The following is a 142,903-nucleotide window of genomic DNA, read 5'->3' on the forward strand; positions in this document are numbered from 1 at the left end:
TGCGCTAGCAAGAAACTGCCAGGGAATGCTATTATGTTTTAAGCTAGCACCCAACACTAAGAAAAAGGAGGATAATATATTTGAGGCAGATCTCCTCGACCAATGGGAAGACGTAGCATATGCACGCTCAAGTCCAGAGTAGAAAGGCCAATCCACAGCGCTCTGAAACAAGAGCTCCTATGTATCTAATGCTAGTCAAACAACATAATGTCCTCTTTACAGACACTAAACATGTTTTTAGGAACCTTGACTTCCATCTTTGTCGTAGCTGAATGCAGTCTTGCTGTTGACCTTTTAAAAATAACTCCTTTAAAGAACTGTATGAAGCATTGAACTATACTGGTCCATTCAATTGCTTTGGGTTAGGAGTTTCAATTAAATAACTGAAGAAACATGAAATCAATATGATGGTAAAGATAATTCCTTTTGAGTTCTGTTTGTGCATTTATTTTTGTATTCATTTTATCCGATCATACTGAATCTAGATTAAGATTAGGAACCTCAAAATCTTGAATAAATCACTATACCAAGAAGGAGACACTCACTAGTATACTGACATTGCTTTGAGTTTCTTTTTCAATAAGATGTAGAGAGGGGTTAACAGCATGACAAGAAGCAGGCCTGTGTAAAACATTTATTATAGTTTCTCTCCGAGGTCGGAGTGCGTGCCGACAGACTTAGAAAACCCCTGGCATCGGAGGAATAGGATGTACAAGGCTTTGAGTTTCCACACAACCCTGAAGGATCTTTTCATGGAATTAGTTGACAAAGAAAAAATGAAAAATCCCCACGCACATCCTTTAGCAACTGTTTATCATGTCCAAGGTCAAATGATGATTAATTGGAACTGTATTTCACAGGTTTACTATGCAGCAGAACCTCAAAGTGCAGTTCCTAATAGTGTTGACATGTGTGAAAAGGTCACGATAGATTCCACTTTGTCATGGCCAAATCCAGTTACCAATGATTGCTGCTCCTGTGTCCGTAAAATGAGAACTCTGCTGAGACTTGCCCTTCACAAATTGTTGCTATCTCTGCACTTTATCGGCACCAATTGTTTGGCAGGAAAACAATGCATTAGTCTGCTCTGGGTAAAGTAGTTTAACTGCACATGGAGTCCAAAGTCGTCAACGGGGAGGGGAAGCAGGCTGCTTTTGGTGGCACGAATCAAGAAAGATCTTTGTTGGGACCTTCTTCTGAATAAAAAATAGTAAAGGTAATTCAAAAATTATATTTATCCTATGACCGTGGCACGATATAAAACTGCACAGAAACAATCCAGCTATATATATGACTTTGTGGTAGGGCGGTGTGCACACTTGAGAAATGAGGCATTCTCCTGCTGCAAAACATGGCGCTCGTTCAATAGTGTCACCGCACAGAGACGAAATGCATTTCAGCACACTGGACATAGAGGGTTTAATTACTTACGCCAGAGGTAAGACAGTAGCCTATAGGGCATCACTGTACTGTGTTACACATCCTGGTGCGTCTCAACGCCGATTAGCTTTTGCAACTCTGCGTCAGGCGAATTTTTCGGGCAAAGTTGAAATATTACTTGAGGCGAATAAGGAGTCTGTATGGTCACTGTAATATATTTGGAACTGTAATGTTGATTGTATGAATGTGATGTTTTGATTATTCGAGAGGTACTTTTCTCTTGGGAGATCTGGCTGTTTCCCTGTTGAAGCTCTTATTTTAAACCGGAAGCTAAACTCCGCAAATCGGAAGTGGTGAACAGCTGCTATCTAAATGAGGCGCGTAGCTCAGTCTCTTTGAAAGGCTGGAGGAGGAGGACACGCATCTAATGGGAGCTTAATGCTCAACGGATGATGAATGTAAGTATTAAAGTTAAAGTATTAACACTATTTGTAAGACCTTAGATGGGTCCTCTGTGGACCTGTCTTTAGGATGGACTGTGGGTTAAAGATGCAACGAGACGTTGTAAGTGGTGGCCGTGGCTGGGTCCTTAAGACAACCAGGAACTGTATGCTTGTTAATGTTAAAATAAATACTCTTAAGATGCACTCCTGGCTTCAAAACTTCTTCCTCAGACACCGGGCTCCTCTCGACTCTTTATGAACCGTTTCAGTGTGAACGCAGCGTAAGATCAACGGGGGCTGTCACTGACCAACCGGATTAAGTCTCAACAAACACTCACAGCCTATTTGCTCTAAAATATGCATTCAACTGGCCGAGATATTCACGCAGGCTGCAGGGGGAGCTGTGGTGAATCCACCAGAGACCAAAAGATCTCGTGAAGAGCAGTCGGCTGATGAAACAGCACCATTTCCAACTGAAATAGTTGAGAGAGAGAAAAAAGCACTATTCACACGGAGCCGCATGGTCCTCGAGCGGCTGCGTTCACTCCACACACCCGAGCCGGCACGCCTGGGATGCACGTCGAGAGGAGGGCTGTGTGATGATGATGATGATGATGATGATGATGTGCCCGTCAGACGATTGTGCTCCCAACGCCAGAGGAGACGTGATGGGAGCGGACAGGCCTGTGAAGGATCAGCGAGCAATGAATGAGTTGGAATGCTCCAGACAGGAAGAGCTGGGAGACTAATAATGTGGGCCAAGTCCAAAACAATGTAAGTGATAACAGTCATCAAACACGCTCTATTTAAATGTCCGGGATGAAAATGGGATGAGACTGAAAAACAGCTCGGGTTTCAGTGATACGGATACAGGTGACAACCCGGATTTGCAGCATTGTGTTGAGGGACCACGGCCGTGTGTTGTGCTTCATACTCTCCCTTTACGTCAGTGGGTCTTCACGACGGAAAACAAGCCCTAGACCAGATGTGCTGATGGCTCCGGGGCTTCGGGGTCGTGGGTCTAGTTACGAGATAGTAAACATCAGCGATCAAATGTTCTGGCCCACTGAGAGACTCCCGATAACACGTTCACCATCCACTCCATCCTGTGCACATGTCTCAACAGCAAAAGCCCACCGATGGGTCTAAGATATATCATATCATATATTGGTTTATACTGCTGTAAATTATTATTATCTAATATTATTAGAAATACTGAATAGAATTAAATAAAAAGTTTGACATTTTTGGGAAATGTGCTTTTTCACTGAGTTAGATCAGAAGGTACACACAGCTACGATAGCTCTGTCCAAAAGAGAAACACAATATGCCTCCCATAACCTCTAAAGATGTGGCACATGCTCATTCACTGGCAATAATATCAAACTATTATTTGCGTTCTACAATTTTTGTTTTTAATATTTATACAACTTTTTCAGGCTTTAGAAAATCTAGCCAATCACAGCTCATTACAGAGTGATCCTATTGGCAAATGAAATATTCAGAAAGAATTCCAGATGTCCAGTGTTGGTTTCCTGGTACTGATTTCTGGGGAAGTAGAAACTGGTCAACAGGTGATATTCAGGTTGCCCAAACCAATGGTTGGTACTAAGTTTGACTGAAACCTCTATGATATGTTCGAAGGTGCTGACTAGAACTTTTGATGTGTTCACTCTCTAACTAAATTGTCATATATGATGCTTTATTGCTTAACGCTCTTTAAATCTCAAGTAAATGTATGCCATCTCTCTGAGACATTCCTTTGTGGTGTCGATGGAGCGCCACATGCTTTGATGTGTTGCTCCGTCTAACGCATATAGACGCAGCAAATTCATCTCTGGCGTGTTTGGAATTCTTCATTGGACAGAAAGTTACGAGGTAGACATGTTGGAGCTGTTGAAGCCACAAAGGGCCTGTGGAGCCTGTTCAACACCGAGGCACTACTTGGCTGCTCATCTGCTGGAATTTCGACGCGCTTCATTGAATTTTCAGGAGGGTCCAGTTTGTTATGTCCAGTTTGTTTATTGTCCATTTGCATGTATTTATTTCAAACTAAATCATAACCACTGTTGACACCACTTTGGTGCACATACTTAAATCATAATATAACACAAAACCATTTCTGATATACTTTGCCGTATTGTCCCCTGTTATCGCATGAATCACGGTCGAAAAACTGTTTGCTTTCCACAAAGGAGCAACACCTGGCCTCCATGCCTCTCCTCATTAAGGAGTCCTAAACATCCAATTAAGTCGGACTTGCGCCACCTAGTGGTGGGAGGTCCAAAGTATCAAAACCCAATTAAAATGGCTCCAACAGTGCCAGCTGAGACAAATCGATATTTACTCATCCAAGAATTGAAATCACAGTTTTACAATGACATTTTTAATCAGCACAGAATAACTATGGTTACAGCTTCAATCCACATACATAGAAATACATTGCGTGACCAATAATGTTGTAATATAGTGAGGAAAGCCCCTAGCTGTCGGGGTTGGTTGAGGCTACGATTCACCTCACATTTTATGTAGATAACAATAAATTGAGAAAACAATCACCAGATTAATCAGTGAAATGATTCAACAAAATTAAATCAACAAAAATAAGTGAGTTGCAGCCTATACTGGCATCACTGCGTAAACACACCTGTCCTGATGTACAGGTGAAATGAACAACCGTGAATCCAGATAAATTGGATAATAAACAGCAGAAACATGTTTCACATAATCCCTTAGATGCAGTCCAAAAGTAACACATGGCCGTAAGAATGTATTTTGATACTGTAATCTGGACTAAAAAGTGCATGCACAATTCTGCCCTCCAGAAGCTGTCCTGCATTTTTGCCACATCATCAATTCTATATTGTTGCAAACCATAAATGAAACAAAAAAACACACACTAATAAACTGAAACTTGTTTTCCATGTGTGCTCAGCAGTAGCATGAGAAACTCTCACAGAGGACATTTTTGGAGCGAATAATCTGCTGCTGCTTCAGTTTCCAATGTCCCGATGTTGTTTCATGCTGCAATGCTCACCGTCACACTGATTGACTGAGTGGAACACTTGAATGAAATGAGGCTCTGGGTAATGTTATTAGTAACATTGTGCTTTTCCTACTATGACACAACGCCGATGTGCTCATTGGTTTTTCCTCAGGGGAATGGACTCAATAAAGCATCTGATGAACTTATTATCATCTTTTGTGTTGGCTACAAAGGAAAGCACTCAACCTCAGTAGCCTCCAACGCCATCTGCAGCTCCTTAATAGACACAGAGACAGTGAAGTTGCATGCGCGACACTGAAGCTGTTTCCCCACTTGCAAATGCATCTTGGAAAGGGCAAACTCGTCTTAAAATAGGAGCTAAACACAAAGCATCAAAAAGCTCTGTTTACTAGAGGTTCTTAAAGACCTTATGTAAGTGCTAAGTAAGACGACCCACAGAGACACATCATGGTAACGGATCATTTCTTTTAAGATTCTCAGACTTATTCTACACATGCACATGAAAATAAACATTTAACCCTGAAATAAAAAGTGAAACAGTTGCATTAGCAGTGTCAAGTTCCTGGTTCTACTCACAGTGTGCTCTCAGCACTGAAATAACACATTTGTCTTCCTGCCACTCGGCTGGACAGAGCTGGATTTGGACTCAGCCCGTCCAGAGCTACGGTTCTCATCCCTCTTTTGGAGGGCAAAGCAGCGGCCGTGCATTTCATCTCCCAGTCAGACATCGCAGAGGATTTGCGGTTGCAGCTCCTCAGCCCCTTGCGGAAGCGTATGGTGAACAGGCCGTAGATGATGGGGTCCAGGCAGGCGTTGAAAAGCCCAAAGATGAACAGGATGTGGGTGAGGGAGTGGGAGACTTTCCCCTCCAGGTCGTCCGGAAAGAACCAGTACCACAAACCCAACAGGTAGTACGGAGTCCAGCAGACTATGAAGCTGATCACTATGACGATGCTCATTTTCAGAGTTCTCATCCTGGCTTTGGGGATGTTGTTCTTGGAGCATCGGAGATGTGGCTCGTTGGAGGATGCTGGAGGAAAGAGAGAGAGAGAGAGAGATTGAGATAGACGGTGTTCATGGACGGATGGCATATTGAGCAATCAACATACTAAAATGCATCAAATGCGGGTCTTTTTCTGACCCACTCAGGGTCCCCAAGGGCTTAGCCGGGAACTCACAGTTCCTGGTTGTCATCCGTTTGGAGATCTGCATGAAGATCCTGGTGTAGCAGATGATCATCATGACCAGCGGCAGCAGGAAGAGGCAGGAGAAGGTGAACATGTTGTACGCCGTTTCCTGCCAGTGCATCACGAAGCTGCCCCTCGTGGTGCACTGAGTAAAGTTGGCTGGGTATGTGATGGTCACATTATGGAAAATGAACATCTGTGGAATTAAAGTGGAAAAATATAAAGATAGCATTTTGCTGGCGGCAGTTGGCATGCGGGATTTCCTTCGCCTTGTTTGTTTGCCAGGTGGGATGGAAAGATTAAAGAATTATGTTGATTTGACCAAAATGCCCAGCAGAGGAATTGCATTCATATAGATCAAATGCCAGTGTTTGATGACAATTAATATGTAGGAGGTTATTATAATATTGCTTCCCACCCCCCGAACCCCCAACCAAGAGTCCAAAAGCAAAAGATATTCATGTGACTAATATATTAAAACAATCCTTGAAGCAAGATCGAATGTTTGTGTATTTTTGCTTGACATTTTAATTTACAAAAGGATAGATTAAATATCAAAACATAATTGCAGATTAATTTGCAATCATTTCAGATGTAAATCTATTTGTGTTGATATTGTAGGAATTTCTGATTCAAACGATTGACCTCAAAATGTTTGTGTCCTCTGTTTGGAGATTGGAAAGCACCGTACCACCAGCTTGTTCTCCCCCCTCATGAACCTGATCAACAGTGTTATGCCATATGTCTCAATGTTTACAGTGCAGCACTTATACAGTCAAGATTAGGGATCCCCATCCTTGTGGAACTAAATGATGGAGCCACTAATCCCCAACACCGAGAACATTTGGGACCCATACAAACATGCCGGTTGTTATTGCATCAAAGCCTCTACGAATTGCCACATTTTATGTAAATGCACAGAGATGTAGAGAGCATGATGAACCGTGCAGAGAGATCTTTGTTTTCCACCAGAAAGTGAAACTGAGAAAGTGTGTGCAGACCGATAATCTGAAGACCGTATTCTGCTCACTGTGTTCCTGTTTCCTGTTCATAACATCCCTTAACCCAACACTTCTCTCCGAATCCGTTGCTTCCGTCTTTAATTCAACCGAACAGCCTGTCTTGTCCAACCAGTGTCACCTGGCCTTACCTGAGGGATCGAGAACAAGGCGCTCATGGTCCACGCCACCGCCAGCATGACCCGGTTCCTTCTTCGCGCCATGCTGATGGCCAGAGGATTGAGGATGGCCGACTGTCTGTCCAGACTGATCACCACGGTGACAAAGGCACAGGAGTACATGGCCTGCAGCTTAAGGAACATCAGGAACCGGCAGGCCAGGTCGCCGGCCAGCCACTGGACTGTGATGTTCCACACGGCGTCCACGGGCATCACGATGAAGGTGACCAAGAGATCGGCTGCAGTGAGGTGGATTATGAGCATGCGGACGTGCGATTTGCGCTTGTAGTTGTTGGCCGCCCACATCACAGTCAAATTGCAGAAAGTGGAAATGCCACACAGGATGAAGGTGAAGATCACTCGAACTTTGGCCGCTATGGAAAAGGTGGGCAGCCGCGGCGCTCTGCCGTCCTCCACCGTCCAGTTACAGTGGGAAGGAGACAGCCAGTCACAGCTGCCGTCCAGGTTACACCCGGAGCTCTGCTGATACGCCACGACTGCAGGATCACAGGAGGCGTTCATTTTCTGACCCTCGCCAGGGAGTCAGAGTCTGTCGCACAGATACATGAGGCCGGTGCCGGCTGGGGAGGGAGACATCGACATGAGCCGTGTGCGAGAAGTTGGTGCAACATATTCATCTGCATGGATTTGCATAAGGAGGCTGAGAGAATAGTTCTGTCAGCAATAGAGTGGGTAGGGTGCATCTCTCTCTCTTTCTCTCTTTCTCTCTCTTTCTCTTTCTCTCTCTCTGTCTCCCTCTTTCTCGCTCTCTTTCTCTCTTTGTTGCTCACTCACATGGAAGATGCTAAGGTTGCCCTGTGTGCACATGGGTTTCTCCAGACTAGTGGATTTAGACCAATAGCAACACCTGACAAGCAAGTTACTCACATTTTAGCACAATATTCTCTTATTGGACAAGATAAAACATCTATAGTTGTTTGGTATTCGTGATACAACCATCTGTGATAGTAAAAATTGCATTAAACAACATTCAAATAATGGCTTCTAATTAGCATCCCCCCCCCCCCAACAACAATTTAAAGCATTATTTATATCTTTAATTAAGTTTGGTGTCTACGTTTGATATTAGGAACTATTAATAATACCACCAACGGGCGCCACAAAGAGTCACATAACAAAACACTGCCTGTCAGCACACCATTTACGCAACCCCCAATAATGCCAAACAATATATGTATATTAACACATTAACACAAGATATAGCCAGAACAAACTTACATCTAAGCACGTGTTGTCGTGGAGCGATGGTTTTCCCACATCAGATAGTGACACAAATTTGTAAAAAATAACACATTGAAATATAAAAGTGAAATTCTCTTTCTGGAAGTCCCCAGGATCCTCCTTATGATGAGCACAGCATCGAGTTTCGAGAGGTCTCCAGTGGTACTGGTACCTCAGCGGCCCCCTTCAGGAGTCCATCAGATCGCTGTGCGCGTTCTCCGTCCTCGTGTGCGCGCCCGGTTCCTTTGTGGACGCGCCTGCTACCGAGCGCTCTCCGCACCTCAGGGGCGTCAGTTCTATGACACTGACGCTCCGGCAAAGTTTATAATTTTAACCCCGGCCGGAGTCATTTCGACGAGACACCGCAGCCCGGAGTAGCGCCACCAAACCCACTCTTTTATAAGTGCAGTAATTATGATGTGCTGTGATGTACAAAAAGGAGCAATATTACAAAAATGTGCGCAGAATAAACGAACGCAATGCAAACGTGACGCTGTGGACAGTTAACACATACATGTACACGGATACAACAACAAACATCTCATCTGTATTACTTACTTTTAATGTTTTTTATTAAATAATTTTGACAGTGTGTATTACTTACCTTTAATGGTTTTTATTACTTGCTTTAAATGGTGTGTATTACTTACTTTAATGGTTTTTAATACTCACTTTTAAATAGCATGTTCTTCTTACATTTAAAATGCTGTACTGTAACTTTGCATTGTGTGTATTTATCCTGTACTATTTGTTATTGTTTTATGTTTTATGGTGTAAGGTCTGTCAAGGGACTACAGATGCAAATTAGCTGAAGTTATACACTGGTACAGTGCATCGAATGGTGATTTATGTTTTAACTGTACATGTACCCTTATAAATAAAGATAATAATAATAATCGTACTCTTACCACGGGTCATATTGAGTCGTGCAGTCTCATTTGCCCACTTTTTTCTGATTTGGAGCGGGGATACATTTAATTGTGCTCTAAGCATGCACAATTACACTTGTTTTTCATGATTTGAAGGAACAGGTGCCCCACTGAGGATCACATGACCACCAGTGGGCGAAATGTGTTGCTGGTTGGGATGAACCCTGCGGTTCCTCTCCTCAGCTCTGTGGGGCTATTTTGACGTTGTTGTTTAGGCCCAGCTCCGCTGGCTCGGCTGTTCTGGTTCACGCTCAGCGTTCTCGTTGGCTCCACCAGGCAGATGTTTCAGCAAGTTCATCTACTAAAAGGTACAGACTACGTCAGCAACTAGCTGGTGAATATCATTTTCTCAGGGGTAGGTGGGGACCAAAAGCAAAGCTAAGAGGAGAGTGAACGTTGCACTTACATCTCTCAGGGAGCCAGAAATGAGATCTCCAACTGAACACCTCCCCCAAGTGTACCAATGTGTTGGAGCATGCATAAGATTACACCGGTGAAAAAGGGTCACCAGTGAGTAAACTGCGTACACCTCACACCGAACACATTATGTTGAGAATGAAAATCCCCTGCAGACTTCGCTTTTACAGCATATTATCAAACATAAGCGCTATACGCTCGTATAATATAAGCTCTATATATGAAGTAACAAAGAGAGTCTTATGTGTGCTTCCCTTATAGAGATTCAAGAAAAAAAGAGGGAAGGAACAGGTGCTTAGTGGAAGATATTACTGAAAACACCACAGCCAGAAGTGAAAGACTTAGCATGAAAAAGCATCGTAAAAATGAAAGTGTAATTAAGCCATGCTTCTTAGATATAACAACAAATGGATCACTTTTAAACCATGAGTCGTCTATGAACCACACACCGTTGTTGTTTGCTATTAGAAAGGTGAAACAACTGCTACAATGAGCAAAAATAAATCCACTGAATGAAATGTATATGTGGACATATTTTACTTTCCCTGTCCAGAAGGACAGAAATGATGCTGAGGCTGGATGACAAGTCATGACATGGATTCAAACCAAATAGGTTATGACGTGTATAACTATAGCTACTTCTCTTCGGTTACAAGATGATTGTTATGTTACGCGATGAGACAGAAGAGCGTCTGCTTATCACTGGAACATGAGATAAGGTGTTCGGAATAGATGAAAGGACCACTTTGATTTGAATGTATAAGGACACAACGTGTCATTTTACCCTTATTGTAAGAAAAACACACTTATTGTTGGTAAATAATTGCCGTCCCTCTCAGCCGCAACCAAGCTCGCCTCTGTTCATTATACAGCGGTGAATTATCAGCAAAGTCATGGAGCAGCTGATCGTGATGGCCAAATCTCAGACTCTGGGCTTTTCTCCAAACAGGTCGTGACCTTCCAGGCTCCACAGACATCAGACACTTTTTCATGCTATCTACAGTAATTGCGCCCCTTGTATTGAGGCTATAGTATTGGTCAGTGGCGGCTCCTGAAAAAATTCTCAGGGGGGGCAATTTTTTTGATAATAATTAACCCAAAACCACAGACCTTCAGACAGCTGTCTATGTGTAGCTTCGTCACAATGCCATCAAGTCATGTGACTCCAGTCAGTGTGACGGCTGTGACTGAACTCTGTCTGTGAGCTTGTAGTTAGTTCATAAGCAGACAGACAGTCTGAGGCAGTCTGTGAGCTGTCTGTCAGTAATCCAGCTCCTGGTCTTTGATTTGGTGATTTTTTTCAACAAGATTTAAATAATTATAATAATAATAAATATGAGATCCCCATTTGTGACTCCTGCATCTGTGCTTTTTCAAATAATAGAAGAAATACAATTGCAATCACTTTCAAGTAAACCAGATTGCTCCACCAGACAAGAAAAAAGATCAATGTTGAGCTTTTGTTTTGAAGGGCAACAGCAGAAAAGCCGAACTCACCGAGGTAAGACCTGGCAAGTCGCCAAGAATCTCGGCTGTCGCGCATGCGCAGGCGCAACTTGTTAATGCCGTAACGTAAACATTTACACTAAGGTACAGGCATCTCAACATTTATTTATTGATGACTTAGTTTTATGTCTTTGTACTTTGACCTTGTGTAATATGTGAAGTTATCAATAAAGTTCTTTCTGCATTTCTCCTGCGCCTCACCTGTAGTGGTACGTTCCTCTTTCAGGGAACTGCGGTCAACTCAGCCGACACTCGGATCTCCTTGGTCAACTGAGCCGACACTTAAATTTCTGTGCACCTATAGACTGATGTTGACGGTAAACGCATTCGATCGGGAGCGCGCAAGGGTTTTGATAAAGTTAGCGGCAGGATTCACGTGACACAACATCCGGTTTTACAAAGTTAGCGGAAAGAACTACGTGAAACAACATCCGTTTTTCAAAATAAGATGTCGACAAATCATACACTAGCATATACAAGTAAACAATTAACTGATTTTGAATCTTTATAGATCGTTTCTGAGATTTAGCTTAAATTATGCTAACATTAAAACGTTTTACTGTACCAAGGAAGAGTTTATAAAAATAAAACTCAGACTTTTGTATGTTAAAAAATTCCTGTATATAGATTTCCCCAACAGTTCCAGGAAATGAATGATGCAGCTGTGTTCAAGACAGTCCTGACTTCCATTATCCTGGGAATCAGACATATCTACGGTCCCAATTGGGAGATATTTCAAATTAAAAGTCCTAAATGTTGAAAGAAATCGGTCATTTCTTTAATGTTTGAAGTGCTTTATATATGTTTTTCCTCATAAGCCCCAGCATTGACTGATGCAGCTGTGTTCAGGACAATCTTGACTTCCATTATCCTGGGAATCAGACAAATCTACGCTCCCAATTGGGAGATATTTCAAATTAAAAGTCCTAAATGTTTAAAGAAATCGGTCATTTCTTTAATGTTTGAAGTGCTTTATATATGTTTTTCCTCATAAGCCCCAGCATTGACTGATGCAGCTGTGTTAATTTTTAACACTACATACAAGTGTTAAAAAAAATAACACTACTGAGTGTTACGAAGAGTTAAATTTAAACTCCCAAAAGAGTCAATAACACTAAATTGGTGTTAAAGTACTAACTCTCCAAAAAGAGTGAAATTAACACTTTGTGGTGTGGACCCTTATACACTCTTCTAAAGTGTTAAATTCAAATCTGAGAGTGTTAATTTGGCTCTGCTGATTTTGCTGTGTACACGCCCATGTTCAAAGCCCCATATATAAAGTTGTACACATTTCAAACTTCAAGCAAAAGAACCAGGTTATGGGAACCATCTATATCCTGCTTTTACATTACATGTCATTTAGCAGACGCTTTTATCCAAAGCGACTTACAATAAGTGCATTTCAACCTAGAGTACAAACTAAGAACAACAAGAATACAGGAAGTAACATTTCCTCAACATTGTCGAACTACAAAAGTACCATAAGTAAGAGCTATTTAAGAGCCACAGAAGTGCAAATCTGTGTTTTAATCCAGATATAGTTGGAAAAGGTGTGTTTTCAGTCTCCGGCGGAAGATGTAAAGACTTTCTGCTGTCCTGATGTCAGTGGGGAGCTCATTCCACCACTGAGGAGCCAGGACAGCAAACAGTCTGGATTTCGAGTGATTAGCTCGAGGTGGAGGAGTCACAAGTCGATTGGCTGTTGCCGAGCGGAGCGAACGTGCCGGGGTGTACGGTGTGACCATACCGAGGTCCGCTGTGTGCCCATCACCCTACATGAAAAGCACACTTTACAGAATAAACAATGTTTATCATCTTCTCACTTTCCCCCTAAATACACCTTTATTGGACATGTGACACTAATCTAAGGGTTTATTTCATGTCTCTCCTAATAAATATGTACTATAGTACTTCTAATAGACTGTCTGATTGAAGAGTGACACACACCCTGTTTCATCCCAATCTCATACCCACACACAGACACTCACTTTCTAACGACCCCACCTGTGCGAGAAATACAGATACTATTTTGACGAGAACCTTTATTTGACCCCTGCAGAAAAACTCCACCAACACTGATGATGTAGAAACTATAGTTATTAGGATTTTTTGGTTTCTTTTTTGTAATTAAACATTAACCGGGTCAAATTTACCTAAGAACATCAGTGCTGTATATAAGAAACGAACAGAAGAGGGTTAATTTGTACAAAGAAAATATTTTATTGCCAGTGTAGGTCAGTCAGTATGGGTTGAATCATAGATCAAGAAAAAAATGCATCAGTCAATGCCGGGGCTTATGGGGAAAAACATATATAAAGCACTTCAAACATTAAAGAAATGACCGATTTCTTTCAACATTTAGGACTTTTAATTTGAAATATTTCCCAATTGGGACCGTAGATTTGTCTGATTCCCAGGATAATGGAAGTCAAGATTGTCCTGAACACAGCTGCATCAGTCAATGCCGGGGCTTATGGGGAAAAACATATATAAAGCACTTCAAACATTAAAGAAATGACCGATTTCTTTCAACATTTAGGACTTTTAATTTGAAATATTTCCCAATTGGGACCGTATATTTGTCTGATTCCCAGGATAATGGAAGTCAAGATTGTCCTGAACACAGCTGCATCAGTCAATGCCGGGGCTTATGGGGAAAAACATATATAAAGCACTTCAAACATGAAAGAAATGACCGATTTCTTTAAACATTTAGGACTTTTAATTTGAAATATTTCCCAATTGGGACCGTAGATTTGTCTGATTCCCAGGATAATGGAAGTCAAGATTGTCCTGAACACAGCTGCATCAGTCAATGCTGGGGCTTATGGGGAAAAACATATATAAAGCACTTCAAACATTAAAGAAATGACCGATTTCTTTAAACATTTAGGACTTTTAATTTGAAATATCTCCCAATTGGGACCGTAGATTTGTCTGATTCCCAGGATAATGGAAGTCAATATTGTCCTGAACACAGCTGCATCAGTCAATGCCGGGGCTTATGGGGAAAAACATATATAAAGCACTTCAAACATTAAAGAAATTACCGATTTCTTTAAACATTTAGGACTTTTAATTTGAAATATTTCCCAATTGGGACAGTAGATATGTCTTATTTCCAGGATAATGGAAGTCTGGATTGTCCTGAACACAGCTGCATCAGTCAATGCCGGGGCTTATGAGGAAAAACATATTTAAAGCACTTCAAACATTAAAGAAATGACCGATTTCTTTAAACATTTAGGACTTTTACTTTGAAATATCTCCCAATTGGGACTCTTCCTTGGTACAGTAAAACAGTTTTAATGTTAGCATAATTTAAGCTAAATCTCAGAAACGATCTATAAAGATTCGAAATCAGTTAATTGTTTCTTGTATATGTTAGTGTATGATTTGTCGACATCTTATTTTGAAAGACGGATGTTGTTTCACGTAGTTCTTTCCGCTAACTTTGCAAAACCGGATGTTGTGTCACGTGAATCCTTCCGCTAACTTTATCAAAACCCTCGCGCGCTCCCGATTGAATGCGTTTACCGTCAATATCAGTCTATAGGTGCACAGAAATGTAAGTGTCGGCTGAGTTGACCACGGAAATCCGAGTGTCGGCTGAGTTGAGCACAGCTGACAACACGGCTGTCAGAGAACCCGTTTACAGGCGTTCATTAAAATCAGGCGGAGATCTTTTCTGACGTCGATCGTCAGGAAGAAAACGTTTCAGAAGACACTTTAGAAAATGTTCGAGAATGAGGAACAATGTGTTTCTGATTTTATTTTCATTTTATTCTGGAGAGTGACAGCGAACGTCTCCGAGATCGACCGGTCGATCAAGATCGACGTGTTGGCGACCGCTGCTCTAGGAGGTCCTACTTCTATTGTTGCCAATGTGTCTTCATTGTTACGCCGACCGAAAGGAGTCTCTTTCAAAGAAAGAATTGAATCGCTGCTGTTGCCCTGAGCACTGGCCATCTCGACTGAATACGCCTCTGTCGAAGCTGTATGACGTACTGATACGCTTTTACGTCGATTACTTATGACAAGCCTGGAGGGGCGAGTCCTCCCGGAAGTCACTGCTGGTCCTGAAGCCGCTTCCAGCTCCTTCAGGACCAGCAGTGACTGTTTGGCTGGCCGTGCTGAGTGCTGTGCCCATGTAGCCAGTGTTTTATTTTACCTTGAAATGAATCACAGAGTAAAGGCAGACATCGCCCGACGGAGTTGCCATGTTCATGGCTTCCTCCCAAGTTTCCATCCACAGTTCCTTTTGCGCAAGTGAAACATTGATTTTCGCTCGGCGAAAAAGCAAAAAGAGATTATTGACGAGTGTCAATGGAAACGTGCCCACAACCCGATGTGTCAACAGAAACACATGAGAACAGTCGTAACGCTCATATGCCGAGTGAAGCCGAAGTAGATGCATGACAAGTTGAAGTCATAGCCTCTTGTTGAGCTGATAAACCCATATTCTGAATCATTAGTCCCACATCCAACAACGAGGCACAGTACCATAATCACAAGGCACACCGCTTTGAACTGAAATTGTGTGTCCTTCAGGATATAATGGTCATTTCTAAGGGAAGAGCGGCATACAAACAAGCAAAACAATGCCGTGGTGGGACCCCAACATGGCCACCAGAGTTTGTTGTGGTCACGTGAGTGAATACGCTCTATAGGCCGTAACGGAGCAATACTGCCCGGTGTCACCTTATGACCTAATGTTTCATTGCATCCAATAGTTTTTGAGATGTTTCATCAATTCTTGACCCAAAGTGGTGCAACAGCCAACCAACAATCCATCATTGGCATCCACACGCTGCATGACGAATGAAATGTAACCAAGAGCGGTGGCATCAAAAAGCTCAACAGAGTTATTTCACCATTGTAATAAAATCACAGTAGAATCCCTCAAATTGTGGAACACATTAGAACCAGCACATGCACACTGAAGATGGTCGCTGCGTACGGACGGGCGGAGAGGACGAGGTGGACGAAGAGAATGTTTCTCTCCATGCCGTCTTCAAAAGTAGAGCCAGGTCCCTTTTCAGGCATTTCTCACCGCATCATTCACATGGGCTAAGTAGTATTCTTTATTAGAACACACGCCTCAATTGGTCTGAAGTAGTCATATGAAAGAGGGAGCAAGTATTTATATGATTAGATTTCAACAAAGGAAACCTATTTTGGAATCATTTTCCAGCACATCCAGGCCCTGAAGCAGCAGGACCCACTGGGACGCTACGGTTTTCTTGTATTTCTATAAATCGCTGCCGACAAAACTTCTCGGGACGGTGCAGAAATAAAGTCACGTTGTTCCCCTGCCTTTCTAGCGCCCGACTTGGTGGACAGACTAAAAAGCGTCACAGCTCTGTAGAGCTGTGTATTCCTATAGACCTTAGTAGCAATGACTTTCATGAACTTCTTCAATGAAAATATTCGAACTTTTAGAGGTTAGATTGATGATCTCCGGCCTCCTTCGCTATGCCTCCGGTCTGGTGGGCATGCTGATGATCCGATGTGAGGTCCTGGGACAGGGAGGTCGTATGTGTAGATTGTAAAGCTCACTGAGGCAAATTTGTAATTTTGGGTCGTACAAAATTAAATGAATTGATTGTAAAAATGCGCTTCAAATTTTAGAAAGATTGCTGGACATTATCGCAGGATTGCCACAGCTCATTTCAGTTTGGGTTTGAAAGTTCATCCAAATGTGAGCCAGACACTGAAGTGTGATTGTAAACACTCATTTCTTTCAGATTGGACTTTAGAATGATTAATTTGGAAAACACTTAAAACCTGTTAATCACATTCTTCACTTGACTGAAATGGGATTAAAACCCAGGTGAGGTTATTACTGTTTCCCTTAATCTGAATAGTGCACTGCCCTTTAGTGTTTTGGCAACAGTAACCGTTTTGTTTTGCCTCAACTCTCGAAACTACAAAGCAAAATAATCACAAATCCATTTTTGTTTAAACGGTGACTTTTATTATACAGTAATACCTGCATTTATTTCCACATCACTTTGAAGACACAAACAAACAGCCGATGGTAGACGAACCCCACGACTACACAAAGCCGTGTCTGTCCAGAGGAATTAACTCGGGTAGCTCTTATCTATTTGATCAAGTGTCCGGCCCGTGACAGGGCACACCGACGCCGTTGTGCAAAGCGAACCTGCTCCATCACCCACCCCACCCCACCCCACACCCTCAGCGCTCTGGCACGCGTTGCTAAATTCTTCCTTGAACCCAGACGACCTGCTTGCTGAAGCCACAGCAGGTCGGGCCTGGTCACACCGCAGCGGGTGGCACGTCGGCAGAGCTTTTAGGAGGTAATGGACACCATATTATTCGGACTCAGGATCTCAATCCAGTAGCCATCAGGGTCCTGAATGAAGGCCAGGCCTTTCATCTTACCTGAGGAGAAGATGAGAGGGAGGGTTGTTAATGTCAGCAGAATAAAGATACACCAGGAATACGCTGCAGTTCATGCAGGTGCTTTCTGTTATGTAATGGGGCAGTACACGGGAAGCTATTGGCAGTCCATACAATATATCAGGGCAATACATAGATCATATCTTTCGTTAACTTACAAATACTTTTGGATCATCTCCTGAGATCGGCAGACAGCGAATGCATTGCTTTAATACATCTTGGGTTGTGGTGAATGAAACACGCACAAGTCTTGGTCGATGTGTCCCCTCTACTTTGGTACATTTTAAAGACTACTGCCCATCCCTAGACTTTAAATCAAGACTTTTCGTTTTCATGAATGGTTTCAACCCCAATTTCTGTTTCTGTCATTTACCATTTTGAGTGTTTAGGCCAGCTAAAGAGGGGATGTGGCGAAATAAAGAAAATGTATTCACAAACATGTCAAATATTACCATCTTCTGGCTTCTTGACAAAAGTGACTCCTTGCTCCTCAAACAGTTTGCAGGCTGCATAGACGTCAGGAACGGCGATCCCAATGTGTCCTGTGAACCCAACAGAGAGCAATGAGTCCACGCTGCAGCGGCACACACACGTTGCTCTTGTGAGCCTTCAAATAGAAACAGCACACAGTTAGACCGTAGTAAATGGAATAAATGACTGGTGAATTAGCACTGTATGAATTTTATAAAAACAGAGATCAAGACTAATAAAATGTTTAATCCTTTTACTGCATGCAAATAAATTTAAAGACCATGCAATAACTGCAGACCCCTCCCACCCCGGACACAAACTATTTAAACTCCTCCCCTCTGGTAGACGCTACAGATCACTGTTCGCCAAAACCTCGAGACACAAAAACAGTTACTTCCCCCTCGCCGTCTCACTACTAAACAATAACCCACTGTAGCATATATATTTATCCCTGCACTTCTCACACTCTCCACTTCTTCTGGCACTAATGTTTCACAGCTACTGTATATAGCCATTCCTCTTGTATATACTTTAAGTCACTTTCTTAAACTTCTTAGACCGTTGCACTGTTTTGCACTGTTTGTTCTGTACTGAACTGTTTTGTTTGTTCTGTATTGTATTGTGTTGAAATGTATATTTTGTGTAAGCACTGAGAGACACTTTACCCAGTCAAATTCCTTGTTTGTGCAAACTTACTTGGCCAATAAAAACTGATTCTGATAATATATTAGATGCCTTTCTACAAGAAAATCAAGAGAGAAAAAATACAGTCTGGAAATTGGAAATCACATTACAGACCACTTAAAAAAATTAAAGTGTGTGCGTGTGTATATACATATACACACACACATGCATATAAATATATCTATATACACTACCGTTCAAAAGTTTGGGGTCACTTAGAAATGTCTTTATTTTTCAAAGAAAAGCAGTTTTTTTCAATAAAGATAACATTAATCAAAAATACACACTATACATTGTTAATGTGGTAAATGACTATTCTAGGTGGAAACGTCTGGTTTCTAATGAAATATCTCCATAGGTGTATAGAGGCCCATTTCCATCAACTATCACTCCAGTGTTCTAATGGTACATTGTGTTTGCTAATCGCCTTAGAAGACTAATGTCTGATTAGAAAACCCTTGTGCAATTATGTTAGCACAGCTGAAAACAGTTATGCTGGTGATATAAGCTATACAACTGGCCTTCCTTTGAGCTTGAAGTTTGAAGAACAAAATTAATACTTCAAATATTAATCATTATTTCTAACCTTGTCAATGTCTTGACTATATTTTCTATTCAATTTTCAATTCATTTGATAAATAAAAGTGAGTTTTCATGGAAGACACAAAATTGTCTGGATGACCCCAAACTTTTGAACGGTAGTGTATATACAAACATACATATACACACATACATATAAACACACATTTCTATTGGTCTTCCCTGTCTGTTAAACGAGAAAGCAATCTTACCAAATCCACGTGGATCTGAGTTTCCATTGTGATAAGACTGGCTCTCATCAGCCTCAGAGCCCCAGTTACTAAAAGACAGGAGGGTGGACACAAAAAGGTAAGAGACGAAATGAAGAGGAGGAGGAGGAGGAGCGAGAAGAATGAAGACCCTTACTGCGTCAGCTCAATGGTGGCTCTTCTGGAGAAGGTCCAGGCCGTCTTCTCCTTCACATCTGTTGGAATCTCCTTCTTGTCCTCGTAGCCCAGGAAATATAGTGAGAACCGCATGGAGGGGAAGTCAAACTTCTGCATGAGCCTGGAGAAATTGTTGGCACCCCAGAAAGAACCCCCCACACACACTTTAGACATGAGTCCAGTTTGTGTATGGGAGACGTGCTCAAAGCGCACACATTTGCACCGTGTCACTTTTTAGGAATACTTTGTTGCAAGGGGAAATACAGATCCGTTGACCCCGAAGCCCACGCTACATACTCACGTCATGCCGAGGATTCTAGTGTAGAAATCCAAGGATTTGACTGGATCCTTAACCCGCAGCATGGTCTGCTGCATCATGAAATCCTAAAGAAACAAAACACAAAACAAAGCTTTAGAACGCTCAAAGTGTGATGGTTAATGTCAGCGGCTCTAAGCGGCGTGAAGTAAAAAAACTAATTTGTTTGCAAAGTACGTCGTTCCCTGTTGGTCGTGCTTGAATTCCAGCGGGGGGGGGGGAAATTTGTATCCTGGCAAACATTTGCGAAAAAAGGGATTGCAGCCAATCTGTGCAACCGCCTTGCTTGGAAAAGTGACTTTCTTCTTTTCTATGCAAAAAAACCATGCCGTGACTGGGATGCCAGATCAGTTCCTAGAACGTGTACTAAACATGGGCCCTCTAGGAGCCAACGGGGACAGCAATGCTTTCACAATGGCTTGGTGCAGGTACGTGTCAAGAGTCCTGCTGTGTGCCCATGGACGGGGTCAGTAGTGTCATGTGCATTTGGATCGTCAGAACTGATGTGAGGGTGGGGACCATCTCATGAATCACAGCTTGCATGGGTCAAATTGAGTTTTCGCCCTCTTCTCTGGATCCTGATGTTGCGTGTGAACGTGAGAGTGTGTGCATTTCACAGTTGAGCGCCATCTCCGTGGGTTAGCAACCGTTCCTCTTTCCTGTGCCCTTCCTCCAGCAGTGGGAACACATCAACCGACAACACATGCAGAGAACCCCACCACTAGTAGAGCATAATCCATTTCCCCATGCAAACCACGTCCACACGAAACAGATGCCGATCTTCTGCCACCTTGTCGCTAGATTCATGACTGCTGGCCGAGTTTCACTAAACTCCAAGAGGGTCCACTGGGATGACACACAAATGGTGCAACCCTTGTGTGGGAGGAACTTGAAGCAAACAATCAAATAGAGAGGTGGATCATGATGCAACAGCAGGGGGTATATGGCTGTCTGTTTAGTGTTATGTCTTTCATTCATGACAAAACTCTTATCAGATGTGGACTTTGATCTGGGATTATGCTCACACTTCATGAGGGGGGCCCACATGCTTGAAAGTCTTAAGAGCTTGATGATGGATGTGAATAACCACCTGGGCAAGTATTTAGAAGGAAGCTGTTAGAAAAATGAACGAGAAGTTCAACTTGGGTTTAAACACATGCGTGTAGAATTTGTGTGTGTGTGTGTGATACCCTGTCTGGAAGAGAATACACGCACGGCTAGAAATATAGATTTAAAAAAAAAGGTACATCTTTAAAACTCGTGGTCGCGTAGTGGTTGGTCAGCTGGACCGGGTTAGCTTCGGAAGTTTACGCTCGCGACCCCGCCTACGTTAGCAGTCCGCAGTGCCAGCTGCTTTAAGCCACAGCATATGCAAGGTAGGCTATACGGTACTCCGGTCCGGCCACGCCTAAATACCAACTCACGGGCCGTTCAGTGGTTATAAACGTAACGTTGCTGGTTGTCGCGTCTCAGCTTCGCTAACAAGTTAGGAACGAGTTGCTTACAACAGCCTGCGAAGTTAAAAAGCAACACATAAAACACCAAATATGAGTGACCTTAAGTGGGTACGTCGCTACAAGATTCACCGTAAACATTTGCAAACGTGTTGTACAGAAACAAATCCCTTCTCGCACATTCGGGGAGGGACGTCGCTGTCCGACAATGGACGCATCGATCTTCTCTAGCTCAGGCCGTCGGGGAGCCGTCGGCCTGCCGGGTTGACCTGCTGGCTTCTGCCGTCCGGTAGAAGTTTAACAAAAAGGGCCGCCAGCAGACTTACCTTGGTAATCGGGTCTCCATCTTTGCAAGCCGATGCCGCTGCCTCGTCCGACAGACCTTTGTCGCTCATGTTCGCCAACAGACTGTAGAAGAGCTGAACCGCAGCTCTGCGAGGCGGACTGACAGGGAGCGGTACTCAGCTGAGGGAACTCCAACAGAAACCTCTTCCGGTACCGGATTTCAAAATAAAAGCCGCGCTTCGGGAGCATATGGGAGAAGCAGACTTCATTGGCATTACAGGGCAGGGCTGGTGGGCTTATCGACCCTTCAAAAGAACCTTCCATTATAATTGCTAAAGCAGTGCTCGTTGAATATGCCTGTTCAAACCGGACCGAATGCTTTGGCGTGTTGCTGCATGCAGGATTCTTGTGAGCAATGTATTTAGTTAAGTTTTCTTCGATTAAGACTGGGAATGAGGCTATGGAGTGCGATAGCTGTCAGTGTTTCTTTTCCAGACTTTGATAATATATAAAATCCTTATGTGCAGGTGGTGACAATTTGCCTGATGTTAGTTATCGGATGGTTATGAAAATGCGTCCCCCGAAAGTTTGCAGGTTATAAAAAAAAACACCCCAGTAACTTTAACTTAAAGTTAGGAAAATAAGGCCCCACAAACCTTTGCGGAATGTGAGGAAAACCACATCTAAGTGTGACACTTAATATAAGTAATATAATTGGCTGAGGCTAAACTCAGGCCATACTTTTACTTTGTCAGCATTTTGGCACAACAATAAGGTAAAGCATTCCGTTTAAGCACTTGCATTATAAGTGAAGTGCTCACAGACTGTAAACCAACTATTATATTTAGAAATTTGAGACATGAAGTGCCAGTTTTTTTCTGACAAGGCACATAATTATGTAACAATGGAAGCCTGTTTTAATTACCACATTTACATTATTTGACTTAATTTGATGTGTAATTTTTCCTGGCACTGCCCTCAAACACAAACCATTCATGACCATCTCTCTCAGCCAGATGGTAAAGCAGGGGATTCCTAACACCACCGACCTTTATCCTGGATAAAAAAACAACACAGGGAAGTTTGCAATGGAAATACCTTTATAACGGACAAGTTGTAGAGTTCATTAACCGGAGAGTATCGACAGGTCACAACATATTTTTTTTATACCATATTCAGTTCCTCACATCTTTATGTAATTAGGTTTTTGGTGGATCAGAGGAATTGGTATTTGACCAAGTCATGAGCCACATACTGTAACCAGTCATACAGGAAGAGCGTTGATAATACCACATCTACAAGACTGAGTACCTGCAGAGTTCCTGAGACTGTTTAACTGCGAGAGATGGGAGTTTTTCCCAGGCGTATGTTTGTCTTTTTGACAGTTTTTCCAGTTTAAAAAAAGATGCAGACCATCTCAATTACTAACTGTTGACAGAAGCCAAACAAAAAAAACTAAATCAAACTTCTTCTTTTTTTTGACAGCATTGAGTAGGAACTTATAAAAAAATATGAATTCAGAAAGGATAGGAAAGATTGAATATTTTCCTAGTTTCTGGTTTTACTTCCAATGCTCATACAAACGGTCAGTTAGTATTCTTTAAAGATTAATGAGCCATGTGGGAGAAAAGCAGTTTCTCTCCCCTCCACTTTCTTGTGTTCATAACATGTTAAAAAAAGACAAATCTCCTTAGTCTAATACCACAGTCCAGTTATCTCACACCCCTGTCACTCTATATGCTAATGAGAGATCAGACACAAACAAATAGATGAGAGAAGGCAGGAAAGCTCTTTTTGAACAAGATGAGCCGGTGCTCAGTAGCTGCGTCCGAACAGGGTGTAGTACTGGGCGGGCTCCTTGCCGCTGATGCACATCTGACCGGGCTGCAGTGTCTTCAGGGGTGAGAAGGGGATGCAGAGGCTCTTGGCTCCCATGGAAGGAGCTCCAGGCTCCAGGTCCTGGTCCCTACAAGCAAACACAATGTCTTTTAATGGTTGACATTTAAAACACAAAAGCAAAATGAGGTTATTATGGAAAATTAATTTTAAAAGAATAGCATTTGGCATAACATTAATGAATTGGAAGAAATTCTATAGTAATATATAAATAAACTGAATCTTGAATTCATCTCTTGAAAAAATATATTTTTACTCCCAAATGTGCTTATTGTATACATATATTTTATGGATACTCGTTATCATCATCTGCACAGGTAATGATGTGGTCGACTTGGTTGCCTGGCCGAGCCAAGCATCAACTAAAATCGCTTCAGCCGGTGATATGTTAGACGTACTTGGCAGTGATCTTCTTGATCCAATCCTCGCACTCAATTCCTCCACAGAAGGGGATCTGGATAATCTACAAAGCAAGGTGCATGTACAGTCAATCACTCACTCACAACATGAAGTGCTGTGTGCGGCCTGTGGTGGCTTGTGCTCCTCACCTTTTTCTGGTCCAACTCCCTCTGGAATTGTTCTATCGTTTCCGCGGTCACCATGTTCCTCTTCAGGTCGTCCGAAGCCCTGACAAGCACACGCGTGAAACACTCCCATCAATAGTCGTGAGCATTTATGAACACCACATAAGTACTTCCTCATTCTGCTGCAATTCTGTGTACTCTCATTTCACAGATGGATCTGTCAGTCTGTGGACACCATTTCTGACACAATGTCGCCCCCAGCTGGTTGGGAGGGGGAAACAATCATTTAAAAACCTGCAATAAGCAATTTCTTAGCCTTTTTTGCATAAGACACATGGTGTTAAAATCCTTTCAGTGAAAGCAGACGAGAAAGGTTTCACTGCAGTTTTTTTAAAAAAAACAAAAAAATCCTTCCTTTCACGTTGTCCACAGAGTGTCGTGCAGTGGGACCCTAGGGAGAAGTGCTGCATCTTACTTGTTAAACAGGTTGCTCTGGATGTCCTCCAACAGGGCGACTAGCCTCTTCTCCACCTCGGCCTCTGGAATGGTCACCTTTGCGCCCGAGTCTCTCCTCACCGCGACGCACTGACGCTGCTGCATATCCTTGGGACCCACTTCCAGACGGATAGGAACTCCCTGGATGAAAACACGCAGACATACACAGATAGGACAAAAAAGAGAGAGAGATATACAGTCACTATCAATGCCTTCACAATAATCTGAGCTCCTATTATCTACCGTCTCATATTGCTGCCTTCATTAACTACCACGGTTATCATCATGTTATTTCTGACCTTGAGCTCCCAGTGGTTGAACTTCCACCCTGGGGAGTAATTGTCTCGTGTGTCAGTCTTCACCCTGACGCCAGCATCCAGCAGCCTTTTCATGTATTTAGAGCACTGGCTCAACACCGCCTCCTTCTCCTGCTCCGGCAGGGAGGCAGTGATCCCACATGGGATCACGACGACCTGGAACAAAAAAAGAGTAATTTTAACACGTGCTGTATGAGTGATGAAAAGCAGGTGACTTGGGCTTAAGGGTGTCATTACACATTTGTTAGTTAACCTGCTGTATTTTTATATATATAGATATGTGTGTGTGTGTGTACCTGCAGGCAGGCCACCCTGGGTGGCAGTACGAGTCCCATGTTGTCTCCGTGGACCATGGTGAGGACACCGATGGTCCTGGTTGTGATTCCCCAGGAGTTCTGGAAAACCAGCTGTTTCTCACCCGGCTTCTTCGGATCCTCAAACATGATCTCGAACATCTTGGCGAAGTTCTGACCCAGATGGTGAGACGTAGCACCCTGAGGAAGCACAAGGCAATGCAGTGCAATGTTTACTTTGTTCTAAAACATCAACTCGGACCAATCACTGTCCGATTGCATAAGAATTAAGAATAAAAAGAATAGAAAGGTTATCATTAATCCCCGTCTGTATCTCTGAAGCTCATATTCTGCTGGCCTTTGTGTGAAAGGATCAAAGGAAGTGGACCAGTACACCACAGTACCTGAATGGCTCGGCCGCTGGCAGAGATGAATGCCTCCACAGTGGTGGTGTAATCGCCTCCGGCAAACTTCTCCTTCTCCGTCTTCCTCCCCTTCACCACGGGGATCGCCATCAGCTCCTCGTACACCCGGGCGTATAGATCCAGGATCTGAAGCACCTGCAGAAACATAATGTGTAAAGCTCACAAAGTCTTAGCTTCGCACAATACAGCACAGGTAACGGCACACATGTAGGCGCTGGAAATGTACCGCGCTAGTTCACATGTCGGCACCGACGCATCAAAAACACTTCTGCTGTGTTGCATCAAAGATAACGGACGGAGGCGTCCTGGTGGCCGTTACCTCCTCAGCTGCCTCCTCTTTGGTGGCGAAGGCCGTATGACCCTCCTGCCACAGGAACTCTCTCGTCCTCAGGAAGGGCTGGGGGTGTTTGAACTCCCATCTCTGGAGGGGAAAGAGGGGCAGAGAAAAGACTTCAGTGGACCGATTTTCTTTAACCAGCTTGTAATCACGAAGTAAAGATTCACAAGTGGATGGCGTGGAATGGCCATCGCTGATGAAGATGCTGTCATGCGACTGCGGGAGGATACTGACCACAACGTTACACCACTGGTTGAGTTTGATTGGCAGGTCTCTGTGGGACTGGACCCATTTAGCGTAGGCAGGGTACATCGCTGAAGCAAAATCAAAACAGACCACATGTTCATATGGAAGAGCAAAATCATCCATTTAAAAAAGCTGTTTACATGTTAAGTTCAATGAATGCGTCCGCATTGATAAACATGCTGCATAGTTTGGATTAAAGTGCTCTAAAGAGCTGTGCTTCAGACCTGTCTCACTGGTGGGTCTGAGAGCAATGGGCTCCGCCAGCTCGGTCTTTCCTGAACGGGTTACCCAGGCAACCTGACAAAGATGACATCACCATCAAAATTATTATACAATATGATTACTTTAGTTGCACAGTCATATTGTTCATTGTCACATTGTTTCCGTTAAGTACACTTCTTTTATTTTTATTTTGTATGCTTTTGCCCAACCCAGAGGACGTCCATTTACCTCTGGAGCAAAATCTTCAATGTGGGATTTCTCCTTCTCCAGGGCAGCCTGCGAGACGAACATGGGGAAGTAGCAGTTCTCCACGCCCATTTTCTTAATCTCCTGGTTAAAGAAGTCTTGAATGGCCTCCCAAATGGAGTAGGCCCAGGGCCGCAGCACATAGCAGCCGCTAACGTCATAGTACTCAATCATCTCTGCTTTAGTGATGACCTGGAGGGGAGGAGCAACATTACATTGAGGAGGAATTTTCAAAAGAAAATGTCAGCGTTTTAAATGGATTTTTCTCTGGACATTTTATTGGGCCAAGTCACCTGAGAGTACCAGTCAGCCAGGTTCTCCTCTTTCTTGGCCTCCAAGCCCAACCTGGCGGGAGACAGACAACAACGTTAGTGTGATGCAACCTTTAAATGAAGAGATCCAAAACACTGCAATAAAACACAGTAAAAAGGGAAATGTGTACTGCTCTGTTTTTATTTAGTTAATCACACAATTCAATTTATTATTTGCAGTTGTAGACGCCATATTTTTTTATATAAGCGAAGATTGTTTTTTTTAGTCTCCACTCAAACCGTTATATTTAGCTCAGTGAAAGAATAACTGATCAAATTAAAAAAGGCAGTGGTGATGAAGCGCTACTCAAATACTATTACAAAATATATACTATACAAATGTAAAAAAGAGAAATTAACACGACAACTATAATATGTCAGGCCATGTTAGTTTAGGCACAGGTTAAGGCTGTATCGAATTATAAATGTTTTACATTCAGAACTTCTATTGAGGTTTTTTGAATGAAGCTGAGATTGTCATCCCCCTCAAACAAGGACAATAATAGATTTGGTGTTGTTGTGTTTGTATGAATGGAACTCATTATGTTGATAGATTCCTGCTTGACCACCCCGGTAATACAGGTGTGCAGGGCTCCAGACTGCGACCAAATGGTCGCATTTTGCGCCTAAAATTAGACACAGTGCGAGTAAATTTTTCATCAACTCGCGCATGCGCGACCAGTAAATTAGCAGATTTCTTTTTTTGTTATTAAATATTTTTGTTGCTTACAAACTTGTTCTACACTTCAGCCCACTATAGTTAGCGGTAATGCCTGAATGACTGGTTTGCTAACCGACATTAACTCCAGAAGAAGAAGAAAGGAGACGAAAACCGAAGAAGAAGAAGGCTGGCCTGTGTGTGAGAGGGGGGGGGGCTAATGTGTGAAAAGAGGCGCACCGCAGCGGAGACACAACGAGGGCGAGGGCCGCAGAGTGAGAGGTCAGAGGGGATCCTCACCACCGAGCGGCGTCCCCGTCCCCCGAGTTGAATCTCTGGGTCAACTCAGCCGACTCTCACATGTCTGAGCCCCTATACACTGATGTTCACGGTAAACGCATTCGATCTGGAGCGCGCGAGGGTTTTGATAAAGTTAGCGGAAGGATTTAAGTGACAACATCCGGTTTTGCAAAGTTAGCGGAAAGAACCACGTGAAACAACATCCGTTTATCAAAATAAAATGTCGACAAATCATACACTAACATATAAAAGTAAACAATGAACTGATGTATCTTTATAGATAGTTTCTGAGATTTAGCTTAAATTATGCTAACATTAAAACATTTTTACTGGACCAAGGAAGAGTTTATAAAAATTAGTCAGTCTTTTGTATGTTAAGAAAAGTCCTGTATATAGATTTCCCCAAGAGTTCCAGGAAATGAATAATGCAGATGTGTTCCATACATATCTGAAATCCCTACAATAGCAATCAAACTATTTTAATGTATCAATTAGGACATTTTCAAAGTAAAGTCCTAAATGTTTAAAGAAATCGGTAATTTCTTTAATGTTTGAGTTGCTTTATATATGTATTTCCTCATAGTCCTAGGCAATAATGCTACACAATAAATAGAATGCTTCAATCAACACCGTGATCGGTGATTGGTATTATCGGATCGGCAGGTACTGATTTCAGTGATCGGTATTATCGGTGATCGGCAGATACTGATTTCAGTGATCGGAAACACTGGAGTTGATAAGCGTGTCTTGTCTGATCAATACACAACAGTGAGGTGCGTGAATGGACCGAGTGGCCAGCTGCTGATCACGCACTCAATAGCTCGACTGCATGAATAGAAGGTGCGCGCGCAGCGCGCAAAAAAATTTTTTGGGAGCACCCAAGACCCATTTTGACCCAGGAAAAGTGCGCCCCTAAATTTTCTGCTTGCGCCCCTAACATTTTAAGTTAGGAGCGACTGTGCTCCTAGTTAAAAAAGTTAGTCTGGAGCCCTGGTGTGCCACCCTTTCAGTGCGGCAAGCTTGAGAGAAAACTGCTTTTGGCCTCCGTAAAACTGTAGATTTTAGAAGGCTTAACTCCAACCATCGTGGATTAAAGTAGAATGTCATGCATTCTGGATTCATTACAAATCAACTGAAATATTGCAAGCCTTTTATTCTGATTTATTGCTGATTATGGCTTACAGCTTAAGAAAACTCAAATATCCTATCTCTAAATATTAGAATATCATGAAAAAGTATACTAGTAGGGTATTAAACAAATCACTTGAATTGTCTAATTAACTCGAAACACCTGCAAGGGTTTCCTGAGCCTTGACAAACACTCAGCTGTTATAAATCTTTTTTTTTACTTGGTCTGAGGAAATATTAAAATTTTATGAGATAGGATTTTAGAGTTTTCTTAAGCTGTAAGCCATAATCAGCAATATTAAAAGAATAAAAGGCTTGCAATATTTCAGTTGATTTGTAATGAATCCAGAATGCATGACATTTTTGTTTTTTTAATTGCATTACAGAAAATAAAGAACTTTATCACAATATTCTAATTTTCTGAGACAGTCCTGTATAGGCTGAAAACGCCATCGGTATTTCATCTAAACTAAATGTTGTCATTCTTTTGGTTATGTTGTAACAATTCGCCCTTAGCAACTCAATCAAGGGGAAAAGGTACAATACACAAAAAAAAAAGGGAATGGGCGGATCTGCGAATTCTGGTGTTAACTCTCTCTGCTCAAATGGTCGTAAGAGAAAAACACAGTCGATATGCGGAAACCCAAATGTTATTATATTAAATCAAATTCAATGCATCTGCAAGCCCCCAAAATGAACACATAAACTACAAACAATCAAACCCACTCAAAACGAAGTATAATCCCCGGATCCCGACAGTCCCCAAAGTCTTTGCAGTCCCCCAAAACAAAAGTAAATGACTGCACGCGCACACACCCCCCCCTGCCCCCCAAAAGCCGGCAAACAGCTGACCGACCAGGCGGAAACGTGGTGAGGCGCCGCGTTCAATCCCCGCGCTACTTCACCCTAGTCCGGTAGGTGCTGGCCCAGTTCACAGTGTTCCTGCGCAGTCTTCTATTAGTGATCCCGCCCGTTGGTATGAATCCAAAATAGAAACAGTCGCCGGATTGCTGCCGTTCTGAGTCCGCTCACCAGTCCGCCGCCTGTCAGCGCGCTCCAAACAAAAAAAAACTTGCGTCACCTCCCCCTCGTCACCTTTTATAACCCGTGACACGTACAAATAATAACAATAATAATAATTATAATACAGGACAACACATGATCCCAACTCAATACAAGTGTATGCGAGGCTGCGTCTATCGTAACTGGGTATTTACGACACTGAAGTAAACGTTAAATACCTCAAAAACTGAAGGGGGCGCTAAAAGGGAAAAACTACATAATGGGGCTTTAACAAAAACACACAGCCATTGCCAGCGCAGACAACCATGCAACTCAAAGCTCACATCAGTAGCAACGAAGCCAGCAAACCGGCTTCCAACTGCTAACCGACACCACAGAGCTGCACCATGAAGGCAGCACGTTTAATCTCCTTCATTGGGGCGATAGTGGGATCATGATTATACGTCTTTATCTGAGGAACACACGTTTTATACTTTTGCATCTTAGATCAAATCCGTATCAACTTCAGAAAGTCTTCAGGGTTTAAGGGTGCTAATGTGTTTGGTGTGTATATATATATATATATAAATTAGTGCTGTGAAAAATAACGCGTTAACTCAGTTAATTCAATTACAGGTTTAACTAGTTTTTTTTTTTTTTACGCATTTAACGCATGCGCAGAATGAGCTTCCAATCCGTCTGTTGTTGGTCGTCGGGACGAAAAAAAAGTCACTTGCAAAATGAGCTTCCAATACACCACTTCAATCTGAACTCTGTCCGCTCTCATGCAGACGGTCGTGCTGTTCATCGGTAATGATCCTTCCGCAGGTTCACCTACGGAAACCTTGTTATGACTTTTACTTCCTGTAGATCAGGGTCTCAACACGTCGATCGCGACCTGCCAGTCGATCGCGCGTAGTGTTGGTAGATCGCATGACATTAAAAGATTGGCCCGCCCCTGACATGTTCTCTATAGCACGTCTTTGTTCTTTTATTAAACTAAACGTCTGTTGTTGATCGTATCTCCACAGCAGCATGTCATCTCTGTCTCTACGCGTTGCGTTAACACTTATCGATCTCCGTCTGGCGCGCCACAGAGCTCCGTGCGCGCATCGGGACCGAGCAAAAAAAAGTCACTTGTCAATCTGTCCACCTTTAGATTGTATCATGGTGGAGTTAATGGTTGACAAACAAGAGAAAAATGTTCTGTTTAACCCTCCTGTTACCTTTACATTTACTAACATATTTTACCCTCGGGGTCAATTTGACCCCAGCAATTAAAACCTCCAGAAAATTATTAGAATTAATATTGCTTCCCAAGTTTAAGTGTGAGGTACTTTATGTTTGTTTGTTGACTACCTAAATAGCCCTTTGAATAAATAAAAAAGTTGATATTTCTTATACGTTTGACACAGTGAAAAACAGCCTGGGGTCAAATTGACCCCAAAGAACACCGAAATTAAACATTGAATGGGGTCAAATTGACCCGAAAGGTAACAGGAGGGTTAAACATTCTGTTTAGGATGAAGATGTATTAATGTTCCATATGGAAGAAAACTGCTAAATAACTGCTGAGTTGCAGCACCATTGTATAGAAGAATGTATAAATGTATTAGGGCTGCAACTAACGATTATTTTGATAATCGATTAATCGATTAATCGGATAAAAAACGAAAAAACTTAAATTTTCAACCCTTTATTCAAAACAGGGTCCGTACGGTCATGGAAAACCTGGAAAAGTCATGGCATTTTTAAATGGCTATTAGCAGGCCTAGAAAAGTAATTGAACAAAATAAAATCCCAAAATATTTGGAAAAGTAATGCAAATTTGTTTTATTCAAATGTTAATTTACACGGTATATATACGGTATGCTTTGGAATTCTCATTGTTAGTTTAAATACTACATCTTCTCACTTTGTCACGTATAGACAGAGTTTTCACAAAATGTTTAATCATGGAAATTTGGTTTAAAGTCATGGAAAGGTCCTGGAGATCCACTGGTCACCATGGTGATGAACCTGTTCACTGGTCACCATGGTGATGAACCTGTTCACTGGTCACCATGGTGATGAACCGTCACAAACAGACTGACAGCTTTCCTCTCCTGAGCAGTGGTCCCCATGTGGCCCCGCCCCCTGAACAATATCAGAGACGCGTTCCGATTTATTATTTTTTTCACCTGGCCCGCTGCCGTTGAGATTGCAGTGAGACGCGGAAAAAATGTGAAGTGGTGCTCTTCACAATAAAACATCTTTGATGGGACGTGTCGCTACTCGGCCAATCAGCGTTCAGATGTCCACAGCGTTTGGGAAGTTAGGTTAGCTTGAATGTTAGTCCGCTACATCTGCTGCTGTCACGCTGCACGGTGTAGCGATACTAACAAAGTACCCGTACGTTAAAAACGATGTGATTTCGCATATTTTTAGTTTCGATACTTCATTAAAAGAGCGATCAGAGCGCACGCGCTGCTCCGCTCCGTTAAATGTTGTCTGCACGCGCAGCGCAGCGCTCACAGCGAGTGGCGTCGTGGCTTATCTCCGTTGCCTTTCTCCGTGGAAAAATATTTTCCGCTATCCGCCACGGAATAAATAACCATGTTCTCTACGTTATACTCTTGTGTTAATGCCACACACGTCGTGACATGTAGCGCCCTGGTGTCTGGGTTCATAACGTCACCCGTAAGCGCACTTGGCTCCGTGAATGTCTCCGACGACGTGAATGACTTCCGCATCCAGCGCCACGTGAGCAGCAGCAGCCAATTAGATTCATCAACAGAGGAGCAGCTCAGCGCTGATTGGCTCTCACAGCGCAGCGTTCCGTCTCTCCTCTCCTCTCCCTCCGCTCTTGTTTCTCCAGCGCCGCTCTGCGCTCAACTCAACTTTGTTTATACTCCGTGACTTATTGAGCGCCGTAATAATCGCGCGACACAACGAATCGATAATGAAATTCGTTGCCAACTATTTTAATAATCGATTTTTATCGATTCGTTGTTGCAGCCCTAAAATGTATACATCCGTCTTTTGTCATAAATCTCTATGTTCTCACAAAATATACCGAGAATATCGGTAATATGTGATTAATCATGATTAATCCACAAAAACCTGTGATTAATCCGATTAAAATTTGTAATCATTTCACAGCCCTAATATAAATATATTAATAGTGCAGTGTATCAAGGAGCGATTAGGTTTCATCCACAAGGCATACAGCAGACTGCAAGCACTGATCAAGCAGAGGAAAAACACACCAACCAATGAAAACTCACCAAATGTGAATACAAAAAACAAAAACCTTCTTCAGTCGTTAAGCAACTGTAGCAGAGGGTTGTGCTTACAGACGATCCATCTTCCGTGTCCAGGTTAGAACGCCGAGCATGTACTTCTGCCCCCGCAACGCTCCATTATTTGTTTAAAGACCAACAACGTACAACTCTCGGCACCGTAGGGTTTGAATAAAACTACCCGCTGAGTGTTCACCGTCTTGTGCTACCAATCCAACACCTCCGTGAAAAACAAATGCATCTCGCTGATGAAGCGTCTGATTCAACAAACTAGAAAGGGCAGTTCAAAACTAGACTTTTGATTGGCTCTGCTGTTGTGATTTAATTAACTTGAACATGTTAGTCCTTTTCAGAACAACCAACTGTAACTGCCGTATGATCTCGCCATGCATCTGTTCATCTAACTGCATTTCCACACATTTCCACTTCGGTCTGCAGAGCCTTGCTGCCCACGTGAGATGACGGAGAAAAGCGTTCACTATGGTCAGACATCAGAATACAACTGGCAGCAGGTCGATGTTTAGAAAAGGAGGACGGAGGTTAAATCTGCACCAACATAGAGGCTGAGAGACGTTGAAGAATTCAAAGTAGAAAAATTGACTTGACAGATGCAAAAAGTACGACGTTTTGTTCCTCAGTATTTCTGCTACACGTCTGATTGAAATGTTATCAAAATGCAACACGTCCTCCTGCAATTATAAAATCGTAGTAAGATACATTTTGGTCCACATACCATTTTAAAGGAAATATTTCCAAACTGCAGAGTACTCCTGACCTATTCAACTGACTTGTTTGGCACAGAATTGAGCAAAAAAATAAACGAATCCATCATATCCACGTAAATATATTTTTCAATGAAAATTAGAATATTGATGTGGAAGTGATAATTCTCTCTAATATCGCAAATCATATGGGCAATTGCAACAACAGTCAACAACAAAATACAATTAAGTTGTACTTTTAAAAATTATTATTCAGTCCTACCAAGTATCCTTATAATGATGTTCACAGTATTGCGTAATAGGGTCTTATCTGAAATCAGATGCAACTCTTCGTTACGGAGCCCGTGTTCTACTAAACGATGTGCTGGCTGGTAACACTTCACATTACTGCCAGATGAAAACAAATCTAGTTCATCAGCATCTAATTCTCATCCCCTCTGCTTCTATGCCAGTTCCAGTCTCTCACCGTGTTTGTTTCTTAGGTCCTTGACCCTCTCCTGGGCCTCCTGCTCCTCCGGAAGCCTCCTTGCCCTGGTTGGCTTTGTCTCCTTTACCCTTCTTCCCTCCTCCTGGTCCTCCTCCTCCCTGTTTCTCAGACTTGTTCTCCCTCTCTTTGCGGTTTTTGTCCTCTCCTCCAGTGGCTCCAGCAGCAGCCACTGGTTTGTAGTCCTGTCCAGTAAGCGTCTTGTGCTTGCTCTTCAGGTCCAGGAGAGTCTTTATGGCTTCATCCACCTCGTCCTGAAATGGAAACAGATTTACTGTTATGTTCCTCTAGTACGAGCCGCTTATTTAACTCCACTCTGTGATTTGCTCCTTACCTTGGGGGCCTTCTCGGATTTCAACTTTCTCACTCGCTCTCCTTGCTGGGTCACCTGGGAGAAGAGTTCCTCGGCCTGCGGGGGGGAGCTGGACTTGGTCGAGGAAGAGCTGGACTGAGTCTGGGCCTGGCTACCTGGGGCTTGTAATCCGGGTTTGTAATCCTGTCCGGTCTGTTGTTTGTACTCGGCCTTTAGGGCCAGCAGCTGCTTCACTGCAGCGTCCACCTGATCCTGATGAACAGCCAGCATGAAGAGAACCATTAAGTCCAAGCAGCAGTGACTCTGGCGGGACTAGCCAACACTATTAAGACTCTGAAAGCTACATCCTGGTAGTAGATGAACATGTAGAAGTTGTGATGCTGCAGTTATAGTCTCACCTTGGAGGCCTTTTCGACCTTCAGCTTCCGGACCACTTCTCCCTGCTCAGAGAGCTTCTCATACAGGCCGGAGGCAGCAGGTGCAGCGCTAGGACTGTTTTGGACTGGGGCCTGGACCTTCTGGACTGGGGCCTGGACCTCCTGGACTGGGGCCTGGACCTCCTGGACTGGGGCCTGGACCTTCTGGACTGGGGCTTGGTCCTTCTGGACTGGGGCCTGGACCTTCTGGACTGGGGCTTGGACCTTCTGGACTGGGGCCTGGACCTTCTGGACTGGGGCCGCTCCAGGCTTGTAGTCCTGGCCTGTGGCCTGTTTGTACTCGGCCTTCAGGGCAAGCAGCTGCTTCACTGCAGCGTCCATCTGATCCTGATGAACAGCCAGTATGAAGAGAACCATTAAGTCCAAGCAGCAGTGACTCTGGCCGGACTAGCCAACACTATTAAGACTCTGAAGGGCAAACACCTGGAGTAGATGAACATGTAGAAGTTGTGATGCTGCAGTTATAGTCTCACCTTGGAGGCCTTTTCGACCTTCAGCTTCCGGACCACTTCTCCCTGCTCAGAGAGCTTCTCATACAGGCCTGAAGCAGCAGGTGCAGCGCTAGGACTATTCTGGACTGGGGCCTGGACCTTCTGGACTGGGGCTTGGACCTTCTGGACTGGGGCCTGGGCTTTCTGGACTGGGGCCGCTCCAGGCTTGTAGTCCTGGCCTGTGGCCTGTTTGTACTCGGCCTTCAGGGCAAGCAGCTGCTTCACTGCAGCGTCCACCTGATCCTGGGGACACACGGACAAGGATACTGCGTCTTACACACTGTCATATCAACACATGCGCACAATTAGCAAAAGCACTGGGTAAAAATATTCAGATTGCAATGATGACAACCACTGGCCAGGTCAGCCCAAATGTAGCCGCATTCCAGCCTCAATGTCGTGTCTACGTATCGGCTGATATTAGACGTATTTTAAACGCAACATTTGATTGTTGGTCTTTGGCTATGGTTAGAGATATACTAAACTTCACCGACAACCAAAATTTAGCGGTGTTTAGCAAAGGGTCAAACAGCAATAAACCGTATGATGGACAATTCCCACTGTAGCCCAATTGTTTGTTTTTCCTTTTTTTGGACAGAGGAAAATGTAGATGAGAGAGAGAGATATGACATGCAGCAAAGGACCAGCACGGTGGAGATTGAAACAGGTTCTGTGGCACGCATTGTGCACATTGTGATCCCTTCTCATATGTTCTAAGACTTGTCTTTTGCATAATCCTGAAACAGTCTTTGTTGCATTACTTTAAGGACCTTAATGTAGTTTTTTATATGTGAATTTTAACTGAACCACATATATTCTATTATACGGGTATTTTTCCATGACTTCTTCTAAACTTTTGTGTTTGCTTATTTTTCCAGAATTTCTCTATGCCTTGGAATTAGTATTTTCAAATTCAATGATGTTTTCAAGATTTATTATGATCATCCAAAACTTGTATGAAGGCCTCCCTGGATCAGACATGAGCTTGTGAACCTGAAATGATTCCTGCCTCTTTCCAGTCAAATTAATTTGACTGGAAAGAGGCGTTAAAGGCATCTTGGAAATGTGAAGTTGATTTGATTTTTTCAAATGGTGCTTGTACGAGTAATGAGATACTTGTTATTAGGGAGAATAGATAGCTACTTGCAGCACACTAATTTGCATAATTATGCTTTGGTTTTTTTCTAAGCACTGGTTTTTATTTTGTTAGTTGTTTTTTAGTCACTGTCATTCTCTACTGTCTGCATCAGAATACCTTGGGGGCTTTTTCAGACTTCAGTTTCCTCACATTCTCCCCCTGTTCTGAAACACGCTCATACAGGCCAGAAGAAGAGCAGGAAGAAGAGCAGGAAGAGGAGGCCGCAGGAGCTGGAGCAGAGGAGGAGGCAGGAGCAGAAGGTGCCATCCCAGATTTGTAATCCTGACCAGTCAGCTTTTTAAACTCCGCCTTCAGAGCGAGGAGCTGCTTCACTGCGAGGTCAACCTGGTCCTGGTGCCATCAACAAACCAGCTTATTGTTCCAGGTAGTTATGGGTAAACTTGATTGGCAAGCAAACAGCGTGGGGACATGCGCATGGACGGGTCAAAACATTTGGGACACGAGCAGCGAGCGACCAGACAGTAGAATTTGGACGTGAGAAATCACCGGACAAAACATGAGGGCACGAAGGACGACTGGACCAATCACTCACTCAGAATGATGAGCACAAGTTTTATGAATGGACAGACGGAAGGGGACATGACGAGTGAGTGGACAAGCAGATGTGGACACGTTCAGTTATTGAACAATCATCTAGCTACCTTAGGCGCCTTCTCGGCATTCAGCTTCCTGACCAGCTCGCCCTGCTGGGTAACTTGGGTGAACAAACAAGTGTCTGTTGATGTGGTCGGCGGGGCTGGAGTAGAAGTGGGAGGGGCCATGCCCGGTTTGTAGTCCATACCCGTCTGCTGCTTAAACTGCACCTGCAGAGAGAGAAAGTAAGAATGAGATAGCAAACACTTGAATAGACAAGAGTCTTCTCATTGCTCTTGTCATCCCAGCTGACGTACCTTTAGAGACAGCAGCTGCTGAACTGCCTTGTCCACTTCGTCTTTAGGAGCCTTGGCAACCTTTAGTTGACGGACAGCTTCACCGTGTGCTTCGATGCTCGAGAACATGTCACTGGCTGAGGCTGCGGCAGGCGGTGGGGAAGGTGTCGAGGCAGCTTCAGTAGGGGTCGAAGCAGGCTGAGACGAGAGCAAAGGGCAGATTTAAAAACACCGAAGAAGAGCAAGAACCCGACAGGTACAGATCATCCCAGATATTAAAGAGATGCATGCAAGTTCCTTCTTTCTTTCGCTCAACTGGTAAATCTGGACTCAAATACGATCTATTCTTAGCTTTGCCATCATATGGCCAACCTTTGCATTACAGGTTAGACCAGTTAGCGATCACGAGCGCTTAGGTTCCTGCTTCTATTGCTGGGGATGGCCCAACCCAGCTAACTCCTCTTAAAGCTTCTGTCTGTACCCCGCCCAGGGCTGAACACCTCTTTCCCTTCTAAAGACTGTGGACCGGTCTGCCTTTGTCATTTTAAATCCACAATTAGTGGATGCTAAGAAACAAAAGATCAGAGTGCACTAGGGTCTTAATATTCAACAAGCTGACTTTAGGTGAGGGCCAGAGTGCTGCTCTCCGCTGCTCTGAGATTATTCATTAAAGAGGTCTTAAACACTCATTACAAGTCTGATTTACAGATATTATTGTGAAATAGATTAGTAAAAAAAGGTTTGGAGGTTTTCTTTAAAAGCACCGTTTTGCTGGAGGCCTGGCTCTTGCTCTTGTCCTTGGATCCAGCAGTCGGCATCTCCTTGGTGTGTCCATCGGGAATGTAGAGCAGCACACAGGGACTCTCTTTACAGCTGTTAGGACTGAGGAGGTTAACCACAGTTAGAAACAGACCATAGGAAGAGTATTTGTTCATCTCCAAGAAATTGAAAGGTTTGATCAAAAGAATAGGTCCTTCCCCTCACCTTATGGCCTCGTAAGGCTGGTCACAGATGTAGAAGCCCCGCCTCTGGAGCTGGATGACGTCGCCTTTCTTCAGGCTCTGCAGACAAGGATCGCCGAGCATCTTCTCCTCCAGCTGAGAAAATGACAACGAGGCGATCAAGCAAAACAAAACATTTGAAAAATGACAAATGCAAGACGCAGATGAAGAGCAGACCTTGCTGTTTTTATTGATGTACTCCTTGAAGTCGTCGTCTTTGGTGATGACGGCCTTGGAGATGAGAGGCAGGTAGTTTATGCAGATGGCGGGCAGCAGGGGAGCACTGTCGGTGTCGGCCAGCCACGTTATCTTTGTTGTCTTCTTGAAGTCCTTGTTCTCCAGGTTCAGGCGAGCCTCCATGGAGACGACCTTAGAGTCGGGCCCCCTTAGCAGTGGGAAAGGGTGCTCTTCGTTACTTCCACGCAACGCTTCGCAACACTCTGGTTAAGCTGAATACTACAAGCGACATACTTGTTGATCTTGGTGATGATGAGGTTGCCCCAATTGATGAAGGTGACTATCTCCCCCTCTGCGAAGGTCTCAGCATCGGCTCCTTCAACCAGAACTCGAGGTCCGTACCAAACCTTCTTCATGCCCACCTCTGCGTTCTGGATGGATTACAGACATGAGATCACAATGGCCTCTGAAACCTCCACGTGTGTAACACGACAGTACAGTGTTGTTTGTAACAGACACACAGAACTGAATTGTTATTCAAGTAATGTAAAGGGGTCAATGAGCGTCTTCATGGGGCGTCAACATGCAGCACACCCGCCTCCTGTTACTTGCCTTTCACTTCTACCACAAACAAGGATCTAAATGCTTTGCATGAACTAAAGAACAGGTAGCATATGTCCTCCAAGAAATGCAAAGAGGGAAAAAAGTTGTTCTTATGGAGATCAAAAAGTATGCAAATCAACAAAAAACAGGTGCTTGACTAAATAGAAGCTGATATGGCAAAAAGTAGCATCAACACATTTCTAATCTCCTGCATCAGAAATCTTTACAGGCACAAACAAACCTTAGGATGTTTGGCCACCTCCTTCATCTCCTCTGCAGCCTCTGAGACGGAGACAGGAACCACGTAGGAGCTGGACAGAGCTGTGTACCTGGGAGCTACCGGGTCAATGACCTAAGACCACACACCCACACACACACACATCAGTGAAAAGAAACAACAATCCCTACATAGAAAATGCTGTGTAATGACAGGACAAAGCAGAGAAGAAAGAAAATTAAAAAAAAAGAGCCCAGCTCAGAAGCTGACAAGCGTGACGCTCAAGAAGAAAGACGGGTGGAGGAAGAAAAGCGGATTTCAGGAGCGAAATCGTGATCGTATGCAGTCGAGTGAAACAAGCTTTTCGTCAGCCACTTCTTCAGTCACCTTTCACTATTTCACCAGCCAGCTGTTAGTGTTTAACCCTTGTGTTGCCTTAGGGTCATTTTGACCCGAATCAATATTACACCCTCCCCCCACCGTTGGGTCATTTTGACCCGATTCAATGTTTCACCCTCCTGTTACCTTTATATTTACTAACATATTTTACCCTTTGGGTTCAATTTGACGCCAGCAATTAAAACCTCCAGAAAATTATTAGAATTAATATTGTTTTCCAAGTTTAAGTGTGAGGCACTTTATGTTTGTTTGTTGACTACCGAAAGAACACCGACATTAAACATTGAATGGGGTCAAATTAATCCTAAGGCGGGGGGAGGGTGTAATATTGATTCGGGTCAAAATGACCCTAAGGCAACACAAGGGTTAAGAGCTCAGATGATGGGCTGAATGGATGATTTGCAGAATAGACTATCCAATCAGAAGCAGACCAACACCACCAACAAACGATATATTAAATTAAACCAGATGATCACAGAAGCGTTGTTGGATACTCAATGCAAACTACTTCACAGCATTATAGTCCTGTGCTCTAAAAATGATGTAATGGAATCGGTTGATAAGCTCAGTTGACACGAATATGAAGCCAGACACAATTACACATTTGCGTGCTCATTCCAGATAACATTAACAAGTGTGAGGCACTTTTGAAAGGCCACGTCAAGGAATGACCATGTTCAATAAAGAGGTTATTCTTAAAAAATGAAGAGGAAGCATATCAAGTGCTCGCTCAAAAAGCTGCAATGGGTTACAGGATGAAGGGAAGGGAATAGATGGAGAGGAACACATTAAGGGAGGAGGATGTAATATAATGGGATTATATCGTGAAAATGAGCAAGAGGAGGTGGAGCAGGAGGTGGGGGAGTACCTTCAGACAGCTAATTGGCAGCTTGGAAACAGAAGAGTGAGATGCTGTTTAATGTCAGATACAGGGAGGGAGGAAGAGAGAGAGGAGAGAGGTAGAGACACATAGACATTGAATGGAACGTTTACATTATTTCTGACTCACTGTTTTTTCTCTCAATACAATGCTTTACACCTTTCCGTTTTTGTTAGTTTGAAGAGTTTCCACCTCGAGCCACCTCTTGTCCTGAGACAACACCGTGCTTTCCTCCTTCTATCTCGGAACCCATTGGCTATCGGTCTGATGACGATTTAGCCTCTAGGGGCAACTAGGCAAATATTTCTGGGGCTGCGGCGTAGCCAGCGGATATCCGGATGACAGATATCTGGGCCAAGACTTGTTTTTCCTCAATTACGGTCTGATTAGCAAATTGAGACGAGATCATTCTTTTCTACGGCTAATCCTTTAAAACATATCTGCATCTAAAAAGCTCAATCTTGGTCAGATGATGGCTGACGGGTCCTGAGATTGCAGTTCGGGAAATGCATTCCCCATGGACTGTTTATCTGCATACAAACAAAAGCCCGCTCAAATATGATCGGTCGATAAACTCAAACTACAAACGGAAAACGGAAAATATTTTTATTTGATCATTTGAAAAATAAAATTCTTTACTCCAGGGATCCAATGACCGTTTATAATCTGTACCTTTTCTGTTGCCCCAAAACATAATTAAATGGGATTAAAATATCAAGGAAATCTAACACAAGAGGAGAAGCACAGAGGTGCCAGCAGAAGACCTTTTGAAGGAGTTGAGTGACTTAATAAACTGAACTCAGAAAGCTTTAGCTTATTAGTTGACCAACAAAAACAAGCAACTGTGAAGAATGTCTGCAACCACATTCAAACATGAGCGGCTGTTACAGCCCATCTAAAGATTGGCAAGTGGACGTAAAGAAAGCTTTGGGGGCATGAAACTGTCTGAAAAGGGCAGGGAGGAGTGGGTTAGTGGAACATGCAAATGAAGCCAACGTTTATTGCTAAGTGTCAATCTGAGGCCAACTGTCATCAATACTTTGGTAGCTCTTGGTCCCAAACTAAGGTCTGACACTCACACGTTCTTTCCCAAGATATGCATGCTGTCTGTTTATGTGCACTTTTAAACTATCAGCTTCACACTTATTATTTGACTCTGGGATGAAGCAGTGACTGCCAGCAAGGAAAGCTACCCAAAGGAAAGCAATACTGGTGTCCAGACGGATGAAAATGGGGACAACAAAACACGACTACAATCAAATGTGGGACATGAAATGGGGCGACTGGATTTGTTCAGTGGTATTGGGTGGGGTATAAGGAGAGCAGAGGAATGAGGCAGGAAACTGGGGAGCAAAGTAAAGCGCTCAATAGAATGAGAACAGTGAAGCAGAAAGAAGCCATGCCAGCAGCGAAGCCACAGCCCATGAACCCTCGGAACCTCCGTCAATCAGTGTCAGATTCATTCAGGACATTCTCCATCAAACCAAACTGGTCAAACAAACACAAAATCAGCCCTTAATCCGTGATGGAAAAATGTCTGCAGTTGTATCTTACAAGGTACAGTTCAACGATGGCCTTCCAGAAGGACCCTTCAAACATTTTTAAATGAGAATGTATATTGAGCCACATTCAATGTCAGAATCATTCGTTATGACCATTTAAGTAAACAGCCAGGTGCACGCTATTGGGCTTAGATGCAACATGACATAAGAAGAAAAGTGTACCTTCTTATTGAAGGCCCAGATCTTGTCCCACTCCATGTTCACCACTGACCGTGATCCACCCTGGAAGGAGGCAGATGAAAGAAAAACATGTTTTTAGCTGATGCAAAATCCTTTTGAAATTAGGCTGCAATGAGATGTTGACACATTTAACAACTCTTAAGTCCTTGACTTTGACATTGTGACAATCAAAAGAAGAAACAAAAGAGGTTAAAAAAACGTTTTCAGGCACGTATAGTTTTCTTTGGTCTGGCAGCGAGCTGAGAATGTCATCTTGTTCATTCTTTATGTATTCTTGATTACTTTAGAGGACTCGTGGCTTTTGCGCTGCTCGTCTCTGACTTTGACAGATGTACCTGGGCTTCTATGAACTGCTTCAGACCCTCAACGGTCATTCCTCTCCTTAGGACTCCTCTGACAGTGGGGAAGCGAGGGTCATCCCTGGAGGATGAGAGGAGAAAAGTCAAAGGGGAACATGGGGCGTAGAAAGGGGAGAAAAAAGTAAGGGCAAAGAGAAGAAGGGTGGAATGAAGGGGGAATTGAGAGACAGCTAGTGGTAGAAGAAGTTGTGAAGGACCACCAAGAGTGAATCGAAGAAATAGACACCTAAAACGTTCCGGATAGACACACAAATACAGATCAGACAACAGATAAATCTAAACATACCATCCATCGACGTATCCCTGGTCGACGAACCAGGTGAGCTTCCTTTTCGACAGCACTGTGTTGTTGAGGTTGAGTCGGGCATACTCCCAGATGTAAGGCTTCCTGAGGCGTAGTGCGTCGATTATCCAGTAGAACTGCTCATCACGATCGTGGTACTCAGTGGTCCTAAGGGCGTGGGTCACATCCTCCAAACTGTCCACGATGGGACAGGCAAAGTCATATGTTGGGTAGACGCTGGAAAAAAGGAAGGGGACAGTTTGAACAATGAAAACTTGGAGGGTATTTCAATACGTCCAATATGTGAAGAAAATACTCCAGATGTTAAACACAAATTATGTGTTGTTTTTATCCTAAATCATAAAGGCTAATAATGTAGCCTGCCCCTCCGTGGACTTATTTAAGTCAAGTACTTGTAGGTGCTTCCAGTCCGAGGGTGAGGAGTGGTCTTGCAGCGGTAGAGGGTGGGGTCTCTCATGCATCCGTTGTTGGAGTTCATGTCGATCTTGGCCCGCATGCAGCAGGTCTGACCGCTCTTTGTCCCTGCTTTCATCTCCGACCACATCTTCATGTTCTGCTCCACCGCTACAGAACGGGAGGACAAAAGGTGTCACTTCAGAGAGGTCCGAAAACTTGCACTTCAGTATTAACTGTGACTGGTGAACGAGGCATGTCTCCCCGGGCGTACTGTTGTTTCTGCATTTGGACTCGGCGCGCTGCTCCCTCTCCAGCTTCATCTGCTCAGGCGGCGTGTTGTCAATGTAGGCTTTGCCCTCAGCGAGCAGCTGATCCGCAAATCCCATGATGGTGATAAAATGGTCACTGGTGTAGGTGAACTGGTCTGGGTGGATCTGGAGCATGGCAATGTCTTCCAGGATAACCTTAGAAGTAATTAACACAATTAGAAATAAGAACACAAAACCCATTTGTGGCAGTTTTTTTCTTTTAAAATCTGAATGACAAAGAGACAATACTATTTCCTTTCCAGTAGTATGGCAATAACTAATTGCATACCTGCAAACTCATGAGGGGTGAAAAAGGTGACGACAGGGGGGGGGGGGGGGTGCAGGTGATTATTTTATTTTTTTGTCACCACACCACATCCACGTTGTTTGAAGCCTCAAAGCTTTTAGAACCACAACTACAGTCATTTTATTGTTCTGACCACAAATCTAAATAATGATAATAAACAGTTTAAGAACAAAAGGTCCTCCGCTCTGACTCAGCCCTGTAATGATAGTAATAACAAATATACATTGTCATTTTATAGAATATGGTTAAAGTCATTCATGAACCAACTTCCTTTTGTTTTGCCTGAACAGTCCTCATGGACTTTTCCCTGAATCTGTTCTGTCTCTACCTGTTTGTCACGATACTCATATTATAACTTCTATACATATTACATACCTGCCATAAATATCATGATACCCGATACCAGAATTCAATACAATACCATAAAAACAATATGGTACCATAAATACGAGACTGGTATATTTATCTATAATAGTAATAAATAAATCATCTGTATGGTTCACTTTTTACCAACTTTTTCAACACTTAACAAATGACAGTAATATTAGTATTAATACAGCCAGATATGAATGAAACTACATGGTTCCATCATAGCATTGATTATACACTATGAGGCCGTTAGTCTCTGACCAGATGATACACAGTTCATCAGGATGAGCAGCTGGAGAGTTACAGAACTTTACAGACTGAAACATTTCACTTCTGGCATCTTTTTATTTTTTAAGCCGAAGTCTCTAAAGCTGCGCCACTTCTCTCGCTGTGAGCTGCGCAGCGCAGTGTGCGCAGACAGCTCGACACGGAGCAGCGCGTGCGTTCTGATCGCTCTCTTAATGAAGTATCGATACTAAAAATATGCTAAATCACATCGTGTTTAATGTACGGGTACTTTGTTAGCATCGATACACCGTGCAGCGCGACAGCAGCAGATGTAGCGGGCTAACATTCAAGCTAACCTGAACCCCCAAACGCTGTGGACGTCTGAACGCTGATTGGCCGAGACGCGACACGTCCCATCAAAGATGTTTTATTGCGAAGAGCACCACTTCACACTTTTCTCCGCGTCTCACTGCAATCTCAACGGCAGCGGGCCAGGTGACCCCCCCCCCCCAAAACAAAAACTCTTCGGATCTCCACGATTCACGTGGATGACCTATTTTGAGTTCAAAACGGTGAATTTCACCGAAAGGTGACAAGTTTGCAGGTATGTAATTGCCATGTCTTACCTTCTCAAAGTCCTCCTTTTCCTTCTCAGGGTTGGTGTCGTCGAAGCGCATGATGAGCTTGCCTTTGAAAGTGATCTGATAGTGCTGGTTGAGCAGAGCAGCCTTGGCATGACCGATGTGCAGGTATCTGGCCACAGAGAGATAGACAATTTGTCCTTATTAGGAAAGGTACTCAATGACCATGTGTAATGTGAACCTCTCCTAAACTACAGATTAAAACCCACCCACTGGCCTCGGGAGGGAATCGAACCACCACCTTGCCCATCTCAGCTCCTGGCAAATCCGCAAACTTGCCAACATCTTGCTTCTTCTCATCCAACTGTTAGTCAGGGACACAAGCAGTTAATTTGACTTCCACTGAGACCAAACGAACAGCTAGTTTGAACTGCCTAATCAAAAACATAATAAATCAACCAATCGATCGGTGAGGGAAGAAATGATCAATTCTGTTTCTGCACCAGACAAGAGCTTGTGTTGTTTTGGAACAAATAAAAAACATTCACACCCAGACACTAATAATGTGAGGCTAAACACTACCCAAATATTTTGAACGTTATATCACAAATTGCTTAAAAACGGCTGAAATAACACTTACGTTGGATTTGCTGATTGGAGCTTTCTTACTGGCATACTTGTTTCCCACAGCGGTGAAGGGAACCTGTGAGCGCAGGAAAGAGAACCAGCGATTGACGTGCGAGAAGGACTTGCCCTGGCTTGGCCAATCCCCATGACCTGCAGAGAAACAACCATAATCAGTAGGGCTCCATTTGACGGTTTACAATAGAGACAACGTCCACATGAAAACAGACAAACAGACGGAGACAGTCAGTTCCAAACGGGTGCATCCTGTATGGGGCTACTGACCTTTGAGGGCAGCCCAGACGGACAGGTCAGCCTGGGTGAGGGTATGTCCAACCAAGAAGGTCCGCAGGGAAAGGGCCTTATCCAAATCCACCAGCGCATTGCTTAAAGCAGGTTGACTACAGAGCCGCTGAGCACTGAACTCCAACCAGTGGTCGACCTACAGGTACCAGACAGTTTTTTAAATTAGGGGACAAGATCACCAAACGGAACAGAAAGTCCTATAAACACACACACACATACACACACCTCAGTCTGCTCCATCATGTTGGCTCCATAGAGGCCAAGAGCGGGAGCCACACGGGCCAAGTACCGACTGATAGAGTTGGCATCGTTGAACTGGATCGCACTAAGGGAGGGAAAGGGCGCGCAAAGAAGAAATAAATGAGAAAAAACACTCAAATTTAACAACTTTTTCAACATTACGCAGAGTTGAAGCTCATCGAGCAACTTGAAGAAACAGCTATGCCACCCACTCTGAGACATGAAGCTGGGTGTCTTTGCCTTCCTCCACTGACACCTGCACACTGCCTTTCACATGCTCTGCCGTCAGAAGCGCTCCTGCAGGACAGAGAAGAACATTCAGTGTTAAGAGTTCGTTGTGAGTCTGTGTCCACATAGCTGAAGAGCCTAAACCAGCTGCGGTCAATTCTGTTTCAGAGAAACTAAAGGAGTTAAGTCAAGGGCAATTGGACTTGCTTTTGGATTCTTAAAAGTGTCTTTGGTGAAAAACTACCTTGACCTATATGAATGCCAATCTTCACATCCATTTTGAAAACTGGTTGAACTGGTCCTCTGATGCAGAGCATGTTCGCTCCAGTGTGTCATGCTACTCTGTAAAATGTAATCTCTGTAGAGGTACTGCCTGCCTTACGCAGTAGCTTTGCAACGTGTTAGTACTCAAGTGGCTTTACATGAAACCACTCGTCGTTCAACATGCATTTAAATATCACCTTCTGACCACTAAAAGCGTGTTACACTTTTCAATTCCAACATTTACCCTCTCCATACACTGATGGCAGAGACTGCCATACAAGGTGCCCATTCAAACAACTATGGCACAGCCATCCGGACTTCTGGGGCGACTGTGGCTCAGTAATGAGCAGGGTCATCATTCCATCAGAGGATCGACGGTTTGACCCCCGGCTCTGCTAGCCCATGTCGATGTTTCCTCGGGCAAGACACGTAACCCCCAAATTGCTTCCGTAGCTGTGCCTATGGTGTGTGAATGTTAGTTACTTCTGATGGGCAGGTGAAACCGTAGGCCCTCCCATGAGTGTACGAGGGCGTGAACGATGTCCTGTAGTGTCAAAGCACTTTGAGTGGTTGGAAGACTAGAACAGCCCTGTACAATTACGGTCCGTTTACTTCGGCAGGTGGACTGGAAGAGCCGCGGAACTCGCTCTACCTCCTGAGCCTCAGTCGCTCCAGGCACTCGGCATTCCTGACTTGCCATTTGTCTCACACCCTCACAGTACATTTTAACATGATGAATGTCTCGTGGAAGAGCTGCAGAGATGGATTGGACTTTTTTAGGTTCACCTCTCCAGAGGAAAACTGAGTTTGTGGGCACCACTTCAACCACTGACTAATGATGGCCCGCCATTACAATTATTAGGAGCACTGGCGCAAAGCAAATGAAACGTCTATCAGCTATGCAAACATGATGCCGTCCTCCATCCGACCCTCCACGTTTCAACGCGCTTGCATCAGCCTGCTGTGTTTACTAGAAACGCACAGGGCGCTGTTCAGCAGCTGTCACTTGTGGTGCAGAAAGCCCCGACACTCCACCCTCTGGACAGCTTCGTCCTGGCTTCGTTGAACACGACACAATGAACAATCACACAGATACAATACATGTCGGCAACATGTAACTATGTGTCTTAATCCAACCCAGCCCAGCTAACGGACACTGTGTCAACTGATACAACAACTACATGTGTTTTTTCTCCATGTGTTATTTTCAAGTTCATAAAGCATTGGCATTGCGTCATTCATTGCGTTACATTTTGTTCGCAGGCATCCCACGGGGACGACCGGAAATCGGCCGTGTGGAGAGTAAAGTGGCCGCTGTCATTAAACGGACCCGATACCGACCCGTCCGCATGTCGTGGAGCAGAGTGCCACGAAGACAACTCAGCTCCCGTCAGCTGCAGACTCTCGTCGGCTGGCTAACGTCATGCATGTTAACTTATATGGACATTCAGCTACTTCAATTCATATAGGCCTATAATTCACGTTGCAGACGAGCTCATGGCTGCTTCGTTGCCCATCCTCGAGTTGCTATCTTCTAATCGGTTGGTTCCAATACCAACATTGGCACAATTACAAACAATAAAAGTTAACTTTCAATATTGTCTTATGGATTTGACATTCGTGTTCATGTCTTCCGTGTCTACCAAGTCGCAACGACTGGGTCCAGTCTTTAGTTGTCTTGGACTGGACACCGCTATTACTTGCATCGTTATGACACGCAGATACACATTAAAGTGCTTCATATTTAAATAGGTAGCTAGCTAACAGCTAACAGCTAGCTAACTATTACCCGACCCGGTATAGTATTTATTCAGTTGGGCCGCAAGACTGCAAACTCACCGAGCGGCGGATTGCTTGTGTTAATGGTGAGGTTTAGCGCCATACTGTGAAGTCCTTCTTCCTTACAAATGTGCACTGTGTCAGTAACGTTAACCGAGCAACACTCCGGTAGACTCCCGAGACTACACTGCTCACCAGAGCGCCCCAGCGGAACCAACTCGAGAGGGAGACGAGCCGAGCCCGATTTAGATTTTACGACTGCGAACCAACAAAGTCTTGGGTGTGCAACACTGCCACCTACTGGTCAGGAGTATGAACCGACAGGCACAGAACACAAAGCAGGGTATCACATCGTAGACTTTGTGATAACAAGTTTACTACAATTACAGACACAGACACAAAATAATCGAAATCTAAATGTCAACGGATTTAGTCATGTGTACCAACCATTATTATATAAACCTATCAATGAGTTGCCGGTTTGTATTTACGTCCCGTCGTTGAGACGGAACTACATGACCAAAGAAAAAGCAGGAAAAGTTTCGACCCGGACAAGTGTTCCTTGGGCACCTCCTGCACGTGTGGTTTGTTACAAGGGAATGTATTAAGTTTGTTTAGCGGTGGAGCGACACGAGTCGCGACATCATTCAGCTGTACTGCTGCTCACCAATCTGACTTGGTAAAAGCAAATGCCACGCGCGGCCTTTATGCTACGTCACTTACGCTCTTCATAACAATAACACTGTGATACCATCTTATCATTCGCTAATTGCAGAACGTGCACGGTCGGTTTTACGTGTTTTAAAAATTTTCTTGTGTTTTCTGTGTTAATCGTTAGTATAAACGATTTTTTTATGCTGTATATTTGCGTCTAATTAACATTTTGCCAATTTTTAAGACTATTTCATCGAAGCATGCTTTTGATGTTATTGTGCATGTAGTTAATATTATGTAAACACTTTACATGTAGACGCAGCAGTTAGTCCCACGTTATTGACTTTGCATTTATTATAAATAGCCTACATGCACCCAAATGCTGGCATGCTGTCACTTGTGTTTAGAATTGAACCTGTCTCAATTTGGTTATTTATATATATATATAAACAGTAATTGTCACAAATCAGCACCAGACTGATATAGTACGTTGGCTCAAAGCCTCTCTGTTCTAAGAGCTATCAGTTCATATGTTTGGTAAAACACCTGGAGCAAGTGAATTTAAGCTGCATTTAAGTTGTGCTTGGTCTTTTAAATGTTGGAGCTCTCCCAGTCTCATCAGTTAAACCCGGTGGCTTTGCTTCAGATTCACTCTCCTCCTGATGCTTGAACCCTCTGTATCTCTGACCAGGCATGTCTCAGGACAGTCACCACGGCAGGTGGAACATCTCCAGCAGTGATGACGATGACGAGGCTGTCCCTCTCTCTGGGACTACAACATCTGAGTCCCGCCGACCCGCTGCATCCGGTGAAAGCTCCCATCGACCCCCTTCCCCACGGAGCCCCAGACTGGAAGCGGCCACTGTGGACGTGAAACCAGAACCAGCTAACGCCCCTGTGTCCTCGCTCGCCGTTGGCTCAGAGACCGAACGACCGGCATCGACAGACCAGTTGACTCCTTCGAAGTATGAAACCAGTCCGTCGTTGGCTGGAAAGCGGAAGAAAGAGGCGTTGGACGGCTCAGGCTGGGCTCTCTCGGATAGCGACGATGATGATATAGATGTGAAGGGGAAGAGCCTCGGTATGAGGGCCCCTCCGAGCCCCAAGACAAAGAAACCCAAGGTGGAGACTGAGCGACCCCCGAGTCCCCACGGTCGCGTCTACTACATCGACGAGCCAGAGGACTTCTTTGAGTCCAGCATTCCTCGTTTGAGTGACAAATACAGGTTTTACCTCAACAAAGTCACAGGTCTGGACAAGAAGTACAACAGTGGGGCTCTGCACATCAGAGGTGAGAGGAGCTTCGTTTGGTGCAGACAGATTAGTGAGAGGAACAATAAAATCTTGCTTTTGATGTGAATGTTGCAAGTTTAAAATTACAAGTGTTTGACATCACTCATTCATTTCACCTCCAAATGTCCTTCAGTGATCTAGTAGAAGTTGCTCAGTGACGAGAAATAGCAACTAGGATAAGCTGAGAATGCTCTCTGGGTCAATATAACCTTCAATCTTAAATAGCGCTTCTCTAAGTACCCAAAGTCGCTTTACAGTCCAGAGTCCAGTAGTCACACACACACAGTCATCCCGGTGGTGGTAAGCTACATCAGTAGCCACAGCTGCCCTGGGGCAGACTGACAGAAGCGTGGCTGCCAATCAGAGCCTACAGCCCCTCCGACCACCACCGACATTCATTCTTATCCATACGATGCGGTGCATGTCTTTATGATGGTGGGGGAAACCGGAGTACCCGGAGTAAACCCACGCAGGCACGAGGAGAACATGCAAACTCCACACAGAAAGGACCTGGAACCACCGGGACGACCGGGATTCGAACCCAGGGCCTTCTTGCTGTGAGGCGACAGTGATAACCACTGAGCCACCGTGCTGCCCAATATAGGTTGACTATCTTTTTTTAAATGAGCGAGAGTGGCTCTGCGTGTGTGTTATTACTTTTTAGATTTGTCATTTTACGAAATGGCAGCAGGGAAACCCTCTAGTAAGATGAAGGTTCTCGTTTCTTGCCCTGACTGCAGATCTCTGTTCAGAAATCAGTATACAGCATAATCCATTATAACCTATTCTAGTAACCGGTTAGTTTTTTTTTCATCCAGACATTCTCTCGCCATTATTTGGGACCCTGAAAGAGTCTGCTCAGGTGAGTTAACTTATGTCCTGTGTTTAAAACAAATATTTTTGCCACACAAAACCTCCCGAGGATGAATCCACTAACTTCGGAGATCATGTGAATATCCATCTGGTCACCATGATGATGATGATGATGTCACTGCCACTGTGTTCCCCTCAGGATGAAACGTAATCGCTTTGGTGATCCTTTAACTTTTCATCAGGTCAAAAATACAAAACGAATCACATCATTCTCAGCTCACTTTGTGTTTCTAGAGCTAATTAACAAATGTTAGCGCACTAGTTAGTGCTCCACTGAGGTGAGAAATGTGGTGAGCGGTATAACTGCTAAACATCGCCATGTGAGCATGCTGACATTAGCAATTAGTGCAAGCGCATTCTCCCAGCTAGCTGCTAGCAGAGCTGGAGACCAGTGGTTGTCGGCCTTTTTGAGTCGCAACCCCCCTCTCCCATTTAAGTTGATTTTAAACAGCTAAATGGTCAATGTATTTATTTATTTGTACTTGTATAACTTTATTTGGCTTTTTTTTCTTTGGACTTTTTCTGTCCCCCGACCTATTTATTGACCGTCATTGTCTCTCACAAACAGACTCGGTACAATCTATTATAAGGGGCAAATGATATCACTGGCACAGGTGACTTAACTTAAAAATTCCCCAGTCTGAAATATGTTTAATTTATTATCAATATACCTTTTTTAGGTTGTGAACCACAGCTGTAGACTGCAGCAGATGTGTCCATTAACACCAATGTACTGTCTTTTCTTCGTAGTTTAACTACTGCTTTGATATTGCCTGGATGGTCAAGCAGTACCCATCAGAGTTTCGGTAAGTTCTGCTTCTGCGGGTTCTGCAGAATGAGTTAGTTTGTACTTTTCTTTTTACAGTGACTCACGGTCTAAAAGTAGATTTGTGTTGCGTTGACAGGGATTGTCCAGTTCTGATCGTCCACGGAGATAAGAGGGAGGCCAAGGCCCGGCTACTCCTGCAGGCGAAGCCTTTTCCCCATATTCACTTCTGTCAGGTGCAGACCACCACAGGAGACCGCTGTTGCGTTTGTCTGATATGACATAAACTGAGCTATGAAGTAGGATCGTCATACTGACATACTCCTGTTAATACGTTTCCAGACTGATGTGGTGTGACTCTCCCTTACAGGCCAAGCTGGATATTGCTTTTGGAACTCACCACACGTAAGCATTTCTGTCCCTGTCTGGTATCATGCCTGCTCTTTTTTTGTCTTTCTTTCACATCTCACATCAGTTTCATATTTGAATGCATCTTTATGTAAGGCTCTTACCATTTTTGTCCACACTTTAGAATCGGACCAAGTCACAGTCACGTAGTCGAAATAGGACTGCCATTATTGCACTGTTATCATCCTATATAAATGTATAACTTATGGGAGTACTTCTAAGTTCTGGCTGAAATGATTATGATGAATGTGTGCGGACAATGCAGGGAGGGTCAGTGGTATTGAAACTGCCGAAGGTAACTTTGTATTTTACACATTTAGTGACGTACATTGCCAAGCAGGTTTCTTTGTGGTTTCCTTTGCTGTATAAAGCAGAACATTGTGTGTCTTTGTGCAGGAAGATGATGTTGCTGTGGTACGAGGAAGGTTTCAGGGTCATAATTCTGACCTCTAACCTCATCAGAGCCGACTGGTACCAGAAAACACAAGGGTGAGTGTCTGTTGGAGAAGGGATTGTTACCGAGGCTGCGCACATCAATCCTTCTTCAACAGCCTCGGGAACAAATCAAATCCTCCAAACTTGAGAAACGACAGTAGCTTCATGTTGTTTCCAGTTGCCCACTGAATATACGTTTTCCTCAGGATGTGGATGAGCCCCGTGTTTCCACGGTTACCAGAGGGCAGCGATGAGAGTGCGGGGGAGTCTCCGACCTTCTTCAAGAGAGACCTGCTGGAATACCTGGCGTCGTACCGTGCGTCAGAGCTCGAGGTGTGGATCCGGCGAATCGGAGAGCACGACCTGTCGGAGGCCAGGTAAACGCGAGGCATGTGCTGCTAAATGATGGCGCGTTGTGGGTGACTACAATATCCGGATCAACTTCTAACCTACACATATAATCTATTACTAGGGTTTATTTGGTCGGCTCAACCCCAGGGAGATATCTCGGCTCGGACATGGAGCGCTGGGGCCACCTGAGGCTAAGGAAGGTAAAGAAGTTTCCTCTCTAACTAGTTAATAACGGCCCGACTGTCAGGCGGAATTGGAGGTAAAAATAAACTTGGCAACAACGCTTAAAAAATGTAACGAAATGTAACAATTTCCACGTGGTCTGTAACTGATTTATTTATTCTTCTTATTGCATTAGTTGCTGTATGACCACACAGATCCTGTTCCCCGGGAGGAGAGCTGGCCTGTGATTGGCCAGTTTTCCAGCATCGGCTCCATGGGACTGGATAAGACCAAATGGTTGACGGGTGAATTTCAGCGCACCATGACCACGCTGGGAAAATCTTCACTCCGCTCAGACCCCCCCATGCACTTGGTTCGTTCCCTGGAGAACACACTCCGACCCTTGCTGGTGTGATGCAGCAGCGTTACAATGCACAATGCGAGATGATACGATGCTAATTAGGTTTTCTGCTGCTGCTGCAGCCGTTACGATCTCAAATAGAAGATAGCGTTTGCCTAAGCTTTAAAGTGGTAGACGGTTTGTACATTTCCTCCCTGCAGGATAATGGATTGGCTGAAACCAATTTGTAAAAGGTTTCAGACACAATAATGCTTCATTTGAAAAGTGAACCCCTACCAGCCCCATTGGCACTGCCTACTCATCTCTTGCATGTAATGCACTGTGTGTCTGAGACAGGAATTAACATAACTACTGAAAGAATAAACGATACTTTCTTTCTCTTGCATCTAAAACATCATAAAAAAAACAACAGAAGCAATAAAAGACTATAACCGACTGAAGTCAGTTACCTGACCTTTTCTCTACCCGTGCTACTGACCTCGGCCTTAACCGTGATCCTGTAGATGCCACGTTTGGCCACAATTCAGCATGAGTGGCACGCCTTCCCAAACAAGCCGGTGATTGTTTCATCTTTTGTAGGTGTATCCATCAGTGGAAGACGTGAGAACTAGTTTAGAAGGCTATCCAGGTGAGCAATGTTTAACATTTTTGTTATGATTCCTTAATAACTTGTAGAGGTCACAACCTTTACTAAATGCAGGTAAAATGCACAGAATGAGTACGTTTGCGGTCTTTTAGTGTTCTTTAAAAAAACTAAACTATTTGTTAATTGAGTCATCCACCTCCAATATCTAATTGCTTGATTGATCCAGCATTTGATCATGTGGTGACTGCTGTACGTTTCCTCTGTCCTCCAGCGGGAGGCTCTCTTCCCTACAGCATCCAGACGGCTCAGAAACAACTCTGGCTCCACTCCTTCTTCCAGTTAGGTGTACTTCTATTAACCTCTGTGAAAATATCATGATATCTTATAATACACAATACCCATATTGCAAAATGACAGTAGCTGATCACACCGTACAAGGTTACTACACACACTGATCATTTGAGCTTTGGGCTATGTACAGATTGATTTAAGCTTATTTACCGACTGTTGACACAGCCTTATTCACATGTATACATTATATTAAGTTCAATTCCACAGATTCATAATGTGTGTGTGTGTGTGTGTGTGTTTAGTCGTTGGAAAGCCACTGCAACAGGGAGGAGTCATGCCATGCCACACATCAAGACCTACATGAGAGCATCACCAGATTTCACCCAGCTTGCCTGGTTCCTCGTCACAAGGTGTGTTATTTATATTTGTTGATTTATTTTTACTTTTTTATTATTATTTATGTGTCCTTCTGATCATATCCTGCATGTTTTTTACTGCTGAAACTGTTCGTACTAAATGGTACCATTAAAGTTGATTCAAGAGTTTCACATTTAAATTTATTACGAAGAACTTTCACTAGATTCTCACTTGTAGACATCAATCCTTTGTATTTCAAGAGCTTTTAATTTTATGTATAAAAACAAACTTATTTTTCTTATTGTGAATCAACACAAAGACAACTTTTGTCATGTTTAAATACTGCTGAACGCAGCTGCGTTCTCGAGAAATTTAAAATCCCATCGTACTGAAAAATTACTTTCAATGTGCTGTATTGAAACATTTAAATGTGCATTTCAGTGCCAACCTGTCCAAAGCAGCCTGGGGAGCAATGGAAAAGAAGAACACCCAGGTGATGGTGCGTTCATACGAGCTGGGAGTCCTCTATGTGCCCTCTGCCTTCGTAAGAACAACTCCGTGGCAGCAGATAACACGTGCTGGACAACAGTGAGCCGATGTAGAGTTGTAACGTGTGGTCGTCTCCTTCCAGGACATGAAGACCTTCCCCGTTCACAAAAGTCAATTTCCTGCCTCCGACTCCACTGGTTTCCCTGTGCCCTTTGACCTCCCCCCCACATGCTACTCTCCTAAAGGTACACAGCAGAAGTGTGTGTGTGTGTGTGTGTGTGTTTAGGTACGGACTAGATTATTCTGTGAGTCTGATGGTTGAAGAACCACATAGTCTCTGCAGATTCTACTAATTTCTCTCTGCAAATGATGACATAGTCTAAATGTCAACGCTGAACTCTGGTATTCAAATCCCATGTGCAGCAGGTTTAGCTTTGAACTGCAGTCACAGTGCCATCTAGTGGCTAGAGTTACTTCAGCATATTTTACTAATATATTGTATGATTAGTTCAATTCAAAGCATATTGTGTCCTATAGTTTTGTTTTTTTAAGCCATAGCTGTTGATGATATTTGATATATATATATATATATATATGTGTGTATGTATATATGTATATATATATATATGTATATATTTAATGTCACTGATCTCTTTATTTTCAGATCAGCCTTGGATCTGGAACATCCCGTACAGCCATGCTCCCGACACACATGGCAACGTCTGGGTTCCCTCCTGAGCACATATAGACCAACCTGTGTTACTTTACAACTGCCGGTTGTAATTGTCGTTACTGTAGCTGCAGTAGGTGTTAGTTGTAACATTTATTTTTTTATATTTTATACCGGACTGTAGACTGACGTGTTTTCCACTAATAAATTCAATACTGTTCTCATTGCCCAGGTGTGGCGTTAGGATTTGAATGTGAAAGCACTCGCCTTGTTAGTTTGTGTTAAACATATTGATTTAATTGGATTAGGATCTTTATTTTTACACGAGGCCCGTCCAACAAAGCATCACAGCGTGGATGACAGGAAGTTGTCATTATCCCTTAGAGTGATTCATTTATTAATTGTGTTTGTTCTTTAGTAGGTAGCCAAACTATGAGCAGCGAGGGAACAAATCTATCCTTTTAGAGGTCAGGTGGGATCCTATGTTGGCTCCTAACTCCTAATGCTGATTCAGCAAAGTGTCTGCTCCCGAATATCATCCTAAAGTTGCTTTAGACAAACTGATTTTACTTCATAAAAATTGCAGAGTTAACTGTTTGTGACACGTTTTCTTTTCGTGCAGCAGCGGTGGCCGGCACCCGCAGCTCCTCTAACCTACCAGGTTGATAATTGTATTCCTTCGGTCCCCCAGGTGTTAATTTGTCACCGATTCAGCAGCTAGAATGCAAACCAGCAGGGCTGTCTGTGTAATGAGTGTCAAGTGTCACTGATCTGGCGAAAAGGTCTGTCTCACACGCACGCGCGCCCACACACGCACGCGCACACACTACCCTCTGTTCCTGATTCACTACTGGCATTCTGGGTAAAGGAGTTCCAAGACCCTGTTATCAGCTTCAAAAGATTCTCAAGTAGGATAACTGGTCCTTTTGCTTTTTCTCCCAGAGGGCCGAGAATGAGTGAGGATGCATTATGTAATTAAACTGTAGTCCCACCTGTTTAGCAGCTCCAGGACAAGACACCAGGGGAGAGCTTTTAACCACAATTAAATAATATTGACCTCTGCTGGATAAAAAAAAAAAAGTGGGTTTAGTTATCTAAATGCTTTACAGGAAAAGTATTTTAGATAGAGGAACAGACAATAAGTAATACGTGTCGGTTCTGGAGCTGCGCGTTATACCGCTGATACAACGCAGGATCCACACACGTCGTCTTACACGCTAGGGACCTCCCCGCTGTCCACAGGGCGAACACACAACTCGCCGTCTGCCTCGACTCAAAAAGCTGAAACATTGCACTGGATGTGTGGTGTGCCTAACAAACTGGCACCGCGTACAGTAAGTTCTGTAAACTGCGACTCCCGTCGTTCCTTGCGTCATTGTGTCAACATGGCGCCTGTCTGCCGGACAAAAGGCGAATCTGTCTGACGGAGGATTGAAACCCAATTAGAGACAGAGGAGACATTTTGGGAAAACTGTCAGTGTCCGTGAGTCCTGGCGGCCCGAGGCAAGAGCTATATGGTCAAACACACGTCTGCGGGGGCTCTTGGACCGGAATATTAAGGTAAGTGAAGTCCTGCCGCTCCAACTGCTGCAGCTTTAGAGACGACCCCGCTAGCCAACGAGACGTTTCCTTTTTCTCTGCGCGGCGAGAACAGAAAACTCCTTTCACTCGGCGCTGCCCGTCACGAAACGGTCTTATCGGGACGATAAACAGTCGGCGTCCAATTCGGCGTGCACGTAGTCCACTAGCAAACACTTCGTCAAACACAATGTCAACTTTTCCAGTTGCTCCACAGCGCTCGCGACCGCGCTGCACGGCGGTGTTCAAGTGGAGCGGTAACCGCGGAGGATGAGCCGGGAAACGGACAATTCCGCTGTGCGGGGACCGGGTTGGTGTGCACGACATGCGCCGGACGGAAGGGTTGTCCTTCACCGTCCAGTAACACGTCTGAAGACACCCTCTGCCGGGATGCCGTTTCCCCCAGAGCCACGGGGGAATTAAAATCTACATTTCCCCAATGGGGTTCGGCGTAGAAGTCGATGAAGGGAGCTCTCTCCATCGGGGCGACCGCCACATTCAGGGGTCGCCCCCATTGTTTGGTCTGCGGCCACGCGAGCAGCTTGTCCGGGTCACATTTCGGGCTCAGTTTTGAAAAGTCGCCTACCGTCATTAAAATGACTCGTCCTCCGGGCTCAGCTGGTGCATGTCTGCGACCAGGGTTCAGTTCAACGCTATGCCACATCTGGTTGTGGTCACCGGGGGTCAGCAACAGAGCTGCGCTTTCTCTTTCACATGTTGTGGACAACAGTGAAAGCCCAGTCTTGCAATGACGTTTGGCTGGAGGGTGTGAGGACTGAACCTGACCATGAGAGGAAGCTTCAGCCTGGAGAGGCGATGCTAGAGTTCATTGACGCAGCACCATGTCATTCTCTGGAGGGGGTTCTGTGTCAGAAGCTGTGTGCTCCACCAGGGAGGTCAGAGGGCAGGTCAGGTTCACCGAACACCTGCCAGCACCTGGGGCTGATCTCTGAAAAAGTTGAGGAGTCAGCGTCATGCCTTTCTACTAGACCCCCGTCTCTAAATTTAGAAACATCCTAGTTTCCTCTGTAGAACAATCCGAACTACAAGATCTGATCTGGTGTTCTCCGATGAGGGGCTTCCTCCTTAATGTACTAATGCTATTATATTAATGAAGGGCATGCGGCTGCTGCTGGAAAGGCTTGGTTAATGTACCGAAAGTTTAGTGAGCACTGAGCTCTCTGGGTCCTGTGGGAGGGAGCTTGGAGTCCAAACTGACCGACGGCCAAATAAATGATTCTAACAAGTTCCCTACAATAGGAGCGCTGGTGCGATAGGAAAACACTGGACTCGACTTAATTGATAGGAGCACAGAAGGGGAAGCAGTCAGCAAGTTCCACTCATGCAGAGCGGTTTCTTTCCAAAGCCACATCTCTAATTAGTCTTTATTTGACCTCCTCCTCCTGTGGTTTCAGCTCTGCTCAGGGAGAACAGTAAAAATACAACTGAACATCAACGGATATTGTGCGACAAAGTAAATCACAGCGTTAAAAGATGGAATTAACTGGATCGGCACAAGCGTCACGTGAGAAAAAGAGGCCCAAAGGGAAGGAGGGCAGCTTGTTGGCCTCTCGTTTAGTGCAAGTGAAAACACCTGAGGGGGGGCAGTGCCTTCCAGGCAGGAGTCTGTTTCATCCCAGCTGCCTCAAGTGTGGTCATGTGATCGCAAGTAAAAGCAATGGGAGACGATGGGAAAGCAAAAGTGCGTTTTGTTCAGAAGTGTCTATTTCAAGGCAGGTCAGCACTTTCTTGCTCTTCACTGAACATTAAATAGCTGCAGCTTCAGAGAACGTCCTTGCGAGGCAGCCACCGGTCTGATGGGGACCAGTCCATCTGCACTCGCATCCATTTGGTTTATTCTTTAACGTTCTAAATTAGACGGCATCTGGTTAACTCTTTAGTTTTGTTGTTGTCGATTCCACAATTCACAAGTGTGTGCCGAGCATAACTAAACACGGTACCTGGTCATTAAAGAAAATGCAAGGTCTTCGAGCTGTTGATCTGGCCAAACGCAGGCAGTGGCCAGAATGACCTGGAAACTATGAGGCTAAAGAAGGCGGGGTTGATTCCAAGTTACTTGTTTGGGCGTACGCCAGCCAACGGTCTGCACAATGAATATAAATCCTCATCCCATCTGTCAATTTTTCGATTAAGTTTCCCTGCATGCTCGGGGGGGAAAAATGTTGCATGAACTACCGACACTGTACTTGTTCCTTGTGACACGCTTTCAAACCAAAGTGTTAATTGCACCAGTTTTGTGAGTCGCTGCAGCAACAGCAGTGCGGGGAGACCGCAAACAAGGCTCGACAAGTTACTGAGATAAGTGAAATCACGTCATGGTTCATTCGCAGCAAGATATCGTAAACCGATCGGTTATCATGAAATGAAAACCTAATGGTGGAGCCCAGCATTTCCCTCCAATTCAGCAGCCCTGTATGGGACCTACATATCGTTCCTAACTTCATATAGCGTGACTCATCCTCTGCAGCAGTGAAAGAAAGTATGCAGCTTGGCTGCCTGAGATGTACATTTTTGTTGGCATTTTTCCCAAGACACACACACACACACACACACACACACACACACTCACCCTCCTCCTCTATAAGTGTTGACATGTCTGCTCTGCTGACTTTGATTCTCTGCTGTGGCCTGTTTTTCTTCTCGGCATCAGAAAGAAAAGCATCAAGACAGATGCGTTATTCTCTCTCTCTCTTTCATTCTCTCTCTCTATTCTGTTATTACAAGCGCTGGTATTTCTTTTTTTTTCTTTAGAAATTATATTAAATCAGTGTGTTTGTTAGAGAGCATGGTTTTGGTTTGAATAAATACCGTACGTTACATTAGTAGGGCCATATTATATGAATATTGGGCTTGGAAACGAATCCCCTATGATAAAAGCCGTATTTAATCTGTAGGAATGCATTGTATATCTGGATAGCAGCTGCCGAACTCTGATGTCTGACTGTGTGTGTGTGTGAATTAAATGTGTGTGTGCATGTGCGTGCGCTGTAAATCTGCAGGCAGGAAGCTAACAGATGTGACCGTTCTTCCATTTTGTTTTTTGATTGCCTCCCCTTGACGTGGATGTGAAACTCAGCTTGTAGAAAGGTCATCAATGAGCTAAAAAAATATTTTGGAGTAGAAAATGCAGATTTTCCTTTCAACAAGCTCCATTTTTGACAATATTCATGGTCACTGTTCTTTGCCCAAGAGCCTCTCGATGTGTACATGTGTTTATTTCATGTCTATTTCCTCTCTCCCTTAATCAGGAAGTCACAATGAGATTACAAACCTCTTTTATATGTAAGACTTTGGCAAGACAGGGTCAAATAGCAGCGACACATAACAGCACAAGAACATCAGATAAGTTTAATTTAATTGAAAGAGGTTGTGGCTCTCCAGGTCAAGCTTTGCTTGCAGATCGTTCCAGGGCGGTCGTGGAACAGACTTGTTTTTTTGACAGCCTAAAATGAAGCAATTTGTGCAATTTAAGATGACGACAGTGTATGACATTTAGGGGGACTTATAGGCTCCGTGTAACTATGTTTGACCTGAAACCTAAGAATCCATTATGTTTTTGTTAGCTTAGAAAAAGCTATTTATATCTCCACAGTCCTCTTCTCCGAGTCCGGCCATGTTGCACCGCCATGTTTCCAAAGCAGCTCAGGAGGGACGGACTGAACACGGCCCTAGCCAGACCCTGTTGTGTGTTGATCTAAAGTAAGGGTTGGGTAACGAAACTCGGTATTCAACGGGCCCCGGTGCTAAACTATTAAAGACCGTAGTATTGATAAGCCTCAACGTTTTTTTTATCCACACTTTCTAATGTTTTGGTGTCATTTTATCAGCACGCTGCGGCGGCCATCTCCTCTGCTCCTGGTGTCGGGGCGCTCCAACACACAGTGGAGCAGCTCAGGGAGCCAGGTGGAGATAACAACAACATGCGTGATACTGTACATGCGATTAAACATTGGCAAAGGAAAAAGCCGATACTTTATCAATACATCTGTTCAGCAAGCATGAGCATGTAAACAAAAGCGAAACCTAATTCAATCGGCTGCGTCTGCAGGCTCGTCCACCGACCATGACTTCCACCGCCGCCAAGACACGTTTCCCAAACAACCGCACATTCGCCGTTTCTTTTTCTAAGACAAAAGTCGTCTGTATGCAGTTTAACTGTTTAGCTCAGTTTGCTTTGGTAAACTTGTGATCTGAGACAAAGCAGCCCTCCTCGCTGTCCCAGCGGTACCTGCTGGCGGTGAATCAGCAGAGGGAGGAGAACGGAAGACAGGAGGAAGGACTGATACTACCTGATTAGTTTGTGCTCTTCATTCACTTTTCTCAGGAATGTTAGTTATTTTGTTGACAAGTTAGATTTATTTCTCGTGAGATAAGACTTTCTATTAGTGTCTTTGCTGTGGTAAAAAATGACTGTTGCCGTTAACTCCTACTTGTTGTATTTAGAATTGTGTCTCCTAAACCAAAATAACTCTTTTCATTGTTCTTTGTCGTTGTTTTGATCCCCTGCAGGATGTTCCAGCAGTGCGAGGAGCCTCGTTTCACCATCGAGCAGATCGACCTCCTGCAGAGGCTAAGGAGGACCGGCATCACGCAGACGGAGGTCCTCCATGCCCTGGACACGCTGGAGCACCTGGATCGCAAACATGGACAGAAGTTGTACCATAAGCCTCCCTACATGCCTCCCTGCTCTTCCTTGTCCTCCTCCAGCGCCGGCGTCGCCTCCTCCTCCATGACTTCCACGGCCACCCAAACAAGTTTCCCAAACAACCGACTCTCGCTGTCGCCCAGCAACCACTTCGACACCGCCTCCCCACCTCCGCCCATCCCAGTGGCATCGCCGGTCACCATGGCGGCGGTGGTCCAGAACGGCCTGGCTGCCGTCACCAACGGGAAGCTGTCGCCGCCCCGGTTCCCTCTTGGCGTGGCGGCACCGGTCTACGGGTTTGAGACCAATGAAGAGGACATCGATGTTGATGACAAGGTGGAGGACTTGCTGAGGTAAGACCACACCGGACTCAACTCAGGCTAGGTTGGACCAGAAGTGGCTCGACCAGGAAGAACCAGGCCAGACCAGCTGACGTCAGCTGGTGACTGATAGGAAATTGAAGCACAACGAAATGTTTTAAACAGTGTTATGCTTTCATAGTTAGTCTACCAGGGAGTGATGACACGTTTGTTTTTCTACTGTAAAAGTACTGAGTAAAGCCGAGTACATTTCGTCAGTGCATAAACTTGTTTGTACTAGTTGGCAGACTCCAAGCAGTATTTCCCCAGAGCGCCAAGTAACCCAACCTTGTTGCTGACAGTATTAGAGCACCGACCATTGGATTACAAGTAGATTATGTACAGTTTGCCACAGCTCCAGTTCCCTGAATTAGCATGACAATTATGATTATATTTATTTGTTTGCAATCCAAAGGCTGTATAAGTGGCTTTACACCCCACTGGAAGCATAAAGAATAGCTGGCTGAAGCAGACGGCAGGGCCTGATGGTCAACAGCTCTCTCTGAATCTGAAGGATTCAAGGATTAATGCCTGCACACACACATTTACACACACACACATATTTGCACACACACACACATTTACACACACACACACATATTTGCACACACACACACATTTACACACACACACACACATACACACTCTCACTAGTGCTCCTCATCTGTAGTCTGCAGTCAGACAGCAGCAATCAGAGCGGTATTGATTCAAGGGTGTGTGAAGATGAAATCAAAGCAGAAAGCAGCGAATATTACAGCAGCGTCTGGCATCGTGATTCCTGCAACATATTCGGCCTCGGCAGCAGTTGCTGCCATGAATATATTTATATAGGTATGTGGATTGCAGAGTTACAGCTGGTTTAAAGTGTGCTCTATGTGTGTAATGTCGGACTGTACTCTGTTGTAAACCAGTAGACCCCCCCCTCCCCCCATTGCTTATAGGAGGGACAGTGCTGTGATCAAAGAGGAGATTAAGTCCTTCCTGGCAAACAGGCGGATCTCCCAGGCCGTGGTCGCTCAGGTAACGGGTGAGTATCGACGTCCACCACACCTCACCCACCTGCACCTGAACTGCCAGTTGACATGCCGACAGGCATCCAGCTCCTGACCTACAGACCTCACTCCTCTCTCCTCCCCTCCCCTCCCATCCCCTCATCTCCTCTGCAGGGATCAGTCAGAGCCGGATCTCCCACTGGCTCCTGCAGCAGGGATCCGACCTCAGCGAGCAGAAGAAACGGGCCTTCTTTCGCTGGTACCAGCTGGAAAAGACCAATCCCGGTAACGCCACCCTCCACTTTGTAAGAAAAATAACAATATAAATACGGTAAAGGGGTAAGATGTTTTTCAATAACCAGCTGCACTGAATGCACGACTGGCAGTGCTGACTTCAATAACACGGAGCGTTTCTTAACGCTGACGGAGCACAAATCCGTCCCATCAAACTGAGGAGGACAATCCTCGCTACAACAGAAGGGGAGGAGCTCGTTATCTGTTCCAAACATGTTGCCGTCGGACACCCAAAGACTGAGGCGCCAGTACACCAGGGCAGAAAAGTAAATTGTACCCCAGTTCGTTGGTGTTAATCGCTGATTTGAACATGAACTAGGAGAGGTCTGGCAGCGGAGGACCGGCCTTCGGTGTTCGGGGTGTTGCAGACAAGTTGGAGTCAAAGAGTCTCTTCCGTCAGAAAAGAAAGCCGTGGCATGTGTGTGTTTTTCTTTTTTAATGGGCGTCTTGAGATATCCCTGGTGACTGGAATACAAGGCTGTTTTCCTGGGATTGAACAATGACTACATTGTGTTTGGTCCAGACCCACACACTGGAATTTATGACGGAAGCAGTGCAGTCTAGTTATCCTTGTCGTCCCTTGGAGAAAAATAAAAAAAAGCTGGCCCAGTGCCTTCATCAGAATTTCTTGACTTTAATTTGGTTCATTGGCTCGATGCTCGATGATAAATGTCACGATTTTAATGAATCATTTTTTGTCCTTGCAACCTCATGGTTAAGGGTAAAGATGCATAGCACATTTCCAATCTTCAATAATGACATTTCATCATTATATTTGAGATTTTTCTTTCGGTGGAGTAATGGTCAACAGAAAACTGCTTGTGATTCCTACTCGCGTTGTTTGCGGCGTGTTGAAATGCCTGCCTTTGTGACTTTAGGTGCCACTCTGGCCATGCGAGTCGCCCCAGTGGCCCTCGAGGACGTGATGGACTGGCAGCAAGCCCCGCCTCCGTTCGGCTTGGCCCCCGGGGGCTTCCGTCTGCGGCGGGGGAGCAGGTTTACCTGGAGGAAGGAGTGCCTGGCTGTTATGGAGAGGTGAGGAGGAGGAGGAGGAGGTGTATACCATAACGTATGGTGTTTAATTGGTACAGGGATTATAGTGTGTGTGTGTGTGTGTGTGTGTAGCTACTTCATTGACCACCAGTACCCTGATGAAGCAAAGAGAGAGGAGATTGCCACCGCCTGCAACGCCGTCATTCAGAAACCAGGTAGGTCAAAATAGGAACGAATGACTTGGACTGAAATGGTAGATAGTGTAAATATCTTTGCTTGGTTAACAAAATAGTTTTAGTCTTTGCTTTTAGCTACTGAGATGAGATGTAGACCTGCCATGTCAAGGAGCCCCATGGTCCAAATGCAACTAGGTGGTTATTTCTAGAAGTGTCGTTGGCTGTGAGTCCTACTCTATTTTTGTAATGACTGAGAGGAAGTGAATGATCATAGAGGAAAATCACTGTAGCGTTCCCTGTGTCATGTCCATCACTTTGTATACTGAGACCCAACAGGAAGTGTAATTGTGCTTTTACAGCATTCACTTCACAAAGTCCACTTCAGTGCAAAAAAACCCCCCAAAACAACAAGGTAACCAAACATGTTGCATCATGAGAAACACACGACTTAACTCCTCTGCAGTTTAAACAAAGTAGCTCTGATGTCCAGAGGACGAAAAATGCCTCATTTTACTGCTAAATAAACACAATATATTAGTTTTATTTTACACAATCACCGAGTCCGTCCATTCAGTCCAGATCATGAATATCAATTATTTATTGAATGTAACTCTTCAAATACCAACAGTTTATTTACATGATGCCACTATTTTTGTTACGGAAAAAACCAACACGTTTGATCATTTTCTGTTTACTGAATGCTTGGGGATGTTATTGTTGTATGACGGATGCTTTTAAACAGCAGAAGTGATGAAAAAATCTCCTCAGTGACAGGGTTATAAACACTATGTTGAAAAAAAAAGCAGCCGCATTGAATCTTTGAACTCTTTGAAGAATTGCTGCGAAGAGACTTTCTGACCAGTGAAATTAGATGGGCTTGAATGAGCCTTCAAAAACACTCCCGGGGAGATGACTGAAGGAGTAGAGGAGAGAGACGCAGCAGCCCGGAGAGATAGCTCTCTGGTTGTGTGTGCGTGTGTGTTCTTGTACTTGTATCCCAGTGGGGACTTTTACCTGAGTGCACACAGACCCATGGGGACTTGTGTCACCGTGGGGACCAAAACAGTGTCTAGACATGCCTCAGTTTTCTGGGAAACCTTTCTGTTAAATTCCTGAAAAGCATTTTCAAGACAAAAATACGTGTGACTATGTATCAATGCACATCTAAAATGTTCAGTACAGAGTACTGCAGTCCTCATGAGGTCAATTGTTCTGGAATCGTCTGTTCATTAAATTACTTTTATTGGTCAAAAGTAGTATCAAAACGTGATGTCCACATGTGTGTGTTTTGCAGGAAAGAAGCTGTCAGATTTGGAGAGAGTTACGTCTCTGAAGGTCTACAACTGGTTTGCCAACCGCCGCAAAGACATCAAGAGGCGCGCCAACATTGGTAATGTCTGTCTGTCTGTCTGTCTGTCAGTTAGACAGCAGTGAATATTTGTGGGGTTAAACTGACAAGATTGACAAAAGACCTCAACGTGACGCTGAGAGTTCCAAACTTGGTGTGTGTGTGTGTGATCCCTTTTTATTAAGAACCAGATATCCACTGTGCTGAGCATCTCTAAATAAATCAATACACACACATAAAATAGGCTTTACTCATCAGCCCACATCCTAGTCGGACGCTCTTTGCTCCCTGTGTGGCAGAGAGAGAAACTTGGATGCCATTTTGCTCTACACACAGCTGCTGTGGCATTCTGCACAGACACACACACACACACACACACACACACCTGGGTGTCAGCGAGGAATACGCATTATTCCCCTGACTCTCAGACATGCGTCCTTTCTTGCCTCGTGCGACGCTTGAGGTCGATATGCTATGATGAGGTTTGTGTTTTTGAAGAAGCAGCCATCTTGGAGAGCCACGGCATCGAGGTTCAGAGTCCAGGCGGTCAGTCCAACAGCGACGAGGTGGACGGCAACGACTTCCCTGACCAGGTAACTGAGCAGCTCGGAGGTATGCGAGCGACAGTGCACGCACAGCGGGGCTTTGTTTTGAGTCCACTTTGTGTCTCCTGTTTGAGTTTACACTTAGTCACGTATTTGACTCTGACACAATCAATCACTAGCTGCAGAGAGGTCAGGGGTCGCAGCGTTACGGCAATATTGTCGTGGTGGTGGAACAAACTGGTTATTGTGTAACCTGTGTGCTGCTCGTTCACAGGGTTGCGAGGTGTCCTTATTTGACAAGAGAGCTTCAGCCAAGCAGTTTGGTTTCAGTCGAGCTGACCTGTCCTCTCCAACCCAGGTACAGCCTTTCAAAACACACGCATGCACGCACGCACACACTTACACACTTACACACACACACACACACACAAAATAAAAACATTCTCCTAACATTCCCTGTATTTGTCCGCTCCTTGTTCAGGTACCCACGCTGCTGCCCAGCTGGTTTTCTGTCCTGAGCAGAGGGGGCTTGTCTGGACAGAGGGGCACCTCCCTGATTGGCCGCTCCCACGTGTCAGGGGCGGTCCCTCAGGTGGAAGGTTCCAGGTTGACAGGCGTGTCCTGGTCTCCCCCGTCGCCCTCCCTCCAGGACGAAGCCACCATTCACAGCGTGCTGTCCGAGCCCCAGGACCCAATCGGTTTGGAGAAGGCGGCTGTCAACCACAGCAGCCACGCCCTGGCCAATCAGGTGGACGGGCCAGGGTGCAGTATCGGGAATGACATCAAGACGGAAACGCTGGAGGACGACTGAAACGGGCGGCGGACATTGGCGTTGTCAGAGCAATGAATGGAGCAGGATCTGAGGTGTGTTAATATGCAAGCAGATTTTATAGGAATGTAATAAGTGAAAACAAAAAAATGAAAGACCAAAAGTCGTGTAAAGTCCAACCCTGAGATACCTCCCAACCCTGAGATACCTCCCAACCCTACCTCCAACCACCGACCTGCTCTGCTACGCTCTTATAGAATTTTTTAGTATGTTATAATAAGAATGATGATAATAACAATACACTTTTATTTCTTAAAGTGCTCCCTATCAGACTATGGAAGACAAGAAATGCCCAAACCAAGAAAGGGAAATCACATTCTTTAACCATGACCCATGAGGGGAAGTACACACGGCCATGTGCAGTGTTGTCCCTTCAATTATTTGCCGATTTTGTTTTCGGCATTTTAAATCTTCCGTAGACTCGATGCATCGAGCCGGTTCCACCGCAGGACAACACTGTATTTGACACGGGGCGCACTGTGATCACACAACTCAACCGCCTCAAAAGATGAAACGCCTGAGTTTGAAAGTCAAGTTAATTTCCAACTGGTCGTTTTTTTAAAATTCTGTTGCGTATTTAATCACGGCTGACTCCATTTCAAAGGTTTTGCTGTTGGTTCCTTCGAGTGTGAAGGACGGCAGAATAAGCTCCGCTACACGAAGGTCACGGCGCGTTGGTAACAACATTCTGTGGGCCTGTGGAAATGTAGAAAGGACCTACTCCTCCACCTCCTCCTCCTGCCCTGCTAGAATAAACTCAATATATGGAAACAAAGACAGGAATACCTGGATGTTTAATATTTACAATTTTTATTTAAAAACGATCTATCTGAAATTGAGTGGTTTAATTCCTTGTAATTATTTTAAGTTCTCCCAAAAAAAAATGACGCAACTTTTGAACGGTGCAGGTTTTGTCTGGCTTCCATGCGTCACATGACCGACGAGTCGAGGCGCCGCTGCTTCTCCTCTGGTCTCAAACATATTTCTGTTCAGAAAATGAAGAAAGTTAAGGAACTTGATCAACTTGAAATTGCATTAAGGAGTTCAAACCACATACATAGGTAGTTATTTTAATAACATATTATAAACAGACTATACATTCAACAGTATTTAAATATCAAGTTTTAGGTAGACATTTCACCATTTAAGCATTCATTGCTTTTAAAAGCTAAATCTTCTTGTTCTCTTTTTGCTTCCATATTAATAAGTAACACAAATGGAAGTTACTCGATACATAACTGCATACACATTTGAATGACAATTAGAAACCCGGATGTCCAGGTGACCGGGTGTGAATAGTACGAGATGATCTATAATCAATACTGATCCGTCAGTTGTGAAGTATTACACAATGTAATGACACTGTTTAATACGACAGATTAAAGTGTAACGTGAATACATACATATACTACACATGAATGCATATACAGTGTGTTATAGAAACCATGGAGTGTATGTGGTATATATAGATAGAAATATATGTGTATGTGTATATATATATGTGTGTATATATATATAGATAGAAATATATGTATATATATGTGTGTATATTTATATGTGTATTTATATATGTATATATACACACATATGTGTATGTGTCTATGTATGTATATATATATGTGTGTGTGTATATATACACATATATTTATATGTGTATGTATATATATATATATATATACACACATATATGTGTATGTGTATATGATCCATTTATATTTACAGTATATATATTGGCTTCAAATGAGAGAAAGCGTCTGTATGAGTCTGTCTTGTCGGTGAAAGGTGAGGGACGCATTAGCCAAAGTATTACGTTTTTATGTTGTGTATTTTGAGTGTGTGCTGGTCATGGATGGAGCTGTGTGTTATAGTTATGCTCATCAAAGATGCATCAGATGTGTCAAACTATTGGGAGGAAAATGCCTTTTCCTTTAGTTTCGGCATACCCGTGTTTGTGCTCGATATGCCACGTGTTCTAAACACACATTGTCCCGTTTAAATTATATTTTCATTTCAAATGACACTTTATTGGATCAATGTCATGGTGCTTAGGAGTCCCTGCTGTTCAGACATACGATTGACCGGTGTGAACGACTGAAACACCAGAGAGGCAGCAGGAAGAGAGGAAGAGGAGGATTTGGGAAACTTGAGTGAGTCGGATTCAACCGCAGCGAGAAGTGTTCTTTGGGAAAAGGACGAATAAATTAGTCAACTCAAGAAATATTGATCCCAGTACAGCCGTTGTAGAAGTCTTTTTAATTTTTGTAATTGTTATTTCCAACCCAACAAGGATTATGTCACGTTTTGACCTGGGGGTGTCGCTGTGTTGTCGGCTATGTGACGAGGAGCACCAGCTACTGGCCAGAGACCCTGTTATGAGGAGCGAGGGAGGAGTCAGCAGGCGGCCAATGGCAGTGTAGTGTGAGTCTCTGCGACCTCTAGATGTCCTTGAGCATGCAGCCGTAACTAGGCATCCAAAATATTGGGCAGTTTGCAAGATAAGCCGTGGACAGACACTGAGGCGCTCGCTCGCTCTCTCTCTCTCTCACTCTAGGACCGATAAACAAAGCTAAGTGCACCTTTTTTATTGTTTAGGTTCCAATTGAAATGCTACATTTTATTGTTACCGAAAGTTCACGCTCAAGTTCCATCCGACCTCGAAACGTCCCTTTTGTCTGCGTAAGAGTAGTTGGCGTGTACGTTGCTGTAGCGCGTAACCTTTCTCGCTAGTTAAAGAGTAAATAGCACCAGTTAGGAGATCCAGCACATCAGATTGATCCGTCATGTTTTTGTTCCACGCGTGTACCCTACGTTTCTTTCGTTGAAGTGCCTTATTTATTAGCTGTGTTTATAACCCGTGGTCACGAGGAAGGACTTCCACAATGGCTGTACGTTCATCACTGGATAGAAACCAAGCAGGAACTCGATGTTCTGTGACGGCCACCGCTAACCGCTTCATCACCAGGTGCTCTACAGGCGAAGCTACTCGTTCAGAGTTCAACCAACTCAACACAAATACCTCACTTAACCCCGCTCAGCTATAAGCTGCACCCGCAGGTTCCTCCACGGCTGCTGCAACGTGAATACGAGTCCAGGCCGTCGGGGTGAAAGTAACGAGACGATTTATAACTGTGATGTGGCCGAGAGGCTCGCTGGCTGATCGGAGATTAGAAATGTCGGTGTCTCTAAAAGGGAAATTCCTTCTTGAACTTGAGCCAATAACTTGAGTTTGAACATAAAGGGAAATTCCACTCTTAAAAAAGAAAAGAACATACATCATGCATAAGCTCCTGCTTCCACCAAGTCCAAGAAATCCGTATTAGTCGTGGTGGAATTCTAACTCAAGTCGTGTTACTTTCAGTTTGAACGTCTTTGAGAATCAACATTTTGTGCTGGATTGTTTTAATTGTGCGGCAGCACAGCTGCCCGGGTGTCATTCGCTTTAAGCGTGAAAGAAGTCAGTGATGTAGCTTTTCCTGTCATCCGTTTGAATTATTTACACCAAAATATACTTCCAATTAAAGGGTTGGAATTTTTAATTATGTTTTTTATCTGCCAAGAAGAAGCCTTTCTGAGGTGAATCTAGGGGTTCATTTTAGACTTTGTGCTCTTTTGAGATTATTTCAGGATTTAAAACCATTTCAGCGGCTGCCTTCATGGTCTTCTTTTGAAGTTGTACTTTTGTGAACCGAAGTGGCACATTAATGTGAATAAAGGAGGGCTTTTATTGTGAGCGTCATTTTAGAGCCACAAAATCTGAAAGGAAAACTAAATGAATAAACATGAGAATTCAAATTAATCCAAAAAATAGTCCATGAGAAACCCAAAAATAAGAAACGCAAACTCGCGATCTTTTATCTCGTTTCTGGTCGAGTTTCTGTTTTTGACCCTAAACTGTCTATTCACTTTGCTTTTTAGTGTTTTTAAAGTGTTTATTCTCATAATCAACTTGAATTGCACTAAAAGTCAAAGTGGTCACGAAAATCTAACACGGTAAATACTTTAAATGACATGACCTTTGCTCTTCCAGTTAGATTCAGTACCTTGTTTGACATTGCGCGACGTCTTCATCGGTTCAGTTCTCTGGCCTCCGGCCCCCCCGCTGCCTTGCGGTTCCTCTTAGTCTAAAGAAGGACGGGCTTCCATTCGCTGGTTCTTCACCGGAAACAAAACAAACGCGTCCCGGACGCCAGGTATTCACTTTGATGTCCCCCCCGGTGGCATCCGGCCCTTCGCGCTGTAAACGTGTTGCTCGGCGTGACGGGTCAGGGCCGCATGCCGTCAGAGGCGTCGCAGAGGATCTCGATCTGACCTGAGGTCAGCCCACGAGAGCAAACAGAGGACTGCCGACTGCGTCGCCAACGCGGCTGCAGTCAGTTCGCGCCTCAGAACTGAATGTTGGATGAAATTAGGATTTTTTTTCTTTTTTATGTAGATGTGGCCGTTTTAATGTCTTTATTAAATCAGCCAATGACTGTAAATAAATACAGAAAAAAATGGTTCCGACATTGTATCCGTCATGTAAAGAATAAACAACCCGAGTTGTTTCCATTTCGGCAATAAATGATGAAATGATTCTAAAGAATGAAATATCAAACCCCCGCAGGTTTGTTGTATCACTTTGACTTGATATGTCTCCCTTTGTTATTTTCTATTTCAAGATTTAGTGCCTTTTTTGGACGGTAGACTGTTCTGTAATCGCTATGTGGAAGATCTGCATACGCCTTTTGTTACTTTTTCATCTGTTGGATAAACCGTATTTGTTATTTTTAAGGTGTTTTTATTGATATTCTATTTACAAGGGAATAAAAACGTGATCCGAGCCCATGAAGTGCGTCTTGTCTTGTTGTGCCAGAAAGCGTCCTCGAGTCAAACCAGAAATATTCAGCAAGAGATTCAACGGTTACGTTGTTGAAGAATAACAATAAACAAACTTTTAAATCTGCCTTTATTTTTTTCCTACCATATTACTGTTCAGATAATGATAAAAATGTATTATAATACACATTTACTCTTTGGATTGCAGCATCGAATAATAAAATTAATCAAAACCCAAACGTGTGTACACACACAAACACACATACACTTACACAAAAGATTTGGAGCTCACACCCCAAGACAGAGGGGGAAGTCCATTGTGTCCGCTGGTGTTAAAAACTAAAATTAGGTGGAAAATAAACTCGGTCTGAAATATTAGTTATAGCAAACCCTTCATCCAGACACACAACATTGTGTTGATACCAACTGCCTTTTAAAACAAATGCACCAAGACGAGAAGTCTTATCTATATCCTCGGCTGTTGAAATAATTGGTTATTGTAACAAAAAAACAAAGCTGCACCAGGGCTGCACTGAGACTGTGTGGTTTATTGTAATATGCGAGAACACACTGAGGGGAGGGGAGCACCAGTTTAGTAGCGAAGTGGGTTGAAAGTCTGTCAGTTAAAAAAAAGGAAAAAAAAGAAAAAAGGCCTCAGGGAAGAAGTTGGCAGAACACTCTGGACACGAGGAGGAGTCCGCGTGGTGCTGACAACAAAAAAGAAAAAGAGAATAGAGCCGGATCCTTTTCTGCAGGTAAAATGTTTAAAAGCAGAACCCCAGCTCGGAGCTGGAGGTGAGCCTCGGGGCCGCTGCTGTGGGGCAGTGGTGGGCTACGAGGCCACTGGTTCAGATGTTATGGTGGTATATAAAATTCCCTGTGTTGAAGTCAGTCCCTCGAGCAAGGCAGTAATACAGGAGCTTAAATCGGTGAGAAACTTATTCCCAAGTCCCTTTGACGTCCATTTAAAACCAGACGGCAGCTTCATCACCGAAGGAAGAAGAAGCTGCTCCGTCTTTTGAGAAATTAAAAACAGTAAACCAGAGCGATTTTCATATTATTTTCAGAATGAACGATGAGTTTCAGAGGACAGCAGCGATGCGATTGGTTGAGACGGTTCTGGCTCCAGAGGACGAGCAACAGGAACCCGGAGGGAGCGCGGCGCAGACATGAAGCGGAAGCTTTCAACACAAGAACAGCAACAAAGAACATCGTGAGGGGAAGATTTAAACAGATAAATAGGAATATGCAGGGATACAAATCGCATCAATAAAAGTCAAACTGGATGTGGTTCTGAGGGTTGACCGTCACATAAATAACACTTCTGGCTTTGCTCTAATCTCTCCGGAGCAGACACGGCGGCATCGCATCCACTCGGAGCAGAACACTCCTTTCCTCTTCGTACAGCTCCTCGTGGGAAGGCTGCCGGGCTTCAGGCAGGCGGCGCTGTCCCTCTTTAAGTCTGATGTGAGCGTCACACGGAATCTGATAAAGTAATGCACGTACAACGCTGCGAACCGAGTCATTCTTTCGGGGAGGGGGGGGGGGGGGCTTATGTGCAAATTAACTGAAGCGTCGTCGATATGAAAACAGCGTGTGAGGAAGAAACTCGTCACGTGGTTTTCTGAGGCACAAACACATGCGAGGGACATCCAACAGCCTGAAGCGATCTCGAACCCCCAGAACAGAACCACGAGCCAAGACCAGGACGGGAGAGTCCACCAGCCACAGGGGGGGGGGGGGGGGGGGGCTTTAGAACTAGTCCAGAGAGTTTATTGCCCCCCCCCTCAGCTGAAATCCTAAAGTGTATCAAGGAAAGTGGCAGCTGGTGGTCATTTTCCCATCTTGGCAGGAACTCGGAGACATTACTGAGTCAGAGCCAGGTCTCTCTCTCTCTAACACACACACACACACACACACAGAGACACACACACACACAGACGAGAAAACAAACAGGAGTCCAACCTCCAAACCACTCCCCAAATGGCCAACTAATAACCTGCCCGACAGCCACCAATAGCAACGACCAACCAGAGGACTGCTGACTCAGGTATTAAACAAATGGATTATAGCTACGGTGACATCATGTCTCCTCCACCCAGACTACACCTTCTCTTCAGAAGCGACCTTTTTACTCCCCGCTCATCTTAAAGGCTCACGAAAGGGCCTCATTTTTAGGATCCTTTTAGAAACCGAACCAAAGCACTGGCTTTAGCTTCTCCGTCCGGGGTTAACAAAAGAAAGAAGAGAAATAAACAAAACTACTGGAATCCCAATCTAGAAGACAGTAGGAGATCCAGAGCGTTAGATTAATCAACCGATCCATTTACAGGTAGATTTTACAATGCTAATAGCAGCAATTTTCATTTAACCATTTGTGCAAAATAAAAAATAAATAAAAAGGCGTTCATTAATTTTCATGCGATAAATGCATGTGTACAGGCATTTAAATATAAATAGTAAGATTCAGGCCTCTCGAATTAAGAAGATGCGTGATAAAAAAACACACGTGTCCATTAAAAGACGATGAAAGTGCTTTTACGTGCACGTCGTCCTCCAGATGATGTGGTCATACGTGTGCATCATCGTATGAGAAGTGTCTGCGTCATAGAAAACACGTAGAATAATAATAATAATAAGCACATTCATGTTCGTCATCATCAGGAACTCAGAATAGTCGTTAATAAACGAGACATTAAAGTAACCGAGTGATGCCGATGAAATATTACTTTTCCATCATCGACCAATCGGAACGTCGATCCCATCGCTCCCTTGGCGAGACCGACGCTTCTTCACACGCTGACCTTAGTGGAGGTCATTCACAAAGGACCACTCCCCTTCTCAGATGTAAAGCTCTCCCAGAGCTCCGGGAGACATTAAAACTCCTCACGAGTAAACTGCGCTCTCATGTGTGAAAGAGGAGGAGCGCCCCTTTTACTTTAAGTCCTGGTCGCACACGCCGCTCCACTTTCCTCGTGGGAGGTGGGAGACGTTGAGCGTCTGGACACAGAGTCCTGCTGCGGACGCTTTGCCCACATCTGAGCACGCAGAGGAAAGGTCCCCGTCGATGTGGAGAGTCCCTCTGGAATGTGATGCTCAATAGGAAAATATGTTTTTCCTTTTATCCCAAAGTCTGCCACATCATCTTGCCGGGCGTTCCTGCTCGTTCTCCCAGTTATTCTTCTCCCGTTTGGAAATTAATGAACACAAAAACTAAATGTATAGAAGCAAATCAATTATCTTCCCGAGCGTCTAAATACCCCGCAGAGCTTCTGCTGCCCAGCTCACTTTCTTCTCCTCAACACGCGACACATGCCCATTCCCACCGACCTCACCGGAGCGCCACCACGCCCCCTAGTGTCCAGACCGTCCGTCGCAGCGGGCGGATGGCCTGGTGCCAAGACAGCCCCCGACTGAGGCCGGCTTAGACCGACGTCATCGACAACCGTTTCCACGCCACTCGTTGGCTCGGGCTGCCTCTCCGCCCCGCTGCCCGACCCCACGGACATCCCGATGCTCCTCGCCAACGCCTCCAGTGCAAAATCTACTTTTAAAGCCCATTACAAGCAATTTCCTCCCACAGCGGCTTTGTCCCGCTAAAGGACACGCCTCCTCCTGCCTTACAGTCTTCACCAACACACACACACACACACACACACACCTCATCCTTTCCCCTCCTCTGCGGTCCCTGAGATCACCTCACACTGCACGAGTCATTCTCCTCAACGAAAACACTGATAACAGAAATTAAATAAAAGAGAAGATACAAATGCAAACCAAGCCATGGTGAAGGCACATTCTGGGAGGAGCTATCTTCAAAACATAAGAAGGAGTCCAGGCGGAAGAGACGAGTCTCAAACAGATAATCAAAGAGTTTAGTCCGAGTTGAGGGGAGCGGAGCCGAGACGTCGTATCCAGGGATGCAAACGCACAGTGTGACTGGTCCCAAGTATAAAAGGAATATTAATGTGTCTTTTTTTTGTCAAAAGCTCATGATAGTGAGATGTGAAAGAATAACAAACGCAAAAGAAACATTAAAAATCTATTAAATATTGCTCAAAGTTCTGACTACGAATAATGTAGTGGATAGAAGAAACCAAAGAGGCAAATATTAATAATTATAATAGCCATCATCCAAGTGGAAAAGATGAAGCCTTTTCATTCTAGAAGTGTTTTGTATTCACCTTAAAGTTTAAATATATAATCTCAGAATAGAACTGGGATTTTTTATAAATGACTAGTTTGCATCCCTGTCCGTCAGCTCAGAGCATCTCAGGGAAATGTTTCCCACTCCCCGCATTCACTCAGCAGTCTTCCCAGTGACCACCATTCATTTAGCATTTTCTTCCCACATGATAAACAGTCCTTCCACGGACTTGTACGTACTCTCATAGTCTTCCATCAACTTCGTTGCCTTCGCTCTGCATGATCTCTTCATTGTCTTTATTGTCCTTTTACATCCATTGCTCATTAATGGATGTAGTGAGTGTGTCTTTAAACAATAGGAGGGTCGGCAGTGTGTCAGTTCGGATGTTTCAGCCCGTTGCATAGCTGGGAGGAAGAAGAAGAGGAGGAGGAAGAGGGCTGCAGGGAGTTCATCTCTCCCATCCAGCTCCTACTTTCCCTGTCTCAACTGCTCCAGGACTTGCGGTTCTCCCCCCGGCGGGCAACAATGGCTTCTCCTCGCAACACAGGGACGTAGGCGGGAGCAGCGAAGTCTCCCGTGCGCCGGCTGGTCGGATCGCGGTCGGAGAGCCGGTCCGGGCGAACCAGCACCCCGTAACCCGGTTTGCAGTGGAAATACCGTTGACCTCCGACCGACCCGTCATTTTTACCTGCGGGGAGGAAAACAAAGGAGGCCATGAGCGGCAGCCGGATGCCCTCGTAAGTAATCTGTGGTCAGCTCCACCAATCAAAGGCAGTACACGACAAATCAAAAATTGTGACTATTACAAAAATACAGTGTACTCTTTTACTCCATGGAAACATGGTGTTGGGGGAAGTGGTTTCTCATGTATTTACGTATTTTGTGTGTCGTGGCCCTTTAATTGTTTACTTACCTACAGGGGTGTCCAGTTCCACACCCACCCACACTCCTTCAGCGAACTGCGTCATTCCCACATAACGCACGGTCCCGGCCTTATTGCTTCCTACTGTAACACACGCCCCTTCTGTCAGCCAATCGGGCAGCACGTCATCCTGGCTGCACACGTCATCGTCCAGAAAGATTTCCAGCCTCTCAAAGCCTCCTCCTCCTCCCGAGTTGACGAGCTGGTGTTCAGGGAAGGAGTTTTCTACAGTGCTGTTGTTGTGATTGGCTGAGCTGTGGGAGGCGGGTGGAGTAACGGCGGCTGTCTTGGTGCCACACTGAGAAGGAGAGGTTACAACATTGTTCCTGTCAGCGCCCTGCTGCTGGGGGGTTGTGGGTAACGCCGCCTCGACAGCCAGGAGGGAGGACGACGAGGAGGAGGGTTGGAGGACGTCGGACAGGGTAACCGTAGAAACACTACTGGAGAAGTATCCGCTTGATGACTGGCTGAGGGGGCTGATGTCATGCGGGTCATGCACAGGAAGAGGAGGGACCTCTGGGAACTCTGTCCGTCTCTCTTTGGCTGGGGGCCGTAGAACTGCAGTCTACAGGAAGCCAACAGTTGCCACGGGAACAGAGGGACAGACGAGAGAGTGCAAGGCAAAACAGGACAAAGATCAACAATAATAATCAACTTCCCCAAAAATGTCCCAATCACTCTTTAGACCAATCAGGTACTCCTAAATCTCGGATCTGTTATGTGCAGCATGACACAACATTGACATTCGTAGCCGCACACTGCGCAACAGCAAAAAAGAACACAGTCCCCCTCTGGGCTAATGAGTAAATACATGAAAAGGTCTTTGGAACAAAGCCAGCCCCCCACCCCCCCCCCACACACACACACACCAGTAAACAATAAGGAAGCAGAACAGTTGGTTGAAGAGGTTGATAAGACGGAGTATTTCCCAGGCAGAGGGTCTAACAGAGAGGTGTGTGATCCGTCTGGAGCTCAGCTCACACTGACCAACATACAGGATGACCTCAGCCTCTTCTGATTCACTGTCTGCGTCAGTCACGATATTTATGGGGGGGAGGGGGCAGCAATAAATATCTGCACCGACCCTCTAACGCAGTATGGCAGGAGACAATTTATGTCCAGAGGGACTGCAACTGCGGTCAGCGTTGTGCAGCTGGAGTCAGACTGTGCATCAGATGGATGAAAGCTGCAGTGCTCATCCACAGACCAATCATGTCATCCAATTACAAATTCACAAAAAGCAAAGGATTTTTGCAATGTTTTGCACAAATCAAAACCCATATTGATAAAATCGAATAGTTACATAAAATCTCAATCTGAGCGACACGGGACAAAACAAAAGAAAGTCGCGAAGGGAAGTGAACCAATCTCACCGTCTCTGCTTTCACTCGATTGTCGTCCCCTCCTGATGTCACGATGCGAGGGACCTGCTGCCGGGTAACAACAAACAAGGTCATGACACGACAACACGTGCACATGTTTGCATTCCTGTACCTTCCTGCCACAGTTGGACTTCATTGGCATCATTCAGTACTAATTATAGAGTTGTTATTTGTAATCCGCGAGGCCAACTGGGCCCCAGCCCGCTCCACCATTCACACAGGAGAACAAAGCGATGCTCTGCTGACCTGCTGGTTTTGTGGCGACGGTCTCAGCTCCTTCTTTTCATCACGAGCTGGAAACAGAGACTTGAGCAGTTTGGGCATCTGAGGGACCAGCGCCTTAACTGAAAGATAAGAGGCAGCAAGTCCTGAGCGACCTGTGGAGAGGGGGGTGAGGAGGAGAGGCAGAGAAGAGGAGAGGCAGAGGAGAGGCGAGGAGAGGAAAAAGTGGAGCAGGTGTGGGAGGTAGAGGAGGTGTGAAAGATTAAGAGAAAGTTGAAAGCAGGTCCAGGAAATGGCCCAAAACACACCCAACAACACAGTGATAGACTGCCGGAAGAAGACATCAGCCAGCAATGAGACACACCAACGGTTGATTTAGCAATTACAATGAGAGAAAACGTTCAAAACAACTATTCATTTTGTTGACGGAATTAATCTAAACCAAGTCACAATCACATGAATTCTGACATGCACAGTAAATCACTATGAGACTATTTAATCAGACTGATCAGAGACACTACACGGGAAAGCTTTAAAATGATCAGGAGGAGGGATGGGAAGGAAGTCATGGATGTAAGCGGCAACAAAAGGAGCCGGCAGCAAAGAGACGCATCACTTTTGACGGGGAGAAAGGGAACAGAGCACGGGGACCCAGCATTTGGTAACGTAAACAATGACATCATTATATTTTTGGCGACATCAAACATAAGGAGTGGAGTCTCATGAACCAGCATGGAGTAGAAATAGATGAACCGGTTAAGGAGAGACAGGTGAAATAACTAGGAGGAGAGGAGAAGTTGGGAGTGTGTAGGAAAGGGGGCATAGGAAGTATACTAGAGGAGAGAGGAGGGGCAGAGGGAGGTTTACCTTGCTCTGGCTCCTGGTTCTGTGGGGGCGAAATGCCGAAGGGAGTCGAGGATGAACACAGGGAGGTGGAGTAGGTGGAAGGGGAAGAGGCGGGCCGGGGGAGGGTGCGATAAAACTGTGAAGGCATGAAGATATCTTGCTGACTCTCCCATCGACCCTGAGACACAGACAGGCAGAGAGACAAAAGGACGTTGGTTTGATGTAGTACATCATACTCTAACTCATCACTCTGACCAGCTGCTGCTGAGAGGAGTCAACATGTAGAGGCAGGAGGCAAATGGGGTTACCTTGTCGTCCAGGCAGGTTGTGGACAGGTCTTGTCTACTTCCAGACAGCTGAGGATGGATGGACAGAGAGAGTATATTGATTTTGTACATATTTAAATGATCCTGCAGTGCATTTTAATGTCATACTATATGTGTTTACCCTGTGGACAGACGGAGAACTGATGCTCCGTCTATTGCTCTTCCCTCTGCTAGACAGTTGCTCCTTCACTGCCACCTCCTACAACACACATATAGCACATTGCAACAGATTAGAATGTGCAAAGTGTAAAAATAAATAAATTACAACGATGATAAATATAGTAATGAAGCAAGCCATGTATCTTCTAGGCTGCAGTGTGTTAAAACTTCACATATTCTGTCTGACTGAATACTGCTTTTCGATAAATATATATAACTTCCATCTACTTGAGAGATTCACTAACCTGTCTGAGTCTATCCAGAGTCAGGATGTTCTCCAGACTGAGGACACTGCGGAGGTATTTCTCAATTGCGGCCTCGTCGTCAGCTGAATCGCTGTTGTGTGCGCTGGCGGCGAGGTTGGCCAGCATCTCCCTGTCCTCTGAACCAGGCGCGTCCTGATGAGACAAAAATGTCATCAAAGATTTGTAATAGATAATCCAGCCAGCTAAACGTTTCTATGGCAAAACACTAGAGGCCTGCCATCTTCTCCTGGCCTTACCCCAGGGATGTTAGAGACCACCTCGAAGGTGACCCCGCAGCCAGGTATGGTGCTGCGGGTGGACATCCTTCTGAGAAAGTTTTGTGCAAAACCCTGGCGGCCCGGGTTGACGTTGACGCAGATCCTCTTCCTCAGTACCAGCTGCATGTCAGCGGGGTGGCTGAGCTGCACCACCACTCGGATCGTCAGGTACACCCGCTGCTCCGGCCACGCCCCCCCACGACTGAGCTGGGGACACTCGTGGATGGTAGAGTCCCACGATGCCTCTGCTTTGACCTGCAGGGGTCGACAAAGACGCTTAGCTAATGACACGGTTTCCCAACCGGACATCCTCGGGGGGGAAAAATACCTCACAAGGCTCCATCATCATCCTCACCTCTCCGTCGTAGTGTTTGACGATCTGTAGGTCAAAGAAGTCGTCCTCGTCCTCTCCACTCAGGGTGGCGTCCCAACCTCCGGCCTCTGGAACTTCAAACTGCTCTAGAGAGCTGAGGTCTTCAGCTACGGAAAGCCAGCAGAACACATTGCAAATCAGCCAGCGAGTAGAAGAGAAACAACATGCGAGCAGGCTTATTATATTTAGCAAAGAAGTGCCATACGTTTGAGGTTGAGGAAGAGGACAGGAATATGAGTCTCCATGCCCGGCAGAGGAACCCTGTGAACACACGGAAATCAACAAAGACATACTTATCCGTGCCTTAAGGATGTAAAGTTGAGAGAGGCCTGCACAAGGAAATATTCATGAGAAACGCACACACATGCTGCCGTGTGTCATACCATTCAGCGGGTGCTCCAGGAATGCCGCTGCCAGCAGAGGGCACCATGACAGCGTTTCTCTCCTCCGTCAGAGTCAAGCGCCACTCCAGCAGCTGGGCCTCCCTCTCCATGTCATCCTCGTTTTTTTCTGTACAACAACGGTCATCGGTTGAACACTTTCTACACTAAAAGGGCAGCACACAACTCAAAGAGAGGGCAGACTTTGTTGTAATGTGCAAGCTTGTTTTTATGAATGTTGGTATACTTCGGTGTGTTTTACCTTCTTTGCCGACCAGGCTCTGCAGGTGCTGGTCCAGGTATTCCTGTCTCTTGGTGAGAGCAGCTAACCACTGCCGCCGCAAACGTTCTAGGTCTCCTTCCTGTACAACAAGGCGGCCAGTTAATCATCTTTGGCTTTGGTTCACTTGGAATTCAATTTAGTGAAAGAGGCAAACGAGCCGTGGCTAGAGCTGTAGTCGACTGGTCTACCTGATAGCTGTCCATCTCATCCCCCTCCTGCTCGGTTGCCGTGTTTCGGATCTCCACACAACCGACCGACACTGCGAGCAGTATTTCTGCTATCAGAGGCATGGTGCCCGAGTCCTGTACCGAACGCAAGTCCACCTGGATTCGCCTCGACTGACCCTGGAGAGGAGGAGGAACAGGACGCAGACGTTCAGAAAATATTTAGCAGCTGGCTTTCCAGCGGACGTTTGCTGGTTCCAGCTGCTGTGATGAAGTCGACTGTGGGTTGCGTTGGGGCTCCGCTCTTACCTGCCGAAGCTGGAAGATTCCCCCGGTCCGCTCATCCCGAGCAGGAACCACTTCCACCGGGACAAAGTCTCCACTCTCGTTTATCTCTAGGATTTGAATCCACAGCTCCAGGCGACGCGTTACTTCACTCCACCTACAAAAAGAAGCATCGTCAGCACATCTGGGCAACACCAGCGCATCAGGTTTTCTCATAATTTACCGGAAAGCAAAGGGGAATGCGAAAAGTCAAAGATGACTGTTTACCTGTCTCGTAGTGTGCGTGTCTTTGCCTGGATGATGCTGAGGTCCCACAGGGCGTGGTTTCTTCCGGCATCAGCTTGTCTGTGTCCAAATACCTCGATGGCAACTGCCCCTTCAGTCAGGTATTCGATGAAATCCTCCGTCACCGACACTGCGACCTCCTACAGGACCAAAGAAAGATACAGCAACTTATAAATGAAATGTCCCCCTGACATCACCTTCTACAGATATATAAGCTTTCCAGTTCCCTATGCGTCAGTTTAACACAACGACGAGTACAGTTGCCTCCTCCCTCCCAGGCTTCACCTTGCAGCTGTCAAACACCACCATGCAGTGTGGGTCCTTGGCGCTGGGCGATGAGGATGCTGGGTCTACTTCAGGAGCCACGATGATGGGCTCAGGTTGGTCCCAGAAGGAATACTGACAGAAGACGAAGTTGGACAGGTACTGGGGAAGACCAGTGGCCTGCAGGATCTTAATCTGGAGCAGGAACACGGGTCAAAAGTCATTTCAAAACAAACCTTTCTGCAGTACAGTGCAGGACCGTGCCAGAGATCGTGTACTCCTCTCCGTCTTACCATGCAGACCAGTTTGCGATCCTGCATTTCAGTGTCTTGATTGTTGTCGGCTTCATCTCCTCCGGCCATGCTGTCCTCTAATCCCCCTCCAACCCTCACCACCTCCACATGAAGACGCCCTGCCACCTGACCACCGTAGAGGAGACGGGGAAACATTATAAAACACCTTTACCTCTAATCGTTCATAGAAGATTGGTCTGTGTATGAAAGTTGATCAACTCCAAAGCTACTCATTCACCATTTGGAGTTCTACTGTAAACATCAAGCTGAAATGTACTTAGACTTGTTACAACCTTTATAGCATTTTGCCATACTTAAGCATTCTGGCAACATGATTATCATCTGACAATCATGTGACTTTTAACTCTGACATCCATGATAATCCATAATCTAAAAGACTGCTGATCTCAATGGAAGTCATTATGGGTGGGTGTCACCGAGAAGAACCGAAGCAGCTGCTTGGAATTTAGAAACCACATCAGAAACAACATTAAATAAATGTATAATACCCCAAGTCTGGAGACTCTCCCCCAAGCTCTGATTCCTTTTTGATTCCCTTTTTTATAACAAAGTGATGGAGGAATCAAATCAATAACCAACCGGTCTGGGACTACCTACCTCCCCCTTCTGGTTGATGATGGGAATAGCGTACTGCATCTTGACGTCGTAGAACAGACAGGAAAGGAAGACGTTTGCAACGCCGATCAGACTGTGGTTCTCCTGCTCATCAAAGAACGGGTCTGCACGACGTAAATACGAGCGCATCACCTGAACAAGAAAATGAGGAGAATATGGAATAAAACACAGGACAACTTTCTTTTACTGAAATACGAGTTTCAGAATATCTTAACCACAAATAGGACTCAACAGTGCTCGTGACGTACGATTCCATAAGCTCACATCCTCATTTCTCAGAACACACTTAATACAGTCGTTTAGTTCTTGCTTGAGATCGTGTACTTCTGCTTAAAGACAGTGTTGTCCTAGTGACCTGGCAGGGTTATGCAAAGTTTCACATGGCAAATTAGTCAAGTATACTCACAGGGTTGTCCTGGTTATTGAGATGGTAGTCCTGCCACTCTTGGTAGAGCTCTCTCATGTCAACCAGACGGTTTTCCATCTTCTCCAGACTCCAGATCTGCTTCCCACGACACCGGCGTCGAACCTGAATCGCTGGTTCACTGAGCACTGCGTCCCTCTATAAACACACAGATGTATTTTGGGATTTGTCTGGACTAAAACAGATGACAGGGAGATCTGTGCATGTGCGAGTGTCTACATGCTGTGTGTGTGTGTGTGTGTGTGTGTGTGTGTGTGTGTGTGTGTGTGTGTGTGAGAAAGACCTTGCGGTTTGCGTTGAGGTTGTCTGAGGGGATTTGCAGAGTGACTCTGTACTCCGTGTGTCGCTCCAGCTCCTCCGAGATGAAGCAGGCTTCTTGCACCAGGAGGTTTGCCCTCACAATCTGCTCCCTCAACCGCCGCAGACTCCTGACCAACACCGCTTCCCTGGAGGAGGAGGGGGCAGGGAAGAAGGGGAGACGGAGGCGAGGAGGGAATGGAACAAGGTGGTGTTTAGTTTTCATTTATATCCAAATGAAAATAAAACATTCAAATTAATCCAGTGTGTAGACTAACCGTTCCTCATTCCACTGTCTCAGTCTGCTCTGAGCGCTGGTGGAATGACTCATCCCTCCCATGCTGAGTCTCTCCAGGCTGCGGTAGTGAGACTGCTGTCCTGGACCTTGCTGGCCTGACGCCGACCCTCCAGAAAGGCCGGTCGACAGGCGGTCCGGGTTGAGCTTCTTGCGGAGCTGCTGGAGTTCCTGCTCGTACATTTGTCTCTGCCGCTCCAGAGCGGAGCGCTTCTCCTCCTCATGCTGCCTCTCCAGAGATTGCAAGACTACTTGCATTGGGTCTGACGGGACAAGACGTAGAGGAGTCAGAAAACATGGGAGACTACACTAACTAATGCTCAGTCCATGCAGTATATAAACATCAAACTAAAAGTTCTGAGGTTTGTGTTTGGTACATTATGTCTCTGTTGTCACAATACTTCTTGGCGATGCATGTTATACCATTGGACAGCCTGTTTATTTCCCTTTTAAACGCTGCCCAATTTATAAGAAACATGAACAGTCCTGACCTCAACCCAATTGAACACTTGTGGGATCAGCGTGGGCGTGCTGCTCGTGCTCCAGTGACCAACACAACCACATTGGCTGACTTGTAACAAATCCTGCTTGAGGAGTGGACTGCCACCCCACAGCAGTGTGTGAGCCGGCTGGGGACCAGCATGAGGAGGAGGCACCAGGCTGTTGCGGTTGTGTTTGTTCAATTATTCAAATGAAATGGTATTGTTTCTTCCTCGTTCCTGATAGACTTCAATCATCCAATCCACCAAACAAGAGTCCATAGCACGGGCAGAATAAGCCGTTTGGGCGTTGGCAGAGATGATGTGGAAAATTGTTCATGGGCTCGACCCACATACCCAGCTGTGCTGCTCATCCCACAAATGCATGTTCCTTACAAATTGGGCACATTTAAAAAAGGGAAATCAACAGGCTTTCCCGGGGTAAACAATGTATTGCTGAGAAGCATTGTTACAACAGAGACATAATCTACCAAACACAAATTTCCAAATGTTTTGTTCGATGTTTAGAACCTTAACGCCGCCTTACCATCATTGCCCAGGGCCTTCATCATGACCTCTGTCTGGGCGAACTCGTAGGAGAAGCTGACGTCACTGGACACTTCGCTGGCTGTGTCGCCATCTGCATCCAGCTGCTCACTGCTTCCACTGTTCTTCATCACGCCACCCTCCCCCTCCTCGTCCTCAGCTCCCCGAGAGCGCCGTTTCGGCAGGTTGATCCTGCAGGTAGGGTGTTCAGTTAATCCATCAACATTTTTGGTATGGATCTGTTAATCAGCGATATGTGGTATATGTTTTTTAAATGTTGCTGTAATTTGAATCCTTCTTGCGGGGAGCTGGTGCAGAAATGTGCTAGGACATAACAGACATTTGAGATACACGCAAGAACTGTGTGTTTTTAAATAAGAACTCAAATAAAGTGAGTAAATATTTATATCGAAGAAAGTTATATGTAATTAAAAGGGGCGCCAACTTGTGTAAAATTTATTTTGAATTATATTTATTGTGCCTACAGGTTGGGGGAATAAAAAACAGCCAACCGACAAACCAATCAAAAATATATCAACTGATAAACCAACTCACCCATTAACCAACCAAATATTGAGTAATATTTGATGAATTACCTGAAGAAGTGGTTGTTTCCCCAGAAGATTCGGTCGCCATGGTGAAGCTGCAGAGCACTGGTCACTGGAGAACCATTAACACATGTCCTAGAAACACAATACAGACAGCAATGACATCAGGATTGACGGATTACGACCGATGTCTCCAGTGGTAACACAACTCCAAACCGCAGCAGCCGGAGCTTTTTTTCCACGTACACGCGCAGACTTTGAGGTGTGTGATGTTGGTGTTCCTTACCGAGCATTGCGGTAAGGACTGAGGACAACGGCAGAATCCGCCGCTATGTCGATGACGCAGTGTTCGGCCTGGATACCCATGCCGCACAGCTGGATGTCCTGAGAGTCCGCTGAGCCCACCTTTGTGTGTTCCTGAGAAACAAGGTTTGACGTATGACTAAACGTAAGCAGCAGGGTTGGACAATACAATTTACTTGTCATGTCTACTGGATTAAAGTCTACACACAAACTTTTGTTTTTCAAAAAGCAATCACAGACGCTCTTGTTATACATCTTTATCTGCTCTGAACTTGCCCATCTTAACGTCAGCTCAGTTTTCAAAAACTGTTTTGTGTTTTTAAATTTGGTATAATTCCTGTCTTGAGGTCTCCCAACACACAGAACACTGTTTTCCACCAGCACCCGCTTTCAGTCAGATGACAACTAGATCTTGCGAAGCCAGCAGGAAATGGAACTTCCGTTTCTCTAAACCAAAGAGCTTGAGTTGAGATGTTATGTTTGAACCGTGAAGATGGATTGAAAATAGTGTGAAACACTTGAATTGAGTTCAATTTCTGTGACAATTTTGCTTGGTATTCTGCGTGTACCTTCAGATAGTACACCAGCAGTTCGTTGAGGGCAGGATCGGCGTTCAGGTTGACAAGAAAACTCTTATCGTCTCCAACTTTAATCCCGGAAGACTGTAGAGAAATTCCCAGACTTTCCAACTGCTTCTGGCGCTCCTGCAAAACAGACAGAGATCCCATTCACACACTGTCATCCAATTTATAAAGTTTTTCTTTTTTTTACCAAATATAGTGATTATGTATTCAAGCTCAATACATTTGGTTTAATAACCATATATTCACAACTGTGTGTCCCACCTGTGCAACCTCCTCCGTTTTGCGAAGCTTCTCCTCCCACGTGATGGTCATATCGTGAATCAACTTTTCGGACTCTTCCAGACGGTCCTTCAGCTCGGGAGCCTTCAAAGACTGGGGAGAAAAAGATGAAACAGCAGTGAGACTATGGGAAAACAGATATTTATACGGGCTGAGTTCAAGGATTACAAAGACCACTCACCTCTGCCTGAGTCAGTTGTACTCGCAGTTTCTCTACTTCCTCTCGGAGTTCCCTGATGATGCGGGCGTTGGGGTCCTCATTGACGACCGCGTGGTTGACGATGCTCTTCGCTCGGTCTGCATAGCGCAGCGTCGACAGCGTCTCCTCATAGTTGTCAGCTGATGGACTCACGGTTGCAACCATCGCCGTGCGACTGTTGCCGCCCAGACAGTCCTGGAGGAGGAGGAGACAGGACACAAAGGGAAATTATAACGACAATAAAGAACATGCACTGGATAGTCAAACAAGAGGGACGAGGCTACAGTGGACGTGTACGTGTGCGTACCTTCAGCAGCCACGTCAGAACAGAGTCTCTGTAAGGAACAAACTTGTTCTTGTTCTTTGTTGTTCCCTGTTCAGCTAGCGCCGAGATCACAAGGCCCAGCGTGGTGAGAGACCTGACCAACACACACATCCACGTTTCATGTATCTGTTCAAATGTTGATATTGGTATGTCCTCCATGTTATGGGATCATCTAAAAATCAAGCTGGTTTTGAGGGTTTCCAGACACATTCACTTGGCATCATTCTACGATTTAGTTGGAAGTCAAGTAGCTGCGGTTAGAAAAAAATGTCTTGGAAAAGAACACAAAACATCTGTAGATCATTTATGGGGCAAAGACTCGAAGAAACAGCTGATGGGGCGGGACACTAATGTTTGTGTGTCTCTTGAACTGCTTTCGCGTACTTGTTGATGTTGCTTCCCTCCTTCAGCCGTTCCCCTGCCGCTCCAGTCTTTGCTGCTCGCTCGCTTCCAGCCAAGTCTACCAGACTCAACCGACTCACCTTCTCCCCGCTGGTCTGCAGACAAAGAGAGACAGAGACTGATTGTAGGCTCATTCTCTACAGTATATTCAGCTGTAGAAATGACAACTCGCATATCTTTTATTCCCCCACCCCCTTTACTTTTAGTTAGAAAATACAATTGTTAGTTTTTGTTCTGTCAACATTGTCGTCAACAAGAGAACACTTTCAACTTGGACAAGCTGGACAAGTCTGCACAGACTACTTCAACACCTGCCACAACTTGCAGGAATCAACATTAGGCAACATTTTCCTCAAATGAATTACATTACAATACATTTTCTTTTTGTCTTGTAGCTAAATGCATCATGCAGTTTCAGTGGGCTGGATGGACGTGGAGCTTCAGCAGCGGCCTTGAAGCAGGACACGACTTGATGTTCATTACTGAAAAGAGCGGTATCATGAGGTCTGCCAGGATGGCTCATTAATCACCAAGGAGACACTTCATCAAGGCAACCCCTGCTGGGTGTTCAGCAGCTTTCAAGTATTTCTCTGATTTGACAGCATGACAGCAACAGACCATCCAGGAATAAACAACAAGGTGTTTGTCTTCATCAGGAAGCTCGCCTCGACAACTTTGCTCCTGCTGGGCTGGATGCTGTCGTCGGCCCTTGTTCAGACCTTCTCTCGGCCTTCCTCAGATTCTTGTGATTCTGTCAACCAAGTCTCCGCTACACTTTGGTTTCTCATCTTTCATTCTCTTGTTGACGGTTTCCTTTGGTTTCTTTTCACGGGCTGCTGAAAGTGTGGATATCACATTGCCAACTATACTGGGACAGATCCGGTCCTGGCCAAGCGTGACAGGGCAGTAGCTGACAGGGCCGTATGTTAACACCTGATCTTCACCTGGCTGCTGCACAGCAGAGTGTGTATGGCGGGCCTGTTCAGCCGCAGTGCTTCTGTGAAGTACAAGCCTTCGCTTAGCCAGTGTCGTATATATATGTCGACTGGGAAACGTTGGTAAAACAAGTCTGGTGCTTTATTCACTAGGTGTCTTTTTAATAAGATTCCAAATGGAAAGAGTTTTCCCATTAACAGACAAACAATGAGGTGCCTGACATTGCTCAAATCCTGTAAGATGTCTCTACTTTTTAAGGAAACAGGTTACCTCCTACACACTCATGCCTCCATTTAATCAATCTGGATTCCAGACTGCTCCTGCGATCTTCTGATTCTCCTCAGCGCCCTATGTTCACAACAAGAACCCTTGTGGTGTTTAACATGTTAAAGTTTAGAGAGAAATACATCGCCGAGTACAATTAGTCATGATTGTCATGACAAGAGACTGTAAGACACTCAAACTTCCATTTGTTTCATTCATGAAACCCATTATATGAAATCGAAAAAGTTTTAGATGGAGCTGTGTGTGCAAAGGAGGGTAGTGTGTGTGTGTGCCTGACTGTCAAACTTGAGTTTGGTTTTGGAGTATTCATTGTATTGCGAAAACAAAAGAATGAGTTTGATCGTAAAAAGAGAATCAAGAAAAAGTAATTGCACAGATCACATCTCAGCAAAACCTGAATCCTGCAGACACCAGGTCTGAAGAATAAATGATAAAGATCCACTTCAACTGCACAGATACAGACTAGCACTACTTCAAATAAAACAATCACAGCTCCTTATTGCAATTACCAATGACTGGATTCTAACATACAGTGCCAGGTCCTGGCATGAGGGAAAAAACATTTATTTTTGAACATTCAACGATATCACCAAATCTTGACAGGATTCACAAAGCACAGAACGAAACAGCAAACAACTGAGTGGTGGCAGCAAACAAGGCCAAAGTTCAGACTGACTGAACTTTGAGTCTTTGGTTGACAGGTCTGAGCAGGACACGCTGCTGAAAGGAAATCCTGTAACGAGTGTCAGAATGACTCATCTGATGATTTAGATTTTTTATTTTTATTTTTTTAAACCTGTCCCTTCATCCCTGTCCCTCCTCCTGGCTGAGCCTTGAGGGGCACAGATGAGCTCCGATGCTGTGATCATTCAAACACAAGATGGCCTGCGTATAGGTTTCTTCCCTTTTTCCCCCTGAAGGGTTATTTGGGAGTTTTTCCTGATCCGATGTGAGGTTTTGGGGCAGGGATGTCTATGTGTACAGATTGTAAAGCACTCCGAGACAAATTTGTAATTTGTGAAATTGGGCTATACAAATAAACTGAATTGAATTGAATTATAATTAAAGCTTAACTAAACACTACATCTACAAAGCATGCAACCAATTCACTGTGTTCATTACCGTTTAATCTAGTAAATATTTCATTGATTAATTTAGGACTTTTAGACAGAAAATATAGAAAAATAGGCACATCAGTTCTTCATATTACTTGTTTTGTCTATCCAACAATACAAAATGTAAATATAAAATAGTTGATTCTGTATGGTAAAAAAACAGGAAGAGCAGCAAATCCTAGTAATCCTAATAATTGTAATGATTAACTGATTTAAAAAAAGATGCTATTTATTTTTCTGACGACTGATTAATTGGTGCTCTAAAAAACATTAGACATGCGTGTCCTTGCTTTCCATACTAATACATTTAGAAATGGGTAAACATCAAATTAAGATATCTACTTGGTTGTTTTCATTCCCACTCTGGGGCTCCCATACCAGACAGACCATACGGTTTCTCACTGCCAATGAAACGCTGCTTTCTGAGGATCAACTGTAGTCATAAAGCATACCTTTTAATACTTGTATGTCGAATGAGGAGATAATAAAAGAAAGCACTACGGAACTGACTCATCAAAACACAGGATGTGATTCACTGACGACACAGTCTACGTATGAGCAGGTTGCCGATGAAGCTTCTGAATGACTGTGGGTGTGCCTTGAAAACAGAGCAGGCTGTATCAGCTGACAAACTCAAAGTCACGCCTTTGAATTATTCAGAGGATTCGCTGGTGGGCGACATTTGTCTGGAAATAAGAGCAAGGAGCAGGAGAGCCCAAGTGGGTCAGTGAGGATGGAGAATTAGTCATCAGCTCTTTTCGCGGAGTGCCTGGTCAGACAGCTGAGCTGACATCATCCCGTTTTGTAACTACCTTTCCCTCCGTTAGCGGCAGAGGGGTGATTGATAGACACCGGAGCCTTTTTTTGCCCAGCCAAGTGTAAATAATTACACCTACACTTCTGTTCTGGTACAGATTTAAAAAAATGGCTGGAACATGTTGACAGATAATATAAATCAAAGAAAATCAATTAGATTCTAAGGCAACAGAAGGAGGGAGAGAACATCTGATGATGTGTAAACTAGGATAACCTGGTAGGACACCAGTCTAGGTGTGGATGGGACACACTGAAAAAATACTTTGTTCAGGATACCGATGTAACTTCTGCACACAAAAAAGAACGCCAGTGGCCACTGAGGTCCGAAAACCGTGTGCGTTGTCTTACCCCAGACTTCATGTCTTTCAGTGTGTGCGTGAGGATGATGTTGAAGACACCGTGCGATCGACTGCTCTCCTCATTCATGTTGGTAGCGGCGACAGTTCGAGACTTATTACCTTCTGACATCAGAGACTCAATGTCCTGGCAGAGCAACAGAAACAACAATAAATACATGAATAAATGAAACAATAATTTCTATTTTCTCTTTTTTTTGACGGAGGAATATTATACAGTACATTTGTTTGGACTTAATGACTGTTTATGTATTTAGTGACTGCTTCTTGGCGAAGAGTTGGGGTCTGGAATGCAATATAAACTGAAAGAAAATATAATTAATCCTGACATTTGCATTCCAAGCCCCTTTTCAAAGTGATTGGTAGACCAGTTACTAAGCAGCCCACTGCCGCCATGTGAGCGACGCGGTTACAAATTCTCAAAGTTTAAACATGAATGAAAGTAGGATGCGCCTCTCACTTCTGTGTCTGCTGGACACCGACACACTGCTCAGAGTGGTGGCAAGGATTCAACAGCAGAAGAGGTAGCATGTCAATAAACCATAAAAGCAATTTAATTTGTTTTAAGATACTGAAATCTAAGATAAATATGTTTACCTTGTAGCTGGCCACAGCTAGTCGAGACAAGCCGTCCACGTAGGGACCCAAAACTTTATGTTCCCTCACCCTCAGAGATTGTTTTCCACTGGACAGAAAAAAAAACAGGTTTAAAAACATAGACAAACAACATGGTCACTCCTGGGAAATTACTATTCATCTGATGTATTAGCAGGGGTGTGAATAAAGGCTGAGCTGGTTCTGGCCACCACTACCACCTCCAATTCATAGGGACTTAGTTCGCACTCAGCTCTCTGACCCCTGATTCAAACTTGCTCCAGGCCTCACAACTTCACCGTTCTCTTCTCCAAGGCAAATCCCATATGGCTGTCAGATGGTCTGCTTCTCTTTGGCCCCTTTCACTGAGGTTAAAGGTCACATTGTGAGGGAGGGTCAACGGTCATGCGTCTGGGGCAGCAGACGCAGGCCTGTGCTCTTGATTTACTGCTGACCTGCTGGAGATGAACTGGACTCGATCAGGGACTGCGAGGCAGAGAAGTGATCTTTGGACCCACTGACCAGAGCAGCAGCTGGTACCAGAAACCATCAGCAACTTCCTCTAGTTCCAACTAACTTAAGGTTAAAAGGACTTCAGACACGGGCTGTTCACCCACAAAGTGGATCAAGTTACCAGAGACGGACCGCATTTACTTATATTTAAGGTTGATGCCCCAGTTCATGACAACAAACTAATGCTACGTTCGCAGCAAAAGTGCTAAAGGATGCGGATAAAGCAAATTTCCACTGGGCGGCGCGAGGCGGAAGATTTGCCTCATTGGCTAAAGTTAAAATTGTTCAACTGTGATGAAATATTCCGACGCCGTGTTGAGAAAGACAATCAACGTTGAGATGCTCCGCCCGTCATCACTGACGTTGTGCCGTTGGTGAATCTAACTGCTGCTGCTACTCTAGTAGCGCTAGAAGCGACGGATATCCAGACGCAGTCGGTGAAATTCACCACGCGGTGTGAGCCTACGGGTGATGTTATGAACACAAACACAAGGGCGTTTAATATTCCGACGTTTGTGGGATTTCCACAACAAGTATATAGCAGAACTATTGTTTATTTCTTTCATGGTGGATGGGGGAAATGATAACTGTTACCACGGATATAAGTCATGCAGATAAGCCACGCCTCCTATTTGGCACAAATAAACCACAAATAGTGCGGCGATAAAACTCACACAAGTAAAGCGTTTTGAACATTTGCAAAGCATAAAAGTTCCGTAGACCTTATAAAGAGCATACATAGTGAAATAAAAGGACACTTTCTTTAATAAAAGGCTTTGAGGATTAGGTCGAGGTCATACCTTTTGGGGTCGAGCAGATCTCGGACCTTCTCGTTGTAGATCTCCATGTAGGACACCTCAACGGTGAAGCACTCCTCCTCCCGCTGTTCCTTCTGGGTTCGCACAAACAGAGCGCTGCACAGCCGCGGGATCAGACCCGGCTGGTCCCCCGACCCCATCATGGTGTACGACTTCCCCGAACCTGGTAACGAGAGACAGAGACACACAGAGTTATTAAATATTCAAACAAGTCACTACATTGGCGACTTGAGTATGCAATATAAGACAATTCTATAAACCAATGTCAATAACGTTCAGCATTCTTTGGCTTAGTCGGAAATAAGATGTTTATTACTGAGGTCAGGCGTGAAGGTGGTGCTGCACTGGACCGATTCATATTGATCTAAGTTTTGTGCATCCTGTTTACAGACAAGAGATGAGCAGTATTTCTAAAACACTTTGAATAAAAAAGATGCCACTCTACCAACTAAAACATTACGTTGAATTAGAAACTCTTCAGTGTCAAGAACCTGGAACATTATAACCATAGTTTGTTTAGACACTAGACTGATTCATCAGAACCATCAGAATCAGAGTCTATCAAGTTGTTTTTTAGTCATCAGTCTGATGGAATGAACACGCAGTGCAGATACCATGTATGATATCATGTTGGCAACGGCAGAGTGGCTTGTCTCATGGTTAATTACCAGTTTGTCCATAGGCAAAGATACAGGCATTGTAGCCCTGGAAGGCGTTGTGGAGAAGACTTTCCCCAAGGCACTGGAAGACCACCTCCTGACCTGGACACACACAAACAGACAAAGAATTTCATTTGATGTTGAACCGAACCTTTCGGTTTCACTGGAACAATGTTAAAACTTTAAATACTGTGCAAACTGGATCATTTCATGAACTAACCAGCAAATCTCTCCTTATCGGTCTCATCCATTGACCAGAAACAATAATCGTAGGCAAAGACCTGGGAAGAGAAACATGGAGCAGCATGAAGCAGATGTCACACATCTGTGGCGACTGTAGCGCAACAATCTAAACATTAAAAAAAGTATTTCACCTTTGACTTGCCATACAGGTTATGGTAAATCTTCCATATATATACAGGACTGTCTCAGAAAATTAGAATATTGTGATAAAGTTCTTTATTTTCTGTAATGCAATTAAAAAAACAAAAATGTCATGCATTCTGGATTCATTACAAATCAACTGAAATATTGCAAGCCTTTTATTCTTTTAATATTGCTGATTATGGCTTACAGCTTAAGAAAACTCTAAAATCCTATCTCTAAATATTAGAATATCATGAAAAAGTATACTAGTAGGGTATTAAACAAATCACTTGAATTGTATATACAGGACTGTCTCAGAAAATTAGAATATTGTGATGAAGTTCTTTATTTTCTGTAATGCAATTAAAAAAACAAAAATGTCATGCATTCTGGATTCATTACAAATCAACTGAAATATTGCAAGCCTTTTATTCTTTTAATATTGCTGATTATGGCTTACAGCTTAAGAAAACTCTAAAATCCTATCTCATAAAATTTTAATATTTCCTCAGACCAAGTAAAAAAAAAGATTTATAACAGCTGAGTGTTTGTCAAGGCTCAGGAAACCCTTGCAGGTGTTTCGAGTTAATTAGACAATTCAAGTGATTTGTTTAATACCCTACTAGTATACTTTTTCATGATATTCTAATATTTAGAGATAGGATATTTGAGTTTTCTTAAGCTGTAAGCCATAATCAGCAATATTAAAAGAATAAAAGGCTTGCAATATTTCAGTTGATTTGTAATGAATCCAGAATGCATGACATTTTTGTTTTTTGAATTGCATTACAGAAAATAAAGAACTTCATCACAATATTCTAATTTTCTGAGACAGTCCTGTATATATGAGAAACTGGAGTTTTCATCCAATTGTAGCTTGTATATAAATTAGAGATTTGTTTGTTAAATGGCAGTCAGCAGGGATTTAGGATGTAGATAGTATCCATCTTTTGTAATGTGGATATAGATTATTTGTGCAACATTGTGTACTTGTTTTATGTAATTGACTTTCAGCAACAAAAAGGAACAAAGTTGAATATAAATTAGTTCTTTTTAATACTTTACGTGTCATGTGGTTTATGTGTTAGTGTTCGGGAACAAGACAAATGCTTCACATCCAGGTGCCGCACAGCCAGAACCATGTTAAGTATCCAAGCAACAAATATAACAAATGAAACAAGACCCTCCTGCCAATTCATTACTCTGTATCGCTGCCTGGGAAGTTGCTCCCGATTCACAAACCGAGTGGTGAAATCCAGCGGCTTTGTTCACACAGAGATGATTCACAGCTCAGTCTCAACAGTGTCTGTGCATGTTTGTGTGTGCCGTCACCTTAGGCTGACTCCTGTAGATGTTGGGTGGGTCAAGGTCCATGGCAGCATGTGGAGAGATAGGAAGATGATTTAGTACACATTAAAGAAGATGCAGTATGTTAAGCCAATTCAATAGGCTTTTCACACTGCTGGATAACTCGCACACAAAGAGCAGTGTAAGTAATACAGCGCCACTAGCCCAAAAACATGCAGCGTTGTTTACTTTAGCCCCGTTTCATAAAGACTTTTTATAGCCCCGTATTTAGTCAAGGTGACAGGCCTAACCACGCAAACTCAAGCCTAACCCTGCTGGGGGGCAGAGACAGCAAGCAAACTCCAGACCAAGAATAGGAATGCTTTATCAACTTTGTTTTTTTAGACAAAAGAGAGGGAGTGGGACATTATGAGCAATAAAGACGCACGTGAGCAGAGACAGAATGAAAGACAAAAGGCCGAGATAGAGCCGCCGGCTTCGGGCTCACTCACTTGAGCACACATTTGATTCATAACCAGCCTTGTGTGTGAGTAGCTTGTTAACGTCTTGTTTGTTTGCCACATGTCAAACCAACTTCTTGAGGGGTCTGGTAAGGGTGTGAGTCTGTGGATGTTAGGCTAAGACCAGCATTCAGATCTACAGGCCTGCAGAGAAATATAACAAATAAAAAAAACTTCTGGAACTGTGATGTGAGTGTTGCGGGAATGTCTACCTGTTTGTTGGCATATGTGTTTGTTGGCATATGTGTGTGTGGGGGCATGTGTTTGTTTGTGTGTGTGTGTGTGTGTGTGTATGGGCATATGTATGTGTGGGCAAGTGTGTGTTGGCATATGTGTGTTGGCATATGTGTGTGTGCCTGTGTGTCATGGGTTGGTCGTGAAGTTGGCAGAGGGTGGAGGGTAGAGTGTGGTGGAATCAGACGGTAGCGTAGACGGGTTACTGGGTCTTATTTTATTACCTTCGCATTGAAAATGCGGAAGGTTATGTTTTGATCGCAGTGTATTTATTTATTTATTTGTATGCGTGTTCCTCGCATAACAAAAAAAGTTTTAAACCGAATCGCATGAAATTTGGTGGGATGATTGGTTATTATCCGGGAACCATTTGATTCGATTTTGGGATCGATCGGGTCAAAGGTCAAGGTCATGGAAAGGTCAAAATCTTCTTTTTACCATTGCACGGTCAATTTTTATCCAATTGGCATGCAACTAATGCCAACATGTTCATAATTCAATGCCCAATCTTGTGATATGCGAAGGTATGCGCTCTACCGAGTGCCCATTCTAGTTTATTCATTGCTTTTGCAGGGACAATGCACAGCAATTACCAGTTGGACTGTAGGTGAGCCAGAGAGGCTGATTAACATGTGCTGTCGCCGGCCAGATGTTTTTAAGGCAGCCTAAAATAACAACATCTCAAAATGAAATGGAAATACAATTCATAGACAAACAGACAACAGTGTATAGATAAAAACCAATACACAGCAAAAAGAAAGGGTACAACAATAGACCAGAGCAGATTAACGGGCTGCAGCGTCCGGCAGAACAACCCCAGCTACAGTACAACATGCACATACAAACAAATGCACATAAAAACAAATGCACATATAGGCGTAACAAGCATGCAGGACAGACAGCACATCAATGATTGCACACCTGATTGGCAACAAGCCGATCCTTTAGGTTATGCTTGAATGTTTTGTGCTTGTATGTGTGGTGGCAGAGCGTTCCACGAGGGAGCTGCCTTCACAGAGATTGTAGATTTGCTAAACGAGCTTGACTTATATGAAATGACACAATCACCTCCTGAAGCAGATCTAGTGAGTCTGCTGCTTTGACGCTTTGATTAACAAATTCACGAAGCGGAGGCGGAGCCATATCACATACCATTTTAAAAACCAGACTCACATCAGTGAATTTAATGATGTTCTCCCAACTCAGGATATGGTGTTTTGTGAGAATATTGCAGTGATGGTGGCTTTTTTTTATTTGTATCAAGTGTTTTTATGTCTTGCTTATGGAGAATGTGAATAGATGTTAATGTTGTGCTGTTGGCTTGTGCCCAGCTGGTTCAGCAATAGGTCAGATGGGGGACACTCATTGCATTAAAATACATTATTGCAGCCCGCATGCTTAAAAACTGTGTCTTATATATCTAAAATTCACAAGATTAAATTTCAAGACCTTTGTCACATGGCTTACCTGTTTATTAAAAGAGAGATTAGAATCAATAAAAATACCTAAATATTTAAAATATGACACTACCGGTAGCCTCTCACATTTCTCAGCAATTTCGGAAACAGCAGGAAGAATACAGCCGATAATTGGAGGCATCGGTTTACTCTCCTGACATAAAACTGGGCATTACTAGGACTGATTTCCATCCTTTTGGGAACACACATTGCCCGAGAGTTATTCACAATGTTTGTGATTGGGTGAGAGCGTGTGCCTTTGAGTTACTTTAGAAAGATAGTCAATTCCATAAACATCTTTGGCCCTCGAGTTCTTGAATGAGCCTAGAACTCTGGTGACAGTAGATTCAGAGACATCTTGAATAGAAAAGCATGGTTGATCTTCATTTATTGGTACAGGATCAAGTTCACCAATACTGGAGCTTCGAATTAAAGCCTCCACTGAGTTGATAAAGTATGAATTAAAAGCTGTACAAATTACAACTTGCTCAGCGATGAACATGGAAAACGACTTTGATGTATATAAATAAATTGATTTAAAAGGAGAGGGGGATTGGACCCAATATCTGTGTGATATTTTACAGGGAAAAACTGAGGAAAAATAACAAGCAGGCATTTACATGACACACAAGAACCCACATCGTCAGCATTTACAAAGTTTAGCCAACAGCCGTGACCTTCGAAAGGGATCCTCATCACACAGTGCATCCATCTCTACATCTAGCTCTCGGAACTTCAAAGGTCCAGACAAGGCTAATCGATAAAAAAACAGAAAACAGCATAAAGTTGCAGAAAGACAAACCTGTCTTTAACATTCTATGCATAACATAGAAATATATGCCACCTGTATGTACATTGACAAAGTCTATAATTATACTCACTCGCACGTATTTGGGACCCTGCAGCAACAATAATTAACATTAAATTAATTTCAACATCCAGAAAACAGTCGATAAGTTGAGTAGTCGTCAACTTATTCCGCTTATTCAGCATCAATCTGCTTTTAAACAGGGGATATGTTTCAACCTACTGGACGTATTAATTATACAAGGACAATCAATATAGAGCGATAGAGACACTGATCCTTCTTTGCTGTGCCTCGGAATCTACAAGGGAAACACGCCCATGAGAGGAATGACCACCAAACAAAACAAATTATGTTGACCCATTTTAGCATGAACACCATTCTGAGTTTTGATGATAATCATCACAACATCTTCCAGATAATATTTTAAAAATATTTTTAAATGAAAGGAGCCTACCTGTCTAACATATCTACTTTCAGCATGTAGTTTGTAGGACTAAAAAGTGACAGAGTTGGTACTTATTTTCGAGGTACTGCATTATATGAGCCAAACTAATGCTTAAAGCCTGACCTGGCACCATATGATCAAACCTTGACCCCGAGCTACGTCACAAAAATGTCTCAAGACTCGCTCTCGCACAAGAACACACACAAAGACACCCGCACACATGTTTCCTGTTACCCGTCCACATTCTTTACAAAATGCCAAAGCTGCCGTACTAACGCATTAAGCAGCCAGCATCCAGTCCAATCTGCAACTTTTCATATTTCACTGACGCGCCACTGCTGGCGCGCTGCATTCAGAAAGCGAAAGCACGCAGCGTGTGCCATTCTTGATGTCATCTCTAACTGATTCCAGCGCTTCGACATGGCTCTGCCGTTTATCTGGAAGGCCGTTTTTGCCATTAGAGAGGTTTCCTGGGATGTTTACCCAGTCCAAATATTCAATAACAATATGTAAAAGCATCATCTTCTCAAATAATACAACGATGGTGGGATCGTTTATGAATCTCTGATTCCCCAATATTCTCTGAACACTCTTCTTGGGGGACTTTCGGAGCATGCTGACCATCTCCCCCACGGTCTCCAAACACTTTAGAGCTGAAATCAGTGTGGCGGGTTTTGACGTACGGAGTGATGACAGCCGTCATGGCTGCTTCAGAGGCTGCGGGCGAGAGGGGTTGCCCATGGACGAAGCTAAAATCCCTCCCTCCCTCCTGGACCAATAAAACAAGAGAATGAGGCAGTCAGGAGAGCCCTGAGCCCGCCTCCCTTGGTCCTTGAACACTTCAATTCAGCCCTCCTCCCTTCGGCCTGCTCTGATCACCGTGATTTGAAAAATAACTTAATGCATGGTTGCTCCCCCCACATGCTCCCCCACCCCTTTTCTCTTTCTCTACTGTCCTTGCATTTTTCATTCTTTCTTTTTTCCCCCTCTCTGGGACTGTACCATCCTTGGGTGTGGGTGGAGGAATGAGGATGGAAAGGAGGCTGAAGGTAGCCAGGGGGGTTGGGGAGGGATGAGGCTGGGCATGAGACTGGAATGTTAAGCTGAGGCAGAAATAGCGTAACACGGTGCACACTGACGAGGACGACAACAGGACATGTAAGAGACTAAGTTGTATTCAAATTGGAAGGTACCAATCACTGCCCAGGTGCGGTGTCATTTTACAAACTTACATTGAAAGCACAGCGTTCTAGCGGCCTATGGGTGGCGCTGAAATGGTGAAATAAAATGCACTTCCATGTGAAAGAGGGCCATGTTTCACCGCACTATTCACACAGCCGAGGAGGTTTTCTCTGGCAGGAGGTTGTATTTTAGATGTATTTATGCCGTTTAAATGTAAATATGTGGTATGTGTAGTTGTTGGCTCAAGGCAGATTTCTCGCATTCTTGATGTCATCTCGATGTTTCATGGTTCCTGTAGCGCATGCCTCAAATTTAAAAAATAAATCGGTGAGAATATCTAAAACGATAAAGATTCAGCACTCTGCTTTTACTACCACTTCTATTTGCCCATTAGCACTAAGATACCTTTAAATAAGTCCAATACATAACTCTAACATAATACATTCTACTTTAAAAATTGAAGTCTGGCTCGACGTTTGAACCTGAAAATTACAAACACTAATTGATTTGGACCATGCCTAGCTTACAGCGAGTGGAGCATGAAAGATCATTGAAATCAATGAGTGCGTCGTGACGTTAAGTCCTCGCATCGGCGTTATCTTTGATCGGGACTTGTCCTTTAACTCCCACGTAAAGCAAATCCCAAGGACTGCATTCTTTCATCTACGTAATATTTCAAAAATCAGGCATATCTTGTCTCAAAAAGATGCAGAAAAATTGGTTCACACGTCCGTTACTTCGAGACTGGATTACTGCAACTCCTTATTATCAGGCTGCTCTAATAAGTCTCTTAGGTCCCTCCAGTTTTAGGGGGCGGCTGTAGCTCAGTGGGGTAAGAGGGTCGTCCTGCAACCCCAAGGTTGTCGGTTCGATCCCCGCTCTCCCCATTAGTTGCAAGTCGAAGTGTCCTTGAGCAAGGCACTGAACTACCAGTTGCTTCCCGGGCGCATCACTGCAGCCCACTGCTCCTTAATAACTAAGGATGGGTAAAATGCAGAGAACTAATTTCCCCTTGGGGATTAATAAAGTATATATCTTATCTTATCTCAGTTGATCCAGAATGCTGCAGCTCGTGTTCTCACTAAAACTAAGAAAAGAGATCACATCACTCCTGCACTAGCTGCTCTGCACTGGCTCCCCGTAAAATCTGGAATCACTTTTAAAAGTCTTCTCTTAACCTACAAAGCTTTGATTGGTGATGCACCATCATATCTTAAGGAGCTTGTAGTACCATATTGCCCCACTAGAGAGCTGCGCTCACTAAATGCGGGACTACTTGTAGTTCCTAGAGTCTTAAAAAGTAGAATGGGAGCCAGAGCCTTTAGTTATCAAGATCCTCTTTTATGGAACCAGCTTCCAATTTCAGTCCGGGAGGCAGACACAGTCACCTCATTAAGAGTAGACTGAAGACTTTCCTCTTTGACAGAGCTTATAGTTAGGGCTGAATCAGGTTCACCTGGTCCGGCCCCTTGATATGCTGCTATAGGCTTATAGCTGCTGGGGGACGTTTTAGGATACACTGAGCACCTCTCTCCTCTTTTTTCTCTCTCCTTAAGGATGAATTTTCATCTCTCAATCACACGTTACTAACTCTGCTTTCTCCCCGGAGTCCTTTTGACTTCACGTCTCATGGGGTCATCGGACCCTATGAGACGGCATAGATCCTATCTGCCTGATGGATCATCGAGGTCTGGGTCGTGGAATTCCTGCTCCTGACTACGCCACTGTCCTGTTGAGACTCCGCCCACTGTTGAGACTCCGCCCACTCCTCCTCCCCACCGCCATCTGCCTGATGGATCGTGGAGGTCTCCATCGTGGAATATGCCTACTATGAACTATTCATACACTCTGTCACATTCATTGAATGTATTTTAACTCTAAATCTGTCCTTCTGTACACATGACATCTATTGCACCTGTCCATTCTGGAGAGGGATCCTCCTCTGTTGCTCTCCTGAAGGTTTCTTCCCTTTTTTCCCCCTGAAGGGTTATTCGGGAGTTTTTCCTGGTCCGATGTGAGGTTTTGGGGCAGGCATGTCTATGTGTACAGATTGTAAAGCACTCCGAGACAAATTTGTAATTTGTGAAATTGGGCTATACAAATAAACTGAATTGAATTGAATCAAACAGAAACCCCAACGTACGCGTTTCACTTTATATCCATGTGATGCACATTAACTATGGATAGCTGGGCTTTCTTTTTAAGCTAGCTTTCACTCTCTTCACAGAAAAGTCAACAAAGAGGACCGAGAAAAATAGAAATAGTTTGCGTGATTAATGTGAATATGTCTTTAACTTACTCATCGCCAACAATGAACCAGTCTATAAGTAAGCTATTTTCTAGCCGTTGAAATTTGTGAACTGGGCCTCGACTCCAGATGGTCATGCCAAACATGAGCTCGATGCAAATTTCATCCATTTATATCATCTCACACAGTCGGGGGCTCAGCCTCACTAGCTGGGAAATCTGCATATTTGGATACAACGCTGCTGTCCATAGTCACCAATGCCCTCCACACGGGCATTGGTGACTATGGTAGCCTCCGCACATATTTGAGAGATGGACCAGTGTGCCGTCTACTCTTCTCTTACGCAGCTAAAGAATGGATAAACGGATTGCTTCCTCTGCACTCTTATTATTAACTCCTTTACTCTTCAATCAAACTCAGATTTTGCTCTTCATCATAATGTATTCCTGAGAAAGTCCAATATTCAGTGGGCCGCTGCACAACCGTTCTCCTATGGCTGATTCTGTGACATTGTTGGGCACCTGACGGAGGCCTCAGACACTTGAGTTACCGCTAGCACATGAACGCACCATGCAATGTTAAAATAATGTGCTGCTAAATGGTTGCTATACTTTCATATGTGTTTACTCAGAAGAATTAACTGTCCAAAGCCTCAACCTGAGTCTGGTCTGAAACTGGAAAATTGTGTTGAGAATGAGCCAGCGTGGCCCAGCGTGAACCAATGACACTCTTTCATGAATTCCTAACTCTGTCATTATGTTAGCGGGCTGTTAGAAGCTCCAACCACATGGTTGGTTCAGGCTGGACTCTTGCCTTGCATCAAAACATCACCGCTCAGTTTCCACGGCAACATTTACACCATAGATCCATCATGTCTTAAAAACCCATGTTCGCAAACAAATACAGGTACACAAAAAGTTCAACATCATTCTATCATCGTACATCATACGCGGCCGCACACTCTTCTGTGAAGCCAAGCCGCTGTTGGAGTGTGTCAACATCCAGCTTCACCAGTCCAAGGCAAACAGCCTCAGGTCATCATGCAAACCGCGGTGTTTGACAACACGACTTCGAGGGAGATTAGCTGTCTGCTTATCAGAAGGACTGGGAAAAAGTGTTCTGGCCCTGCAGGTCAAACATTGGAGGTCAGGACACCCCTGGTGGTGGTTGCACTGATTCAGGGAGAGCAGGTGCAAAAGCAAACAGCAAAACAAATAAAGTGCTTAAATGCAAATAATGTACTTTTTCAGAAACGGACAAATTAAAAACCTTGATACCTTGTCTGTCGGAGACCTCGAAAATCACAGCTGTAATACTTCCTTGATGATCCTCTATAGAAGCACTATTTAAAATAGCAAAGATACTTCATAAAACAAGATTTATGTCACCATCATCAGTGAGTTACTGAGTGTGGCAGCGGGAGGAACTAAAGTCTCGCTGCCCAGCTCGCTCCGCTGGTGGAAAAACTGAAGACACACAGGCAAAGCACACAACGGGGGGAACAAAAAAGATGACGGAAAATTACTTTCAAATGAGGAAGAATTCAAAAATGGTCTGTGGATGTTTTGATCAGGTAAAACACAGAACACAGTTCTGAGTTGCTAATGTAACAGTATGTGGTGTGGTGGTGTGGGGGAGGGCGAGAGAGAGAGAAGAGCGACACAATGACCGTCTACACATCGAGAAACTGCAATACATTCAAAACAGCGCTTCCGGGATCCCGATGAGTCCGGAAATATGAGCACATAACACCCAGTCTCCACTCACTCCACTGGCTCCCTGTCTCATTCCGGATTGACTACAAAGCCTTACGACTCACCCATAAATGCAGAAATGGACATGCACCCCCCCTACCTACAAGAACTCATTACTCCCCAAACCTCCACCCGCAACCTCAGATCTACAAACAGCTCGCTCCTTCGGGTCCCCAACACCAAGCTCCGCACCATGGGCGACCGGGCCTCCTGCTCATCAGCGCCCCGCTTATGGAACAGTCCCTGACCACCTAAGGGCAACACAGACACTGGACTCTTTTATGACTGGCCGAAAAACCTTTTTATTCAGGAGGGCGTTTATGTCTTTTAGTTGAGTTTTATGATATTCCTATTTTTTTAATTATAGTTAGTTGTAACCATGTACTGGCTCTGGGGCACTCTGAGATTCTTGGATGAAGAGTGCCTTACAAATAGAATCCATGATTATAATTATTACACACTGGGTGGACAAGGTCTATTGTGTGTCAGGGTTGTTCAAGGTTCAGTCTTTAACCAATCCTGTACAATGATGGGGGGGTCTAAGAGAATGTGGCGTTAGGGGGGGAAAGAGGGCTGCGAGACACCTGAATCATTATGTACACCAACTACACAGAACAGGATATTGAGTTCTAACAAGAAAGTGCCGTTGAAAGTTCTCTTCCCCGACACCTCCTGTGGGCTGACCCCTGTGTCAGATTACATAAACCAAGGAGGAAATGACCATGATGCTCCAAACAGACACTGGTCAATATTAATATGGCAGACAATTAAAAAAACGACATTGGCTTCAATAAACAGGCTCACTATGTCCAGAAAAAAATTGTTTTAGCTGAAGGGAACTCTTTCCTCTTCCAGACCGGCTGTAAGCTCCACAGCAAAAACATGTACACCTACAAATTAATGTGTGACTTCCTAGCTGCTGTTAATCAATTAAAGCATATCAGATCAACCCCAGTGGGTGTTTACCAATTACATGGATGGAAAACTGTTAGAGAAATAGAAAACCTTTCATCTATATTTAGGCAGCCAATAACTCCCACAAAAACACTGCTGCAGATATTATTTTTTCAACTTCACATAACACTGTGGCGACCAGGAGTCGGCTGCTGAAGATGGTGAATACATGTGTGTCACAGGTAAAGGTTCCATAGGAGACCATTAACAGGGAGGTAGCGTTGCATCACCTGAGAGTCCTTGAAACACTTTATGCTAAGCAGTGTAATTATATATCTATCTTTTACTACAACGTCTGTAGTTTTTCAAAGATGAGCCGTAAAAGAATAGACAGATAGAGTTTGGATTCGGTCAGGAAGCTGCACTCTATTTTCAAGGCGTTATCTGCTGCAGATATGTCGGCTCAGTTTAAAACAAAGAGCATCCTGGTAATGGAGTAAGCTGAAGAATCACAATGCACCTGCGACATCCTAACTTGACTGGATACTTCCTGCATGCACCCACTCAAGTCTTTCTCGACTGTTAACAACCAAAGTAAAATAAAATTCAGAGTAAAAGATAATCCTCAAATTTAACCAGTATGGAAATAGAGGCAGAAAGGAAAACAAACAAAAATTAAATAGCATCTGCACGTTGAGGGCAGCAATCAGTCAGTCCATCCTCCTGCTGCTTCCTCGCTCCTTTGTCAACGACAGACAGAGAGCAACTACAGCACTGCTCTTGTTTAGTCCTCCATAAACGTCACAGGGGAAGTTTATGGTCAACAGATGCTCGAGTAAATGAGTTTTTTGTTGTATCCCCCCCCCCCCCCTTCTATCGTCTTAACACTCAAGGAAGGGGCTTCACGGTCACCCAAGGCGACCCGACGTTAACCCTCCCCTGTGTTGCCACGGAAACGGAAGAGCTGAGAAAAAGGGAGGAAGCCAGGCGGTGGGAGTTACGACCCGGCGGAGTGAGGAGTGGGCTGGAGTCCGTCTTTTCATGTGTAATTGTCTCTGTCCGCCTCTGTCTCGATGCTGTTGTCTCTCTTCCAGGCAGTGGCACCTCTGACACACACACACTGACACACACACACACACACACACACACACACACTGCTGCTGCTGTTGTTGTTGGTGGTGTCGTCATCGTCGTTGTCTGCTCCTGCAACTCAGAGGCCAGATTTATTCACTTCTTCTGATCCGGCAGTCTGCAGTCGCTCCACGAGCAACAAGGAAGTCTTTCTTCCGACACAGCTGGCTTCCTCCAAGATGGCGGGTCGGTAGTTGAGCAAGGCCCGCGGGCTGATTTTGAGCTATTACATCATTTAAATCTAACAGCTGTAATTATTACAGTTTTTTCATTACAGATGAGGTGATTAACTACAGTTAGTCCTCCCGGTTTTGCAACTGGTGCAACACGCCCTCTCGCAGAACACGCTCGCACACAGAGTACGTGCGGTCACACATTTCTGTTCTGCCGTCCGTCTCAGAGATGCTCAAGTCTCCAAGCACATGACGTCATTACCCGTGAAACAGCAGCTGGTGAATAGGATGGAAACGGAGTAAAAGCCAAGAGACGGAAATAAGTGATTCCAGTTTAAATGCAAAAGGCCCAACAGCTGGTTTATCAGCTTCCGGACAAAAGCTTCATCGTGGCGACAAAAGAACATTCCAAACACGTCTGAGACCAGGTTTGTGAAAGTAGCAAACCGGGAAAGGGATACAAGAAAAGTTCCATGACAGAGTACTTGCTGTATTGACACACAAGATATACAGAAATAGAGGTGTATCCTGTCTGGGTTTTTAGATTTCACTGAAGTATGACTATGAGAATACAAATTCATGCAAATTGAAGCAACTGGACGTTAAGTGTCCCATAACTAACCCATTGCTTTTAGATCACCTGCAGGCACCTGTTAGATTTACCCCACACAATCCCCCTTGTTAAACACACACACACACACACACACACACACACACACACACACACACACACACACACACACACACACACACACACACACACACACACACACACACACACACACACACACACACACACACACACACACACACACACACACACACACACACACACACACACACACAGATATGTGTGAAGAGAATACATCAGTGACGTGGACACGACTTGTGGTCAGACTTGTGACAAGCGTACCTGGAGTCTCCTTTGCCCAGGGTAGCTCCGCCAGGATGGAGGATGGTCTGGTTGTTCTCCATCTCCACGATACATTTTGTGTTTAAATCCCTTTCTGTGGATCAGACGACACACATTGTTTCAACCAAAGCACTTAACGCCGTTTCTACAGTTATCCTTGATCGTTTTTAACATTTCAACACCATGTCATGGATTGAGGCACACAAGTTAAATAGTTAATGTTAATTTCTTGTGGAACATCAAGTTTAAACAGTTGTTAGAGCGTGCCGGGAAACACCAGGTCTGAGAAGTGGCCTTTGGGTGAGCATGAAGCTAATCAATTGAACAGGATGAAATTAGTTTATTTTCCTTCCTCACACACACACAACTCTATGGACCTCCCATGCTGACCCTGGCCTGTGTGTGTCATGACTCGCCATACAGAGTGGTCCTGATGCTCCGTTCACTCAGGCATTTATGTTAATCGGCTGTACAGGTCAGCATATAATGTGGCTCATTGAGGCTACGTTACCAAGGTTTGACCTGATGCATCAGTGCAGAGTGAATATCTGCTCTCTCTCTTTGAAAACCTAAAAAATGGATGGCTTACATGTTCCTTACAATATTAACCACTACATATTGGTGTTTTTTTTTTTTGTACAACTTCTAATAGAAGCTGTGAAAGCAACCAGAAGAGTTGGAAAATAACAAAACAAACTGCACTGGAAATTGATGAGACTTGTAAGTCTCTCCATTCATCCATCTTGCCAAGGAGTCCTAATGATGGCTGTCTGAACACGGCCAGCATGTCCTGGGCGTCCAGCTTTTGGCAGAACTGGTTGTGCCTTTAAAATTATTATTATTTTTAAAAGGGATTTTGATACTTAGTTACTTGCAGGGCAGACTAATTTACCAGCAAAAGAATACCAATCTTTATTTCTGGGAGAAAATGTTTAAAAAAAATGTATGGCAGATTTCTGCAATTGTACCAATCTACATTACATCTCACATAAAAATGTTAAGTCACAAAATATTGAATTAACATAAAAAGGATCATGCCGATTAGTTTTTCTTTAAAGAAAATACTCTTTGGCTTCATGCTAATCAATAATACATGATCAGGTCACCCACATGCTGTCAACGCGGTCAACAAAACTCAAAGACAAATTCATGCTATTTAACTTGATGGGATTTAAGGTGGAACTCAGGAGTCTCTCTCAACTGTGTTGCTCCTGGTGGGGGTATCATCTTCTATTTTGCCACCTTACACAGTGAGGGTCAGATGTCGAGGCTGAAGCAGCACTCCTTTATTTGCAAATCAGTGTTTGCTCAAGGACGTTACGGCAGAGAGGGGACTTGCTGGTAATAAATAATGTCCTTCAACGGTCCAACCTGGTTCAAGCCAGTCCCATGTAAATGAGCTTCTATCCTGCAGTTTAAAGTGTATCACTGGATTGGCCATCACCATTTGGTCCAGGTTAGACGGTTAGATTTCTAAAGACACTACCATGATGACTCCAGATGCCTTTTCGATTATCCCGTAACCATTAAACAGAACTTCAACAAATGTATCGGGACAGAAAAAACAGCCTGCAGTTTCAATTCCATTTTTCTACAGGAACTCTGTCAGTTTATGGCATTCAAACTGCTTTTGTCTGATCAGGGCATGACGCCTCTGAGGCAGGGATGAGCTCATACAGTACAGTCAATTCGTCAGCAGTGGAGCATATGCTAATTGTGTTCTTCTTGATCATGAATCGACACTAGTTTCTCAACAGCAAGTGCACTATACAGAGTTGGTTGCGGCATCCGGGAGGCGGAGCAATAAATAAAAAACAGACGACCACGTGCTTTTGTGAAGGATGTTGCGAGAAGCTTAGCATTCTTACCACTCTGTACATGCTGGGAGTGTTTTCAACTGCTGTGCAGGTGCTAGACGGGCCAGGCATGCCAAATTATTAGCATGCCAAGTTATCGTTGTCCTAACACACGCACGTTACTTTTTATCTGGCAGTAGCAGGTAGAAGTCATTTTACAAGTGTGTTACTTTTTCTGAAAGTAGCAGTTCCAGCAGATGACTCGTACTTCCTATTCATAGTCAGAATCTGGCATATTTCTCCTCCCTAAGACACAAAGGGGAATCCCGCCCGGAGAAGCTCTCCATCTGAGGAGGAAGCTAGCCGTGCAAACCAGGCACACAGGGGTAGAGCCATGGAAACGTGGTGCCAAACAGTCAGAACCTGGCTCCCCCTCCAATTATTTTGCTGTCAAGGATACTACAGAGCAGCAAAAAAAAGCAGAAAAAAAGCAGGGTGAGCCACCAGCAACAAAGTGACGAGAAGAACAAGATCAGGTTAAACAGAGGGACTGAAACGGAGAGGCTGAACTTTCTCTTTTCTTCTGCTGCTGCCTACATTACCCATGTGTCTCTACTGCTGCGGCTTCACTTCCTGCTTTCCCAGAGGGGAAAGTTTGATGCGATGTGGTGGTGATGAGGATAAATGCACCCATTGTTTTCTGCTTCTCTTTGCTCCGCAACCAGCAGCTCTCACTTTCCACTTCCCTCTGGTCCTTCCACCGGTGCGGAGGTTTTGGCACCGCGGCCCCGACATCGGCCAGGAAGCCGATGTTGGCGTTGCTACGCCGGAGGTTGCTCTGCTCTTGGAAGGCCACAGCCATGGGAACGTGGGGCATTACGCAATGTTAGCAAATATTCATTCACTCACTCCCTTCCTGCCTTTGTCCAGCTTGCCTGTTAAAGCACCTCTCCTCCTCAACCTGGGCTACACAGGGACAGTGCCCTCGGGGTTAAATAAGCAGAGTTATTATTTCAGAGTCACAGGTCTGAATCGCTACACCAGCTGGAGAAATGTGCGGGACCTCCCATCACTACTGCTGCTGCGTTGTGAAGCAAATGTCTGGCAGCAGAGCACAGGGAAGGAGCTGTACCTGAACAGAGCAGCTCAAAGAATGCGAAGAAGCCTGGAAAGCAATCGATGTGGAGATCAGACGGGCACCACTGGAGAATTGCCACTGCTGGTCCCAAAACCCTTTACCACAATTTGCTGCTTGTTCACCATCACCAAAATCATAATTAGCCTTCTCTTTCTGACCAACTGAAACCCCATGCAGGAATGTGTTGACACTAGACAAAATAGGCGTTGCCTGTTTGAAATCAGGCACCAGGGAAGTTGGAAATACAGCAACTGGGAACGCAGGTCGCCTCTCTGAAGAGCGTGGCTGCACCCAGGAGACTATGGACTCGTCTACTTTTGATAATGAATTTTTGTTGGTGCTTGACCCATGGTGATTTTGAAATAACCAAAATCACACTGAGGATTTTGTGTTCCATACATAGTCAGAGGATTCAGACAATTAAATGGAATTAAAGGGGAACACACACATTAAAGGGGAACACACACACAGGTGTGTCAGTCAAGTAAATTGGACAGACGGTTTACTTGTACCCGACTAAACAAGTTCACACTTACAGTAGAGAGTGGACATTGGCATAAATATGTGAACTGGCCAAGAACATAACTCCTCCCGTTACACTCTGCCTCAGCAGCTCCGTTCCTCCTCCTACTTCTTCCATGGGACACATGATCTCCCACGCAAAAAAAACGGCTTGGCAATTGACTACAAATTAATCTGTCCTTTACTGTGTGCTGTATGGAACAATTGCAATATCATTGACCATAGCCTTTGCAAGCAGATTTGTGTAACACTGAGCCTTTGTTACCCCAGGCTTTTCTAAAATTAGGCACGAGAATGTGACACTACATGGACAGAATAATGCAGTGGTCATGGGAAAATTGGTGGACTGAAGATACGCGCATGTTCGCCAAATGTTAGTGAAGCATCGATGATGGGAGTAAGAGAAGAGCCTCTATCTAGAAACTATATTATTACTGGCAACTTTATTGTTAGTAAAAGACACTTTGTAACCAATGATGCTCCTGAGTTTGTTTTTCTCCTCTGACATATTGCCCACGTTAAATGTTGTGGCAGCAAGTGACAGATAAAGTCAAGAGGTTATTGGTGTCTGGATGTCAGCCAGCGAAGAAGCCAAAGCGCTTGGACTTTTTAACAGTAGATCCCACACAGCAGCTCAGCTTTAAATCTAGCTGGATGGCAGGCAGCCATGAGGGAATCCCTATGGTAGCATTGTACACACATATGCCATCCAGACCACAGCTTTATTTTTAAAATCGGCAGGAGTTCATCTTACAAATGTGTGGGTGATTTCTGACTGGCATCCCATTGCCAGGAAATTAGGAAGAGGAGGAGGAGGAGGAGGAGAGCTACTTATGTCAAGCCAGCCTCCTGTTATTGTTTGTTTACAGTTAACCTGTGGTTGTTTATGCCTCATATAAACCTGAGATTGGCTCTGTGCAATAGTGCTCGTGTGATTTCGGTGCATTACTACTCAGACACATTTAGATGCACTATCCAGTCTCAAAGCATCCATTATGTTAACCCTGAAAGTATGCAGCCTCCGTGTACAGGATTCGTTCTGAGAGCGAGTGGAACCATAACAAATCCAACGAGTGCAGCCCCCTCACCTCTCCTGTTCATGGGCCGGACACGGACAGCCACCTTGACATTGGCGTCGTCCAGGCTGGGCTCCCCCATGCTGACTCCTTGCCCGGGCAGTGGAGGTATCGCTGATCCCAAATAAATCAGCTCTTCGGCAAAACAATCATCCAAACGCCTGGAAATGTCGCACTAGCCGGTCTGACAGCCAGCTAGCTTCGCTCAGCGTTGCTCCGTAGACGAGGCATGTCCACGGGGGAGAGGAAAAAAACACACACAAAAAGAAAGCCTGGACCAAATCCTGCAGGAAGCCAGCCGCCGCCGCCGCTGCTTATCTTCTTCTTCTGCTCATATTCCAGGCTAATTTAAATCCACAGAGGGGTGGACGCTGGAAGGAAAGGAAACATGGAAATTAAGTACGTAGTTAAAGCAGCTGGTGGATGTGACCGAGAGAACATATGCTATCTGAAAAAGGAGAAAAGGGCTAGCCAGCTAATTTGCCAGGCAAACTGAAGGGTAGCAGCGGCAGGATAGGAAGAACGTTTTGGCCATTTCCATCCATTTAACTACATAACATCCCCGGAAACTACCCCGCCTTCGAGCTGCACACCGTGGTGGATTCATCCCAGAGGTGACACCGCTAACCTACGCGTATAACGGGAGGGAGAGATCGCTAGAGGAGCGCCTGGCGATGATCTACTTCTTCCCAATGGAATCCACTACATCCTCCCTGCGCGTCAAGCTGGAGGCTGCGAGCAGCGTCCGCTTTTCCGCTAAAGTGTTGCCCCTTCAAAGTAAAAGCGCGTCGGTTGAACTTTCGTCTGTCAAACTCGGTTCTCAGTATACGCATGGTTTCCACACAACATAATAGTGAGTTTGCGGGTGAGACGTGTCGTGTAGCCTTATCGCTAAACGTGTAGCTGGTCCTCACACTTGTATTTGTTCGTTAACCTAAACCAACAAAGAAGCCTGGGGCCGCTGTCAAACATCGGCTTTTCTGTTTAATTTTGCCTTAAAATTAGCGCAAACTGGGAATATAGTTTAACATTTGTTCAGGAACACTTTTATAATCGGGATTAAAAGATAGCAAAAGTTAAATTAACGTTTGTTAAACCCCTTACGTTACTGCCTCCCCTGACGTCAACCTCCCACCGGTACTGTTCATATAACGTTGTTTTCAACAGGAACACCTGTTTACGTTGACCTATTCGTGTACTTTTACGAGTGTCCGTTGAACGTGTTTCTCGTTTACGTCCCTCTATTCTTACGGTTACGGTGAACCAGTTCCCACAGGGGGACGTTATTAGCTCACATGCACCAGCCGGTGACCGTTAACGTCAAGTTAGCAAGCAGCTAAAAAGTGCTTGTCAATCTCGGTAATTAAGGTTTTCTCTCACAGTTCCAGACGCTTCCTGGGAGAACCGGGCTGAAGAACATCCCTAACTACCCTTCTTTTTTATGAAATATGGGGCGGAAAACGTGCCTGTTACGAGATGTGTTGAAGCCCTCAGTCAGTCACGCGACACTTCCGCTGTCCGCCGTCAAAGTAAACACAGTAGGGCGTTACACTTCCCATTGTAGTTTTCAAAATAAATCACTTGAGTTCGGTCACATTACTTCGTGTTCCAGTGATAACAATCCAGTCCAGTTCAGATTCGTCATCTGTATTATTCAGATGAACATTTATTGATAAGTATTTCTACACGACAGGCAAGCTTATTTTTTTAAACTATTATAATATGTATATATTATACATACATATGTATGTATAATATATACATATATATGTACGGTGCCTGGTCTAAAATCGCAGCAAATACCACTCATTAAAACATTTACCAATTACTAAACACTAATAACATATATACTATTTTAGAATCAGCTATTATCTTGAAAAACAAGTACCGGAAGTAGTGACACATCCTTTGACAAAACAAAGGATTCATGTCAATTTCCATTCCGACTGTGGTGCAGGCCTATAAGACTGGAAGGTTGCTGACCCCTGCTGAGCACATTTGGTACCACGTGACACTATTACAATAAAACGATGAGGCATACCTTTTCTAATAGTAGGCGTTATCTCGTGAGGGAGTTGTTCCATTTCTTTTGTCTGTTCCTGAGAAACTAAAGCCATGAGTGAGCAAACATTAAAATACAGTTGATGGCCACTTAACCCCCTCCTTATATCCATTTCATCTGCTTCCACTGTTAATGCAAGGAAGTGTGTTGATGTGAAGCCAGATGCAGGTGGTTATATTAAGCTTAAAATATAGAAGGGAAAAGGATGAAGCGCCCATCAGATACACTTCTGGATTTAAGGCCACCTGAGAAGCAATTTTTTAAAAAGTGAAATGGGACCTTCGGATGTTCCTGTCTCAAACAAAAAAAATCATAATGTGATCTTTAAGACTGATTGTATAGGTGGTGTAATTTATAAATAGATTAGATAATTGTGATGAGACTTTTGGGGCATTTATTTCTCATTTCCTGTTCAGGTATCTCTTATTGGAAGAGAAATATGATCATAAGAAATGCTACGTGTGCTATGGATTGCAGTTGGAGGGTCATCTAGTAACAGGACATAGCAATTATTTTTTATATATCCTGTTACTAGACAGAGTGAAATCCATTTTAAAACCAATTTACTCTTTAGGGAAAAAAAGAGAAAATCTGAAAATCTCGGAATTAAAGATAGCTTATCAATCATAGTAGAGGGGTCAGAGGTCACCTAGACTAGAAGGTTTGGTGTCTTGTTTACATGAAAAAGCAGGCCCTCTTAGTAGGCACAGGTATTATACTGGCGTTTACAGGGATCTGATCAGTGGAGGAGTTGAAGCCCCTAGAGGGCACTCTAATGTGTCAAATGTGGCAGTTTTGAATGTCATGTGATGGAAAATCATGGAGAACAACTGTCTGTTAAAAAAATATGAATAAAAAACACCCCTTGCAGTGTAGAGTGGCAGTAATGGTAATGTAATGGAAATGGTGACCGGAAGGACAGAGTGTATTGAGCTCTCGCCGACACATTGCTGAGAGTGTAGGCAGAGGGGAGAAAATGGATTGGTACCAGGCCCGGGGTGGGTAATCGGGAGAATCGGGAGTGTTCCCGGTGGGCCGCTTCACTTCTGGGCCGGTCGAGAATTTTATTTGTTGACATTTGTCACGTTAGTCCATCTTCTCTTAAAGTGGGCTACACACGTTTAGCATTCTGACACCGCAGCCTCTGCATGGGTTGTACCATGCGAGGAAGTTCACCCCTCCCAAATAATAGAGTTGGTTCAGTCCATTATGGAACTCAACCAAATCAATTTGGGAGAGGAGAACTTCACCCCTCCAAAATAGAGTTGGTTCGGTCCTTAGACGTCTTTTCCAAAAAGTTTTCTCAGCTACGGATAGCTGGGCCGGCCCGACCGCAACGATACGCGTCAGGGAGGATGGACGGGAGGAAGAGGGCAGGAGGGGCTGAAAAAGCCAGGTTGAAAAAAAGAAAGGCATTGGAGGAGGATGCTGCCAAATGTGCCAAGCTTACAGATTTATTTTCAAGAGGACAAACACAAGTGGCAACTGGTCAAGAGAGACAAAGGCCTGATGATTAGCAACATAACTATTCGGCTAACGTTGTAGCCTTGATTAATATCATTGTAGCGTTGTCAACCTATTCTCAAGCAAAATATTAAATTGAATTAAAATATTAGCCTTTTTATATCACCCAAAATATGGCGATCCATAGACTTTGCAAATATTATGCAAATATTGATATATACTATTGATATTGATATTGAAGTATGCAGTAATATCACTCTTTTCTTTGTAACTTCGGAGCAGCAGATAAGACAGTCTCCTGCTGAAAATGATGAGCCCGACATTTGCAATGAGGCCATGACGACAGGGACAGGTAGAGAGGATAACAGTGGACACTATATGAATTAAAGTTATATATTCTAAGAAAGAGCAGTACAGTACTTGATGAACCAATATGCATTGTTTACTCAGAAGTGGGTGTAGTAAAGGAGTAAATCACCACTATATAATACTCATGCAGAAAAATGATAATGACCATCACAATGACGGCCCCCATGAGGTTTCACTCCAACAAATCTGGCCTACTGCCTAATCAGAGTCTGACACCTCTGCTACGCCCTTCTGCCTTTTTTTATGTTGTGCATATTTTTTGTTAACTTCTCATCTTAAGTGGATTATTATTGTTGGATTTAACCGTTACATTATTTGTTGGACCATGGTATTAATAAAAGAACTACAGGATAGTAAGAGCTGAACTGTTGCTTCATTTATCCAATTTCCACTATACCATGAAAAAAGTGGGCTGGTCTTGAGCCTGAAATTCCCGGGCTGAAAAGTGGCCCCACTCCGGCCCTGGTTGGTACCCCACCTCTTTTTCCAAGAACCACGCACACACCAGAGTCTGCTGTCAATGCTCATGTTTTAAAGTTCCCAGTGTCGATGTACTGCCAAGCTCTACGAGTATTGGTTGGAAAGAAGTGCATTGGTCAGCTGCAGCATTTCCTAAAAAGTTTGAGATTTGGGAAATGAAAGTAGCAGAAAAGTACAAAAAGTAAAGTGTATTTGAAAACACACTTTACCCACTCATTGACATTGTGACCAATTCAAGTTATCTTGCAACTGTGGTTCATTGTGAGATTAAGGAAACAGTCTGCCGTGGCGCTAATCAAGAGTTATTTTGTCGTGCTTCTAGAAGTTTTCTCCCATGACATCCATAGGCTACGGAGCAACACACAATACAATTAAGAGAAAAGAGAAAAGAGCTTAGTATTGTCTGGTTTTGGCATCAAGTAAGCCTGATAAATGAGATGCAGATGAATGAGAAGATATCAGAATGAACAACATATTTATCAGAATGTTTAAAGAAACATAAATATATGTTACCAATTTCCAAACAAGACACGCGCTGAAGGGGAAAATAAAAAGCTTGGATTCTTGAAATTTTTTAACTCAGAACACATTTTGTATTTTTTATGTGTCATGCTTGCACGTTTATTTTATTTTTCAGGGTACATCTACTTTGACATTTTTTAAATACATGACATTGGCTACGATATAGTGATATTCGTAAACTGAAGAAAAATCACATTTAAATTGCATGTTGAGACATTTGTTTGTACACTTCTGGGGCAGCCGAGTGGTAGTGGAGTTAAAGAATAGTTTGAAGAGAGCAGGAGGAAGGAGGTAACTGCAGCAGCAGCAGTGATGCAGACAAAGAACACCAGGTGCAGGTGTTCTCATTTAGCATTAACGAGCCCCTGCCATCTGGAAAACAGGTCAAGAAGACAGGGGTCACCCCAATATGGAGTCGCCTCTCAAAGTATTCAGACCCCTTTGCTTTCGCCACACTCGATTGATTGAGAGTATTTTTATTTTACCCCCCCCAATAATCCACACTCAATAATCCATAAGGACAAAGTGAAATCATGCTTTTATAAAAATTGGCAAATCATCAGAAATCATCGTCATTTACCACAGAAGGAGCGAGAACACTCATAGCTTTAGAAATGGTGTTATACCCTTGAGGTCTCCAGAGAGTTCTTTGGACTTCTTTGCTTGCTCACTAGGAATTTTGGGATATTATATATGCAGACGTGTGCCTCTCGGAACTTTACATCCAGTCCATTCAGTTATAGGTGGATTCCAATCAAGTTAGACACGTCTTAAGGACAATCAAAGCCAACAGGATGCACCTGACCACAATCTGGAGGGTTCAGTTGTTTTCTTAATCCATGGACGACTTTCTTTTTTACATTTTATTCATTAAAATTTAAATGTACAACACAATCAAAGTGTGCTAAAATGAAATGGGTCTGAACCCTTTCTAAAGCTTTGCACTGTACCTCACATTCAAATCATGGCAGCCCATGCAGTACAGCAGAGCTATGGTGGGTAAACTCACACATGAAGCCACTCAGAGACAGTTGTGTAACACAGCATTCTGTCTGTAGATTACGGAGTTGTACTCTGGAAAAGGAATTTGAAAGTCTTGTCTATTTATAAAAAGCTCACAGCATCAGGCCATGTTCATTAAAAATAGACAACATGCTGATTAATTCTGTGGACTTGGGATAATAATAAAAAAATCTGTATTGGTATATTATCATTATTCCATCATAAAGTTTTGAGAGGAAATACATTGGGGATGAAGCATGACTTCCAGGCACGAAGGGATTGCTGATCAAACTCAGATAAAGAAACCGGATGTTTGTTAGAGTAGTAATTACATTTCAAAACCAAAGAGAGACAGCCATGTTCCTTCAAAGAATTACAGTGGGGGATGAAGAACACAAAAAGTTAGTGTTTTTCCAGGCATTTCTTGATCCAATTCATTTCAAAAGTGTTTACAGTACTGATAAAATGTAACACATCCCTTCACCCTTGTTAGAAGGTACACAGCCTTTCTTAGTCGGTGAGTTTTATGTCGGGGAATAACTTGCTGATTTCATTACCGTGGGTGTGGGTGCTCCCCCCCTCGTACAGTGCTACATACGTGCTGAAAGGAAATAATTGGACTTGAAACGATTAAAGACTCGCACTCCTCTTATACGTAGAATAATTGGAAATAGCAGGTTTAAACAGAAAAAGGGAGTACAAAGTACGGAGAAATAATGGATGCCACTGCTGTCAACGTGACACATTGTATGTGACTGCATGAAAGAAGATATTAGTAATTGCTGTAGTAAAATGGCGCCGTGCCAACGGCTGCCTGTCGCAGCAGCAGCGCTATTGCTTTTTATTTCATTGTCTTTTTTTTCACTTTTCCTCTCTTTTTCTTTTCCTTTTCTTTCACGTTGGTCTTAAGTTACGGTCGGACAATGGACAGTAACTACTTTTTTCGCAACTTTTCCTGTGGCTTTTGTTCACTTTGTCGCGAGTATCGGAGAGCCACAACAAACAATGATGGGGACCGTGGCTTACTCGCTCGCTCAGCTGATCGCGCTGTGCAGGCCGCAGCTTCTGCCTGGAGACAGACCTGTGATCCCGGTGGAACTACGGAGAAGGGCTCGTGGCTGCAGATCGGGTGCCGGGAGAAGGGCTAAAACGAGGAGATACAAACCTTCGGTACCGTCGATAATAACGTGGAACGTGAGGTCTTTGGCGAATAAGACGGATGAGCTCGGCGCGCTGGTAATGACAGAGGATCTTCCGTGAGAGCAGCCTCTTGTGTTTTACTGAGACGTGGCTGCATGCGGATTATCCGGATCACAGCGCGTCGGTGCCCGGCTTCAGGAATGTTTGGGCGGACAGAGACGCTACACTGAGCGGTAAGAAGAGGGGGGGCGGGATCGCTGTTTATGTGAATGAACGGTGGTGCAATCCCGACCATGTGTTTGTGAAGGAGCGCTTCTGTAGCCCAAACATTGAACTGCTGGCCGTGGGGATGCAACCTTTTTATTTGCCGAGGGAGTTCACGTCCGCCATTGTGGTTGTTGTGTACGTGCCACCATCAGCTGACGCTGAGGAAGCAGTGGACACCATCCACTCCACTGTGTCTGCTCTGCTGAATCAACAGCCTGGAGCATTCATGGCTATCACTGGTGACTTTAACCACACCATATTGGATAAAGCTCTGCCAACCTTCCATCAGTATATAGACTGCCCAACAAGGAACAATTAAACTCTGGACTTGCTGTATGCTAATACTAAGGATGAATACAGTGCCACTGCCCTCCCCCCCCTCGGCAGGTCTGATCATGACCTGGTCCGGCTGACACCCAGGTATGTTCCTCTGGTGAAGAGGCTGCCTGTGACCACCAGGACTGTGAGGAGGTGGTCTCTGGAGGCTGACGACGCTCTACAGGACTGCTTCGAGTCAACGGACTGGGATGTGCTGTGTGGACCGCATGGGGAGGACATCAACAGTATGACCGACTGCATCACGGAATACATCAAGTTCTGTGAACACACCACCATCCCATCACGGACTGTGCGCTGCTTCCCCAACAACAAGCCCTGGATCACCAGGGACCTGAAGGCGCTTCTTAACATGAAGAAAGCTGCTTTTAGGTCTGGGGACAGGGATGAGCTGAGGAGAGTCCAGCACAACCTGAAGTTGAAGCTCAGGGAGGGCAAGGACTCCTACAGGAGGAAGCTGGAGGCCAAACTCCAGCTGAACAACTCAAGGGAGGTGTGGTCTGGGATGAAGCAGATAACTGGCTTCAAGGTGGGAGGGAGACAGCCAGGGGGCTCCCTGGTGAGGGCCAACGAGCTGAACTGTTTCTTCAACAGGTTCAGTTCACAGCCCTCCCCCCCTGTCTCCTCCACACATCCCACCTCCCAAACACCTCCCCCTCTGTCCCCCCTGTTGAGCTGCACATCCACCGAGCCCTCAACATCAATGGGCTCCTCCACCCTCCCCCCTCTCTCTGTGACTACTGACCAGGTGAGAAGACAGCTGGAGAAACTACACCAGCGCAAGGCGGAAGGTCCTGATGGCATCAGCCCCAGGGTCCTAAAGACCTGCGCCACCCAGCTGTCTGGTGTCCTGCAGCGCCTCTTCAACCTCAGCCTGAGGCTGGGGGAAGTCCCGGTGCTGTGGAAGACGTCGTGCCTGGTCCCTGTCCCAAAGAAGTCAACACCATCTGGCCTCAACGACTACCGACCGGTCGCCCTCACCTCCCATGTGATGAAGGTGCTGGAGAGGCTGGTCTTGGCCCACCTGTCGCAGGTGAAATCATCGCTGGACCCTCTGCAATTTGCTTACCAGCCTCATGTGGGAGTGGACGACGCCATCATCTACCTGCTGCAACGAGCTCAGTCGCACCTGGATGGAACCGTGTCTCTGTGAGAGTCACTTTCTTTGACTTCTCCAGTGAATTTAACACCATCCAGCCACTGCTGCTGAGTGAGAAGCTGCGGTGGTCGTGTGGACGCGTCCACCATCTCCTGGATCACTGACTACCCCACAGGCAGACCACAGTTTGTCAGAATGAGACGTGTGCTGTCTGGAACGGTGGTCAGTGATGTTGGAGCCCCACAGGAACTGTTCTGTCTCCTTCCTCTTCACCCTGTACACCAGTGACTTCCAGTACAACACGGAGTTATGCCATCTGCAGAAGTACTCTGATGACTCTGCAGTGGTCGGGTGTATTAGGGATGGACGGGAGGAGGAGTACAGGGCAGTGGTGAGTGACTTTGTAAAGTGGGCCGATGAGAACCACCTGCGGCTGAACGTGGCCAAGACCAGAGAGATGGTGGTGGACTTCAGGAGGAAGGCGACTGCTCCTACACCTCTGAGTGTCCTGGGAGTGGACGTGGACATGGTGGAGGAGTACAAGTACCTGGGCGTCTCCATCGACAGCCGACTGAACTGGAAGGCCAACATCAACGCTGTATACAAGAAGGGGATGAGTCGACTCTTTTTCCTGAGAAAGCTTCGATCCTTCAACGTGTGCAGCAAGATGCTGGAGTTATTCTACCAGTCGGTTGTGGCCAGTGTGCTGCACTTTGCCATTGTCTGCTGGGGGAGCAGCATCGGAGCCGGTGACACCAGCCGTCTTAACAAACTGGTTAGGAAGGCTGGCTCCATCATCGGCTGCCAGCTGGAGCACCTGGAACAGGTGGTGGAGAGGAGGACGTTGAAGAAACTTGTGTCCATATTGGACAACCCGGACCACCCTCTCCACCACCTCCTACAGGGACAGAGGAGTACTTTCTCCAAACGTCTCCTCACGCGCCGCTGCCACAGGGACAGATACAGGAGAACATTCCTGCCGACGGCTATGAGGCTCTACAACAGATCACCTCTTGCCAGATCATAGTGCAATAACTACAATAATAACTTCATATCCACACTATCTGCACTTCACACATTTCATTTACTTACACTACACACATACACACATTTCATTTACACTACACACATACACACACTTTGCACACTGTCTATTTAATATTTTTATATTTAATTTAATTTGTCATTAGTATTGTGTATTGTGTATGCATATATGTTATATATACATATATATTTTATTTTATATTTTACTTTGTATACTCCTATATCTTTCATCCCTGTTTTTTATATTTAATTTTTTATTCTTGTGTGTTTAGTTTATTGGTGCTGCTACTGTGACGACAAATTTCCCCTTGGGGATTAATAAAGTATATATCTATCTATCTATCTATCTTACATTTTAGTAGTGTCCTACAGGTCTGTTTGCTTTCTTTCAAGCTGGTTAATTCAAAGTAAATGTTTGTGCCCCACAACCGAAGGGATTATATTGATGAAGACTCCCATGGGGGTTTTCCTCAGCAAAGGGCAGGGGTTTGAAGTATATTAATGACACTACTGTTCATATTATTCAATTTCAAGCAGCAACTTCCACTCAGGGTATGAGCAGCAAGGAAGCAACAACTGCGGGAGGTGTGGCTCATTACATGCGGCCTGAATTAATCTAGTGAGTACTATTTTATCATTGGTTGAATAAGTAATTCTAAACTGCACAAAAGTAACATCTTAGTTGTAAAATTAGGAGAAACCATCTAGAAGCAGACAAGAGGAAAACCATGGAGTGTCAATTGGGCATTTTAAAGTAAAGGATAAATATATTACAGTTAATGACGTTGATATTCTGTGGAACCTATACAAATAATGATAGTTTCTCAGATTATAAAATCAATTATAAAATGCTACTAAAACTGTGGGTGATAAAAGGGGCATTTTAATTCTTTAAATAAGACAACAAAACATGTAAAATAGTTGGTTAGGTCATGCTGGGCTCTTCAGCAATGAAGTTGTTGTGTGTGTATTTGGGGTAGGATGCTCAATGAAAAGGAGTACACATGTTGGAATAATGAGGGGATCTAGCCAACCAGCTAATTTTATTGTGGTTTTATTACAGCAGGTGATGTTCCTTTTAATATTACATTACATTTCATTTAGCTGATGCTTTTATCCAAAGCGACTTACATTTTAGACACCGTAGGAGTCGGGGATCGAACCGTCGATCCTCTGAAAATATAATATGATGTAATACAATATATAATATATAAAGTATACATACACTACCGTTCAAAAGTTTGGGGTCATCCAGACAATTTCGTGTCTTCCATGAAAACTCACTTTTATTTATCAAATGAATTGAAAATTGAATAGAAAATATAGTCAAGACATTGACAAGGTTAGAAATAATGATTAATATTTGAAGTATTAATTTTGTTCTTCAAACTTCAAGCTCAAAGGAAGGCCAGTTGTATAGCTTATATCACCAGCATAACTGTTTTCAGCTGTGCTAACATAATTGCACAAGGGTTTTCTAATCATCCATTAGTCTTCTAAGGCGATTAGCAAACACAATGTACCATTAGAACACTGGAGTGATCGTTGATGGAAATGGGCCTCTATACACCTATGGAGATATTTCATTAGAAACCAGACATTTCCACCTAGAATAGTCATTTACCACATTAACAATGTATAGTGTGTATTTTTGATTAATGTTATCTTTATTGAAAAAACAGTGCTTTTCTTTGAAAAATAAAGATATTTCTAAGTGACCCCAAACTTTTGAACGGTAGTGTATATAATATAACATATTCACAGCACACAGTAGTCTGATATAAAATATTGAATGCTCATTGCATTATCTTTGTGTGTGTTGTGTTTGTTTGTTTGTGTGTGTGTGTGTGTGCGTGTGTGTGTGTGTGTCTGCGATAATGTGAATGATAAGGGAGGAGGGGAAAGTATGACTCCTTATCTGCTCCTTCGCTAAGATGACTCGATTACAGTAATTGTTCCGGCCACTAATCAGACCAAAGCAGGAGATGCTGTGTGCGTGTATGTGACGATTAGCTGAAAGATGGGTGTCGAGAATTCTCAGCATTATCTAAGTTGGTCTTTAGCCCAGCATACACAACAGGTAGTTTAATTTGGGCAACCTGATTTGTTACAGCTGTAATCCATAATTCCTATATTATGTGTGTTTGCATGTGTGTGTGTGTGTGTGTATGCGCTTTCTGTTTGTTTGTGTGAAATATCACAATTGTGGATTTGCTGAAAATCCCTCTTCCAGATGCATTGTTATGATCCACAGCATTTTTCATGGTCTATTTTTTACTTTTTTCACTATTAACATCCTACAGAATGTTTGTAGTGTTTTTCTTTATTCGCCAACATTTATATATTAAAGAGATCTATTAAATGTTCCGCACAGTAAGGACATCACTTAGCTTTTCTTGTGTCTTGGTCAGTCTGCAGCAGGTTATAGGAGCCGGCTGGTGATTGGACGGCCGCTCGGTTGAATTCCCGAAAGACATTGAGCGATGCTACTCTCCAGCGGTGTGCTTGGCACACACACACACACCATTTCAGTGGGTTGTTGTTTTTCTGATAATTGTCTGGTACTGCAACACTACTTTTTAGCCCCGAGATTTAAAACCTATCCTCACTCAATCAAGGTTAAAAACAAAGCTTGTGAGGCTTAAGGTACTTTTGGGAAACTGACAGACAAACTTGTTCATCACAAAACTTAAAAATGTCCTCCAGTATTTTACCGTCCAGTTAAATATTACATTTTGAACAGAACTTTACAACTTTTGACTGTCCTGCCCTGAATAGAATAGGTGTTAAACTGACATTCCCATTAAAATGAACTTTGCAAGGATGACGGACATTTTTACCCTTGTACCATTGCCATTGCGACCACAGGCTTACTTACATATGAACCGATTTACGGCAAGTCACTGAAGTGAGGGTTTACAGTTACGACTAAAATGAGCTCTCTTCAACACTTTATGGCCCAACTGACGTGTGTTGTCGCTTAGGCAGATAACAATCGCCATTTTGGTTTTTGGACCAGTCAAATGACCACTAGCCACGATTCAATGTCCGTTCTACTCCTATTCTAATTCCGTGGTCCTACTACGCAAGCCGGAGGACATCATCCAGTGACGTTTGACATCTGGACATAATCTGAGTGCAGTCCACCTGGGAAAACAGTCACGACCTGAGTGATGTGATGCCATCATGTCCATTACAAGAAGCAAAGCAATGCATCCAGCCTCTCACATCTCCCAAACCTGAAGCGCCAGCCGTCAAAATTCTAATGGGATCTCAAATGGTTGCCTAATATAATTGTCTTTATTGCCAATTGCCTCAGTGCAGGGCATGGCGAGGGTTAGGGGTGCAGTTAGTGTTGGATGTGTGCAGGATGGAGGGGGGCTTGGAGAGGGTAGGTATGCGGCTAAAAGCAGAGCCCTGCTCAAGAGACAGTGGAGATTGGTCTTTATTGCCTTGATGGCGGAGGTCCATGCCAGAATATGGCCGTCCATTCCAGCAGGCTCTTTAAGGTTAATGACTTTAGCAGCTTTATGATCATGAGATCATTACTTAGACAGGCCAATGTAATCAGCAGCTGCACCGGTGACCACCAACTAGCAAACTGGTGTGTTGGAAAAAGTGATCCCCAGGGTTCTCCCTGTGCAGACTGGGAGATACTCTGTCGTGGTTATCAGGTTTGCCATTCAATCAGGGGGTTGTCGGTTCAATCCCCGCCCTAGTCGATGTGTCCTTGAGCAAGACACTTCAGCCTCTCTCTCCTCTGTCCTTATCCTTCTAGACCTTTCTGCAGCATTTGACACCGTGAACCACCAGATCCTTATCTCTTCTCTTCAGGACCTGGGGATCTCAGGCACTGCACTAGCTCTTTTCTCTTCCTACCTTAACGACCGCACTTACCGGGTAACTTGGAGAGGATCTGTGTCTGATCCTTGTCCTCTCACTACTGGGGTTCCTCAAGGCTCCGTCCTTGGTCCCCTCCTCTTCTCTCTGTACACAAATTCTCTCGGCTCTGTCATTCGTTCGCATGGCTTCTCCTACCATAGCTATGCCGATGACACCCAACTGATCTTCTCGTTTCCACCGTCCGAAACACAGTCTGACCGACATCTCTCAGTGGATGTCTGCTCACCACCTGAAGATCAACCCTGACAAGACCGAGCTACTATTCCTTCCAGGGAAAGGCTCCCCCACCCATGACCTGACTACCACCTTCAACAGCTCTGTGTTGGCCCCTACCCGGACTGCCAGGAACCTCGGGGTGACACTAGACAGTCAACTCTCCCTGACGGCCAACATCGCTGCGACAACGCGTTCCTGTAGGTACATGCTGCACAACATCAGGAGAATACGTCCTCTTCTTACTCAGAAGGCAGCACAGGTTCTGGTCCAGGCTCTGGTCATTTCACGCCTTGACTACTGCAACTCCATCCTGGCTGGTCTACCTGCTAAGGCCATCCGACCTCTGCAGCTCATCCAGAATGCAGCAGCTCGACTGGTCTTCAGCCTCCTGAAATTCACCCACACCACTCCGCTCCTCCGCTCTCTCCACTGGTTAGCGGTGGCTGCTCGCATCCGCTTCAAAACACTGGTTCTGGCGTACCGTGCTCTGAACGGATCGGGCCCCGTCTACATCCGGGATATGGTCACACCGTACACCCCGGCACGTTCGCTCCACTCGGCAACAGCCAATCGACTTGTGACTCCTGCACCTCGAGCTAACCACTCAAAATCCAGACTGTTTGCTGTCCTGGCTCCTCAGTGGTGGAACGAGCTCCCCACTGACATCAGGACAGCAGAAAGTCTCTACATCTTCCGCCGGAGACTGAAAACACACCTTTTCCGACTATCTGGATTAAAACACAGATTTGCACTTCAGTGGCACTTAGATAGCTCTTATTATGGTACTTTTGTAGTTCGACTATGTTAAGGAAATGTTACTTCCTGTATTCTTGTTGTTCTTAGTTTGTACTCTAGGTTGAAATGCACTTATTGTAAGTCGCTTTGGATAAAAGTGTCTGCTAAATGACATGTAATGTAATGTAAAAAAGACACTTAACCCTAAATTGCTCCCTGTAGCTGTGTCTACGGTGTATGAGTGTAACAGTATTGTTAGTCACTTTGAATAAAAGCATCAACTAAATGAAATGAAATGTAATGATTGCAGTGGTAGATTTTTATTTCCAACTAAAGTCCCACTTACACAAAAAAAAACCTCATGTCTATGATGCACATACTGAACAAATTTGAAATGTTGTTCAAATGTCTTGCATAGCATCTGTGCGTAGATCTGTGCATGATGAAACACACCAGCAGCAACATCGACTTTTCATGCATCGACTCATCAGCTTGGTGCTTCCTGGGTCCTGCGGTTTTTAATAGGAAGCTGCAGGAGTCATATCAAGCATTAACCACTGACAGGGTTATTTTAAACCCAAAGTTTGATGGTACACAGTGGTCTAGAAGCTGGGGGCGTGGCTTGTGATGGCCCAGGTGAAATGGGATTGACCATTTGTGCTGATCAGTGCATTTCATTTGGCGGTTATCTTCTGCCACTTTCCACCCTGCCATATCTGCCTCTGACAGTTGCTGAATTCACTTCAGTATGTATGTTTTCCATTTCCAAAAGGCATGCTAAGTAACAATGTGCATACTGGTCAATGTGATGCCCACAATAACGTTTTTAACAGGATAAAAATACAGAGTCCATTTTGACATCCCGGTTGGGTTTGATTGCAACATATTTGAAACTTGCAACATGTGATAATTTTGGAGGTCCCTGACAACAAGAACAGTCTTTAGAAAACGTCCCATTTTAGAGACATTCTGCTCGGCTCAGTCCTGGTTCTGGCAATTGAACTCGACATTTGCAACGATTCATTTTAATTCTTTGAGTGGATCCAATGATGGCATGTTTTTTCAAGCCAGGCATGACAGACATATGGTCGACATTCCTCGTAGGTTTTCACCTAGACTAGAACCTTTGTAGGAGTTGATCCCAAAGCTTAGTTGTTTATTTTCTTTTACCTACTTCACTTTTTATTTCAGACTTTCCCCTTTTTTCTCTGTCCTTCATTTTCCACTGTCGCAGCAACACTTATCAATACTACAGCACTCAACAGTTTTTATTGTGCTCCACCGTGTATTTCATGAAATGTGTAGCTTAGCTGCTACTAAATGGGTCTGCGTATGATTTTAATTCTGAGAATGTGTTTTGTGTAGGTGTTTGAGAGAGAGAGAGATATGAAGCGGCAGAAGTGAAGCATCCTGGGAACACTGGTGGATAACAGAGTTTTTCTGTTCTCTGCTCTGCTGAACACCAATCACTTCCTCTCTCAGATAAACCCCCAGGGGAGTGATAATAGACTGGTGAATGTGTGTGTGGCCCAGTGTTTTTTTAAAGTCCACACAGGGATGTGTGACAATGAAACGTTTACTGTTCTAGAAGTCCAGTATTAATATTTCTGCAGTTGTGCTGATGCAGCTGTCCTTGAGTCGACTTATTCTCATCTTGGTTCGGATTGACCCTCAGGTGGAAAAAACCCCACCACAAAACATTGGGTCGAACAACTCTCAGTCCCTGATGCTTTGGCCTGCTGTCCACATCCAGATTTTTTAGCTAATGGTTTTGACCTCTATTAGTGCCCCTTTCCATCAGAGACTCGCCTCCACATGTCGGCCCCCTTCTGTTCTGCTCTCGACTCCTCCTGTCTCTTAAAAGTAGCCTTTACTCTTTCTTTTCAACCATCCTCGCCTCGCCAAATCGAAGAAGGATGCCGCCGTCCCTCACGTTGGGAATATCGGCACTGGTTCAAGACATCATAACATGGGGTTAAACCATTTATTTTAGGTAACTTAAAGGTTAACGGTAACTTTAACAGTGGCGTCGTGATCTCAGAATGTAGAACACTTTAGAACACTGTTTTACTCGGTCCTGTGATGGTCTCAGAAAAAGAGGACTTGGGTTTCAATTTAATCAATTTGACCAATGCCTTTTAATTATTTAGCATTTGGTATACTTATATATATATATATATGACAATAAAAGAGGTGAATGAAGAGAAATTTCTTCATCTATGGATCTCTCAGATCAATTTGTGTTTATTTAGTTTAAATGTTGCATTTGATCCTAAGTGTGTCATGCAGTGAGGGACTCACACTGGTCTGGTCTCGACACTCTTGGTCTTAACTTGGTCTCGGTTTAGGTGGTCTTCACTACATCACTCTTTATCAAGCAACCAGTAGAGACTCAATGAAAAGCAGGCACTCAGCCAAGAACTACTACCGGCGGTAGTCTAAAAACTTTTTATAACTGTCTGAGATATAACATGGTAATTAGTGAGCTTTAGAGGGAATGGTAGAGTATATTTCTACCTGTGCACAGAGCCACATGTGACCAATTAAATATTGTATAATTCAGAGCTCGACTATTCTAAAAAGGATTCAGGTGTGCATTTTTGTGTGCACATCAATGGAGGCCAATTTTGGAGAGAGTTAGAGAACTTGTAACTGCAAACTATTGTATTTGGTTTACAGTAGAATACAGTAACGGTCATCTTGCGGTAAAGTTACTGTGTCTGATACTGTTCTGAGTATATGAGGGAGTTCATGAAGTTTTAAATGTGTATTTGTATGCGACTTTGCAAGAGAAGTAAGATATTTTTACTTATTTTAGATTACATTTAATTTAGCTAAAGCTTTTTTCCCAAAGCAACTTATAATAAGTGCTTTCAACCATGAGAGTACAAAATAAGAACAACAAGAATCAAGAAGCTTCAATTTCTTTAAGAAAGCCAAACTGCAAAGTGCTATAAGTCAATTGTATTTAAGTGAAAAGATGTGTTTTTAGTCTGCGGCAGAAGATATAGAGGTCTTCTGCGGTCCTGGTGTCATTGTGGAGCTCATTCCACCATTTAGAGGCCAACTTTATGCCACATATACTTTATGTATATCATTTTGTCTGTACGGTTTTGACAGAGAGGGCCCTAGTTACTGAAATTGTGTTTCAGCCATTGGCAAAAAAACAACTTGTAATAAAGACCTTCAGCTCTAGCATTGACTAGTCAACATCCAGATAAGAGCCTCTGTTGGCTGGGGAGGGAACACATCTGTCCATGGCGCAGAAATCCCAGATGTGGCACTGTGGCCCATTTATCTAGGAATTGAGGAGCATGTTGAATTTATTTTCTGTTTGTCAGTCTGATCCTCCTCCTTCCTCCACTTTCCGACATTGTTCAGTTGAGCAACCTCTGGCTAGATCATTGACACACTCGCCATTGACCAGCTGATGACTCCTCAACACGAATAATGGGTATTGCATTGAATTTTACAGCGCCACACCAGCTCTCTGTCATCGTTAAACTTCTTGGATGTAACAGGCTGTCACAAGACAGTGATGGAGAAAAATGTTTATCCAATCTTTTGCTCATGAGTTCCAGCTAATGTGGCAATCCTGGCATTGCCTTTAGAGGCTGATAATTCATCTGTTAAGGTGGAGGCGAGATCAAAGCCTGATTGGCTCCGACCTCCCACGTCTACTGTTAAATAAAGCGGTTCAATGGCGAAGAGAACAACAACTAGCTGCGAGCATCATTGTCGTCACAGTAGGCATCAGTCAAGACCATGGCGATGAGGTGAAAAGCATCCTTTCAAGGAAGAGGATCACAAAATAATTTCTGATCCTTAAATGTAAATGGGAATAGGAAACGAGAAGATCTGAAGACAGAATTCTAACATAATAAAATGAAGAGGAGGTCGAAGGAAGAGTTCTGAGATTTGCTGACTACAAACTGTCCAAAAAACCCGCAATTGGCCTGTATGGAAGGTGACACTTGTGTCCCAACAGTTTAGTGTCTCTGCCGCAAAACAAACACACATCCTCATCAGCTACGATGACAGAAGATGTCCATTAACCTTAATAGCGGCTCAATTACACTACCGTTCAAAAGTTTGGGGTCATCCAGACAATTTCGTGTCTTCCATGAAAACTCACTTTTATTTATCAAATGAATTGAAAATTGAATAGAAAATATAGTCAAGACATTGACAAGGTTAGAAATAATGATTAATATTTGAAGTATTCATTTTGTTCTTCAAACTACAAGCTCAAAGGAAGGCCAGTTGTAGAGCTTATATCACCAGCATAACTGTTTTCAGCTGTGCTAACATAATTGCACAAGGGTTCTCTAATCAGATATTAGTCTTCTACGGCAATTAGCAAACACAATGTACCATTAGAACACTGGAGTGATAGTTGATGGAAATGGGCCTCTATACACCTATGGAGATATTTCATAAGAAACCAGACGTTTCCACCTAGAATAGTCATTTACCACATTAACAATGTATTTTTGATTAATGTTATCTTTATTGAAAAAACAGTGCTTTTCTTTGAAAGATAAAGACATTTCTAAGTGACCCCAAACTTTTGAACGGTAGTGTATATTGGGAAGAATGGCAGCCATCTGCGGTGGGGAGGAAGGGGGCAGTCGCGATAACCTTTTGGCATTGCGGGAGGTAAGAAAATGACATGGTCTGACGCCTACTGGGTGAATCACATCTGTGACATTTGGTCTATCAAGAGGTTTTCACGCGTGGTCCGGGTGGCTAGCAACACCCCCGCTCCGGCAACTGAACAACAACAGACATGACATGGCTCGGGGAATAGAATTGCAAGGTTGTTCAGGACTGTACGGAAGTTCTGTTGGATGAAGACTGAATCCATAACTTGTCTGTCGACCATATGCGGAGCAATATTGTTGTCTCAATTAGAATCTCCTTTGACGTCAGTCCTAAAAAAAATTATCTTTCAAAAACATCTCCCACATCAATGCAATGCTCCTTCAAGATGACATGGAATCTAACAGAACAACCCTACCTCCATCAACACTTTTGTTTTTCCCCGAACCTTCTTCTCATTGAGGCTCGGCTGTTGAAGTCGATGAATTATTTTAACCAGGTCTCGATCGGATCAGGCCTCTCAGCGTCTGGCAGGGAGAAGATAAGACCTGTTATCTCTTCCCGACAAACCCGCAACCTCTCTCCGTCCTCCCCGTGCCTGGACCAGAGGGAGGGCAAAAGGGAGGGAAGGAGATGAACAACACAAATACATCAGCCTAGAGATAATTACCAATGGTCGTAATGATAAAACTATATATATATGTACAGGACTGTCTCAGAAAATTAGAATATTGTGATAAAGTTCTTTATTTTCTGTAATGCAATTAAAAAAACAAAAATGTCATGCATTCTGGATTCATTACAAATCAACTGAAATATTGCAAGCCTTTTATTCTTTTAATATTGCTGATTATGGCTTACAGCTTAAGAAAACTCTAAAATCCTATCTCATAAAATTTTAATATTTCCTCAGACCAAGTAAAAAAAAAGATTTATAACAGCTGAGTGTTTGTCAAGGCTCAGGAAACCCTTGCAGGTGTTTCGAGTTAATTAGACAATTCAAGTGATTTGTTTAATACCCTACTAGTATACTTTTTCATGATATTCTAATATTTAGAGATAGGATATTTGAGTTTTCTTGAGCTGTAAACCATAATCAGCAATAAATCAGAATAAAAGGCTTGCAATATTTCAGTTGATTTGTAATGAATCCAGAATGCATGACATTTTTGTTTTTTTAATTGCATTACAGAAAATAAAGAACTTCATCACAATATTCTAATTTTCTGAGACAGTCCTGTATGTGTATATATATATATATATACAGGACTGTCTCAGAAAATTAGAATATTGTGATAAAGTTCTTTATTTTCTGTAATGCAATTAAAAAAACAAAAATGTCATGCATTCTGGATTCATTACAAATCAACTGAAATATTGCAAGCCTTTTATTCTTTTAATATTGCTGATTATGGTTTACAGCTTAAGAAAACTCTAAAATCCTATCTCATAAAATTTTAATATTTCCTCAGACTAAGTAAAAAAAAAGATTTATAACAGCTGAGTGTTTGTCAAGGCTCAGGAAACCCTTGCAGGTGTTTCGAGTTAATTAGACAATTCAAGTGATTTGTTTAATACCCTACTAGTATACTTTTTCATGATATTCTAATATTTAGAGATAGGATATTTGAGTTTTCTTAAGCTGTAAGCCATAATCAGCAATAAATCAGAATAAAAGGCTTGCAATATTTCAGTTGATTTGTAATGAATCCAGAATGCATGACATTTTTGTTTTTTTAATTGCATTACAGAAAATAAAGAACTTCATCACAATATTCTAATTTTCTGAGACAGTCCTGTATACACATACATACAGAACTGAAGATCTAGAAATTGGAGGGAATTTGTAAAATGACGATATTAAAATGTTCTGTATTTAAACAAGAAAATAACAAACGGATTTCTTCTGCGTGTCTTTTGTTTGTGTCCTTTTGGACAGTGCATCTGTTGTTGGGGAAATCCTTGTAGTATGCAATGAATATATACATGCAGCTGCAGATAGATTACTGAACTAATAAGTGAACATTTCACTGGGGCACTTTTGGCAATATTGATCGTACACAGGGCAAAATACATACATCTACAATGATCCTACATCAGGCAACGCTGGTTTGCTGGTTGTGGAACCTTTGTCGCTCCTTCCTCTGGCTCACCGCCAGCTAATAATGCTAACAGTCCTGCCGGGACTGAGCAGCACCGAGAGACACAAATAGATTAATAGTTTACCAAGACATTAAATCATTCTTTTGACATATTGGAGGCATGGGAAACAAGCCATGAACACAACACTGAGCTGTTGAGCTGTTAGGAAAAAGTTGCCCAAACACAGATGGAGCAGATATGGAGCAACTTAATTATTATGAAGATTTTTATAACCTGGCATTATTATTGTATTTATTTATATTCTGGAAATGCCTAATTTGCATATTTAAATAGCATTTTCCAAACACTAACATAAAAATGTATTCTCTTAATGTAAATAATCAACTGGTTAAGCCCTCTGGCAATATCTTAATATATATATATATATATGTATATACAAATAATATTGTTTTCGTGCTTCTGGCTGTTTTGAATCCGGCTAAAATTAGGGTTCGTTCTGATAATTCACTGTTCAGCAATCAGCCATTTCCCACAGGAAAAGTCCTAACGAGTATTTAATTCATGGCATTGATTAATTTAGTGGAGGAAAATCTGCTCCATGGGTCAGACTGACAAAATCGGACAAAGCGACGCCTCTCAAAATTTCTCAGTCCTCGTCTCAGTTACTCACTTTTGTGTTGTACACGTTACACTGCGCTTCTTTAAATGTGTTCATCGTGTCACGCTGCTTGCAGATGGTCCCGTCTGGAAAGCCAACATTTCTCCACGGTGCTGTTTGGCTCAATTAGCACACCAACTAGCGGTGGTGGGCTCCACAATACAACCTAATTGCTCATTTAGCTCTTTGTGTCTCTTTTCGGATTGCCAAAACATCAGAATGTGTAATCAGGGGTGGGCACTCGATGAGGCGAGGCAAATAAGTCAGCATTGCAGACCATCTTTACCATGCGGGGGATTGTCTGATGCCGCGGAGCTTTATTTCTCCCTCTCTGGTCCCTGAAGATGGTGGAGACTGCAACTTTAAGCTGAGGGAGATACGCATTTGATCGCTCTGTCTTTGGTCATTTCATTTTCATTTAATTAATTAATTTATTTCAACAGGGACCGTATAATAAATAAAAAAACATGGGTAAATGTGTCAGTCTTAGCTAAGGCTAAATTTCAACCATAGTCCCTGTGGCCAGATATGACAAGCCTTCACTAATGGAGAAAAAGGTTATCACAGAAACATCATAAAAAGCAATAAACATACAGGTTACGATCAAATACTGACCTCATCATAAAATCATTAAAAAAAACACAACAAAAAACAATAATCATACACACAATCACTGAGGAGGGTGTCATGATTCATGCTCACACATGTGATTGCTAAAAAGCCAGTTCTTCAGGCCGTGTTTAAAAGAGTGAAATGTTCTGCTAGTGCGATGAAGTGGCAGAGCAGAGGTGTCCTGCTTTCACTGAGAAAGCAGACTGGCTAAAGGAACTCTTCCTAAATGGGATGATACAGTCACCTCTCTCCACGGATCTAGTTTGTCTGCTACTCTGTGTGTTTTGTTTGATAAATTCACCAAGTGGGGGAGTAGACATATCATGAAGAACTTTAAAAACTAGACACATATTGGAGAATTTAGTGAGGTGATCCCAGCTCAGGAGACTGTGCTTAGTTGCACAGTGGTCATAACTCCTGGGCTTTGTATCCGCTGCTTATGAAGGATTTGAATTGATTTGAGAGTTGTGCTGCTGGCTTAAGCCCAGCTGGTTAGGCAATAAGTCAGATATATGATGATAATTGCATTAGTAGAGTACAGTTTTGCAGTATCTATGGTTAGATTATTTCTTATGTACTTGAAATTGCTCTCTGTTAGTTTGATTGGTCATGTGAGTTCAGTTTTTGACAACTAAACTACACCACTGCTGCCCGTCAGTGTAAATCCCAACCAGCTGAAGCCATGTCCCTAAACCACAGTGAACTGTAGGCGATCACAATTCATAGGGCCGCCCTGCACAAACAATTTATTTTCCCTTCAGCGATGAATGGTGGGAAAAATGTTCCATACTTCGGAGGTTTTACCAATGTTTGTGGAGTGCTTTGAAGGCGGATTGCGATATGATGCGCGGGAGTAAATGGTGAAGATGGACGGAAACATGAGACGAGTGAGTGGCACTGAACCTGTGACGTCTTGATTATGGGACAGACTTTGTGATTACTAGACAAAGCGGCTGTCTCTGCTGCGATGCCTATCTACGAATGAGCCGACTAGAAGAGACAAACACAATAATAGCCCATTGAACTCCAGAGGGCTATCTTCACTGACGCAACAACCGGTCCGTCCGGGCAGCGGTTAGCTGGTTGGTTGGCAGTCAGGAAACCTTTTTGATGACCCGTCACAGAGATGAGGCTAAGCAGTGACTCATCATTTAGAAGATGCTCTCAATCTTAATGAACTGGAAGGGGTCGCTGTCTGTTTGTCATATTTAATGGTGATGCCTTGTGTACCCAATGTGTAGTGCATTAAGAGGACGTTCCTATTACCTGTTACACCGGTACACGGCATGCTGGCTGCAGCTTGCGCTCCGTTTCTCGCTACAATATTAACTCTTACACCGGTACACATGCCATATAAAACTCCGTCGCAAATATGAAACAAAAACAAAACCTGCAGAACAACAACTCGAAAGTTCACTATTTAATATGTTATATCCAATTTGTGCGCCCCTGCAGATGTGTAGTGTTTCCAGCCTCTCCTGTCTGTGCCAGACAACTGACTTCCACGTTTACACATAGCCGGGTATTTACAGAAACGAATATTTCTGCCCCTCCGTTTTCAAAAATAACGTCGTATACACAAGGTCGTTTTCAAAAAAGTTTCTGTTTATATGAACCCGCCATCGCCAGGCGCCATCATAACTATGCCAAACCTGTAGTCGGCAGTGTAACGAGAAGGATAAAGACATGCAAACCAATCAGAATTCTCAAGACTCGAGACCTCCGAGGAGCTTCCTCATGTCAAGGAGGAAATAACTCGGGCGCACCTGACAACGAAAATGAAGGCAGTCGACACTGGACGTAGGAGCCAGTGTTGCCAGGTCCGCGGTTTTCCCGCAGAATTGGGCTACTTTTGAAGTGTTGCCGCGGGTTGAATTTTTTGTCCGCTGGTTCGGGTAGACCTATTTTGCATGCAAATTACATGCATATTGTTGCCCTTGCACATTCCTGCTGAGCATTGCCACTTTCATTTCACTGCACACCCTGTGTGTGTATGTGACAAATAAAACATCTTGAATCTTGAATCTTGAATCTATCTTTAAATAAAAATCCATATTTTAAATGAAATAATTAATTTAAACACAAATCCTACCAAACTGACTCCAGATCAGCACGTACACACATGGACATTGGACACGTCCACATACACACACTTTAAAAGCAGTGTATATGGTTTGGCACGGGCATATTTTGAGTTCTGATCTTGGGCTGGTTTTGTCACAGACCTGGCAACCCTGGTAGGAGCGGCCAAACTAACTGTAAACATAGGACGCTCACATGACGTGAAGCATTTTTAGTCGCATATGTGACGTTTGACAACCTGAAACTCCGTTTGACCTAGTTCACACGCAAACACAAAAACAGAGTTTTCAGAAATCTCCACTTTGGCCGGAGTTTTTAGAAATGATCGTTTTCCGTGATAAAACCTCCGTTTTTGTGTAAATGAAAGGCCAAAACGCATGAAAATATATGCGTTTTCCCATCGTGTAAACGGGTTAGTGACTCGCTTCAGGCCCTTCTTGATTTTGCCTTTCTGGGGTGCTTTTGCTCATGTCGTGACATTTACTTCTCATTTCCCCTTGCACTTTCAGAATCATCCGTTGCTTACCACGTGCAAACATCACCCTCATCCAGCCTGGTCTGAAATTCACCATTGCCCTTCTGCCCCGGGGCTGTCCGACTGCTAAGTTAGGCTAACTCTATCCTGGCTCCAACTTTGTAATTTACAAACATGAGACTCGTATTAATCTTCCCATCGAACTCTAGGCAATACAAATAAACAAGTTCACTGTCCAAAATGTCAAACTGAGTCTTTACGATTAAGAACTGTCTGATGGCCTAGCTGTCTGTCGGAAAAGCAGAGCTTGTTTGTTATGTGTATGTGTGTGTGGACTGAAGAGGCAGAGCCTCCTGGAGGTTTCTCATCACGCAAAACCTCTGATGACTTAAGGATCCACACATAATGCACACAACATGAGACAAGAAATACTCCAGATATTTACTATTTCTGGAGTATTTCCTGTCTTAGTTTGACTTGAATCCTCATGAGCAATAACCATGTGACAAAACCTATTTTATATACAGAGTTTAATCCTGCATTATCATGCATAGCCAGAGGAAAGCCACCTTACTGAAAGAGAAACAGAGCACATCCTCCCGATAATGAAGGCCGGACAGATGCAGAATAAAAAACTCTGCAACTCGCGCTCCTCGTGGTTATTTAGTTTCCAGGGCTTTTTGGTTTGTGAGAATAATTGACAGTAATATAGTCCTTCGACAGCCTCAAGAGGAGGACATCTAACTATCACTTCCGCAACATGGCGGAGGAGTGACAGCCACACGTCCTCCAACCTCTCCTTAAAAGAACGTTGCACATAAATGCAACATGCTCTTGTGTTTTGTACAAGGTCGTCACTGTATATGCAGTCTCAGTTTCGTATGAAGGCACAAGAAATAATCTTAAAGGCACAGCTAAATGAAAAATAGGACTCAGTGACCTCTGCCAATTAATATTTGAAGTGCTCAATCTAAAAATTCAGAGCAAATCTATCAATGAGGGATTCCCTCCACACCTCTCTCAACTTGTCGACAGCTGAGCTGACGGCTAGAAGCCAACAGTGTTAAAAGTGCAAACAGTGGCAACAGTGCAGACAGAGCTAACAGTGCGGACAGAGTGGGGGACAGTCGCATGTACGAATATGCACTTAAAGGTACATGCACTGCCCACCTATGTAAACAAAGCACAGCAAAGCTTGGGTTACAACACACACATTGGCAACGTCATCCTCTGCTCAGGTAGACATTACTCCAATGGATCCGTACACAGCAAAATAGTTGTCTGCTGCTGTATCAATGCTCTGGACGTCGGCTTTACGGCCCCTTCAAGTTTATGACTTCAGCATGTAAACTAGACAGTTACAACTTGAATGTTCAGACTCTCACACTCGATGAATATGTTATGGCCAGTACAATGAGAGAATTCAAAATGTTTTCCTCTCTAAACATGTTTTTGCCGAGTGGTTGAATATTGTTCAGCTCAGATGTGAATGTTGGAGGTAAAGGAACACTTATTTCCACCACAGTGAACATAGGTTAACTGTGATGATTCATGTGGATAATTTGACAATGTGAAAATATGAATGCCGTTAAGACGCATTAGAATTTACTGAAAGGTTTGCAAACCATTTAAGTCCCTCTTCTCTCAAATGTGTTTTCCTTATTGTTACTTTAGTTGGATGTTTGAGCTGCACTGCTGCACAGAATATAGGGATGAGCTAAAGTTGAGTTGACTAAAGATGAGTTAGAATGGACTTCTCAGTGAATCAGTTAAACTCTTGATATTAACAATATGTTATTCTTAATTTCTTAATTGTCTTTAATGTCTCAACAGTTACACATTTAAATATTTTCCCGCAAAGCATCAACCACCCTCACCCTTCTTTTTTTCCCATTTAACTTTTTCCACCTCGACAACACCCTTCATTTTCTCTCCTTCCTTCATTTCCCCCTCTTTCAATCCTTCAGTCGCCTTATACTTTTTTCTCCTGCCATATTCTGTCGTGCCTACCTCTTTTTCTCCTCCTTTATCTCACCACTTACTTTTCTTCCTCCCATAACAACTCCTACACAGTAACATTGTGTCAATTTAACACTTAAAGACTACATTTTAACACTCAGCCAATGAACATATTGTCCCTTATCTTAAGAGTGTTAAAGTAACACTGAACATCGGCGTTAACATTTCAGAGTTAACGCAACTCTGGTAAGAGTTATTATTTTTACTCTACAATGAGAAGTGTTCATTTTGATTTGAGTCTCAAATATAAATAACACTTATCAGTGCAGAATAATAACTCTTACGAGAGTTGTGTTAATTCTGAAATCGTATCACTATGTTCAGTGTTAATTTACATGACATCACATGTGATTTGGCTGACACTTTTATGCAAAAATAGCAATTTACAATCATACACCATAGACATAGCTATAGGGAGCAAGTCAGGATTAAGTGTTTCGCTAAAGGACACATTGACTAGGGTGGGGATTGAACCACCAACACCCTGATTGAAAGTCAGATCTTCTAACTACTGACCCACAGTGGCTCTATAATGCACTGTAGATAGGGACCATATGTTTACTGGTTTAGTGTTAATATACTCTTCAATTCTACTGTGTAGCTTTTGACCCGGTCACGTTAGCCGTCTGCAATTCTATATTTCAAGACACAAAAACAGCTCGAGTGTAAGTTGAACACAGTATAGAGTTATTCTAAAATGTTGCTTCTGTTGAAATATCAACATGTGATACAAAAAAGTGATTGAGAGAAATTCTTTCTAGAATTAAAATGTGCGTGATTAAACTCAATTTGAAAGGTGAAGGAGGACTATTTACTGTGTATATGTATCTCCTCCTCTCTTTCTCTATACTTCACACTCCCCTCCTTCCCCCCCCCCCCCCACACACCTTATTTCTCCTCCCCTCTTTCCCTCTCTGCATATCATTCAATTCAATTCAATTCAGTTTATTTGTATAGCCCAATTTCACAAATTAGTCTCGGAGTGCTTTACAATCTGTACACATAGACATCCCTGTCCCAAAACCTCACATCGGATCAGGAAAAACTCCCAAATAACCCTTCAGGGGAAAAAAAAGGGAAGAAACCTTCAGGAGAGCAACAGAGGAGGATCCCTCTCCAAGATGGACAGGTGCAATAGATGTAATGTGTACAGAAGGACAGATTTAGAGTTAGAATACATTCAATGAATATGACAGAGTGTATGAATAGTTCATAGTAGGCATATTCCACGATGGAGACCTCCACGATCCATCAGGCAGATGGCGGTGGGGAGGAGGAGTGGGCGGAGTCTCAACAGTGGGCGGAGTCTCAACAGGACAGTGGCGTAGTCGGTAGCAGGAATTCCACGACCCAGACCTCGATGATCCATCAGGCAGATAGGATCTATGCCATCTCATAGGGTCCGATGACCCCATGAGACGTGAATTCAAAAGGACTCCGGGGAGAAAGCAGAGTTAGTAACGTGTGATTGAGAGATGAAAATTCATCCATAAGGAGAGAAAAAAGAGGAGATAGGTGCTCAGTGCATCCTAAAACGTCTCCCGGCAGCTATAAGCCTATAGCAGCATATCAAGGGGCTGGACCAGGGCAAACCTGATTTCTTGATTTTACTGGGAGCCAGTGCAGAGCAGCTAGTGCAGGAGTGATGTGATCTCTTTTCTTAGTTTTAGTGAGAACACGAGCTGCAGCATTCTGGATCAACTGGAGGGACCTAAGAGACTTATTAGAGCAGCCTGATAATAAGGAGTTGCAGTAATCCAGTCTCGAAGTAACGAATGCGTGAACCAATTTTTCTGCATCTTTTTGAGACAAGATGTGCCTGATTTTTGAAATATTACGTCGATGAAAGAATGCAGT

At 43.9% G+C, this 142,903-nt stretch overlaps 6 protein-coding genes and 1 long non-coding RNA gene across 22 annotated transcripts; 3 read left to right on the forward strand and 4 right to left on the reverse strand.

The window, feature by feature from the left end:
* Positions 1-4,223: 4,223 nt before the first annotated feature.
* Positions 4,224-8,174, reverse strand: LOC130192542 (putative gonadotropin-releasing hormone II receptor). Its single transcript, XM_056412602.1, has 3 exons — positions 7,168-8,174; positions 6,009-6,213; positions 4,224-5,860 (listed from the first exon to the last, which is right to left on the reverse strand). The coding sequence occupies exons 1-3, from the start codon at positions 7,714-7,716 to the stop codon at positions 5,403-5,405; spliced, it is 1,212 nt and encodes a 403-aa protein (XP_056268577.1). The 5' UTR covers positions 7,717-8,174; the 3' UTR covers positions 4,224-5,402.
* A 9,066-nt stretch (positions 8,175-17,240) lies between these two features.
* On the reverse strand, positions 17,241-22,065 carry glo1 (glyoxalase 1). Its single transcript, XM_056412733.1, has 6 exons — positions 21,931-22,065; positions 20,136-20,218; positions 19,815-19,955; positions 19,661-19,728; positions 18,167-18,256; positions 17,241-17,696 (listed from the first exon to the last, which is right to left on the reverse strand). The coding sequence occupies exons 1-6, from the start codon at positions 21,997-21,999 to the stop codon at positions 17,605-17,607; spliced, it is 543 nt and encodes a 180-aa protein (XP_056268708.1). The 5' UTR covers positions 22,000-22,065; the 3' UTR covers positions 17,241-17,604.
* A 903-nt stretch (positions 22,066-22,968) lies between these two features.
* eprs1 (glutamyl-prolyl-tRNA synthetase 1) lies at positions 22,969-49,597 on the reverse strand. Of its 4 annotated transcripts, none has more exons than XM_056412366.1 (37): positions 49,418-49,597; positions 47,299-47,383; positions 47,072-47,171; positions 46,826-46,982; positions 46,557-46,693; positions 46,186-46,280; positions 45,962-46,088; positions 44,395-44,587; positions 44,120-44,291; positions 43,710-43,943; positions 43,400-43,484; positions 43,047-43,106; positions 41,311-41,331; positions 40,068-40,178; positions 39,518-39,654; positions 39,224-39,431; positions 39,030-39,142; positions 38,810-38,927; positions 38,067-38,243; positions 37,818-37,979; positions 37,273-37,506; positions 36,117-36,260; positions 35,488-35,751; positions 35,111-35,341; positions 34,759-35,030; positions 27,184-27,235; positions 26,873-27,082; positions 26,647-26,719; positions 26,411-26,490; positions 26,159-26,260; positions 25,819-25,974; positions 25,418-25,615; positions 25,104-25,277; positions 24,785-24,945; positions 24,334-24,412; positions 24,184-24,248; positions 22,969-23,855 (listed from the first exon to the last, which is right to left on the reverse strand). In XM_056412366.1, the coding sequence occupies exons 1-37, from the start codon at positions 49,458-49,460 to the stop codon at positions 23,705-23,707; spliced, it is 5,181 nt and encodes a 1,726-aa protein (XP_056268341.1). In that variant the 5' UTR covers positions 49,461-49,597; the 3' UTR covers positions 22,969-23,704. The 4 variants fall into 4 exon arrangements, with proteins under 4 accessions (XP_056268341.1, XP_056268339.1, XP_056268340.1 ...); XM_056412364.1 differs by having other exon boundaries at positions 35,488-35,853; positions 36,000-36,260; XM_056412365.1 differs by lacking the exon at positions 41,311-41,331 and having other exon boundaries at positions 35,488-35,853; positions 36,000-36,260.
* Positions 28,679-30,465, forward strand: LOC130192397 (uncharacterized). Its single transcript, XR_008831379.1, has 2 exons — positions 28,679-28,822; positions 28,862-30,465. It is a non-coding gene; the product is annotated as an uncharacterized LOC130192397 (long non-coding RNA).
* Positions 49,598-49,933: 336 nt separating the features above from the next.
* Positions 49,934-57,280, forward strand: tdp1 (tyrosyl-DNA phosphodiesterase 1). 5 transcript variants are annotated; one of them, XM_056413539.1, is made up of 16 exons: positions 49,934-49,941; positions 50,703-51,302; positions 52,123-52,166; positions 52,928-52,983; positions 53,083-53,179; positions 53,314-53,348; positions 53,748-53,840; positions 53,993-54,163; positions 54,259-54,337; positions 54,496-54,672; positions 55,240-55,288; positions 55,518-55,584; positions 55,840-55,947; positions 56,336-56,438; positions 56,526-56,628; positions 57,048-57,280. In XM_056413539.1, the coding sequence occupies exons 2-16, from the start codon at positions 50,705-50,707 to the stop codon at positions 57,119-57,121; spliced, it is 1,854 nt and encodes a 617-aa protein (XP_056269514.1). In that variant the 5' UTR covers positions 49,934-49,941; positions 50,703-50,704; the 3' UTR covers positions 57,122-57,280. The 5 variants fall into 5 exon arrangements, with proteins under 5 accessions (XP_056269514.1, XP_056269512.1, XP_056269515.1 ...); XM_056413537.1 differs by lacking the exon at positions 49,934-49,941 and adding an exon at positions 49,948-50,036; XM_056413540.1 differs by lacking the exon at positions 49,934-49,941 and adding an exon at positions 49,948-50,036 and having other exon boundaries at positions 56,336-56,393.
* A 964-nt stretch (positions 57,281-58,244) lies between these two features.
* Positions 58,245-73,657, forward strand: LOC130193216 (homeobox-containing protein 1-like). Of its 4 annotated transcripts, XR_008831527.1 has the most exons (11): positions 58,245-58,613; positions 63,162-63,650; positions 64,598-64,683; positions 64,823-64,933; positions 65,821-65,977; positions 66,068-66,150; positions 67,406-67,501; positions 67,958-68,052; positions 68,279-68,362; positions 68,486-68,868; positions 69,438-73,657. XR_008831527.1 is itself a non-coding variant. In XM_056413655.1 (10 exons), exons 2-10 carry the CDS (start codon positions 63,163-63,165, stop codon positions 68,813-68,815), a joined length of 1,530 nt encoding a protein of 509 aa, XP_056269630.1. In that variant the 5' UTR covers positions 58,245-58,613; position 63,162; the 3' UTR covers positions 68,816-73,657. The 4 variants fall into 4 exon arrangements, 3 of the variants coding, with proteins under 3 accessions (XP_056269630.1, XP_056269632.1, XP_056269633.1); XM_056413655.1 differs by having other exon boundaries at positions 68,486-73,657; XM_056413657.1 differs by having other exon boundaries at positions 67,961-68,052; positions 68,486-73,657.
* A 104-nt stretch (positions 73,658-73,761) lies between these two features.
* Positions 73,762-115,321, reverse strand: kif13ba (kinesin family member 13Ba). Of its 6 annotated transcripts, none has more exons than XM_056413649.1 (39): positions 115,237-115,321; positions 113,869-114,227; positions 109,325-109,418; positions 97,610-97,622; positions 96,132-96,192; positions 95,921-96,013; positions 95,235-95,415; positions 93,925-94,012; positions 93,320-93,454; positions 89,802-89,914; positions 89,400-89,511; positions 89,075-89,287; positions 88,876-88,986; positions 88,600-88,734; positions 88,014-88,144; positions 87,776-87,862; positions 87,181-87,371; positions 86,138-86,417; positions 85,846-86,008; positions 85,545-85,700; positions 85,121-85,270; positions 84,503-84,628; positions 84,231-84,404; positions 83,928-84,085; positions 83,685-83,817; positions 83,400-83,555; positions 83,191-83,290; positions 82,932-83,058; positions 82,754-82,809; positions 82,531-82,655; positions 82,155-82,430; positions 81,898-82,050; positions 81,615-81,692; positions 81,476-81,523; positions 81,189-81,345; positions 80,346-80,476; positions 80,091-80,147; positions 78,709-79,282; positions 73,762-78,483 (listed from the first exon to the last, which is right to left on the reverse strand). In XM_056413649.1, exons 2-39 carry the CDS (start codon positions 113,936-113,938, stop codon positions 78,278-78,280), a joined length of 5,412 nt encoding a protein of 1,803 aa, XP_056269624.1. In that variant the 5' UTR covers positions 113,939-114,227; positions 115,237-115,321; the 3' UTR covers positions 73,762-78,277. The 6 variants fall into 6 exon arrangements, with proteins under 6 accessions (XP_056269624.1, XP_056269625.1, XP_056269626.1 ...); XM_056413650.1 differs by lacking the exon at positions 115,237-115,321 and adding an exon at positions 114,489-114,506; XM_056413651.1 differs by lacking the exon at positions 115,237-115,321 and having other exon boundaries at positions 80,091-80,144; positions 113,869-114,479.
* Positions 115,322-142,903: the final 27,582 nt, after the last annotated feature.

Source organism: Pseudoliparis swirei, chromosome 4 (assembly GCF_029220125.1).
Source record: "Pseudoliparis swirei isolate HS2019 ecotype Mariana Trench chromosome 4, NWPU_hadal_v1, whole genome shotgun sequence".
Lineage (NCBI taxonomy): Eukaryota > Metazoa > Chordata > Actinopteri > Perciformes > Liparidae > Pseudoliparis > Pseudoliparis swirei.

Coding starts and splice junctions, on each gene's coding strand:
- LOC130192542 (XM_056412602.1), bottom strand. CDS start 7,716: ATGAACGCCTCCTGTGATCCTGCAGTCGTGGCGTATCAGCAGAGCTCC. Junction 6,214..7,167: donor CCTTGTTCTCGATCCCTCAG/GTAAGGCCAGGT, acceptor TTAATTCCACAG/ATGTTCATTTTCCATAATGT. Junction 5,861..6,008: donor ACGGATGACAACCAGGAACT/GTGAGTTCCCGG, acceptor TCTTTCCTCCAG/CATCCTCCAACGAGCCACAT.
- glo1 (XM_056412733.1), bottom strand. CDS start 21,999: ATGAGCGACAAAGGTCTGTCGGACGAGGCAGCGGCATCGGCTTGCAAA. Junction 19,956..20,135: donor ACTAGAATCCTCGGCATGAC/GTGAGTATGTAG, acceptor CAATTTCTCCAG/GCTCATGCAGAAGTTTGACT. Junction 17,697..18,166: donor TGTCAAGAAGCCAGAAGATG/GTAATATTTGAC, acceptor TCTTCTCCTCAG/GTAAGATGAAAGGCCTGGCC.
- eprs1 (XM_056412364.1), bottom strand. CDS start 49,460: ATGGCGCTAAACCTCACCATTAACACAAGCAATCCGCCGCTCG. Junction 36,261..37,272: donor AGTCTGAAAAAGCCCCCAAG/GTATTCTGATGC, acceptor GTGTGTCCCCAG/GATCAGGTGGACGCTGCAGT. Junction 26,720..26,872: donor TTGAAGATTTTGCTCCAGAG/GTAAATGGACGT, acceptor CATCTTTGTCAG/GTTGCCTGGGTAACCCGTTC.
- tdp1 (XM_056413539.1), top strand. CDS start 50,705: ATGTCTCAGGACAGTCACCACGGCAGGTGGAACATCTCCAGCAGTGAT. Junction 52,167..52,927: donor CCCTGAAAGAGTCTGCTCAG/GTGAGTTAACTT, acceptor TTTTCTTCGTAG/TTTAACTACTGCTTTGATAT. Junction 53,841..53,992: donor TGGTACCAGAAAACACAAGG/GTGAGTGTCTGT, acceptor CGTTTTCCTCAG/GATGTGGATGAGCCCCGTGT.
- LOC130193216 (XM_056413655.1), top strand. CDS start 63,163: ATGTTCCAGCAGTGCGAGGAGCCTCGTTTCACCATCGAGCAGATCGAC. Junction 64,934..65,820: donor GCTGGAAAAGACCAATCCCG/GTAACGCCACCC, acceptor TTGTGACTTTAG/GTGCCACTCTGGCCATGCGA. Junction 65,978..66,067: donor TGCCTGGCTGTTATGGAGAG/GTGAGGAGGAGG, acceptor GTGTGTGTGTAG/CTACTTCATTGACCACCAGT.
- kif13ba (XM_056413649.1), bottom strand. CDS start 113,938: ATGGGGGAGCCCAGCCTGGACGACGCCAATGTCAAGGTGGCTGTCCGT. Junction 95,416..95,920: donor CTTTGCCTATGGACAAACTG/GTAATTAACCAT, acceptor TCTCGTTACCAG/GTTCGGGGAAGTCGTACACC. Junction 88,987..89,074: donor TACAACTGACTCAGGCAGAG/GTGAGTGGTCTT, acceptor TTTTCTCCCCAG/TCTTTGAAGGCTCCCGAGCT.